Here is a 112503-nt window from a genome sequence, read left to right on the forward strand (position 1 = left end):
TCAGCTATGGCGGTCAACTATGGAAAAAGACAGATTTAAGGCTCTGTGTGTGTGTGTGTGTGTGTGTGTGTGTGTGTGTGTGTGTGTGTGTGTGTGTGTGTGTGTGTGTGTGTGTGTGCCATTTGGTTGAAATCATGCAGTGTAATTTTTAGACTTCTTTTTTTAAATAAATAAATCATAAAACACAAGTCACAAATTTAATAATGATGCCAGATTAGCAAATACAACTCACAACAAAATCTATTTTTGATCCATTTTGGTCACTTTCTTTCATTTTAATAAACAGAACATGAGCATGCTATAAAGGCTCACATCAAATCGTGCTGGATATAAGCCTTTTATAATCTCATAAAAAGCAAAGACTAGTATTTTTTTTTTTATTATTATTATTTCCTATACAGATATATAGTTCTCCACCTACACTTCTTGACTCAAACCTGGCTATTAACATTTTCAAGTGAGGCTGCAAGTAGAAAACCAAGGTCTGAAGGTAGTTGAGATACAACAGCCTTTGTTTTAAATCACTCCTCTTTGCTTTAAGCTTTAGAATTGAAAGGAGAACTGCACAGCGTCGGTGGGCAATGTAAAACTTTCCTGCAGCGCTACACTTATTAAACAAAAGGTTGCTTGGAATAGAAAGGACAGAACAGCTCAAGGTTTGTCTCTGGAAGAAATAATGGCTTTTGTCCTTATAATTGGGCCAAACTGCTAGTTTCAGATGTGGCAGCAAGGCGGCTTCATTGCAAAAGGGATAAATAGACGATACATTGTCAATGGCAGATGTATTGAGGCAGTCACATGTTTTTCTTTTTTTTTTTTTTTTTTTGCTGTATAGGTCCTCTCATGAAATGGGGAGCATTGTGAGTCAGAATACACACAACAGTCTCTTAATACGGGGGAAAAGTATGACTGTGTTTCTGATTATACGTTTGCTGTTAAGAACCCAGTCGCAAAAGGGCAGTTAATGCAGTCATTATCCCAAAGTCAGCTATGTATGAGTATTTGGATGAATTAACTTCCAGAAGATGAAAATAATCTAAATAAATGTGTAGATGTGTTTATTAGCAATCAACATTGTCAGGCTATTAACATTAAAATTGTCTTTCTAAATACTTGTGGCTCAAATCATCTTCTCAGAAATACAAATTTTGTGAGTGTAGGGTAAAAAGAACCAACCTCACACAACTGTAATTCTTTGTAAAACTCCAATTCTAATAATTCTGCCACTGACCGTATTTTATTTTGTTTTTTCATGCTGTTATGACTCCTTGTCCTTGACCCCCTCCAAAGATCATGAGTGGATCAGTTTCCTCATAGTGAAAGAACAGCTCCGAAGCATTTCCTCATGTTTCTGCTGAGCTGACGAGTTTAGAATTAGCAGTACTGCAGTATCCTCTGGTCTCGACACTCAAGGCCTTCACAATGTGAACTGACTCCTGGTATGAGACCAGGGACATTAGGATGAACAGTAAAACCTGCTCACAGAGTCACATTGTCTATGGCAGCATGCTGCTTAGAGGATCTGTGACAAAGGCTGGTGCTGAGTCAAAGTCACAGCAACTAGAATGAAATAGATGGAGAAAATGGTGAAGATGTGCAAATGGTTTTTGCTTTTGGTAAAATTTGTATCAAAGATTAAGTGTAGTACATCTTCAGTGGCTTCCAAATTAGGTCATTTCTATGTGATGATGCATTCACATGGGAATGACATGATACACAACATTTACATTTGTCAATACACACATTCACAGTGCACACATTTACCATTTTCCTACATTGACTATGTGTCTAACCTTTGAACCGCTTTAAAGACTAAACGCAGAGTGTAAAACTAAGGCTACAGTTGCGGAATGGAAGCAGAATACAGAAACTAGACCATACTGCACAATGAATAAAGGGAGGAAAATTTTAAATAGAAGGAGGCATGGTATGCACAGTGATGTCACCAGTCACATTTTAACCATCGGAAAATCAATTGCCGTCTGCCCTGTTTGGCAGAAGCGGTCATCAGAAGCCGTCTGTGGAGTGCCGTGTGTGTGAGATCACTCACAATGGGCAGCAAACTGACAAAAGGAGAGGAAAGTTAACTATTTTTTTCAGTCAAGTTTGAAATAAAGGAAATCAAAAATCTCCTTTCAGTTTGCAATCTTTACAGCCTGCATCCTTCTGCCTGACGTTGCTGCAAAATGAGCTGTTCTTGTCCCATTAACAAACAAAATCTGTGGTGGGCTGGGCTAATGGCGAGGTAGAGGCATGGCAGACGTATTACGATGACAGCCAGTGAGACGGCCATATGGTAGCCCTCAGACAATCCCGCCAGCGCGTGGAAGGACTACCGCTGGCACCAACTGGCACACAGACTGGCCCAGAAATTGACACATAAGGTCAGGATCACCTTTTCACAATGGGAAAGTAAATATTCATGTGATTTTTTTTAGACAAAGAAGGAAGGAGAGCAGAGAGATATAGTGGATGAGGTGCTTGCAGTTACGTGCTTTTTTTTTGGATCACTGTGTCTGCCCACTCATTATGCTGCTCATGACATCTTAGGTCTTATTTTTTCCAGATTTAACCTTCCTCGCTTTGTCTGTGTCTGTAACTGTCTCTCTTACACACACACACACACACATACACACCCACACACACACTGTAAAAAGAGGAAATTAAGTCCTCTAGGTGGTTATTAACAGTGAGTGGCGAGGTGGTGAGTGTCAAAGAGCACACTGTTGCAAATTTTCCACTTTGATGATGATGATAATGTTATGATGATGATAATAATATTATTAATAGTGATAATAATAATCTTCAAATCAAAACACAGTAAGAAATGATGCTGATGTTGCTGTTGCTTCTGATGCTAGCACACCAGCACACACTCTCTTTCCTAAATACTGAATATATCCCCAAACACCAGAGGTTCTTAAGTCAGTACTTTTTCATGGTACACAAGTACATGATACAGTGTGGCAGTGTGCTATTAGCTCAGTTTACTGAGCAGCACACACACTCAGTGGTATGATTCAATTTCCAGTCACATAGGTTATTGTGCAGCAAGTTCAGACCACTTACGCTTCAGTAACCATAGTGCAGTTCAGTTTTACTGCTGGTTTTACATTTTTTTGGTCAACCACAGCTAATACATCAGACCCTTGATATAATCCAAACTTGTATTATAATAACTGTACTTAACATGCAAAATATGAAATACATAGAAGTGCCTATTCTAAAATCATCTGTACAGTCCAATTTACAGTTTAAATATTTTGATTGCATATATAAAAAGGGAAATTCCAACAATTGTGCACAAAGGTTAGATGAATTAATGATTTTTTGCATTGCCATATGTTGCATTGTCAGTGCCCATTCAGTCAAGCCATCACTCTGAGTTTATTATAAACAAGGTCCTACTGGACAGTTTGTTGAGGTAGGCAGAAAACCACTTAGCTGAAGCCCATCTGACCACGAGAGACGAGCACACGTGTCAGCCGGGATCCGCTGAGACTGACCAGGTCACCGCAGGCCTGAACACAGCGGGCAGAGCAGATGTGCATATGAAAAGCGCCAGCAGCATGCAGTAGACCAGTACTGCGTGATAAAAACACAGCAGCAGAATATCAATTCAACTTAATGAGCATGACTCAGCAGGTTCTTAGTTTAATGAATAATAGCCCACCATATGGGAGAAGCTGCCACGGAGAATATTTATGACCTTCTCAGCTTGGATTTATAGTCAGTCAGTCTTATGAATCAGCATGCAGCCGCACTGACATGTAACTGTAGCGATAGTAGTCTCCAGAGAAGAAATTGGCATTGATGGCAGAATAGAAAAGACACAGATGTAAATTATGATTGTAAACTTGAAGTAGTGTGGAAATTTCATCTAATTTTATTGTTTCTATAGCTCCCATTCTATCCTTCAAATATGATTTTACATTTTAGCCAGAGGAGCCATATTCCATTTCCAACCATACAAATCTCTTGCAGGGCTGATGTCGTAGTGATACAGTAACTATAGAACATCAGTGGTAAGCCTGATTAATTAAGATTTGTTTGGAATTACGGATAAGAGCTGGTAGCAATCACAGAGTCCAAGTAGGAGCCACATAATGATTGAAAGTGGTGCCTCTGGTGTATTGGAGCCACTGGTCCCAGGCCAGCACATCTGTGTGTCACCAGGAGTGTTCATCTTTACCATAGCTTCAGGAAATGAGCTGCAGAAAGACAGTGAGGTCAGGAATCTGAGTCCTGATGCTCACAGTCATGCAGCAGCTAAACATTAGCTGGTGGTGGACAGTCACTGGGGTTAAACTTGGAGATGAATGGCATGACAGTGAGGTTAGTAGCTAAAGTAGTCGTGTGTCTTCATTCGTGCATGTGTGTGTGCGCGCATGTAGTATGTGTGTGTATATGCACCAGATGTGAAAAGAAACTAGGTGATAAGGTGTTGTGTGGCCCGATAAAACAATGACTACATTATTATTCGTAGTAGTAGTACTAGTAGTGTTGTTGTTGTTGTTTTGTCGTGGAAAGATAACAGTGAAATCTAAGGTCTGGATACCCTTTGTTTTGTTTATTTCTTCTTTCATTACCCATTCTGACCTCCTGGGAAAACCTCGTGGACCCCTGAACCCTGTGGTTGCCAGGGTTCATAGAGCAGGTGTCATCAAAGCGTTGACATCTATTAGCGTTGACATCTATTAGCCTGTTTTGCCTCTTCTAAGCTTCACAGGGGAAATCAGATTTAGCTTTAGTTAATATAGCACAAGCATGAACTCTGCTTTAGGGCCAATCATGTGTGACTGCAGATTTAATTGGGATTGCATTTTAACTGTGGCGTTTTAATTGTTAGAGGTGAAAAGGCTAATGATTTCGTCTGTCATTCTGTACGCCTGGAGAGGACTTGTTAGTACTAGTTACTGTCACAAGGAAGTGAAAAGATAAAGGGATGATGGGTAAAGGGAGGGAACACGGCCCCAAGGTCTGCTGTGATGTTTCAATCTGTGTTATTATATACCCTCACCTCAGGGTTCAGTGAGGACAACACATGTACCCACACACACACACACACACACACACACACGCACACACGCACACACACACTCACACACACACACATCCAGGGTTTCACTGAGGCATGACCTGAAGCTCTTAGCCAAATCTCGGAGGAAATAAAAAAGAGGCCAGTGGATTGAAGGGACATCAAACATTTATGACATCATGACCGACATAAAGAGGCTTCCACCAGCTGACTGTTGTTATGGGCCAGCGCCCCGCTGTGGACACTGTGGGTTATTACAGTACCCATCCTCTACCTCTGAAGTCCAGGTCCAGGCCTGTTTTGCTGTGGATTTATCAAATCAACTCAGTGACGTGTTTGAACTGTTTCCCATCTGGCCATTATATTATATGAGGTCTTTAATGTTCACATCAAAAAGAGCTTAGAAGAGTTTTGGTCCACCATCAGTGAAGCTCTTAGATGAATGCTGATTATTGATTGCATATATGTGGTGGCAAATTCATTGCTTTTTCCTATTATTTTCTTATCACTGCTTCCCAGGTTTTGGAAAAATTGTCTATTCTATTCTATTCTATTCTATAATATGTTATATTATACCTAGTATAATCTATTATTTTCTTTTAGGTATCCTGAAACAGAAAATGGAAAATAACAACATGTTTATGTCACTCTCTTTCAGGCTGGCCGCATAGACCCTCACCACCCAAAAGTGTGTGGCCACCAAGGCAATGTGCTGGATATCAAGTGGAATCCCTTCTTTGAAAACATCATAGCATCCTGCTCTGAGGACACCTCGGTAAATAGCAAATGTCCTTTCCTAATGTCTGTATTATACTAGATATTATAAAATTGAAGTGTGGTAAGCAGGTGGACTCATGTAGGTCAGCGGTTCTCAGCCTGGTATAGGATGCAAGATGATTTTACAAGGTAATGTCATGACTTCATGGCTTGGAGAATGGGAGAAATATATCTGAAATCATAAATACTTGTAGTCCTTTGTTTTTAGGGGTTTTGTCACCGCTGACTTAGAGGGCACAGAGGCAGGTTATATCCATAAGGTCACTGGTTCAATCTCTGCATCTACCCAGAGAGCGTGGACACAAGCTAGTGATTGGATTGCAGCTGGCAGCTGCTGTGGCCCCTGTTGTTATGGGCCAATGGCCCCAAAATGGAAAATGCCAGATGACCCTAATGTTAGTGAAATGCCTTTGAGCAAGGCACAAATCCCCGACCTGCTCTGACTGCAGAAATGTCATTATCAAAGACACACTACCAAATCATTATCACTATAAAATTTACTCTTACTCTCAGATGCTACATGCTACATACTAAGACCCCGAGACTCCCTTGTTAGTATGAGGTATTTACATTTTTCCTTTGTGTGCCCACACCTGTTACCATTGCTCTGTTGACTGCAGTAAAGCCATGGTGGCCCTGTGTCCTGTGTAGTACTTTCACTTGTTGAAGGATAATCTCTTCTGGTACAACACAGAGCTTCTACGCATAGCTGTAATCCAGCCTAATCCTAAAGCCGTGGGCTACATTGATAGCATGTGCTATTTTTGATCAAAGGGATCTCTCGCTATGTAATACTGATAGTGGTTGAGAGATGATGCAAAAGATAATCTGCCAGTCATATTAAGACGTTATGAAAGGCATGTAGGGTTGGCCCTTTGCAAAAACACTAATAATTCACCTACTGTAAAATGCTTTTCTTTGTGCGTGTGTACATGTGAATGTGTATACTGCCCATATGACTTGAATGTGTGTGGGTATGTTTATGTGCACCTGTGTGTGTGTGTGTGCTTTATGATCATGCACTGAATATTCCTTTCTGTGTGTGTGTGTGTGTGTGTGTGTGACTGCGCAGGTGCGGGTATGGGAGATCCCAGAGGGCGGTCTGCGGCGCAGCATGACGGAGGCCGTGTTGGAGCTGTACGGACACAGCCGACGCGTGGGCCTCATCGAGTGGCACCCCACCAGCAGCGGCATCCTCTTCAGCGCTGGCTACGACTACAAGGTGCCACGCCAGGAACTCTGCACACAGCAAGCTCAAATCAATGCAGTATAGGCTGGCATGGTTAGAAGGACAGCCAGCACAATAATTTAACATTTAATGTGGGTTGAAGGAAATGTACACCCTCAGATACACTCACACTATCTATTCCATTATTTTCTGATGAAGTGTTGAAATTTTTGGTGTACCACTTTCCCTCAACCTGCCTCATCTACTTCTACTTCAGTTAGTGATTTCCTACATTTCCCAGAATGCCCTTCCACAATCCTGACAAAATGGGTGTGAATTTTTGCTTTCAATAAAAGGTGGGAGTGTGGGAATATAAATATACTGTAGCTAGCTAGTCAGCTAGTTTGTGAACTAGCTGACTACTACTCAAAACTCAACATGTCTTGTGGCTGCATTGCATTCTGGTCTATTGAGGCTACTGTCTGTGGAGAAATTGGTCTCTCTGCCTCTTCTACGATGGCTTTCTCCCTGTATGATTTTTGAACATTGATGCAAAATGGCGGCTCTGGAAAGAAGCCCTTGCTCTTTGATTCTGAGGGACTGACAATTGCTGTTGATGCGTTAGATAGCTGAAACATTTTCTGCTATCAAATTTCACTGTAGTTGTGCTGCAAAAATCCAATTATCCACAGGAATAAGAAAAATACACCAACAACAAAATGAGCTCAGAATGCAAGGTGCATTTTTTTTTTTTAACAGTGTTAAAAAAAAACAGTACTTTAACAGTGTTTAACAGATAATTATGTACGCATTTAGTTTACTTCATTTTACAAAGTAGCCTTCCATTCACAAAGTCACAACATAATGGCCTCAGTGATTCAAGCACCACACCCAAACAATCCTCCCTAACTCTGTTAGATCCTGATCTGGAACCTGGAGATTGGTGAGCCAGTGAAAATGATCGACTGCCACACTGACGTCATCCTCAACATGTCCTTCAACACGGACGGCAGCCTGCTGGCCACCAGCTGCAAGGACAAGAAGCTGCGTGTCATTGAGCCACGCTCCGGGAGAGTCCTTCAGGTGAGGGGGAGGAGGGGAGGGGGATGGGGGGAGGGGGGAGGGGGAGATGGAGGAGGGGGATGGGGGGAGGGGGTGAGAGGAAGAGGGGGGCCTGTTGGAAGAGGGTGGAGGCTGCTACAACATTTTTAAAGTGTGTACACGCACACCATAAGGACAACTGTGAGAGCTCATTCTATTCTGTACTGTATGACATTGCTGCTTCTGAAGATATTGTTGATTCTTTGGGCCATATATCAGATGTGAATAATAATCAAAATTCCCCACTCATTTGCAGGAACAAGCCTCGAATTATTTGAATGCATTAATTCAAAATGATAGTGTCCAGTTTATGAAGTGTCCAGTCAGGGGCAGACAAGTTCATTAGACACTGACCTGAGTTCTTAATACATTTGAAGCGCACACCAATTAGTGCAAGTTTTGTTCAAGCCGTACACATTAGGTTCTTGAAGATTTTCAACATACCAAACAATCCTCACTGTAAATATAAAATCTAAGCTAATCTAGCAAAATATTTCTCAGTGTTTTGTATTCCAAATATTTCACTTTGGCTGAATAGAAAGGTTGACAGAAGAAAAAAATCTGGTCATATTAATGTAGTTCATGTTAGAAATAATAGCTTAGGACTCCGTTAGCAAAATTGAAAATAAAATAGTGAAATGATTACAGCTACCCCGAACAGCAACCTTTTAACATTGTGTTCTAAAGTGAATATATTCTATTAAACCTAATATAGAATTTTTATTCATTTAAGCCGTCATAAAAAAATTTGTATTGGCCCAGTTGAATGGACAGGAACACTTGCCTGGGAAATGGTTTGAGTCCAGCTCATGCTAAGCTGTCACATCTCTCTGTGCTATCTGTCATAAGAAAATGGTATAAATAAATGATACCATACGGAGGGAGAATGAACCCCGCCTAGCAGGCATATGTACTATTAAAGCGTCGTTCTGTCTCTGCCTCCTGCTCCACCAGCATGCCAGTTGTAAGAACCACCGTGTGAACCGGGTGGTGTTCCTGGGCAACATAAAGCGGCTGCTGACCACAGGAGTGTCTCGCTGGAACACCCGGCAGATCGCTCTCTGGGATCAGGTCAGACAAAACCTCCATATGGCTGATGCTTACAATGTGGGAGGGGGTGGTGTGTGTGTGTGTGTGTGTGTGTGTGTAATTGTACAGTATGTGTGTGTGTTGTTCTTCCCAGGAGGACTTGTCCATGCCAATTGTGGAGGAGGAGATAGACGGCCTCTCAGGACTGCTGTTCCCATTCTACGATGCTGACACACACATGTTGTACCTGGCAGGCAAGGTCAGAACTTCCACTATGTCACATCATGCAAAAATTACACATAGGCCTACCAAAAAATAGATTTTTCAGCTTGTTACACAATTGTAATGTTTCTCATTTTTAAAGCCAAGCACTATATGTGAAGATTTTTCAGATCTACATGTTAATTCTGATATTTTTGCATATTTATGAGGTCCATAGAATGTGAGTGAGTCCATGAAATGAACAAACATACTTATAAACAAAGACTGTAAAGAGTTCATTGAAATGATACAGTATCAACTTGGCAGTATGTGTTTATGAAGCTATTTTACTAAGATTATATACTTCCCTTATTCCCTTAATACTTTTTTCAACTTTCTGTGGACACATCGCCACTGTATTTCACATACTGCTTCTACTTTTGATGTTGTCATTTTATGAAGTATGATATTTAAATGTTTTAAGATTTCACACTCTGCTGTCATCCCCCAACAAAATTAGTTCCAGTGTGCAAATTCATGCATTTCCCAGATGTTACTTAATTTGCATATTTAAATGACAAATTACCTAAAGTCATAAGGAAAAATAAATATTTAGGTTTTTGTGTATTAATGTGTATTTAGAACTTGTAAGGTATCATTCTTCTACAAGAAAAGGATGTGGGTAATATTTCCAAAGAAAGGATGGGCTAATATGAAATCCAAGACAACCTATCCTAGTTTACAGCTTTGTCCTGAGAAAAGGGGCCTTATGGCAGTGTCAGATAAGATGAGGCTGTGTTTCGAGCATTAAGAAACCTCATGTAAAAGCCACATTCTGGTGCCTTGGCAGGGGGACGGCAACATCCGTTACTTTGAGATTACCACAGAGAAGCCCTACCTTCAGTATCTAATGGAGTTCAGGTCCCCTGCGCCACAGAAAGGACTTGGTAAGTCATGTGTTGATCACTGTAGAGAGATCCTAACCACCTCATTAGCAGTCTTTGGAGATGTCTATATCGAGGGGAATGACTCACAGGGGTAATGGGCTGCCATGATACTGTTCTAAAAGTGTCTTGCATGGGTGAAAGGGATACCAGAATAAAATCGATTAAAAGCAAAAGAAAAAAAAACCATTTACCTGATCTTATGGATATCCCTCAACCGTCAGAGATAGTAGCAGATGCACATTCAAATAGATAAAGGATATGAGGTCACATTGCAGCAGGTTCATATTTTTCTCTTCTTTATTTGCCTCAAAGTATGCCATGGGTTCTGGGAAGGGATTTCATGTTGTCATGAATCTTCACATCCTTTCATTCCTGTCCTCAGGTGTGATGCCAAAGCACGGGCTGGACGTGGCAGCCTGCGAGGTTTACCGCTTCTACAAGCTGGTCACCCTCAAGGGCTTGATCGAGCCCATCTCCATGATTGTGCCAAGGAGGGTCAGTGGGACGGAAATGCTGAATTGAATTGAATTGAATTGAATTGAATTGTAGTGAACTGATTCTACTTTGTCTACTCGATCCCTTCTGCAATATACCACGTAATTTATCAAACACTATGAGTTAAAGGGGCTTTAAAGAGTAACTAAACCCCAAACCCAATCTTTGGTGCCAGGTGATGTCACCTTTATAGGTGGTGACATCACCTGGTACCAAAGATCAGTCAATAGCAGATGGCAATTTCAGCAGCATGCTTTTTACTATTAGATGTCAGGCTTTACACGGATTTGGGTTAGGGTTCAGTTACTCGTTAAGCAATTTCTGAGTTTTATTGACTTCTATCAGCAACACATTGTTTCCAAAATAGAAGGTATAGGCCAGAAAGTGAGTTTTTGAAAGCCAGAAATCCCCACACATGGCAAAGTAATTATTAAGTCATTTGTATGGATCAACAACCCCATCAAACCCCCGCAGATATATAATGGTCAGTGCTATGGGACAATGAAATCTTACTTAATGCACCTTTAATTTGATCTTCTGCTCTAGACTTACAGCTGTGATGGAACTAACAGATGCAAGCCTTTTCTTATAATCAAATAAGGATATGCATTGAAAGAGTATGTACTGAAAGCATGTTAAAGTGTGTGTTTCCTGGTTTACAGTCAGACACGTACCAGGAGGACATCTACCCCATGACAGCAGGAACAGAACCTGCCCTGTCAGCCAGCGAATGGCTGAGTGGCATTGACAGAGGTAAACAAACAGATACCGCACACTGGACTGATGCTCCCTTGGTGGTTCATTCAGCAACATTTCAGCCACAACCGCTCTTTGTCGAGCATAAACCCATGTGAAGGAAAAGGAGAGTATATACTGTATACGAAACATGCATCCTCAGTTGTTTACAAATGTTTATTCTAGTATTATAAGGTATAATAAACAGCATCAGCATGGATATGGAAAGATGAGCCTCACTGCAAAACATTAAAATAATTGCAAAACATCACATGTGAAGATTACATGCTACAGACCAGAGAAATGAAAATTACTTTTTGAGTTGTTCAGAAATTAGTCCAAGAAGATGACACAAGCCAAAAAATTACAAAATAAAATATGCCTTTAGGAAATCTGGACAGAAAACAGACCCAAATTATTTTTCTCCATCCTCCTGTGAAGGCTTTATGAAACTCACTTTGTTTGTGATTAGTGATTTCAAAAAAGGCTTAACAATGCCAGTAAAGTAGGTGATAAAAAACAATCATCTCCCATCACTTCTTCTTTGGGTTGTTTTTTTTTATTGGCAACTCCTCACATAATGTGTAATTAATTATTGCCGCTGAGCATATGGCTAGTGTTGTTACAAATGTGATCCACTGTTCATTTCACTTTACTCCCACAGTAACTTCCTTAGTATCAAAATCATTCATCTTAAACTGGGCTTTGAATTCAACCACAACATCATCAGTAAAGATCATCACAGACAAGGTCTTTGCAAATGTGTCATGGAGTCTGTGAGGTGACGTTGTATTGAGGGAAATCCAAAACAGTTCTCCTTCATGGTTTATCCACTCTCTCAATATCGGTGTACCTCATTACACTGACATGTGTGCTGACTTTTCAAAATGAGCATCACCCATTCTAATGTTGCTGTGCTTACTTGTAACATACCTGGAAGATGCAACTCTCCTTGTCTTTGTGCTTTGTGTGAGTTTTCGCGTTCCCATGTGTGGTTTGCTCCTCTTGTGCAAACAGACCCGGTGTTGATGTCCCTGAAGGACGGCTACCACCGGCCCAACCAGTTAGTGTTCAAAGCCCCAGCCAAGGAGAAGAAGAGCGTGGTGGTGAACGGCATCGACCTGCTGGAGAACGTGCCGCCCAGGACAGAGAACGAGGTGAGCGTGTGTGAGGATGAGGAGGGCTGGCATGGAGACATGAAAGGGGGAGGGATTGACGGATGGATAGAAAGATTCTGGTTGTGTAAATCAATAGATGGGTCAATGACTGGGTGGAGAGATGGATACAATGATTCATGAATAGATTGATGTACAAAGAAGTGGTGGATAAATTAGTTTATTGGTGCAGTATTGTCATGAGGTGTGAGATGTGTGAATAATGCAAGACTGACACCACTTTCCGTACTGATTACAAAATTTTCCTCGTTGTACAGTCTGCAAAGTTCCTCCATTGACATTATGTTGTCATGCTTGTATGCGTGTGTGTGTGTGTTTGTGTCATGCATGTACCCGTGTGTGTGTGTTTGACTCTGTGTAGCTCCTGCGGATGTTCTTCCGGCAGCAGGACGAGCTGCGGCGGCTGAAGGAAGAGCTGACCACCAAGGACGTGCGAATACGCCAGCTGGAGCTGGAGCTCAACAACCTGAAGAACGTTAGCCCCAACAACGTCTGACCTCTCACCCCTCTGGACTGGCCAAACAGCTTCCTTCGCCCCTAAATCCAACCTCCAACAAGCTTCTGAGCCCCTGTTTTTCTGATATATCACATTATATAATAACTTCATCCCTGCTGCCCTGGATGGCGCACACTTGTAATAACTGTTGGATAATGTTATACCTGGTACAATTACTGGAATATTGTAATAATGACAATGATGTTAACTAATGGAGGCAAAGCAATGTTCATGGATTGCCACCTTAACATCAAATTGATGCTAAGAAAAGCTTGTGATCCAACCACTATTGGGATTATTTATGTTTTTACAAATTAATATTCATTGATGTATCATACTATTACTACTTTTATGATGAATTATTGCATATTTTGAGGTCCGTCCTGAGGCAGGCAGACCGCCTGAGCGTCTCAGTCTCGACCACCATGCCAACTCTAACCATCCATGTGGCAAAGCCTTGATCATCACCCAAAAAAGCCCCTACACCCACCCACCCACCCGCCACACCACCTCCCCCTTGGCTCCTCATTGTTTGCCGAAGCAAAATTGGGGAAAAATGACTTTCACTGGCTCCCATTTTTCTTCCCCAAGGCCTTAGACCCTGCTGCAGAACCAACCTGCCGCACGCTGCAGCAACATCTCAAAATGGCTGACATTTGAAGTAGTTTGCACCTGGCAGATGAGGGGAGCTCCACAATTTTGCAGACATGGATCATGTTTGTCACAGAGCTGCTTATCTTGTAACTTCTTTTCTCTCCTACAACTGTTGTTGGCTATAAAAAAAAAAACACTTCACAAGACTGACATATAGCTACCCAAATGTAGTCTCTTTTTTTAAAAGCAGAGCGGGTAGTCCACTCGACTTTAGTGTTTTTATTCCTTATTTAAACCGTGGGAAAGAGGCGAGGGAGACACATGTGGATCCAGACCCCCACCTCTGGAAACCCAAATGTAGTCTTAAGGGTAATTTTGCAGGTCATTGTTGGTTTTTAGGGTTAGTTTCTGGGAAGGGAGGGTATGTATATTTGCTTTTATTTATTTGTCTCATTTTACCTTTTTAGCTAATAACACGTGTATTTGTTAATCTCATTGTCTTTGTATGATGTGGCTACGCAAGTAATGACTGTGGTGCTTGATAGATTTTGCTGAATGACGTTTCCCGCTGAAATGGTGCAAGATTTGGTAGAAACTGTACCCTGAATGGTATTGACTTGACTGCATCATAATAACTCTAAATAAGGTATGTTAATATATTCTTACCTATGCCTAACAGTACAGCAAACTGTTATATTAACCATCCTTTTCAGTTTAAAATATTCAAAGAAAATCACCATTATTAAGATGTGTTTATCTAGAGATCTGTCAGTTTGTTGAGTGCTAGAGAAGACCTGCAGGTCATCCATATTCTCTTCTTCACTGGTATAATCAGCAGACCTGGGCTAAATTGCAATTGAAATACTGTCATTTTACCATCAGTGCTTCCTTCCTTGAGTCTGAAATTTCAGAGAAGTGGGGACTGGATTTGATTAGTTTGAAATTCAAGCAATCACCAAAAAAGAATCTAAAAAGATTTTGTGTGTCATTTTAATTTGGTCCCAATCACAGTCGGCTCTGCTCTATCTAACCGTTGATGGACTGAGAGAAGGAAAAAGATGGCCTCTTATATGCACAGCCATAATGGACTTTACCCCAAGTAAGGAAGGATTTAAGGTCATGATTCTTCTCTGGGTCAAGAATTTTATAGCTTCAGAGAAATTGATGAAAAAAAAAAACAAGAGTGGGACCAGTGACGCATTGTATAATGTTTACTGTGTTCCTTGCAGGCAAAATGAAAGGCTATAGTGAAAGTGTTAAAGGGCAAATGGCAAATTGATCTGCCAGAGATTGATCGGTTACAGTGGAAAGAGAAGTAATGTGTAGGTTGGAGCTGTGCTATGTCAAGACCTCTCTTCTGGATGCACTCATACTCGTTAAAATCAACTAGTTCACCGTTTATTTTTGGGATGCCAGGTTAACAGTTATGCGAGAAATGTGTAATAAGCTTTTAAAATGACTGACACAGTCTGTCTCTCACTACAGTTGTTTGTAGTTGAACAGCATTACTAATCTGGACAAACTGGAGTGTGATCATGGTAATTTACCCAGAATTATTTTGCACTGAATTTGTGATGAGCGGTTCTTTGTGGAGCACAGGAAGTAAAACCCAACTTAGATCTACTCCAAATTATTCTGTGTTAAGACTGGATGCTCTCTGATAGTAGCTCTCATTTAACATGTAATATCACATCTGCTCTGTGTCTGCTGTGAAATGCATCTTGGGAGCAGTTTCCCATCTGGAAGGAAGGAAAAGTTAAGACGGTAATCTTAATGTGATACCCTATAATGTTACAATTCTGTATTAAACATTTACCTTTTTATTAAACTATAATGTTATTATGCAAAGACCACAAACCTCAAAACATATATAAAAGGGATTTATTGAAGTGAATGGGAGAAAAGAAAAAAACAAAACAGAATTTGGCTCATGACAGTGGATTTAACATATTTAGAGTGAAAATCATTGAGGTAGGCCAATTTGACCATTAAGTGAAATATTAGTGAAAACAAAGTCCAAATAACTGACCGTTTTCCAGAGTTTACACTTTGAAACAATATATTTTCAATGCACATAGTCGCAGTTTTGACTTCCATTTATATCATCAACTAGTTCTCTACACTACCACCACAAATTCATACGTTGCCACCTGCGTGTAACAGAAAAGAACATGAAAAAAGCGATAATGAATTCTGATGTTGAACATTTCTCTTTATGGAAAGATTATGCATACAAAGTATGTTCAAATTCAAGAAATTTCACACTGCGTATTTTAGATAAAGCAGCATACATATTTAATATCTTATTACAATTCATAGTTTCAACTCAGTTGTGTTCAATGTCTGCCATCATCAAAGAGAATACAAAAAAATAGATTTGGTCATTATTTACAAGAACACGTAATTTCCGAACTATCAAAGCTGAGGGTTTAAGGAGGAGGAGCAGCTTTGACAAGGGCAGACATTTTTTTGCTATGATTTAAAAATATGCCCTGTGCGGGTCACACTGTGCATGTTCAGACAGACAGAATTTCACACCAGGACAGCAGAGAATATTGGCATACTGGTGACACCACAAACACATAACTTACATAAAAAAAATGCAAAAATAAGTTTAAGACGAGGAGAGGACAGCCATACATGAAATCCAGTAGTTGACTTTAAAATGTATTAGACATGCACTCTAATTTTTTTGTTGTTTTTTTTTTTCTTTTGTTTTGTTTTGGGGGAGGTGGGGGAGGGGGGGTTGTTTCTTAAAATATGCAAGTCGTCAGAAATTGGTCATACACAAATGGTGAGAAAACAATTCTTAAAAAGGTTATCTTTGCTATTATTTGATATTACAAAAAACTCAAGTCCACAAAGCAGTTCAAAGTGGACAGTAAAGACTGGAATATGGGAGCATCAAAGGTACATAAAATTAAACTTATTTCCCCAGACGACCCCCTCTACCTGACTGGCCAATAACAAAAGGGGGGGGGGGAATACATGGGGGTTGGGAAGTGACTGGGAAATACAGGTTTAAAACAGTCAGTTCACAACATAGCTTCAAAGAGGACTTCTCAATCGTCGTCGTCGTCTTCCTCCCCTTCTTCATCCAGTTCCCTTTTCCTCTTCTGGCCTCGCTCTTCTTCTAAAAGAACAGAGTGACATTAACAAAAGACACACAGATCAGATATAAGTGGATGGAAAGTTTTTCTCCAGCATTTAATTTAAAGCCAGCCGCCATCTTACTCACCCTCATCATCCTCATCATCAACCTCTCGGTCATTCAGATCCTCCTCCTCTTCTTCCTACAGAGAAAGATGAAGCGGTTTAAAATCTCTCACATTTTGAACGGTTATCCCACACAGTACACATTTTGCATTTACAGTACGAAAATCCCATTTAATCTCTCTTTATTTTACCTCTCCGCTGAGGTCATCGTCTTCCTCTTCTTCGTTTTCCTCCTCTTCATCCTCCTCTCCCTCGTCCTCCTCCTCATCTCCTGGTGGTGCATCGTCATCATAGTCCTCCTCATCTACATCTGGGTGAAACAGGTAATAGACCGGCGAATTATATCAACATCAGCAGTTCATAAGAAATTTAGGATTAATTCGATACAAGAAAGAAAACAGTTATCCATGATGGTATTTGAAGCCGTTTTGCTGAACCTACCATCTTCATCGTCCTCATCGTCATCCAGGCCCTCTGCGTAAACCTCGGCGTCAGAGTCCGGCGCCTCTTTGTCGTCTTTGTCGTACCCGTCCAGGTACGTGAGCTGGGGTAGTAGCTTGAACACGTTGTCTCTGTATTCGTTCAGGTTTGTCACTTCGCAGTTAAACAAGTCTAGGCTTTTCAGGGTCCCCAATTCTTTCTGCCAAAAACGAGGATGAAGTTTGATAAATAAGGCAGCAAGCTGGTTTCTGTATTGTACCTTCAATATAGATCCTTTTTTTTTTTTTTTTTAGTGTTTTTTTTAGGGTCTTACTGCTTACCAAGGGCTCTATTGTGCTGAGGTCTTTGATTTTGTTGCCACTGAGGTTGAGATGTGTGAGGCTGGGGCATTTATCTGCCAGCACCTCCAGCCCTCCTGAGATCCTGTTATCGCTGAGTTCAAGCTGTTGATCAATTAAACCGTCAAAACATGCAAAACGCCAAAGCCAGGTACAACTCAAAGACATGTTCTGTAATGTGTTTAATGTAAAAAAAAACAAAAAACACCAACCTTTTTGAGTTTATTTAGCTTCGGCAAGTGGGCAACTGTCGTCAGTCCAACGTTGATTGTGCTGAGGAATTCCAGCTCCTCAAATTCATCCGTTAGACCCTCGATCTTGCCTTCGTTTGAGCGACAGTTGTCTAGCACGAGTTCTTTTACCTATAAACACGACAGAACATGTCAAATTGGTCAGCGTTTGAGAAATGCAAGCACTAAAATACAATGTTACTATCAATTGTTAATGTAGTATGTGTGCACTTTCTCTCCTCATGAGATGGATGGCAGAAAATGCAAGATATTTCAAGGTTAAAGAAATTACAATCTGTTGTTGTTAGAAATGTTGGAACACACATAACATTAAATTTGCCTCAATTTTTAAGTATTTTAGTGAGTTATTGTTTTACCCACGTAGTTTTCCAGACTGATACTCTTACTCTGACCATTTAAGCAGCAACCAATGAGAGGCTGTGCTTTAAAGCTTAAAGTTTAAAAATTAAAAACCCCATTAGCCGTTATCAAAAAAAATCACTGTAAAGCAATGTGTTGATTGGCTTGTTGCTTATAAAACGGTGGTAACACCCCATTGTAATAAAAAGAGCACAAATGTTTAATGGTTTTTTAAGTCAACACTAATTAGATACTAAAATGTTATTCTTCCATCAATACAGTTATTGAAAAGTAGCTAAGCAAAGTGGTTGCTAAGCGACACATAAGTTCCATTATGGTGGTTAGCACATTAATATTTAAATGGTCTGTTACGGGGCCACAGGTGTGTGGTTATCGGGTGTTTTACGACAGCTTCGAACGTGACTCAGCCAATCAGAACTGAGGACCGGAACTATCCGTTTTATCAACTTAAAAAAAATATCAATACTCCGTGGACAACTGCATTTCAGCGTTCTAGGTATCGCGATACATTGGCTGTTATTCCATTACGTAAATATCACATTTACTTTTTGCATAGACACAGATAGTGTAGCATTTTATATGTTGTGGATGCTGATTTAAAATGCAATGTGCTACATGTACAGATGGTTATTGACGGTGCGGCGCTGATGCATATTAGTCAAAACAAGTAGGAGCCTTAGGCAAAGACAGACCTACGAGTCGTGCACTGGGTCATTTGTGAGTAGGAGGGGCAGCTAAAGCCGATTAGATAGCTGCCAGGCAAACGTTACATTGTTGCTTGCGCTAAACAGTTGCCGATTGGATTGATGCCGTGTATAGACTGCTATTTATAAAAAGGTATGAGGAATCGTTCATAATATTTGTCGAATGAAAAGGACATTCGGTGTATTTCGGATTGCCTTTGTTTCTCAGTAAAATGGCGGCTTGTCCTAGTTCTGGAAAACTGGAGCAACGCGGCTCGAAAAATTGTTTTCGTTGTGGCTGGGTTTCACAAGTCGAAAATGGCAGAGAGCCTCGATGAAACGACCGAATTGCCACCCAACAATTATTAGTAATGCGGGCATGTTTGTTTTTAATCCAGTCCGGATTGTTTTTGCCAAACCTGGTAGATGGGAACGGTCTATCTATGCTAACATCACTTTCTTTCGGCCATCTGTGCGCACTGTAGCATTAGTTGTAGGCTGCATGAGCTGCAGACACATCGGTGTATCAAATGTTGTTTGAATGCATTTGCGCTGTAGTAAATGCACTCAACTTGATACTAAAGTTTGAATAATTGGAGGTCTTCGATACAGTTTTGATGCGATAATTCGATGCTAGGATCTTTATGCATCATTGATAATTTCATGACTTTGTGTCCACATCCTTTACGCGCCAAGTGCACGGGTTAAATCGAATTGATAAATACATTTGCTAGCCAACGCATGCAGATAGTAGGTACACAAGACAGTGAGCAAATAACAATAATATACAGTATTTAAGAAAAGGGGCGCGTTCGTAGATCAAAAGTTACAAATATGGCTTCTCATACTGCCTGCCTTGTTTATACCGCTGGCAAAAAGCTGTGCTGCATTCTCAAACTGCACGTCCAAAACGTGCGGTTTTATCCTTACAAAGTTGAACTAACACATCCGCAGCACCTGGCGACTTTAAACACGTTTGCAAAGCAACAATGTAACCTCACGTCTCCATCATCTTTTAACTTGTAAGAAACTTTGTATCCCCACGCCAAGACATCACACGAAAGATTCTCCATTAGCTGAGTCTGAAACATTATCAGCAAGATGTGTATTTAACTTACATCTGACGGAGTGCGGTTCCGCAACTCTAGATGAATTCTTCTCTTCATATCCATCCTTGATCAGCTCACCCTTGATATGATATACACTTTTAGTAATTACTGCAAATGCAACTACCACCTCTTGAATAGACTGCTGTTGTTCATTCAAACTTGATCCCCTCGGTGGGCGGGAGTATGTTTGAGGATTGTCGTCACCACTGACCAATCCCAGGCGCCAAATAACGAGGGAACGGATTTACAGACTCGCTAACCAGTGAAAACACACATATAAAATTGGGTGGGGTTTCGTGGTCAAAGTTTGGTTGTTTGTTAACTTAAGTTTACATTGAATGCATCCTATGGAAATGGGTATCAATATGATGCCAAATGTCGCTGTTTATGGATATCACTTAAATTAAATAAGGTAATGAGGTAGAGCATTTTTCTCCTTACCATTGTGCTGCAAACTTACCTCACCCCCCATGTCCACATATGACTACAACAAATTATTCTGCATTTGATTTGCCCAATACAATGTACACCCAAACTTGCATGCCTTATACAGTGAAACACTCCAATCAGAACCTAATAAAGCATCCGAGGCTCTGTAATGGGACTTCACCAGATGAGAGATTGATGCAATGATCATGTGTTTGGACAGTCAGACCTACACTGTGTGGCCACTTTGTTAGGTACACGAGTGGGAGGACCCAGTCTGAGGTAATACAGCGCTTATCCACAAGGTGGAAGCAAAGCCACTAGTCTGGAATATAATAATACTTGCATGGTGTGGAGTCAGGGACCATCAGCGGACAGGCTTAGCACCACCCACTGTGTGTTGGCAGTCATGTCTCACTGGCGTAAGTAGGCTACAACCAGTACTAATGTAAATTCTTAAAACAAAACGTTTTGTGAAGTGAAAATTATCAAATATGTTAAATGGTAGGCCCTACATGTCTAATTTCATGCCAAATAGAAAGTACAAGCCGAGGGTTATCAACATGGAGGTCTCTCTCTCTCTCTCTCTCTCTCCCTCTCTCTGGCTTTGAGTCTCGCTCACTCCCTTTAACTTTATTAGTCTGATAATAGTATGCATGTTCAAGATAAGGAGAGAAGTGAGAAACTGCCAATAACGGCATTATTGCCATTTCACACCAGCCTACGTTGCTCTCGCCAGCCACCAAGGCAATCTGTCAGTTGCCTCTCTCTCTCTCTCTCTCTCTCTCTCACACACACACACACACACACGCTGCTCTGCTCCATTAACGTCAAACAAGCTGCGTTATAAAAATAAAAAAAACGGCAGACATACCTGTATCGCTGTTAATGAGGCTAACGTTAATCAACATTAGCATTAAAGGGGAACACCGGCCATTTAAAAAAAAATAATAATAATAATATTCGGAGGCAAGGGCGGAGCTTACCTTTCATATATATGGCGCGTGTAAGCCCATCTGTCTCCCCAACCATGTTATAGGCCTAAAAGGGCAAAAATAATAACTTATCAGCATACTAAAATTACAGTTAAAATTCACAACTACAGGAAATGCAGCGCTAATTGACCCAGATCCCCCCCCAGGGGGATCTGGGTCACTGGGCACCTGTCCCTTTTCCCTTAAGAACGAATCACATACTTGATTACCCTTTTACTTACCTGATGACTTTTAGTGATTTTCTATTTCTCTCTATATTTAGAAATATGTAATATATATAATATATATTTTAGAAAGTATAATATTGTTGCTGAATGACACTGAAGAAACTGAATTAGACTTATTACCCAGGTTTGAGCTCTGTAAATTTTTTAGTGTTATGGGGCCACAAATTTCTTGTTTAGGGACAGCAAAACCCTGGGGCCAACCCTGGTACCTATGTAATAAAAGTAAAAGTACTCGTTTTGAAGAACGCTCCCTTTCAACGTGTATTTTAAGTATAAGTATTTTAATCTACAGTAGGTCTAACTGCTCCATATACAGTTGGGGAGTCTAATAATGCAACAGATTTTATGAGCTTATTGTATGTTTTGCATGTAAAACCTTATTCTGCAAAGTAACTAGTAACTCCAGCCGTCAGATAAATGTAGTGGAGGAAAAAGTACAATATTTCCCTGAAAAGTATAAAGTCTCACAAAATGGAAATACTCAAGTAAAGTGACAGTACCTCAAATTTGTACTTGAGGTACAGCATTTGAGTAAATGCACTTTCTGAAAGAGAAATATACTTAAATTTATTTCAATGTGAGTTCAGAATCATAAATAAAACATTAATTGTAGAGTAAGAGTTGGTATCCAAGTTTTATTTTGATTAATCATCCCAGTTATTTTAACCTATTCACTGGTGTTTATGTGACATGTTTGGGTTAACCTGGAAAGGAGGGAGGGTTTGGTTTGTTCATCAAATGGAGTGCAGAGAAACTGCAACAACACTAACGGCCCTAACAACACTAAGAGAAAATGAAAAAGTGCCTTCTCAGAAAGTGTCCATGCCACTGAAAGACACACTCTTGCGTAAGGTGTGTGTGTGTGTGTGTGTGTGTGTGTGTGTGTGTTTGCGTGTGACCTAATTCAGCCTAAATTAATATTCACTTGAGCATAGTTGGGGGCTATATCAGCATGCACTTATGCCCCCCAAACCCAGGTGGCTTCAGGTTGGTGCGGGCAGAAGAGGTGCCCCTTTTTCATTTTTTGCCCCTGCCCCTTAGAGAGTCTGTGCACGCCACTGCATGTAAGTGCCTCAATATCACAGCAACATCAACATATTTTTTTTTTTCAAATCTGCCACATTGCACCAACCCCTCAATTTCATTTTTCTACATTTCATCTCTGCAAATTTGCCAATGAGGTTTGAGTGAATTAGTGATGGAAAATAGTCAATGATTGTTCATAATATGCTTATTTACCATGTGAGTAATTTTTACCAGTAGCTACTACATTCCATGAGATTGTCTTACACCCATGGCACCCATTCAAATTCCTCTTATGTTCTGAGGCTAATGGAACATAATTGAAGAGACACTGCTGCCTGCTCATGCTTGCACATTCATTGAGAACGGGCAGCAGAACTACTGGTCATCACTGTATAAAGTCATAGCTTTCCAATGAGAGAATGAATGGAGTAGAATAGAATTGCGACAAAATTTGTAATCTCAATAAACGTTCTATTCTATCACAATCTGAATCTGAACAATAAATGCTTCTAACGCAGGTAAACAGTGCCATACCTTTCTGAGTTACTGAGTTGTTTCAGGTGTTCAGGTGCTTCCCTTTAACAAATGCCAGGACAAGCATAGTCCTGATTCATGCTGTTCTGCCTTGTATGCAGAAAATGTCATGCCAAACTTCATTAAAAACTCGGGCAGTGTAATGTCTATTAAGATGTATTGGATCTACAAGGTCTTGAATTATGTCTTTAACGTATGGACCTTTAGGCAGAGTTTGTGGAGAAGTCCAGTGGAGCCTTGCTACCTAGCGCTAGAGTCGCTTACCTCTGAGTTTGTAACTTTTGGTCCATAAAAAGCGATGGTACCGCTCCTTTCATAGCCACCAAATTACTAGTAAATCAAAGTGTTTTTTAATCCAGTTGCTTAAATCCTTCTTCTGAAAATGGTCAGTGCAGACAAAGCTTGTAGGATAGAGTAAGCCTAATCCTTCCCTTTAATACTAATATACACCATACCAATATTTTTATTTCTGGGGACCAAATATCCAGTTTTGGAACCTAGGCACCCATCGACAATCCATAATCAAAGAATGTACTATTGGCTAATTCGGTAAGCACCTATCAGACTGCTGCAGACTATGGGGCACCAGATTACTATGCGTACAGTCCACAAATTCATTCAAATCTGGGTATGGGTGACATCAGCTACACCAGGAAGTGGACTCTGTTGGCCACTAGATGGAGAGTTTCTCAAAGGTCATCAGTCAAATTTCCACTATACTAACAGTTGTAATATTTTGGGAAATTTTACATTAACGGGCCCTGTTAAATAATACCATGACATTGGGGAATGTGACTTCAATTGCACTGAATCTTTAAGGCCTTAAAGAATATTAAAATGTCTTGAATACTGTTATTAAAGACCACTGCAATGACCAATTCCACTCTGGAATATAGGGAGCTGCAGCGGAATAGGGAGCTGGACCTAATAATTTGGCCACTGAGTGAGTAAACTTTCTGATGCTGTGGTGGAAAGCATTTTTAATCAAGACAAATGACATTTCAGTTTCTCAAGTGATCATTCCTGATATTGCAACATATTATAAAGGAAAACAAGGTCACCTGACTGCGCTAACATGCACATCCTGATTTTGCCCGTCTCATCAGTGTAACAAGAAAAGACTGAGGGCAGTTTCACCTTACAGCCAAGACACCTTGTCCTTCATTCATAAAAACCAATCAGATAATCCATAATGCACAAGTAGTCGCCACATCACTGCATTACTTGTTTTGTTACATTTTAAAGACAGAAATACTGTACAATACAAAACCAAAACAACTGTCACACATTTTGAATGAGCAAACAATACACAAGAGACGCAGTAGATACGCCACCCAGTGTTGTCGCACTGTTGGGTACAAACCAGTAAAAAAAAATATATTTTTCCAGAACTTGATGATCACAGCATCAAATCTTTTTCTATTGATACATGGGCCAATGATGAACGTTTGTCCTGTAATGACTATACAGTATGTCTTTATTATTTTAAGAGCTGGTAAAGTTCTCTCCTGTTGTGATGGTGGCTGTGTTTGTGAGGCAATTTACCCTGGACGGTTTCTGAAATGTACAGATTGTATTTGGCATATTTAGAAAGGCTCACCAGTTTGGCACCATCAAAATTAGCTAATGTTGGGGCAAATTCCATGTCCACTAAAAGGTTCTCCTAACTTTTAAAACCTGCCTTGCCAGGTTGCCTTACCTTGCCATTTGCACAGTGATGTTTTCCAATAAGTTGTAGTCCGCTTTCCTCTCTGATTGACTCTCTTTCAGGTTCAATTGGTTGCTTTTGGCCTCAAATAAATAATAGCGTAACAACAATCAAAAGTCTGCAGCTATTGATCCAATCAGTCATAGTGTCCCTGACTCAGACACAACGAAATCTTTTGTCTATAAGTTTGTTTTGCAGCACATGAAAGAGTCCATCCATTGCACTGAATATTGGGCTCATAGCAGAAAGCAGATGAATGCCTTTGACAGCCGTCGTTAATCGCCAGGTTCTCAACATCCCAGTCGTCAGGATTCTCTCTCGTGGTTTGGTGTCATTTGATGGAGATCTAGGCTACATGATGAAAGTTGATAGTCTGAACCAGGCTGGAGATGGTGTTTTATAAGTGCCGCCCTAGGGATGCACCATCTCACAACATTATCAAGTAAATGGTTGCGTTTGGTAGATTTAGTGAAAAATGAATGTATTATGCTGACTGAAAGAGGACCAAATTCAATTTGTGAGCCTAGCAAAGAGCATTTCTTTAACTTCAGCCTGCACCCCATTAAGCTCTGCTGCCTCCACAGATGCTCCATCATAAGACACATAACAGAAAACCACTGAGATCTGCGCTTTGTTGGTAATATCAGTTGACTCATCAACCACTGCCACAAATGTTGCTCCATTAATGTTGGCTTTGATATGGTGTCTTGCCATGTCAGCGATTGCTTCTATCAAATCATTTTTAAACTGGTTTGATGTACCTGGAAACATTGGAGGATGCTAGGTATGAAGCTAATTTATCATTTTGTTCTCTCAGCCATTGCATGCAAATGTTCTACCTAATTTCCTGTTACTGGACCCAGCAGGCTCATCATCGCCACTGAAGGCTAATTCTTGTTTAGCAAGGTAGCAAGATGCTGCTCATCAAAATCCAGGTCAATATGTGACCTCCCAAAAGTCTTCAAGTGTGTTTGGCTTTTGATGTGAGAAACTGGCTCCTCAGGCTTGAGAACAGCATTGTAGCCAGCCTTTTATTTAGTTATTGCTGATGGAGAACAGTCGACTGTTCTCGGTACAGCCACACGGCCAGTCTTTCTGCGGATATCATTCTGTTTGAAAAGACCTTGGTGGGCGTTTTCTGCCCAGGCATTCACTGTTGAAGATTCTCAAGTGCTGGTGTTGGTTTCCATCCTGAAATTAGTTCTTTGTTATCCGAAAAACTTAGAGTGGAAAATTGTTTAAGACGGGATATCGTCACTTTCACTTTTGATGCAGACCAGCAGGCAAGTCAGAGAATTTTGGTAGGATCCTGCAAGCAAACTCTACTCAGGCATTTCCGCATATATAAATCGGCAAATAACAAATCATTTTTACAGAAGTGGCAAAAAGGCATAAAAGTAGCATACATTTTTACATTAATGTTAGGCCTAAAACAAACCTCACATGTGTCAACCTGCTGGATCACTGGCATTTTTTCAAAACTGTGCTGCAATGCAAGGTACGCGATGCCTTACATTGAATGCCTTGGATACTCTAACTTCAGACCAGCGGTGCCCGGATGATGCCACTTGAGCCTCTTGGGTGGAAGGCAAAGATAATACAGCCAGCTATGCATCAGCCAAAGAGCTGTCTATAAAGGTCAGCTTCACTCTGCACCATCGCTACCCAGTGCTGGATTCAGTGTCTTCTTATTCAATAACAGCAGAGCACAGCGCACAGAAATGTAATATGACTCCCTGCAGTCATTAAAGTGTAAAGCTGCTAATCCTGGAAGGAATATTCATGGCTGTGTGGGAATGAAATGCCTGCAATTTGTTTTGTCCATATGGAGATGATATACAATGATACAGCGGGTGAAGAGAGTGATGGTGCTGCTCTGCAAGAAGACACTGTAACTAATAATGTGGTGTTTATTTATTTATTTATTTGAATGTTTTTATTTGAATGACCTGTTCAGATGGTCCTATCTTGTGATTATAGGTTTCATGATCCTATGGCCCATGGTGAAACCCATTCAAAACCCATTGTAGAGTTTCCAAAATGCATGAGCATCAGTGGTAAAATCAATCTTTTTTTTTTCTCAATTCCTGACAAGGTTTTTATCAGACAGTCATGACATAATTATTGTTAAAATTGTGGGTTTACACATAAATATAATAAATATAACAACAAATGTAAATGTAATTACATATATTCCAAAAGATGTAACAGATATGAAGCATGATTTAATGAAAACATTCCTCGAGTAAGAGATGTGCAGTTCCCCCTCTAATTATTTCCATCCACCAACTGGATGTTAGATGCCAAAGAGCTTTTAAAATGCCTGCATCTAGAGTGCAGTAGGCTTGCCCAGTGTGTGATTGTAGTAAAGTTGCTCTACCACAAGGGGGCGATATTTGTTAAGGAGAGACACCACAACAACAGATGATGCAACGTTGGGAAGCTTTTTGAATGGGGATGGATAACATTGGTTGCATCACAGAGGATACAGTAACTGGGATAGAAAATAATGTGCTTAACATAGTGGATTATAAGGACGAAATGTGATTATACAGTTGGTAGGAGTTGTTGACAAAATGCCCCCCAGCCTTGTTTCTTCAAAGTTTAGCCCGTGTGTAATGATCATTTCATTCTATTTAATCACCAAAGTCTCTTCACTTCTATGTTTATTCCAATGTTTAGGAGCAATTCAAGCCTTGTAACACCTTCAGCTGTCTGGTGATGTAAGATAAGGTCTCATCAGTTTAGAGTTTTTTTTGTTTTTTTTTAAACCATTATTCAACAAGGCAAGTTGAGCATGAACATGTTCTTGTTGACAGTGTACAGAAATGACCTGGGGAGTTGTTGCAAGGCCTCTGTAATATTCAGGATTCAAGATTTTGAGGTTGCAATAAAATCTTTTTCATAATGTTACTTAGTTCTCAAGACGTTTTTGTCCCCAAGTAACTCCTCTCCCACCGCCGACTGCCTGCATATTTCAAGAAAAGCTGCACAGACACGATTAGACTGAAGATTTTCCTCTGTAAGAGTTTGGATCACAATTGTAGGTTGGCAGCTTTCCATGGCACCAACCAGGCTTTCAGATCCAGACTCCGGGAGGTTTGTTTATACACTGTATAAAGTTAAAACATCAGCTGTCCTTTGTCACACTGGACATATGTTCTATTACAGAATTATACTATAGAAAGGAAATAAAGTCATTCTACTGTCAGAATAATACTGAGTCATTAAACAGAGAGAGGAATAATGAATTGAGTTTGTAAACTGATCAAATTAGGAAAAGTGATTTTCCTTCTGACACCATTGATCTGTTGGTGTATTGTTACTTTGAGCTATACATTCTGATTAGAAAACACATGTATGCCAGAGTTTCAGTAATAAATATTCACACCCTATTAATCTCTTGTTCTCAGATAAGGCATGATTTGTTCCGGTCTTGGTCTTGCACTTTGGTCTTTTTGATATCAACTAGGACCGGCTTTGATCTTGACTGGGCTGGTCTTGAGTGCAACACTCCTTTCTCATATTGAAATGTTTAACATTCGCCCTATTAAGTCCTGAATAGCACAGTGGTGTACATTGCTTATGTAACCTAATGCACTTTGATACCATGTGATATAAGCTCCTGTTCTAGAGGGAGGTTTAAAACAATTAACAGGGGTTGGGAACAATTAAATGACAACTCGGTTAATTGCTTGGTGACAAGTCAATAATGGAAATGTTAATTGGTGAAGCTAAATATAACCAACTTGCAGAGCTGCAAGAACAAAGCAATACATTATTACATTACCATCGCAAATCAATTGAAATATAAATGCACAATTCATACGTTTAAAATGTATTGAATTTACTTGGGGGGAAAATTAAGCAATCATTCATTGCATGGGCTGTGGATCAGTTGCATGTTTTTGACTTACACAATGAAAGAGCTGCCAGTTATTTCCTTTCTTTTTCCTTTTTAGACTTCTCAGTCCATTTGTCATCACATAACTTGAGAATAATTTTCTGTGAAATCAGATTTCACATCCCTCGTCTGAAGTCACTTTTGCATTGCCATATAAATTGGATCCTTTTCAAGTAGTGGATTGAATAAGACAGCATACTTTTGTAGTTATGTGGTGTTGGGAAGCGGAGAATTGGCATTTGGAACCAGACTGGTGAGGACAAAAGGCCAAGTGTCTGCTAGAGCCCAGTGATCACAGGTGAGCGCCTGCTGATCCCGTTAATATGCTTGAGCCCTGCTCTCCAGCTGTGGTTGTTGAGTTTCGAGTGTAATGCCATTGATTTTAATTCATTTATTTTATTTATTTAGCCTTTATTTTACCAGGAAGTCCCATTGCGATTCAAAATCTCTTTTCCAAGGGAGACCTGGCAAGGAAATGGCAGCAGGGGTTACACAATAAAAAATACAAAACTACCAAAAAAATATAATATAACCCCATGGTGTCAACTCATACCTAAGATGAAAAAAACCCTGCTTCTCCATCTGAATTAGGTCCCTTTCAAGAGGTGGATTGGCTGAGGTAGCTCATATTCAAACCGGTGAGCGGAGAGTTTGTGGCTTGAGTCAGGTGGAAGACATTTGGAGGCTGCAAGTGGCCACAGAGCGACGTTTACACACACTTAGATACAAAGTATTTCAGTGTCAGAAATGGGACCTGGGCATTATTTATAAAAGAATTAGCTTTGTGCACCTCCTGCAAAATTCAACTGATCTGCATGTGTGAGAACAATGGGAGCGGGGTAAAAAGAAAAAAAAAAGCGCTCATGACTAACAGAGTCAGTAGGCATTCATTATTCATGTTAATTGATTCTGGCAGTTTGGAGACAGTACCTTGTAATGCAACACCCATGCAGGACAGGAGGACGATAAACACACACACTAATCTCCTCCACCACGCATACTGAACAGCCTGTTTACTGCTCATGTGACTCAAACATGGAGCTGTGAGGAACGTTGTGACTCACTTTTTATTCTTTATGTTAGAGTGTGATTTGCATCATTAGAGAACGCACTAGAGTAACAGGGTGGTTAGTTTGTACTATGTGTAGTCAATCAGACACACTCATTTTTTTAACTGATAACTAGTTCATATTAAGAAGCTGTTTAGGCACTTAGAAGGATTTAGGACTTTTTCTGATCATTTGGGATGCAGCTGTTTACATATTAATGCCTACATTTTGATGTTCATGGTGTACAGAAAATGTGATCTTGTGATTCACTGTACGCCACATTATATCTCAAGCCGACTGGTGCCATATTTGTATGTTATTGGTAACCCACAACAAAGGTGTTGTTGGGTACAGAATCCGCCTCTTCAAGCTATGTATATTTCTACATTTCTCATGCTTATTGTGCAACAGCTTGCCACTAGTGCAAAAACAGCCCACATTCTCAAACCACAAAAAAAAAAAAAAAATGAAATGCAGATGGTACTCTTGGGATATCGACTAGCTTTGAGTGCTTTTTTGTTTATTTTTCAAAAAATGTAAATTGTGAAATTAACTGAGCTCATGCTGCATCCTTGATCCTTTTATTTAATCATACACCGCAGAAGTGACAAGAGGACAGATGAGATGTACACACTCATTTGATAGGAGTGAAATGAGGAAAAACAAGGTCACATGCAGCTTGATGTAGATGGCAATGCACTCAGCCCCGCACTGCAATTAAATATTAATGAGGCCTCTCCATCCTGCTCAACTAGAGCAGTCAGATGTCCCTTTTACTGTGCAGCTTCTCTCCTCCTCAGCCGCTCCCTCTCATGCTTAGCTTGCCTTCGCCTACCCGCTTTTCCACTGGCATGTCATTTCAAAATACATCGCATTAAAAATAATATTTAGAATTCCTTAACAAGAATTCACATTCTGATTCATCTTGATGTTTGCAAAACAAACCTGTTATTTTTTTTCCTTTTGATTTGGAGATGTTTCTGTTTCGACTGCTCAATAATAGGATTTCTCTCAATGTATGAGATGCAGACAAGACTGTGAGACTTGATCCATAAAAATATAACAAGGGGAGATTTTACATTTGCCTCCATATAGCTCAGACATGGGAAAAAAAAAATGCAATATTCAGGAAAAGTCCTAACATGCCTTCTGTTATTAAGACAACACCTGAATGAACTGCAAAGCATTTTAAAGATCGATTCATTATCACTGGGGCATTTAAAAAAATGTGAATCTAATTGTAAAACTCATGAATTTGAATTAAAATATTTTGACTTATATTTTCGTTTAATTTTTATTCATTTGTCCCAATTTTTCTTTGTTTTCTGTGTTCTGTTGTTACCTCAGCACCACTGCAAATGAGAGTCTTTCTCTCAATGTGTGACCAAGGATTAAATAAAGGTTTGAAGGTGTGAATGAATGAATATGTTAGTCTGTGCTACTTGACCCCACCGTACATGACTGTTCTGATTGACCTGGTCATTTAAGAGAGTTCATCCCTTTTCATGTAAACCGCTATCTGGAACAATGGGCCACTCCCCAGCACTGCTGCTAGCATTTATTAACCTCCCTCAGATTCTTTCAAGCTACAGTGTTTTGCACGTATAAGCGTGCATACACACAAAACACACACACACACACAAATGCTCACATATAGAGACACACAATCTCACTATCTCCCCATTTCTCACACACAAACACACACACCAACCTTCCTGCCCTGTGGCTAATTGTATTTCAGCACAGTGGATGATGCATAATTACATATTTGCCGCGTGCTAATCTGCAGCACTGAAATCACCAAGTGGACTGTCCTCGTGTTAATTATAAGGTGGAGGGGGATTTGACACAGAGCCGATATCTGTACAGTTTGTTGGAATGAGGCAACATTGCAAGAGACTATGGCCATTTTCCTAGAAAAGGACAACAAGCGGTATTTCTAGAATCCAGTTATTATTTTTGTTTGATTGCTCTCAAATGGGAGCATTATGTCCTTTATTGCTACGTAAGAAAGGTCCTGTATAAATACAGTTTATTCTTCTTATTATTATTATTATTATTCATCACCTGAAAGAAATCTTCAAATGTCAATTGAGCTATTTTGCTTAATATATCTGCTTTACTTAAATTCATTGTGCTTAAAGAGAGAAGCCATGGGGATAAATGGAATTATCGTTTTTTTGCGGTATCAAGAACCTTTATGATTTGCATGGCTTCTGCCTGTGTTAATGTTTTTACGGTCCAGGCCTCATTTGCATAATTTCCATTATCCCATAAGAAGTGGGCCCAACTTCGTAAAGCTGCTCTCCTTTTTCTCTTTTACTCATCAATTCCCAGCCTCTCCGAAAACACGGCCTGCTCACTTAGTTTTATGAGCTTTTTTGGATGTTTTTGGAGCAGCACAATACGGAATGCGTCCGTATTGTGTGTTATTAATTAAAATTTTACCACAGTCCAGAATTTATTGAGCAAACTTATTGTTCCGCTGTTATTTATGTACACCCGAAAAACTTCCCACTGGGAAATTGACATTACTGAATGCAATGTGCTGTGTTGCTTTTGCGTTCTTGCTTACTGTGCCGTGGCAGATAGTGCTGTGTCATCGACGAGCTGCTTTATGGTTCTCCAAGGTAATTCCCTGTGACACCGGGAATCTATTTGAAAACTCTCTTTTGCTGGATTCAACAAAGAGAAGGAATAATGGATTGTGTTTGAGCCATGAGAAAGCAGCGCTGATGGACTCACTTGAGAGACAGCAGATTTCATTGTCAGCTGTCTGAAAAGCGTATTCAATCCCGGAACCATTTCCATTTCAATTCTTTAATTTTCCTTCCCGTGTGTCTGAATAGCTGTAGCAAATGCAGCGCTGATTTGCTGACACACAGTACAGCTGTACATTGCTCTCTCTCTCCCTTTCTTACTCTTGCTGTCTTTCTGACTTCTCCTCACCTCCTGCCTGTAGGAGGCAAAGGAAGAAGCTGCACTTGGTAGAGAGATACTGTATGTGAGCGTGCATGTGTGTGTTTTTTCCCCCCGCATTCATTCAGCACTGGCAATCCCCCACTGCTGGAAAATTGCCTCCGCTGCTAGAAAAATGTAACAATAAATTCATCATCTAGCCTTATTGTTTACCCCAAACAAACACAAATTGGGCAATTAGAGTGCACTGAGTCAATACGTCTTGATATAAGTATTCAGACTAGAGCCATTTTTAAACTGCAGCAGTTATTCTGAGTAGAACTGGAAATGAACCAGAAGCACATCCAGAACCAAAACTATTCCCTTCCCCCACTGCTACAAAAAACCTAGGGGAAACACTGAAGTTTATGCATATGCATGACTACTCCAAGCAGCTGTATGCGTGTGTGTGTCGGTGTGTGTGTGTGTGTGTGTGTGTGTGTGTGCGTGTGTGTGTGTGTGTGTGTGGTGTGCATTTGTCTTTCATTTTGCATTGCATGAAAATGAAAAACGGCAGGGCAGACACCCAAGCAGTCCTCTGAGTCCAACTCTTACATTTGTAGGAAGGCTGCGAGGCCGTCTGGACACCAGTGTGTGTGTGTGTGTGTGTGTGTGTGTGACTGATCTGTGAAGGGGGACGGGGCCTGGCGATGATGAGCCATGGGGAGAAGTTATCCCCCTTCCTGCAGCACCACCAGCACCACCTGCCTCGATTTCCAAAGTATTGCCTAAAGACTAATAGCAAAAATGTCTCACTGTCATGTCTCCCCGTTTCTCAGAGTTATTTATTCTTGACTGAAACTCCCAAAACTAAGAACCCTCTATGACCATGGCAGGTTTCTTCTGGTCTAATGGTACATGATCATTTGGATTAACATGTCAAGATAAGGGTTAATGCCTGTCTGCAGCAAACACATCCACAGAACAGTGCATAGACTCAGACTGTCAATGCACGCTTTAGCTCACTGATGGATTGCAACTGAAAAAGCTGAGTTTTCATTTGCCTGTCAGGAGGAGCTGCCAGCTTCAGCAGTTCTACAATCACATAAGCTCCAAAAATGTGCAGGTTTATGGTAATTACCATGAAAGTATCAAAGTAATAAATAAAAAAAGTGAATAAATAAAAAAGTAAAGGTGATTTTTTTCATTTTCTCCAGTGTTCCAACAAAAGAAAGTTTGTGGTAGTGAATTTGCTAATAAAAATAAAAAGCCTAGATTTCTCCTTAGCCTTGGATACCTCTTTTTATGTAGCTTTTTTTTCTGTTGTCAGCTATCTTCCTTTCACTTCATTGGTTAAACAGAACTTTTGAGGAGGGCTTAGCAAATATATAGGCGATACAAAAATCTGTGCACTACTGCTTCCTTTCAGTGTCTCTCTGCAACGCTCTGCTTAAAGAAAATTAACAAACACTGTAAGCCATAGCACATGAATCTTTTATGACCTTGGGAGACCAGATGAAATGAAAGACAAAAGAAGCTCTCCTGCTAGTACACACAGGAACTCCTGGATCAATCAGACGTCAGTCAGACAGACGCTTCTCTGTGTGGAATACTAATCCGAGTTTCCTGGGCTTGCTGGCAGGTGCTGATGGGAAGCCCCTCAGGTAATAAAGTAGAATTGGTACATGCTGATGAATGGCCATAATGTCATACTGGTATCATAGGCATGTCCAGGACACTTTAAATGGGGCGGGGAAGATGGGCACACACCTGTTTTGCAGTGATCATGGTATATTGGTGTTATGACTCCAACCCCAACCCATTCTCACAACTGCCCCCATAATGTCACCAATCACTACAAAATGACCAAGACAGTAGGCCTACTTATTTAGCTTATTTAACATACATTTTTTTCCACTTGATTTGACACATTTCTGCTTTCAAAACAGTTACAGTAACACAGCCATCTAAACCCTTGATAATTTTGCAAAACTAACACAAAATATAAAACTACATACACCATTTTTCCAAACACTATGCACAAAACTCTCAAAAGGCCAATACTCTAAAAATATGCAATGTTCAGCTGTCTAAACTCTATACGTTTGCAAAATAGCTTGTAATCGTCTAATAATACCATGTCATTGTTTTTAGTCAAATTGCAAAACTACATATACCATAAATTCTCTGGCATGACATAAATAAAAAAGAGTTGATGAGGAAAAGTTTCATTGGTTACAACAGCAAACTTGTTTTTGCTTTCCTTTGAAGCAAATTGTGATTTATCATGTTCATCAACACCTCTACCTCCTGACTGTATCACAAATAGATCATCTTGATAAATTGACAAATTTATTATGTGTTAAACTGTAAAACTGCAAAGAACAGATGTTTTGCTTCCTGTAATTGAAAACACTTCAGTAACAAATTCTTGAGAAAATTCCAAAAAATCAGATCATGGAACAAAGGATGTTTGTTTAATCCTTAGTTTTTCTGTGTGAATATATCTGAATATATTATCTTATCAATAGATGACATGTGTAGCTTTGTTGTCAGTATTTTGTTTCTACAGAGATGTGATCTGAAAAGAAAGTGGCGCATTTGCAATGGAGTTGTGCTGTTTTGTAAAATGAGAGTTGTTTCCAAGCCTTTGTTAACTGTTTAGAGAGCATGAACCTCCTTTGGAGAAATGTATCAAATCAGTTGGGAAAAACTGTGACAGGCAGCCAAAGAATAAAGTTTGAAAGGTTTTTAAACATAAATAACATTTAATTGTATGCTCTTAACATAGATTTTGTTCTCCAAACACAATCTTAAATCTGTAGTTACAAATAATTGTAAACAGAGATGAAAGTTTCTCAGCTTCAGAGTACAGAAAATTCCCAGACCATCGGCCAATTTTAACTCATCGTCTGTTGACAGACAGTCCACTGGTTTATGGAAGGAGATTAGTAACAGCAGATATTCTATTTGAATTGCATACATTTGAAATTTTCATACTGATGATGAACCACTGAATAAAGAAACGCAATTGTTGAATGAATGAATTCTAAATTGAATTTGTCAGGCACAAATGATATGGCTTGAAAACGAATGTGATTAGTACTGAATCTAACTTAATTCAGATTCAGCTTCCTAAGACACACATCTGGACATAAGGGACTTTTATTTCCTGAGTGTCAACTGGAAGGGAGCCACCTCACCCAAGGCTTAGCCAACCACAAGCCATGTGGTCCTGTGCTTTGCCCATGGGGCCTAAGGCAAGCCACAATGGCTGCTGTCATATCTAACTGAGGGTGGACATGCCTACAGCCCAACTCGTACCCCAGATACCGTACCTCTCATCTCCAACCAATTGAACACTTATTCGGGCTGGCCATGAGCTACGCCCACCTCCAGGACTGCAGGATAGTCCTCAGGTGTTGCATATGCTGCTGCAAGCTGTCGCTATAGAGTATGATGTCTGGTACAACCCATACGGAGCGGAGAAGGCCGTTTTCTCCTTGGGCACTGGTGACAAGAGAATCTGCCAGTAGCCCACGGTCAAATCTGGTGTCCAATAAGTGTCGACCCCAGGCAGCGGATAGGGATCGAATTTGGACACTGGCATTCATCTTGCAATAGTCTACACCGAAGAGTGCAGTGCCATTGGGCTTGAGCGAAAACACAATGGGGCTATACCAGTCGCTGAGGGACTCTTCTATCACTCCCATTTCCAACATTGCTTTTAATTATGCCTGAACAACTTTTCATTTGTGCAAGCGACGGGAGTCGTCTCTATGTGTTTGTTTGTGAGGTTAGTGTGGCCTGATAGGGGTGAAAACACATTAGCAAAACACTTTTGCAGTGCAGCTACCTCTGCTCTCTACCATGGTGAGAGATAGTTATCACAGAGGACAGGAAAAGGATTGGCTGATTTTGGAACCTCTGGTCAAGGCCGTTGCCAGATAAAAATGTTTAGTGAGGTCCAAAAATCCAGACTCTTAGCGGGGCGTCTGGGGGGTCCTGCCCTAGAAGAATTATGCCCATTTAAAACCAATTTTTTGCAACTTTGTAATGGATTTGCATAATTTATGTCCATCTAAAACTGAACAAATTACATTCTGTTCTGCAATTTCACTGATCACAACACCCCAGTTATTATATTAAAATTAGATGTGGGGACTCGCCAGGAAGGCAATTTCCTGAAGAGCTACTGGCTATAGAGCACCCTCCGAAGTTACCATATCATGTACTGTATACTTTGGGAACAGACAGTTTACAGTTTTTTTTGGCAGTAATCAGAATCAGCCCCTACAGCTCTGAATATAGCAGATAATGTTTTCATACCCAGCTAAAGGCCCTAAGCAGGTACCTACTGCCTGATGGGAACAAAGGGTATCTTCCACTCCTGATTACTTATCTCCACACGTCATAGAAAGTTAAGGCTATTCCCACTGAATAAATACATAATCAGAGAGTGATTGCTCATTTATATCTGAGCAAGAGGTCGCTGCTTCAAGGTCACCTCAATCACAGTCAGGGAAATAATAAAAGTAGACTGGAAAATATACTTGGTGGCCACTTTATTAGGTGCACCTAGCTAGTGCCAGGCAGGACCCCTTTTTTGCCTTCAGAACAGCCTGAATTCTTAGAGCCATGGTTTCAACAAGGTGCTGGAAGTGTTCCACAAGGCTCTTGGTCCATACTGACTCCATAGTGTTGATTTTTTGGCGGCAGATTCATGCTGTGAACATCCTGTTCCATCTCATCCCATAGGTGCTCTTAAATCTGAGGAATACACAGGCCATTGGAGTAAACTAAAGTCACTGTCATGTCCATGTACCTTGAGGCGATGCATGCTTTGTGACATGACATAGTATCCTCCAAGTTTCCATTTGAAAAACACTGTGGCCATAAAGTAAGTAAAATTGTATTTAAATAGCACATTTCCTACACAAGGAAACACAATGTGCTTCACATAAAGGAATGCACCTAGTCAGCAACAATGAACGCCAATGGCTATGGCATTCAAACAATGCTTAATAGGTACCAAGGGGCCTAATGTGTGCCAAGAAACCATTCCCCACACCTTTACACCACCACCACAAGCCTGTACTCTTGACACCAGGCAGGATGGATTCATGCTGTTTATACCAAATTCTGACCCTGATCAGCATGAAAAGCACATGTTTTGTTGACATTTTTACGCTTTTTAATTGTCCAGTTTTGGTAAAACCTGGCACAGTCTTCTGCTGCTGTTTCCCACCTGCTTCAACTTGATGAGCTGTGCTTTGTGAAATGGCCCTCTGAGCACCACTGCTGTGGTGAGTAGTTATTTACGTGCTTGTGGCCCACCTGTGTGTCTGAGCGAGTCCTGCCAGTCTCCTCAGACTTCTATCATCAAGGGAAGGATTTTCACTCACAGGACTGCTGCTGACTGGATGCTTTTTGTGTATCACACCATCCTCGGTAAACTCTAGACGGGAAAATCCCTGGAGAGCGGCCATTTCTGAGATACTGGAACTGGCACATCCAGTGCCAATGATTATACCACATACAAAGTGATAACCACAACCATAATCTTAAACCAAACCTTAACCAAAGTTGTTTTACTTGCATAAATATAAGATGAAAATGGTGTTTCCAATTTGTGTTGTTGTCATAGAATCCAATTTGTGGCGGAGGAATCTTCATATAACTTTATGCTCATTTAATAAAATTTTATGAGATCACGTTGGTTTCAATCTGCCTCTTAAAAATGTCAGAAAGCTTGACAGCTGGCAAGCAATTCATTATTGAAGCCAACTGCATCCAGGCCTGTACCAGCTATGTATGGTATGTAGGTATCCCAGGTTACCTTGTGTGAAATGAGCATTTGATTATTTCCCTTGCTCTTCTGCTATTAGGACTAAGAATGTAATTTAGCAGTCTAACACACTCTTATATAAATCAAAATGGTCTCTTTCTCTCTGTGTGTGTGTGTGTGTGTGTGTTACTGCGAAAATGTATATTACACTTACTTTTATTTGGTCTAGTGCAAAATCCGATGGAGCAAACAATGATAAACACATCCTAAGTGTAAAGCACACAAATCACTGAGTGAAATTCCATGGCTTGGAAAGAAATGGTTGGAAGTTCTCAGGCTGATATAGCTGCCAGAGAAAAGTTTATTCTGAATTTCTCCTAAGAACATTTTACAGAATGTCTCCATCCACAGTGTCTCCTCCCCCTCTGCCTCCATCTCTCTCTACACAGTGCTGTCAGTCAGTTCATTTCTCTTTCTCGTGCCTGAGGTTGATATCAGATAGGGAGAGCACCACATTAAAGTGGCGTGCCTCTTCCCCTTTTCCCAAAGTGAAAATGAGAAACTGCCTTAGAATACAAATAGCCATAGATCAAATGAACTGTGGGGATTTTGAGCGCCTTATCTCACCCAGTCAGTCAGTTTGGAGTTGGCGGCCGCTACAAAGACCCAGAGAGAGGACTATGGCCTCACAGACCCTCCCAGTCATCCCTCTGGCTGCAGTGGAAACAGACAGGTACACACACACACACACACACACACACACACACACACACACACACACACACACACACACGTTGAAGGCATCAGTAGCCTCCAAAAAACCCTTGGCACCCAAAATGTTTGCTTGGAGTTCCTATTGTTTCTTTGCATTTAGAGTGTGACCACCCAATAAAACCTCATTGTTCAGCTGGAAGTCAATGTATAGTAAAAATGACTATGCTATAGGAAAAATGATCAGTCGCGGTGTGATGACCTCCCTGGAGACTACAGCATCGCTCCGCCACACCCAACCTCCACGGCAGCCCCACCCTGACCAGGCGGAGTTTGGTGGAGACATGGCTAGCAGCGGATGATGAGGCACACCTGGAGCCCATCGAGCCTCATCACTGCTGCCATATAAGAAGCAACATCTACCAGGGTTTCATACGCAAGCAAGAACCCTGTTAAATTTCCCTACCCACTTCACACAGAAGAGAAAGCAAAGGAAACAGATAACGAATCAGAATCGAGCAAAGGAGCTTCCATAGCCTGTTGGTAGACATGCTAACATAACAGTTGATAGCTAGCTTAAAACCAGTTTATAACTAGCTTATGTTATAATCATAATGCTCTTTAAAGCGGTTGTAATGTATTTATGAATAGGGTTCTGTAATTGTAAAATGCTATGCACTATGCAATTATGCAGCTATGCTATGCAGCACTATATTTGACAATATTCAGATTCATTGTTGATGCGTTTCCTGTATTTTCAAAATGCAAACCACATGTATTTGCCTCCAGTATTTTAAAATATATTTTACTATTTGCTTAAATAGTATCTGCATTTTCTAATGATCATTTTTTTGCTGTATTCTGCCCATCCTTTGCTGTGAGAACATTTAGAGGAAACAGTTGTATGAGCTTGTGCCTCTAGCTTGTGCAGCATTTTGAAGGGAGAATCTGATGTTTAACACTGGGCATTAAGCAAGCTAATCCCTATTTTTCTGCTGCTGCCGTTTCTGGAATGATTTCTGACAGGTATTAAAAGTAGGAATGGTGTTTGAAGTTAATTTTAAATTGCTTCAGTGAGTCCACTGATATCCCACCATGTTTGGAACATTTTGTACTAGAGATACATAGACTTTGAGAATTTGAGCATAGAAGGCAGCCATAAATTTCCTCAGTTATGATGTGTTTGATCATCCTTTGAATATGGATAAAAAAACAGGAAGCCTGTTTTTTTTTTTTTCAGAAAATGTCTGTGTTCCTGGAAGAGCAGGATGGGATGAAGGAGGCTGCTACTGCTTGACAACCAGAAATGTGATTAAGCCCTGAAATGTCCTCTGTAGTTTGAGCATCCCTCGTTGAGTCCTCACCCAAAAACAACACATTTAATCCCTTTCTCATTATGCATTCTGCAGTAGAAGAAAAAGAGGAAACATGATCCTCTTAGGATGGCCTGAATTTTAACCCAACTCCCAAGTCTTTGGCCTTTAGTTTCGCTGACAGCGCATCTTCCTTTGAACAGTGACAATGTACAATCAACACACACAAAAGTGATGATTGGATTCCATATATATTGTGCTTGCATGCTGTGTGCATGTTGATCACAGATATGAGCAGTGAAGCCAGATTTCCTTTTCCTTTTTTCCATTTCTGTCTGTTGGCATCTAACTCCCCAGTCCCACCCTTTAACCTCCCACCTGTTTACTCTCCACACTTCAAAGGATATTTAACAGTTACCAGTGTTAATGATTTTTTTCTCTCATTTCCATCATTTCCCTACTTTGGATCCACATATACAGTTACCTGGATCAATGCATAATGTCACTAATATACAATACAAAAATAGAATTACCAACTCCAAGTCATATAATCCTATTCTGTCTCCATCAAATACCCTGCTGATAGATATCCTCTTCAATTTGGAAACAAAATCTGTCATTATAAAACAGCCCTGTGGCTTTTGTTTCTTGTCCCTGTCTGGCAATTTCTCTGATAACTGGAAAAGAAAGAAAACGTTCTTAGTTACATTGTATGTAATCAGCACACATGGCGGGGACAATATAGTTCACATCAAAATAGCTACACACAGAACATTTTTTTTCATCACAGTTTTAAATGTTTCTTGCACAATGCTTTAGCAAAGTATCACCCAGGAGTTTGCCAACGGTTGCTTGGAGGAATCTAAAGGAGGAATCTTGGAAGAAGAGCTAGAGGGGAGACAATATAATAGAAGAACATGAACAAGAGAATGGAAAGCCATTTTTAGCCTTATACTGTAGGAACGTTTGTAGTTCAGAAATGCACCAACTGGAGTCCATGATAGGTAAACACATCAATGGATATATAGTCTTTTGCCCATCTCCCTGATTATTTTTTATGATTATATATGATTATAATACCTTATGTGACATTAGTTCCTTGTAGCTTTGCTATAGATTTAGTTGTTGCTAATAAATGAGATGCTGTCTTTTTTCTTTTGCAGCAGCCTAAGCATGCGTAAATCCACAAGGAGCTTCAATTATCTCAAAGCCCACCTGCAACTTTGAACTTCAACCTTGCCAATGCGAATACCAATATACCAGTATTGCAAGCAGGCCTAGGTAGCTTCTCTATATCTGAGACAATAATACAGCCAGTCGAAACTGGATACATGACACATTCGCAGTGAAAGTGTGAGTGTAAGCTACTTAAGCAGTCTTTCACAGGCGAGATGTTGCAATCTCACGCCATGCATGTGTTCACCTCAAGTACTTTCTGTCTGTGATGATATCATCTCCCATTTTTCTTCCTCCCAGCATTTTTCATAAGATATGACATCAGTATACTGAAGAGAAGGGAAAGTCACACTTACTTAAGTCTTTGCTTAAATAACCTCTCGCAGACGAGGTGTAAGCTTCCCAAAAGGTGTTATAGCACTAAGAATAGATTAAATTTGCACTTTATGTGGCACATTTGGGCATTTCGACAGTGTTTTCCCCAAAAGTAATGCAATACATTCTCTTGCGTTGATAAACTGTAACCTGAGTTAATTTATTTTCTACGTGCGTAATCCTTTTCAGGGTCACAGAGAGCTAGAGTCTATTAAGGCATATGTTGGTCAGAAGGCAAGGGACACCCTGCAGGTCACCGGTCCAGCACAGGGCTAACGCTGATAGGCATTCACATGTGTACCTATGGGCAATTTATAGTCTCCAATCCAATCTAATCTTTAGAATGTGGAAGGAAACCAAAGCCCGGAGGAAACCCACATGAACCTGGGGAAAACATGCAAACTCCACACAGAAAGGGCCAGGAATCAAACCCTGGTCCTTCTTGCTGTGAGGCAGCAGTGTGAACCACTGTGCCACCTCTTGTGAGACTTAATGTATCTGCTCTTGTGACATGTAGGCTATCCAAAACTAACTTTTACAACAGATTGATACTGTTAGTTGAATGGACGCTGTCTAAAGCCAGAAACACACTGGGTGCATCAGACGTACATTTTACAAATGCACCAATTGTTTTTATCACCCGCTAAAAGTGTCAAGTGCATCGAGTTGTTTCTGGAATCCCAGTGTCCACTGATCTATTTCGATGTGAAAGGACTTACAAAAGTAGAACAGGCCATGGAACATTTTGGTGTCACTCTGAAACAAATACATACTGATGTTACCCATTGTTAGCCTGGTAAGACCATCCTGATCACGTGACCTCACATTCTGTTTCGCTCCACGGATCAGTCTGGACTTCCAGCCGCCCACATCGATTTCTTGAAATTACAATGTAACCGGGCCAATCAGGGACTGCGTCGTAGTTGATGACGTAACCGGGCCAATCAGGGACTGCGTCGTAGTTGATGACGGGAAATACAGGCCGCCGCTGGCAAAACAGTAATGGCGTCTCCCGAAGCAACGAGCGTTAACGTTAACGTTTGTAGAGTAAACACAGCTATAAGTGCAGTTATTGCAGAAATAGACTCAATAACAACAATTAAACAAGAACAAGAGTATGCACTAGCGGAGTTTCTCGGCGGAAAAGACATTATCGCCGTTCTTCCGACTGGATTTGAATTTGGATTCGCTGATTGGCTGAAGGAGTTTGTCTGTCAAGGCAAGTACTCCCGCCCACTGAAATCGATGTGGGCGGCTGGAAGTCCAGACTGATCTGTGGAGCGAAATAGAATGTGAGGTCACGTGATCAGGATGGTCTTACCAGGCTAACCCATTGTGGGGATGAAATGCAGGTGCTACTGCGGTGGACGCTTCAAATCTCCCACTGGCAGTGGAGAGATCAAATTTTTGCATCAAATTAACAGCATCAAATGACCAGTGTATATTATCACATCCAGTGTATATGGGCCTTAACCTCCATAAAATCAGTTTTGGCTCATTTCAGATGAAAGTAATCAAGCAACTAATTGCAAGGAAGATTATAGAGGGCTATGAATGGCACAGTTCATGGATTATAAACCAGGGCAGATCGAAAGGGGTGGCCACTGTGGCTCTGGACACCATTGAAATCTGCTAAAAATATATGTGCCAAACCCCTAATTTTCTTTTAACCTCATCAGTCTGCCTTGCATCTAAAGTGAGTCTGTGCTTATTGTGGTATTTAACCAAAGACCGTAAAAAATAATGGACACAGTGTTTAGAACTTTTAAAACAAACAGTAAGTTCTTCTTCAACAGTACCTTATTATTTTATTGGAAATATATTATTCATTTTTCTTCTAAGTTTATGCCCTGCCTTGAAACACTCCCTCTCTGCCTCCACCATCCCTTCTGTAGCTTTTTGCATTTGTCCCACTTGATGTTTGTTAAAGCTCTCTACTTTCCTGACAGCGCTAGTAAAACAAAGGATCAAGCCAAATATGATTGACATTGAAGCGAGTTTCTTTTACATTAAAATAAAGGCTGTTTCTTTAAAGCAAGATTGCCTTGTGTGAAAAAAGCACAATACCAAATGTCTGCAGGAGTTTGAGCAGTTCTTTGCAGTTTTTTCTTTTTGGCATGTCAGCAGTAAATAGAACAAATTCAATGCACCCACATTCTTCGGGGTGGGTGGGTGGTGGGGGGTGGGGGTAAATCGAACTCATCCCAGTTAAAGAATGATGAATGAAGGGACTGGATGGGAGCGGATAGGAGGAAATACATCACAAGGTAGTATCCATCATAAAGAGTCATAAGATCTCTCCCTACAGAACTGGAACAATCACTTGTGCTGCATTGGTCAGAAGTCCTATCAGCCACACAGCCTGTTTCTACTGAAACAAACTTGTTGTGAGGGCTCAAGGACCTCAGACAGTTTCTGCCATGAACTACCAGCCCCAGCACCCCTACCTTCTCCGATGTTACTTACTTCTCTTTCATTCAAACACTCCTGCGTATTCCAGTGCCAGCCCGATCTCCTCCCATCGCTCTGTTCAGAGTAATGCAGTATGGTGTCATGCACAGCCTTGGTTCATGACCAAAGACTGACTTTCCCTTGCTGAATTTGAACTGAGCTCCATGTGGCGGGTCAGGAGCCCTTTCAACTGGAGAAATGAAATGAGTGAGGCTTGGCCTGAACAAAGTGAATAATGCATTGCGGTGAGAGGAGGAAGTGAGACCCAAGGCTGTACATGAAATAATGTCAGATGTGTAGGGTGCTGGTGTCGCTGGTGACGCTGTATCAGAATATGTGAAGCACAGGACTGATGCCTTCCAAGATGCCGTAATAAGGTGCTGTGTGGAATCAGAGGAAGTGGAATGACTCATGTTTAAGTGCCTTTGATAAGAACACAAGCCCTCAAGCCGTCAGACATTGTTTTGATTAACAGATTAAATATCTGTTGTTGGACGTTTAATTCATTTTCAGCATTTCTCAGGTGTCATAAAATCAAAGTGTGATTCAGGTAACAATTAATATGAATATGCCAGCCAAAGGCTTTAAAGTGTTTTTGCTATACAAAAGTCATTCACAACCTGTTCCATTAACTTCACACATACACGGCGCGCGCACACACACATACACTCACTCACTCACACACACACATACACTCACTCACTCACACACACACACACACACACACACACACACACACACACACACACGCACACACACACACACACATATATATATTGAGATATTCATTTGTATCATCCGGTGTAATTATAACATCTTTATCTGTATTACTCTAATTGCATGTTTCCTGACCTACTTGCGTTTTTGCAAGATAATAATGGTACTGCACAGCAGAGTTAGTGATTTATTTTATGTATACAAAATGCAATTTGACATTATGAAGTACATTTTCGTTGTGTTTTTTTTGACAGTGCACAGAGGCGTCCCCTAGCGTTTTCCATCAAGCATCCACAAAATAAAAGCTTTGTTTCTATTGGATTTTACATGATATAACGGGCCGCTTTCATTGGTTCGTGCATATCTCCACCCTCTCGTCCTGTCTCGCGATAACAAAGAGCCTTTCCCAGTGAGAAGTCGGTGCTCGATTGTGTTCACTCGCTGTTGTGGCAGGAAGGCAGTGCAGTCAGTCCCTTGGTCGAGCAACTATTCTGAGAGAAAACAGGAGGCTTATAAACTAACCGACCAACCAACACAAACCCAGTCTCTTTAGCGCCCCTGAATAAACTGCGGCTCTACACGGGACCTTAAATCCGGCAGGTAAGGCAGCTAACGTTACGTCTTGTTGTCTCTCTCTCTGTAGTCGCTCATGCATTGCTAGCTGATATTTTTAACAAATCCATTTCCTACCAGCAAAGCAAGACTTAGATCTCCACCAGTCATCACTCCCTCACCCTGTCAGACCCAGCCCTCATGCAATATTTACCGTTAAGTCTTTAACACAACCACCGGCATGCCATTGCACGGAATCGGAAGGGATTTGCAGGAACTTCAAAGCTCACTGTTGACTCTGACTGGTCTCCTGAATGTACACTCCTGTTAGCTTCAATGCTAACGATACATCTGCTTAGTGTAAACTAGCCGTTGGCTGGCTAACCAGCTAGCTGGCTATCCCACGAACCTTAACGTTTGCCAGCACAGCAACATAAACGGTTGACAATATTCCTCTATTTGAGATGCATGATGAAGTAGCAACGCGAGGAAGCCATGTCATGCCTTTTGTGAATGGACCACACCAGAAACTGTTTAACTTCACTTGTGCTGTGTTGCCGGTCAGAGTGAAATCAGTGCTGCTTACTATTTTGGTTAGCTGCGAGGCTTAGCTGTCGTCTCGTCACCCCTGGATTTAAGGTCAGGATTGCAATTTGCTCCCAGTGTTTCTCCATCTGCGAGCTCTCTAACGTTGGCCCTAGTGTAGCTACTTTCCATAGATCACTTTGCTCCTTCCAGTCCATTAGGAATGGATAGTGTTGCTTTCAAATGTCTGGTAACTTCTGCGCCTTTGAAGATTTTTTTTTACCCTCCGATGATATTCCTACCTACACGCACCACACCTCTCTGCGACTGCCCTAATTGATTAAAGATAATCTGTCACTACTTGACATTTTTGCTTTTGGGAATACGATCGGGCAAAAGTAGGGATGCAGTGACGCTACTTTTTCAGTGATTCTGACCACACATCTTCTGTTTTTTCAACTACACAGCTGTTAAAAGTGCATTATTATGGATGCACTGTGCTTGGGATTAGTGTTGCCACAATACCGAAATTTTGACTCATATAAGCCTAAATACGTCTAAATCCCCACCATAGGAAAAAAGCCTAAACTGAGGAAGTGATAGTGCTTTAGATTTTTCATAAAAAAAACAAAAACAAAACAGCATCATAATTTGGAGGGAGCTGAAACTATGAAGAGTAAAGTATTTATCCCTGTTGAGCAGCTACCAAAAGTTGCTCTGGGTATGGGAGGTTCTGATTGATTTTTTAACTAGAGTCTTTTTGGGCTGCCCGATACAAAAATGAGAATTTCATATAGCCAGCACCATTATAGGCTTGCCCAGGCTTCTCCCTTCTCCCAGACACAATCTTATAAACATAGATTAAATAGCCTACAGTTGAATAAAATGGGTAAATTGAACACCTTCGCCTTAATATGGCTGATTTAAGTGGGTCAAGATTGAAATTGTAATGATGAATGCGGTACACTAGGTCTATTCTGCAAACTGCCATGATTTGGGACTCATATTTCAAAGTACATTACAAAATAAACCAAGCGTCAAATGTTTTGCATTTTGCACGGGAACTAGTCTATTTAGGGCCTTTGAAAGAAAGATATAATTCTGACAGGTGTGACACTGTTACGTCTGCAGTTTTTCACTAGTTAGTTATTATTTTACTATTAGTTTTAGTTCAAGACATTAGGCGAGCTGCAGGATAATTCTCAACCGCAGCATGTGCGAAAGCGCTAAGTGATGGTGTGGCTTGCGTGCAGTGGTGTAGGCGGCGAGACAATAATCTTAAAGCCCCTACATGTAGAATATTTAGCCTACCTCAGTACATCATTCTCAAATTTTTGATAGCATAGTAATGGCTGTAGTAAAATGAGACCACCGCAGTGAAAATTGGTTTATTCTTTGTGTTGCATTCTATGTGTTCATTCTGTGTCCGCGGGTACGATTTCCCGTGAAATGTGCAGGATTGACTTACAGCACAAAGGAGGAGCCTCAAAACAGGAAGATGACTATCTCACTCTAGTGGTTCGTAGGTGAACAAATAAGTTCAGAAGCTGTTCAGTCCCACTGCGCCTAGCTAGGAGTACAGCATCATATATATATTTTTTGTCAGGCATAGATTATCCACTGCAGTTGCAAAGCTTAGCAGTAACATCGACCGAGCAAGCATCCCTACATATACGGTGAGGGAGTACCGTTTGACTGACTGACCTGAATTTGGCTCTTTGGGTCTTGTGCCGTGGGAAAAAACACTCCCCTCCTTACACAAGTTTATTCCAGTTCCATTATTCAGTTTACATTATGGCAGTTTCACATTACCTCCTCTGTGTACAGAGGGTGGGCTGCGGAGGTGAGTTGTCTTTGCGAAATTGATGTAAAACGCTACCATTAAGGGACTCAAGGGGTCGCCAAAGTCATCAAGTTTCAAATTCTATTGGTCGCAGCTTTAACAGAGGTTGCAACTGAAGTGATCACTGTGGGAGAACCAAGAAGATTACCTGAAAAGACTCACAGCCTTTACAAAATCCTTTTTACGGCATATATTCATACCTATGAATGGCGTCCAGAAATTGACTAACAAAGACTCAAAAACAAAACATTTTACCAGACAGCTTGGAAGGATGTCTCCTATCTTGGACATTTCAGTGGTGGCAGATTGCAACAACATCGGCACAAGTTGTCTCCTCTGACACAAGTCTTTGAAAATGTGTGGAGGAAGGAATGCATGGGGATTAGGCGGGGAGGAGATTTGGAGTGTCTTGAAAATTCCATTGTGTGGGGAGCTTTTGTTTGTTTGAAAGCCAGAAATCTCAGCACCTGGCAAAGTAATCGTTTAGTCACTGGTATTGATCAACAGCCATATCAACCGCTCGCAGATATAGGATATTGTGGTCGTTTTGTGCCATGGAGCAGTTTACTCTCTTTCAGCAGGAAACACCACGTATGTTATTTTGCAGCTATAGTTTCATTCCATATACTGTATGATTTCACTGCGTATTTTGATGCAGTTTTTGGTGTTCGGCACACCTCAGTACTACTTTTTTTTGCAACAGGGACAATTTTTATGCTCTTATTTTGAACCCAAGTTGTTTAACTTCTGGTCTCATCTCTGGCTAGCTTAACTCAGCTGTTCACTGTTCACCATTATGGCAGCCACATCACTCCACCCTCTTCTTTTTCTTATTTATTTATACCAAGGTGCTTCCTGGATAAACTAAGACACTCACACACGCAGGACTTGAATCATGACCTATGTGGCCTCTAATAGAGATTGTAACTGTCCCTCCGACTTCACCATTCCATAACAATACTCTATGGATTTTGTGATATCTACATACTGGCAAGCGTGCATGCACACATACACAAACATGCATGCATGCGTGCACACATATGCAGTCCCGCAGATGTTGCCATCATGTTTACATAGTTTCTGTTCGTCTTGATAGAAACTACTTGCGCAATTTCACCAAATCCTCATGACTCTGTGGTATTAAACCTGTCTAAATTCTCTTCCCTCATTTTATCGGTGATTTCCACAAAATGGAAAACATAGGGCCATATCTACTCCTATCTGCTGAATTTGGCAGAGTGCACTTTTATGTCTCTGTGCTTTGATTTAGTGTTGATGTGTGTCCTTCCAAAGCCATTTCAAAGTCTCTTCTCTGATGAGTGCCCTTAATCAGCACATTTTGCCACATTGCATGAAATAGTAAAGTGTCCTTCCTGTGAATGAAGCTCTCTTGTAGTTATAGCTGCAGTCAATTTGAAACATTCAGGAGCACAAGAAAGAAAGCTGTCAGAATTAGTGAAAATATTTTATACTAGCCATTCCTAGAATTTTTAATTATCTTGTCTGCTCCTTTTTTGGTAGCAGTGTAGAAACCAGCCCCGACTAAATATGTAACTTGTAGCAGGTCCAGTCCTTTGCAGCGTATACTGTCCTAATTGCATGTGGTCTATCCTTAGATCTGAGATCATTGCTAGTTGTCTTTGACCCACCTGCTCCCCAGATTAGGATATGCAGTTGCTTCTAGAGGATATCTTTCCTTATAATTATACTGTTATGCCTTGGTTTTTGGCCCTGCCTGTCTCAACAAGAATCAGCCATAGCAAGATCCAACCCGTCTGCCTAATCTCATGTCACGTTTTTATGTCTGCATGAAGGTCTGCTTGTGGCTTGAACACTGGATGGATTCTAAAGCATTGGTTATTGTGTGGCACTTTAAACAGAGTGTCTGTCTTCTACGCAGCAGCTGATTGCAGGCGGTTGATCCAACTTCTCTATGAAGCGAGGAGAAATGGGCCTCTCCTGCTCCAGTCATCTCATGGTACTAATCTAGCAATGCTTGTCATATTTTGTGCTTGGCCCAAGTTGTGAATAAAGCCATAGTCATAAGATACCAGCAAAGATTGATTTAATGTTTTTGGGGAAAATGCTTTGTGGCTGCTTTTTATAGTAACACATTAATTGTGTTAATATAGGCCTAACATTACAGGGATTTTGGCTGTGCTGCATTTGGCAAAAGTATTTATTGATATTAGGCTTATTTCTGTTTTGATAAATTAGCTGGCTCGTATTAGATGTTCCGTCAAGTAACAACAACGATTTTAATAGACTTAAATTTTTCCCCTCCTGTGAGGATGCTAGGTTCTGTATTTGCAAATTGTTTCTGCAGGCATACAAAGTGTCATTTTCCTTGTCTATTACCATTGGCCAATTGTGAAATTTGAGTGATGGGACATTTGATCTGGTCTGAACTTTGAAAGCAAAAGTAACATGTATTTTCAACTGTGTTTACAAGACTCTTCTTTTTGGAACATATTTGTCATCTTAATTAATTAAGCTTTAAAGGCAAGGTCTGTGTGAGGCTGATTCCTGTCTCACACTCTTGAGGCTTTCCCCATCTGTTTTCCTCCATCAGCCCAAAAAGACAATACCGCCAAATTTTAAGCATAAGACATTTAAATATCTTATGTTCTCCTCCCTTTCATTGTTGTATGGTGTCTTGGGAATTCAGTTTACAAGTCCAGAGTTGTAAAAAAATCTCAGCCCTCCTCAGTGTGCCACATCTATGAGCTTTTGAGATCCATATGCCAGCAGCAAGCAGACATTTTTTTCAAGGAAAACATTTCCTCCTCATAACACAAAGAAGCATTGTTTATTGTGCCTCTAGCTGTCACTGTCTATCAAAGCAAATTTTCAAAGCTTTGTGAGTGGCTTTGTTCTGGCTTTGTAATGGTTTGTTGGGCGGTCCATATTGGAATGTTCAGGTGGCAGAAGGGGGATTATCAGAGGTGGATTGTCTGTGACCAGGCTAGCAGATGGCCGCTCCACTACTGATGCGCCTTTCCTTGCTGGAGTTGACCAGAAAATCCTCTTTAAATTAGCTTTTTTTTCTCTTCCTCACATCCCACCAGCAAAGTGGCAATGGTTCAACTTGTTGCCTTGTGCATTTTGGCCCATCACATTTTGAGACCCATGCAAAGGCTTGCTGTTAAGAAATTCTCTCCTCTATTGCCATGACTCGCTCGTACTCTTGAATAGCTTGCTAATGGGTGTTGTATTTTGATATTATAGGCTAGTTTTACTATGAATAAAAAAAAATTAGTTGACCTACCCTCAGCATTTAATTAATTCTTTGAATATTAGGTTGCTCTGATACTCTGTTAGTAAAATTTCTCTGAGATGAGGACAGCATCATACGGTGTGATGATGAATGCGATGATTTTCTTCTCTGACAATTTTTTTTATAGGGAACATTGCATAGTAATGTGTGAATTGTATCCATGGTGAAAGCCCCACATTACAAGTCAGTGTTTACATGGGCGTTTGTCAGCATATATGAATGACAATAAGCCAATGAAACCTAGGCAATCAAAGCACAATTAGTACTGAAGTGCTTTGCCACTGTAGAACAGTGAATCACCTGCATTGTCGCCTTATTAAGATGCAGAACTTTTCCCTCTTCCTTTATTAACTTAAGCTCAAGCATTAGGGACCCTGCCAAGGACCTGTAAGTGTTTTGATTAACAGGCATATGATATTTCTGGAGACTAATTGCACTCAAAGATGCTGAGGACATTTTTTCGATATAATAGTCTGGCGAGGAGGAAAGGTTCAGAGCGTAAAGGCAACTGAGGTGAAAGAGAAAAGACTAACTTGGCCGTCATGGTTATAGGCAAACAAGGTCTTCTATTCATGTATTTGTTGGTATTGTTGCTTTCCCTCATGAGAAGCAGAATCTATACCAAGGGGGAATGCATAGGTGAGTTATGGTGGCCTGTAATTTGCAGACTTCCAACTTCTTCCAACTTGCCTAAATGGCTTTGATCTCCGTACCCCAGGATGCTGACAGTCCAAAAATGTTATTCCAGTGGTCAGCTCACCATTCATCAGACTGCCTGTTTGAGTCTGTTAATCTGCCCAACTGCTTTAGCTGTTTGAGCTGGCTCATGCTGGGGTTTTTGTCTCCAGCGCAGGCAGTGGAGTGCTAAGCCAGGTTCTCCCGTGGTGCCTAATAATAGGCTAATGGAAGAAGGGTGGCTCTGTTTTGGCTCCTAGCTGGACACTTCCTAGAGCCCGCAGCGCTGATGCACACAAGTTACTCTGGTCATCGGGATTGCTGCGATGCCTCTGATAGCTACCATTGGTGTTAATGAGTGGGCAGGCGGAGGATCATTAGTCTGAATTAACTCTCCTCAGTGCAGTTCATGTTCAACGCAGGTCTGAAAACAGTGGAAAATTTGCCACACAATTGCATGTTTTCCCGTAACACAAAGGAACCATGAATATAAAAGTTGTAACCCTGCTCTAAGACAGCAAAGATGTACAGTGCCCTTGTAATCAATAGTTATCCAGTATGAGGCTAACTGTCTGGAGGGGCAACACAGACTGAGTTGGAGAAAAGAAGTTGAAGCAACCGTCTTGGGGTGCTTGCTTACTTCTGAATGGTGTGGAATTTACCAGTGGAAAGATTTGTTTGTTATGGTGTGGCTTCCATTAAAGCTTGTCCTGGTCAGTTGATTTGTTCGGTCACATTAGAGGTGTGGCAGAATTCCACTGATAGATCTTTCCATGGCTCTCTCTGAAACCTGGCTTGGATTTCCAATAGCAGCTGGCTTTGATAACTATATGTCAGATAAAAAAAAGGGTTTGAGGAATAATTTTTAAAAGTGCGAATGATCCGTGTTTGAATGTTCTTTTTTAGGTAAATGCATCGATCAGGTTTATTGAATTATCGAACAAATAATAAGCATTTTTTCGGGAATTAACTTATTGGGCAATATTTTAGGGCAGAGGTGTTATATGTTAACTGTTCACGAAAGTAACACATACAGATTATTGTTGGGAACACTCCCATGCCCCCTGAACTCAGATTAAGTGACACTAGCAGGTCATTCAGTTTGGGGATGGAATATTTCACTCGCACATTACTAATGTTGTGATATGGTGTGCAAATACAACACCTCCTTGAGCCCTCTCTATTAAGTGTTAAGACAGCAGCAGGTGACATGTTGAATTCTTAAAGGAGCACTTTGCCGATTTTCAACCAGCTTTGTATCATTACAATGTTGGTAGTATATGCAAATGAACAATGTTTACCTTCCCTCCATGTTGCCTGCACCGAGAGCTCCCCGTTCATTTGCCGGCAGAACCTGAGTTTTGCCGGCTCGTATGGCTCTCGATCCGACTGTCCGTGGATGCGGGCATACAAAAATGAGTAAGTACAATCTGTAGTTCGAATAACAGCCATGTGAGCCGGCACAGCTTCAAAATCTGTTGTTCTTCCGAGAACCAATGACGTAACTGGTTCGCGGAAGTACAACAGATTTTGAAGCTGCGCCCCAGAGACACAGAGAACATTAAAAAAACCTGTTGTTGTTTTTCACACTATATCCCGATTTCGGATTGATAGAGATATGGTTGAAAGTCGGCAAAGTGGTCCTTTAAACAAAACATTTAAAGTGTTTAAACCCATGATGTGTGCAACTGGAGTATAGGCCTTCTGTATTTCATTTGAAATGTGCTGCAAGCAATAAAGTCAATCTGATATTCTTTATCTTTAATGGGCCCATTTATTTTTCCTCCCTGCAATATAATTCCATTTTGCTCGTGCTGACATTGTTGAATTTATAGGGCTGCACATGCCGTCTCAGAGGGAAATGAAGCAGTTGTCTGTGTTATCTTTTTTGATTGAATGTTCAGGTAATTTGGCCCAAAATAAATTTTTAGAGAGCCTGTTTTGATGAGCTTTTTTCAGACTTAGGTTAGATTTACTTTTACAGTTGTAGCAGTAGTTTGTTCCCAGCAATTACTTGTTGCTCTTTAGAAAAGACGTGTGAGAAAAGACTGCAGAAAGAGTCTGCATAATTCTCATTTTGAGCTATGAGATCATTTAATAATAAATGTTCCATTTTATAACAGATTTATGCCCAAACAGACATCAATGTTTTTTTTTGTTAGTGTGAGCTTAAGTTGATTTCGAAATTTAAAATGTGCATCTGAAGTAGTTCTCACTGTGCTTTGTTTAGCTGACACATAAATTTTGTTGCTGACAAAAACTTAACTTATGTGCTTGGGTGAGTCCCCCATTCTACCACTTCAGTACACAATAGTCTTTCTGTTGAAGCCATTGGCTTTAGGGCCTGTTTGTCACCCAGGGGAGACAGCAAGCTTTAAGGAGCCAAGAGTTGTGAAAGGGGTGAACCTCCGAGCTTATTGCCTCCTTCACTTTTGATATGGGTCGTTTTGCAAACAGTTGGCCATTGATTGCAGCCATATTTTTCAAGCCTTCTTATTGTGAGGCTTGAACTTCAAGTGACTCAATAGTCAAAGGGAATAGCAAAGGTTTGCTTCACACACTTGTTCATATTCATAGTCACTCACATTGTCACCTGGGAGCCTTCCAGTACAACCAAAACCTCACACTGAACAGCTCCACTTGAGCAGTTGTTCATTTAAGGAAAAATCCACCCAAAAACACCTTCCATTTCTGGGTCCATTTTCTTGTTTAGTGGTGTATTTTTCTTATTCCTGTGGATATGTGGCCCAACATAGACAATGTGACGTCATGTTGACATTTTCTGTACAGCTACAACAGAGTTGGATGGCATTAAACATATCATCATACAGGGAGAAATCCATCGTAGAAGAGGCAGAGATGCCAATTTCTCCACTAACAGTAGCCTATAGATCATAATGCAATGCGGCCACAAGACTTTGTCAAGCTGTTATAATTGTCCATCAAAGTAAAGTTTGTCAATCAAGCAGTGGGGTGGGGGTGTTGGGTGGGTCCAGGTTGTCTGTGGGACACTGCATGGCTGGTGTTTTAACCCCTCGCTCGGTGACCCTCGCAGCATAGCTGATCATGGCCCACTTCAAAGGCACCACACAGACAGCTAATGTCTCCATACTTGGGAGCCCTAACCCTCCCCCAGGCATCCTCCTCTACACCCCTCCTCCTTGCTAAATACCAACCACCCTTTACAACAAAAGAGAGTGGCCCCAGTTGGCCAGGCACGCAGACAAACAGATATGGAGCTATACTCTCTTCCCATTATTCACTGCACTCCTATTTATGGGTGCCACTGAATGGAGAGGGCATTCAGAAAAATGTGTCTGCAGCGCTGACTTTCCACAGTGGATGAAGCCAGGCATAAGAGCTGGAATGTCCAGACAGGCTTTCCAAGGGACTGTGACACACTCTGGGGAGCGAGCTGCTCTGGTTGGCTGTCTCATGATCATGTGTGGACGGCTTGCTACTTTCCCTTCTGTCCTATCTGTCACCGTGTCGGTACCAGAACCTTAGAACCCCCCCCGCTCCGCCCTTCAGACACAGGTTACATGCTAACCACACATGTATACCCATAGTGCTCTGCTGCTCTTCTCAGCCAGAATTGTCTTTTGTGGCAGTCTGGCCCGCAAGTGTCCATTCATGGCAGTGAATAGGGAGGAGAGGAGCCACTGTGTTGTCTCTCAGTTCGTGTACTGTGCAACCAAAGTTGAGAATGCCCCTTGTGTTATACCAACAGACTGAATGCCTCTCACTTCATTTTCACTCACTACTGATTTCCCATGTCATTCACTTGTTCAAACAATTATAGACCATAATGGAAAATGGGCGTGAAAAAAACTTTGCTTGGCATTGGCTAGTGGAACAGCATGTTTGTCTTCCCTGTCGTTGGTTGTTGCTGTTTGCGACTGTGCTAGTAGAGTTTGTGCGTTGCCTTTGTAATTTTTCTTTTATTCTCTTATAGGCTATATTATGCCTTAAAATTGAAACAAGGAGAATACAAATAGAAATTCCCACACCTGAGTAAAATGAGGTTAGGTACTCCATGGTGAAAAATGTGTACAAAACAGAAAAGAGCACAAAGGGGAAAAAGTTCTGGGTCCAGATTAGTCAGTCTTATGTTTTAATGACTTTAATGACACAAATGGAACAAGTTGCTTAAAGCTTTTTCTTGTGTCCAGTAATCCAATAGAGTATTATTTCTTACAATGGAGTAGTGACAAGTGGTTGTAGTTACAAGTGGATGATGAATTAATTGTCACTGTGAAGTCATCATGTTCACTGAGGTAACTGGGAAGGCCTTGCCAGTAGGGATAAAAATCTTGATTGATTTGTACTCAAGTTAACGATCAAAATAAAACAACACAAAAACACATGCACACGCACCACCACACCCACTTCTAATCAAAGCATTATCCAGACAAACAACTTGACTCACACCGATAAGCATTTTGAAGCTGAATGGGGGCTATAATCATCAAGCACAAAATAACAATATTATTATGTAGGCTGAGGCTACATTATTAGTCTGTAGGCGATGGAGTTATGGCTCATAAAATCCTGACGCATTCTCATCTCGCATTCTCATCTCGCATTCTCATATTCCCATATTAGTACAACTGAAATAACATTTCCAAACTCCAAAGGAAATTAAAAAGGCCTATTGTTGAACAAATCGGTGGGAGTTAACTGTTTTAGGCCTGTCGCCTATACATTTTTATTTATAAAGATCAGCATGTCCAAATGCTCCAGAGTAACGCACTACATACGAAACGTCTGTTCACCATGAGCCCAGCGGCAGAGAAGATGCGCTCTGACGGGACAGAGGTCCCGGGGATTCAGAGGCACCGCTGCGTTAGTGTTGTCAGCCTCGGGAATCCTTTCCACCAGTCCAGTGGATTCATATCAAGTGATGGAGGCATTTCTTGCAAGTAGCCCTCCACTTTGGTTTCATGGTCATATGCATGGTTGGACTGGCTGCGATGACGCAATTTGAAAAGTCATTAATGGTTAAGGTTAATCGATGTGATACAAACAATAAATCGATCATCAATTTTTCTTAAGCACCCCTACTACCATTTATAATCCCTTTCACGCATGCATCTTCACCCAGAAATCATCCGGAAAATTTTCCGTGCCGGGGTCATGTGTGAACGGGAGCCGGAGTCAATGATCTGGAAACGTTGATCCGGCAATTTCCCCCCTGAAGACCTAGTGAAATTCCTGGGAATCTTCCTTTGCAACACTAGTGTCAACAAAAGACATACAAGTCCTGGGTCAAGGATTGAGCATTAAAACAAACCAGATGCGTTTTTTCGCGATCTCGCCCATTTTTCAACTAGCACATCTGGCCCTTTAATAATGGATGTGTGTATATATCCATAATTAATGATTAAAAAGAAAACGTGAAAAAATGTGATCCTTATTTGGACTTAGTGAAGTGAATATCCGTCCTGAGACAGAATTCACATTCACATTATGTTATTCCTTTGATCTTCAAAGTTTTTTTTTAAAGGATAAGGCTGGTGTTTTTTAATGCATTTCTTACCGTCAACAAATTCTATGAAAATAACAAAATCAGCAATTAATTTTTTTTTGCTAACAAGTCTTGTCCATGTAGCAGATGCCCAATAAAGCCATGTCCCAGTAGCCATAGAACTCCATTGTATTAAAAAAACTCAAACAACTTAATAAGCCGGCTGTAAACACGTTTTCGATCTCAGGAAAGTAGTTCCGTAGCACCGAAAATAGTCCCCGTCGTAATGAAGAATGTGTTTCCATTTGAATTTGATTTGGTAATAACTACAACAGCCTGACTTTTCATGGTAACAGTTAGCGATTTTTAAAATTGAAACTATATCTTTGTGAGCTGTATTTAAAGGTTTTTAGCTTACAATTAGAGCCAATGACTTCCGGTTTGAAGGCTAAAAAGGGTACGTGGGAAGTCGGAAAGTAATGGGAGTAGAGCAAATGCATTGTTGATTTTGTTATTTTCATAGGATTTGTTGATGATAAGAAATGTCTTTAAAAACAGCAGCCGTATCCCTTAAATTTCCATCAGCTCTCTCCCAAAGCTAGAAGCCAGATAACCAAGATTCAAATCTGTCACATCAAGAGACACTTTCTTGAGTTGTTTCATCGCCGTTAGTGTGTGAGACTGACTTTATGTATTCGTAGAATTATAGAAGCAATCTATGGAAAACTACCCTGGTTATAGATGGCAAAATCAGTTTTCCATTCATTGTCATTGAAACAGCTCCAGTAATTTCTTTGGATCCCATCACAGATTAATCCTGGCTCTTTTCCTCTAGCTTTAGGGGAGACTTGCTCACATTCACAAATCTTGGTGGAACAGTCCAAGATCATAGGAATGATATGAAATGTAATACTGTTGTAGTGTAGGGTGTTTTTTTCTTTCCTTTAAAGTGAATGTAGTTATGCAAAAGGCCTGTGTCATAGGAAGGTGGTGATAATCTAGCTGAACAGTGGTTTGGGCTTGCAAATGCCCTCATATTTATGAATATGAACTTATTTTCCATATAGTTTGATAATTGTAGGGCTCAATGCATTGAGCTAGTGTAATGAAATGTCCCTGGGCAGCCATTTTGCATTCACCCTCATGGGAGCCACCCACTCTTTCTACCCAATGTGGATAAAGGATGTCTTGGTTAATCGTTTTAATAGCCATCTTTGCAACTTTACGCCCTTCAATATTGCAAAACTGGGAGACTGAAGCTCTCTCATCTTCCCTGAACAAAATAAGCTTTCAATTCCTGTCTCTTGTTATGCCTTCAGTGACATTCACACTTGATTAGGCTTGAAAATGAAGTTTTCCTCCTGTTGAGGTAGGAGGCACGACCTTGGCCCCAGAGACCTAGTAAGTCTTTATTAGGTTGGCTGGACATGGTAAGCCGGAGGGTGCCCCAGCAGTCTTTTCCTGCAGCCGATGCTCCTGCGTCATCAGCACTTGCTTCAGCTTTTCTTCACAGCTCTACCATAGCCTCTTGCCTGGACAGTCTTTGTACCACTCCAGTACCGTCTTTGCACTGTTCCCTAGAGGGATAAAGTACTTTGGGGTCAAGAGAGCCGCCATTTGTCAATCGACTTACAGTAAAACTAGCCAAGCTGCCAGCCGCATTCATTCATCTTTCTGTAATGCCAGTTGCATCTCCAAAAGCAGTCAACCTTTTGATCCAGTGATACTTTAGTCGACCATATTGTTGCTGCAGCAGGCCTAGCATTTTAATGGACTCACTCTTACATTCTTCCTCAGAAGAACTCACTTTACCTTCACACATTTTCCAACACGCCATACGCAAACTTCACATAGTTCTGAAGGCTGTGATGACACTAGGGCTGCAGCTATCGATTATTTTAGTAATCGAGTATTCTACCGATTATTCCATCGATTAATCGAGTAATCGGATAAGAAATACTTTTGCTTTATTAAAGAGCAATAGTAAATATACAAAAGAGAAAAGCTGTCCGCACGAAGCTGTCCATACGACACTGTGATTTACTGAAAACGAGGTGAAATAATAATTATTATTGATATTTATTACTAGGCCTAAATATCATACAAGTTCATAAGACTGGCTAATGTACATTTATTTACTATGTTGAAGGGTTGCCCTACACCTGCTGACCCTACTCACTGCAATCAAACTAAACTGAATATACCTGCTGTATTGGACTGGTGCATTTTAGGCTCCAATTGCTACTTACACCACCTGATATTTTGCTTTCTGGGGTATTTTATGCATCACTGTGAGGGGAGTAGGTGTGTGTGTGTGTGGGGTGTGTGTGTGTGTGTGTGTGTGTGTGTGTGTGTGTGTGTATGTGTGTGACTATCATAATAATAACATGAATGAAGCTCAGGCTTTCACAAATTGACTGCAGCATTTTATTTTCTGTGGTTATTTTCTTGAGCAAAACTTAGCTAACTTAGGGACATCATAACTAGCCACCATATTGATTTACGTTCTTAACTAGCCATTACATATAGCCATAATTAACGTGCATTCTTTACTAGCCTTCATCTCATCCCGTTTTAATGTTAAGTGCTGACTCCGCCCACCCGGCCAGTTTCGGCGTACGCCGGTAGCAATTACAAGTGGACCCTATCCTACAGTCCCTGCTCTCAGCGGAGGGAGGGAGCTACGCTGTGTGGGAAGCGCTGTGATCGTCAGACCTCTCTGGATTAGACAAGCAAGTAGAGAAAACCGGCATCAGCCGAACCAATTTATTGCCAAATGCTTTGGGATTCAACACATTAACATTGCTTCCCATGGTCAGAAAAAGTCGGCAGATTTGTCGCTAGTCGCTTTTGAGAAATAAAGTCGCCAGGGGGGTCTGAAAAGTCGCTAAGTCTAGCGACAAAGTCGCCAAGTTGGCAACACTGGATCCGAAACTTTGGACACTTTCTGTTGTTTTCTCTGGCCTGTCTCTTCTCTTCGCCCCTCGCTATTTTCTCTCTCTCTTTCTCCAGCGCGTTGTGCAACAGTAATAATCATCCGTGCGAAACACTGAGTGTGTATATAGTTATATGGATTAAACGAAGCTTCGATGCAAAGAATTTGCATCGATGATTTTTAGTAATCGAGTTACTCGAGTTTCTCGAGGAATCGTTTCAGCCCTAGATGACACCTGTTTATCTTTTTTTGTAAACACCATTTCCATCTCACCTGGACTGATATGAATTCACTGTCACTAATTATCAGACCCCATCATGTGTGGAAGACCAGGCAAAGGATGCAGAACAGTTCTTTATTTTTCTCAACAATATTTATATATCACTCAGGACTTACTAAGAAGGGGTCTACTGGGAATTTTCATTTTTGGGTAAACTATTCCTTTAAAGCCAACTGCCTGAGTTTCCTCTTTAGACTCTTTAGAGGTAATATACTGGTAAATTTAGATCAGACACTTGAAATTTCTGGCCCATCCTCCAGTGGAAGTATTTGCAAGCATTAGGCCTATACTTCTACCATTTCTGTCAAATGGAATATAACACCTTTACATGCCATCTTATGAGTGCTCTCCTAATGGAATAGCTGTGCTGTTCACGTTCATTTATGATTTCATGTGAGAGTAAATGACTCCTTGGTTTGTTTACATCTGCCTTCTCATTATGAATGTTGCTTAAGTCTGTGCATCTGCAATAAGCCCAGGGAATGCTGACTGCAGAAAAGGGAGTGAATTTGCTGTCTCTGTCCACATGTGAGGAAGTGCAGCTGAATAAATAGGCTTTGCTGCACCTCTCCATCAAGGTTATTCTCTTCTCCTGTCCTCTCCTCTGCTCTACCCCTACCCATACCCGTACCCTTGCCTGAGTAGCAGATTTGCTATTCAGCTCGGCTCTGACAAAGCCCTGTCAGCAATGACGAATTTGAAGGGCCATGGCTGTAACTCTAATATCTCAAACCCACTTTCTCCATCTGTGGTACAAGGGAGTAAATGACCTGGTGCAACCAGGAGCAGGTGTTCTGTTGGTGAGTGATATGATAGATGGTTAGATAGATAGATGGCTATAGCTATAGATCGATTTCTGTAGATATAGATGGCTACAAATATAGAAAGAAAAAGAAACAAATGCATTTGTCACTTAGTGAAACTCAAGCTGTGTTTTGTTATTTTTCAAACAATGGGGTTTTGTTTAATGGGGCCGTTGGAATCATTTGTTGGTTTCACATCATTACCTGCCACCATGCAGACTTGTTTTGGACCAGAAAGGATGATTTTCAGCTGATAGTGTGGGGGAAAAATCTACCATTCAGCCTGTTGCTTGGGAAATTATTCTGTCAAGGCTAGCACTGGTGTTTCATGTCAGTGCTTTGGAAACTAAAAGCAGTGTGTCCCACGTTTCTACTTTACTTGGGTTTGGAAGGTTGGGAATGTCACCCAAGGGCATGATGGAATTACAGGAGTTGTGCGGGAAACAGGTGTTGAGAGCGATTGGATCACAGCTTTTGAGACACTTTTTGCTAATTGCTGTTTGCATCTTGTGCCTAAAACGTTAATGCTACTAAAATACAATATACAGTAAACCAAATGGAAAATGAGTTGCTAACATTTCTGGAGACAAATCAATGTGTACTATCTGAAACATAGTGGAGGCACAAAAGGAATGAGATCGTTGTTTATTTAACGCATCTGGTGGATAATGATAAATCTGTGTGCAGTGCATCCAATGAAACTAAGCTTTCCAGAGATGTAAGAAGTTACATACTATAGGGCACAGAATCCAAATAGGAAATGAATACAGATTTCTAATGCAGTTTTGGAAAACAAGTGAGTTTAGGCTAGTCTTTTGTTCTCCAAATAAGTAGAAGCAACTATTGGTAATGCTCCAGTTGTAAAATTCAAAAGACATCTCGCCTGAATACCAATACTGATGACTGGTGACATGTCGAGGAAACGCAACCAAACTTTGCACACATGATTAAAGGTCCCATATCGTGTAAAACAGGATTCCCCTTGCCTCTTTGATTATAAAGGAGTTGGATGTGCTATCTAAACATTGTGAAAGTATCAAAACGCACGGTCGCCAACTAAATCCACACAATCCATATTAGAAAACTGAGCCTCTAAACGAGCCGTTTGGACTTCCGTAACTTTGTGGCATCACAAAGGTTCGCTCATTATCATTTTTGTAAGAAGTGATAGGCTAACAAAGCATTTTTTTCAAAGCGGTAGAGCGGTTGTCATTGTTTATTTACCGGAGAGTTTTCCCTACCTGTCACTGCCAGGCTGTGGTGTCGTTTCACTCTTGAAACGGTTAGCCAATCAGAACAGAGGGTCGTTAATATTAATGAGCCTTAAAGACACAGTGACAGAAACAGCCTGTTCTTGGTAAGGCTCAGAGAGATGCTGGAAAATGAACGTGTACAAATGGATTGAGAGTGTTTTTGGTACATGACACCACACAAACAGCTTTTAATGGAATTCAAGACATAAAATGAAACACTGGAAAGTGTAGAATATGGGACCTTTAAACTGGAGACGATGCATCCTGATATTACTCACTCTAAACTGACTCAAAATGTTGAACGGGGGTAATGCTTGCTTTGTGCTTATATCATGGGTAGGCAGAGAAGAGAGCAGTATTCTGCTGCCAGAGAATCCTTCAGTCTGATTTTAATCTCAGTGGAAGACAGAATTAAAAATCAGACCGAAGGAGTTGTCATGTTCAAATACTCCTAAATTACATTTCTCTCTTAAAAGCTAGTAATTTGGTACACATATGAGCAAAATCTTCACACCTCAGGAATCAAACACACTTTAAGTGGGGCTTATTGAAGCTTTGCCTACAGTTAGCAATGGAACCTACCAAATTGTCAAGCTGATGGTCACTGATGAGCAATGATGATGACAGGACAATAATTGATGTGGTCGTGTTGTTTAAACTAGCTTACTGAAAACTACTGCTTAGAAGATTTCTTGAATGGGTGTGAAGCACTTGGGAATGAAATGCAGTCGAAAGTTCGTGAATTTTGTTTGTAAAATCCTGCCTTTACAGTAGTACGTCTTGTGCTATGTAAACAGTTTATAAGATTATTTAGATTATGCATTACAAAAAGCAACATCCCTTGAAATGTGAAAGTAATCCGAGGACGGAGAGATGTTGTTGTTTCTTTATGAAGGGGAAGAGGGGAAAGAGGAAGGAAGCAGACTAGAGTTCCTTGCCATGATTTCTGCGGAGAGGAGGCTATTCACTCAATGCTCTCTAGGGGAAATATAAGGTCAGGGTTTCTAAAGAAATGATTAGATCACCAGCGGTCTATGCAGGCGTAATTACGGAAACAGACAGTTTCCTTTTAAAGAGGTTTAAAGACGTGAATGCACAGTGTTTTTTTCTTAGTGCACCGGTTAGACAAACATGTTGATTTAATAACAGTAATCCTGTTGTAGTGAGAAAATTAGCCATCACATTTCAAAGAAATTAAATTTAGCCTAATGACACGTCTCTTCTAATATGTCTTTCCCTCAATCATATGAAAATAGGTTGGTGCCCTTGAGAGAAACCAGTCTTTGGTTACAAGATTTCAGAGTTCCATATTCAACTTGAGAAGTGGAAGTCTAGACCTAAAGAGAGCTAATCACAGTTGAGAGTTAATCACAGTAGAACCCAATGTGTATTGCAGTATGTAGAACATCTTAGCTCACTAAGCTAAAGAATTTAGTAGAAATGCCAATGTTCTGGAGGCTATCCAGCAACAAGGTAGAACATGTTTGGTGATGGAGGGAAGGGTTGTTCAGAGGTTCAACAAAAGCCTTGAGGTAAAGTTAAAAAAAAATGTCGCCCACTCTACTTCACCTTGTGTGTATGTTCTTCGCTACATCCTGCAGGTTTTCAAATATAAACTTTGAGTGACCTGTCCAGGTAACTTCTCGCTCAGTCAGGGCAGCCGAGGGGGGAGTGCTCCATCTTTTGTCTCCTCTCTTCAATCTAATTGCTCTTAAAAAAATCCCTTGTAACTCTCTCCTAACCTCTTATTCCGTTTCTCTCCCTAACAATTCACTCTTACATGATACATTATTCTATAGTCACGATGGAATATTGTAAGGGCACTGAGGCCCTGACCTATACAGTCCTTACGATTGGTTGCTTGTAATTTTGGTGATCTAGGAATTTAAGTTTATTCTACTCTTGCGCTCTTTGTAAGACAAGCTGGAAAAAAGGAGCCAGCTAAATGCCTGAAAAGTAAAATTTAATTATTTTTTCCAACATACGGTATTTGTCTCTTGTGTCACAAAGATCTGCCACACTTACTTTACATCTGAATACTGAACAGAGAGAAATGAACCTGGATCCATTGCATTCTGAAGTAATCCAGTAACAGTTAGCAATGGGTGTACTAGTCTTTTTTTATTTATTTTTTTAATTCCTACTAACAAACATGGTACATACAATAAGCTTCAATTGTTATCCACAATTTCATCCTGCTCTATACAGAGTATGAAAATAGTAGGGCTATGCTCTATATCATGGAGCTGTGTAGACATGTGACTTAGCCTACTTATTAAAGGATGATTTCTCTTATTTTCAACCTGTGCCTTATCTTCATATTTTTTGCCATCATTCCCATGACGATTGTGTTTAAAATTTCATTACTTACTTCACTGTAGAGCTTGACGTTGCTTCAATTCGCCGCGAGTGCTGCTGTCAAATACACACATACAGAGCTAACATAACCTGCAACAGCTGAACCCAAAAACTGTCCATGCAACACAAAAATACTCACGCTGCAGTTAAACATGTCTTTAAATATTTGCGATTGAATAATTATCACAACATTTCAGTTATAATAGGCATTTAATAGTTTTTATACTTTTCCCCATCAACAAACCCTGGGTTACTAAATCTGTTAAAACTGTACTGAAACAAAAGAAAACCTGCTTTTATCAGGGAAAGAACATTCAGAGAGCTGAGGTTCAGAAAACTGTTAAAGGATATAAGGACTGAGCTGAAAGGGAACTAAGGGGAATTCACAATTGAAGGGATGAAATCTATGGTTGGGTTGCAGTAAAAGAATGGGGACATTTTATTTAGAGTATCAGCCACTGAGTTAGCAGATGAAATTAACTCATTTTATATGTGATTTGATGTTAACAATTTTAATTCAGAGGTTTCAGGTTTTAGAGACAGAATGGCTGATGATATTGTTACGATACAGATTCATGAGTGATGAGTAAGGTTATGCAATCCTTTAGTCATATCAAAGAGAGGAAGAGTCCTGGCCCAGACTGCATCGGGAGTAGGCTGCTCAAATATTGTGCTAGAATACTCCGTGACATTTTCTCCCTAGAGTCCCTAGATGGAAAGAATCCATTGTGGTATCGATAGCCAAGGTTAAGGCCCCTAAATCTCTCACTGACTTACGTCCTGTGGCCCTGACCTAGCAGATAATGAAGACATTTGAAAGCTTGGTGAGGAGTGAGCGTTTACATCTGACTGAGCATAAGTTAGATCCACTACAGTTTGCCTACAGGGCGAAGAGAGGGGTGGATGATGCTATTATCACTCTCCTTAACCTGATCCATAGGCACCTGGAGGGTAATAAAAACCATGCTCGTTTGCTCTTCATTGATTTTTCATCAGCTTTTAATTGTATTCAGCCTCATGTTCTGGTTCAGAGGCTTATTTCTGATTTTACCATTGGTTTTAATAAGTTTTTTTTTAACCAAAAGACCCCAGAGGGTGAGGGTCAATGGTTCCCTCTCTAGTCGACTGTCATCCTCCACAGGCTTCCCACAGGATCGTGTTCTCTCTCCACTGCTGTTTGTTCTCTACACCAATGACTGTGACAACAAATCTAGCCTGAATCAAGACACATCCTAAAATTTGCAGATGACTCAGTTATCGTTAGCCTTCTTGGCAATGACAAACAGAATCATGGCCCAGTGGTTGATGAGTTTGTTGACTGGTGTGACCAGTCGTTCTTGCTACTTAACGTTTCCAAAACCAAGGAGGTGTTGATAGATTTCCAGCGGAAGCCTCTTCTTCCTTAACTGTTATCAAGGGCGAGCCAGTTGGGATCACTCAGCAGTACAAATACTTGGGCAACGTCATAGATGATAAGCTCACTTTTGAGACTAATACGATGCCATATGTAAAAAAGTACACCAATGTTTGTTCTTTTTTAGGAAACTGAGGGGTTTTAATGTTGACACATCACTTATGAAAATTTTCTACTCTTCTTTTATTTAATCAGTTTTAACATTATCTATAATCAGCTGGTTTGGCAATCTTAGAATTAAAGGGTCAGTGTGTAATTTCGGAGACCATTATCAGCATGGTGCAGCTGGTTGGACTGTTTCAGAATCAACAATGAACCTTCTATCAGAACACCCTACCGATTTAGTAATAAAGTCTCAAATTATATTTTCCAATATGTGTTTTTTTTTGCCGATTTAGTAAGGCAAAAACAAATTGCCAGGTTTTTGAATGGACCTTGGTGTAGTAAGAGGGCATTCAAACAACAACAAAAACATTAGCCTCGGCCCACTCCTGTGTTTTTGAATGCAGAAATCTCTGCAGTGCATGCGCTGTGGCTGTTCACTTTGTTTCACTCACTACCATTCGGGAACCTCTGCTGATATTTACTAGTCATATTACCTTTAACCTTTAACAGAAATATTACCTTTAAGAACAGGAACAAACTGTCCAGTATTACCAAGATGTGTGGTAAGATCATTGGTTCCAATTCTAGTTAAGGGCCATGAAGAAGGCTCGGCCTATTGTAGGAGACCCCCAAAACCCCTGTTTTAATGAATTTTAGTTGTACCCTTCTGGACACGTGTGTTTTTTCACTTGCCTATTTGCATTGCTGTGATTTGAGGTTGGAAGTCTATACTTTGTTGTGGGGTACATAAGATATAATTTCTGACTATAGTGTATGTATCCTTTTGTGGGGTTTGACAACGGACTTAAAACGACTTAGACTTTGTCAGGAGAAAGTCCTGGCTGGCACCCTAGTTCCAGTCAAACGGTCACAATATAACCTTCCCAAATTTGGTACCAATAGGTTTAAAAATTATTTTATCACAGCAGTTATTGTTCTGTTGAATAAATGTTGATGATGACCCCACTAGCTTGAATTCAGTGTGATTTATACTGGACTGGTTTTCTATGTTTTTTTTTATGTTAGATGTATTGTAAATGTTCATGTGTCCTGTGCACGTTTTTAATGACTGCAGGCTGCAAGGCAAAATGCCCTTTGGGGACAATAAAGGTTTACTCTACGCTGCTCTAAAGTGGACTGTATGTGGAGATTACTGGCAGTGAGACGACTGAATCTAGATACATAGTGAAGATTAATGTCAGGGAGTCGTACATCTATGGAGAAAGAATTATGAATGTCCTGAAACCCATTCTTGTGTCCCAGTTTCCTCTTCACTCTCTCTCTCTCACTCTCTCTCACTCTCCTTCGTCAAAAGTCTTGATATTTTAAAAGCAAGCCTTTGATTGTGGAATAATGTTATATGCATATTCTGGGTTCAGAGAGGAGAATAATAACCCCTCCCACCTTCCCCTTTCGGAAAGCCCTTTGTTCCCCTGTCTTTATTTTTTTCACTCTGTCATATCTGCAAGAGATTGAGCGATATATACCATCAAAAGCCTTTTTGAAGCTTCCCACTCTCTTTCAAAATCCTTTTGATTTCCGACGGCTTTGACTGCTTAATATTCCAAACTAGTCGGTGGCCTTTTCAGAGAACTAACAAGGTTCTGAGGATGCGAGTCTTGTCTTCATGCGGAAAGCAGCTGGGGCACAGCCTTCTTCCATCTCAGACCTCACATCAAGGTTGCCGTGCTCCTAACAAGTTCTGAGCTCTTCTTCAGACACACAGTGGCTGGTAGGACAAGTTCTCATGTCATTATCTTTCTGTCCTTGGTCTACAGGAGTGCCTTCCTCTCTCCCTTCAAAAGCAAGACATGCACTAAGCTTCCTTTTGCTCTAGACTGGCAGCACAGTGTAGTATCTGTGGCTAATGAAGTCTCATGCGGCCTCTACTGTGGAGGTTTGGAGTTTACAGTTTCATCTTCCACATACATTATAGGATAATGAAAACGCATACTTAATAGTTTAGGTATTTGTGTGCCAAATGCTAAATATTGTGTGTGTATTTGTGTGTTTTGTTGCGGCTTTTACGACTTATTGCCAGAACCAGATGTCATAGTCTTTGCAGCTCCAGCTTTTGTCTACAAGGATGAAAGCACTGAGTTTACTACAGAGAGCCCCATAGAGTCTTGACAGGCACCAAGGCTATTTACTCAGCTTCCAAAAACTCGGTCCAAACTCTTGTTTACTTTCATCTCAGCTTCCTCTTGCCAGCTTGCCTTTGCCACCTCCCTCTCCAAGCCTTATCCTCTCATCCTATTTCTTCAGTTTAGAGTTGGAGAGCAAAGCGGCAGTGGCTCTCAGAGAAAGCATCAGTTTAAGTTCCTCTGTCAGTATGCATTTGCTCACAGGCTCCCCCTGCCTCCCCAGAGCCTGCTTGTTTTTGTTGCCTCAGCCTGCCACTATACCCTTCCTTGCCCCGATATTAGCATGATCCAATGACTGAATGCAAAAAGAGGCTTAGAATGTGTGTTTATTTAAAGGGTAACTGACTCGTGATGCCACAGGTGCAGTGTGGCAGTATGCGCAGTTTGTTAGGCAAGTTACCAATGGAAAAATATTTTTGCAAGAGAAAAGAAGAGAGGGAAAGCAATGGGGGAACAGCTGCACCCAATCTGGGTGTAATCCACGGTGGAGACGCTGCGACAGACCCGCATTCTTTCATAGGCAGTAAAAGGGAGAGACGGAGCCCCAAAATATATGCAAAGCCCTTGTGAAAAACAGCAAAATTTACTGACTATATTCCTGAACACTTGTGACAGCCACGACACGTCTCTCAGCATGTGATGCAGGCCCACTGAAGCCCTCTTTATTCACTAAATCCACTGTGAAGATTACCCTAATGTTTTGAGAGTTGGGAGAGGTTGGCGTGGTGAACTGCGCTCTCGGACTATAGGCCTAGCTTGAGTGTCTTTTTTGGGGCCCCAGTTGAAAATTTTTCTCACTGATTGGACACTGGTGTAAAGGAATTGCTAAGATTGATAAGAGATTCATATGTAGCGGTGGGCCTTGGTATGCATTCAAGGCGAATGAAAGGCATCTGTCTTGGTAATGTTTTGATTTTCCATCCATGCATTTTTTTTCCCCTTTCAATAGGCTAGTGTCATGTTGAGGCATTGTATTCGTTAGTCCATATTAAGATGTACCCTGGAACTTCTCGTTTTATGAGCAACAGCTTTGACAGGCCATTATGAATCAGGAATGAGCAAGAGATTCCATTTCCTTTTCAAGTGTACATCTATTATTTAATGTGCGTTGGTATATGCATAATGGAAATTAGCCTGGAAAGAGCCACTTTCTCTTCCATCTTCATTGGATGCCAGATTGAATATTGTATCTTTTGATAGTCTTCTGTATGAAGCTCAGTGCTACCATTTCTCGTTTCATGTTTTGGCCCATCTAAGGTTCAGCTTTGTGTGTGTGTGTGTGTGTGTGTGTGTGTGTGTATGTGTGCTTACATATCCCATCAGTTTTGACTTGGCATACAGATGTGTGCCTTCAAAGCATTTGTTTTTGCTAACCTGCAGGCAGACAGCACCCAGAAGGAAAGCAGACAATTGTATCCATGCAATTGCACCAGTATTCCTTAGTTACACTGAAAGCAGTGCTGTGTGGTACAGTGACTACATTCAGCATCAATGTCATGCATTCATCTCAAAGCTGGAGATGTCATTTTTCAGCTGTTTCCCATGTGTTCATTTCCCTATAAAAATGACAGCAGCAGAACTCAAGGCAGTAACTTGTGCAGTGATGCAGTTGGGTGTACATACATGCTTCAGCAGATGTGACTGACTGCTGTCACTGAGAGCGGCCGGTGAAACTGCTTTACTGATTCTCTTTGGTATCAAAGCAGCTTTTTCTTTGCGGATCTTCAACTCTACCCACTAAAGGATCTATGTTCTGAATCCAAACTTGTAGCGTGTGTGTGTGTGTGTGTGTGTGTGTGTGCGTGTGTGTGTGTGTGTGTGTGTGTGTGTGTGTGTGTGTACAAGAGTGAGGTAGGGTTGGCAAAATGTATGCTAAAGAAAAGAATGGCATAAGCAGTTCAATCCACAGCTCCAAGCAGACATCTCAATTAATTTGGCCCTTCACTTTGCAGACTCAAAATTCTTGGACAGTGCTTTGGGCATCAGATGGTCAATAATGCCTGGCACCATGGTACCATCAGTGGTGTGATCATTCAATGTTTGGCTAGCCATTGATTCCCCAGAGAAAATGGATGTATTATGAATGCCCAACAGATGGGTCTCCATCTCTCTTTTCACCACACCCTGGCTGTAAGTCCTGATAGATGACTGCTTGTGTCAGGATGGCAGCAAATGAGGAGCGACCGGAATAATTGATGGCCTAATATCGTTCTCGGTCAAGCCTCTCTAAAAGTAATATCCTCTGCCTAATGTTCAAAATGTATTCACAGGAGAGGGCCATAAAGTTGATGTTCATGATTCATATGCAAGGTGTCAACCCCTTGCTTAAGAAAGGTCGATTGAAAGGGACACTATGTAAAGGCTATGAAAATGGTGTCAGCTCAGTGCTAAGCTAGTAGAGCCACATGTTAAGCCACCTTGAAGAAGTGCTAGTGTGCTGCTAGTCTTTCACTCTCCTTGCTCTTAATCAGACATCTTTAAGCTGGCAAATTTTTAGGGCAAATTTGGGGCAGAATTTGCTGGCAATGACTATGAGGACTGGGCAATGGGCAAAGAGGTCAATGGTAACTGACAAATTTGAGGAGGAGGAGTGAAAAATGATAAAATAACAGATACTGCTGTCATCACTCTGATCTTGGCCTCCTTTTTTCTACTGAAAATGTAATAATTTAATCATTTTATCCAGACTATCCACTGCAATTTCAGTCTGTAGCCTGCCCCGCCCTTACCCTATCCAAGGTTTGTAAAGTGCCTTTAAAAAGTATTCCACCCCATTGTTTCTACACTTTGTAGTGTTGCAGCCTGAATTCAAAATGGATTCAATTGAGCTTTTTTTTTTTAACAGCAATCTACACAAAGTACTCCATGAAGGCAGAATGAGAACAGGTTTTTAGCAATTTTACAATTTATTCGCAGAAATATCCCATTATTTATATATACAGTACATTCAACCCCTGTGTACAAGTGTGAAAGGTGAAAAAGCGATTACAGCTTGGAGTCTTCTTGGATTTGTCTACATCTGCTTGCCACATCTGGATTTGGGGATTTTGTTGCATTCTTCCCTGCAGATTTGATCAAGTGTGGTCTAGTTGGATGGGGATCATCTGTGAACAGCCATCGTCAAGTCATTCCACAGATTTTCAGAAGGATTCAAGTCTGCGTGTTGGATGGGCCACTCAAGGACTTCGACAATCTTGTTCTGAAGCCATTTGAATATTGATTTAGCTGTAAACTAAGTGTCGTTAGAAATCATTGCCAATCTAAGGTCTTTCATGCTCTAAAGCAGGTTCTCCTCAAGAATTTGCCTGTATTTGTCTCTGTTCATTGTTCACTCTATCTTCACAAGCCTCCCAGTCCCTGCTGCTGAAAAGCACCCCTTCCTCCCAACGTGATACATGCACTATTCTCTTCTCACTATTCTCTTTCTGGTGACGCAGTTGTACTAGGCAGGCACAGGTTAGGCCTTAGGTAGCAGTGGCACAGCTGTGTTGATTTGAGTTTGCCGAGAACGGATATGGAGGGCGGTGGTTCCAGGATGCTGGATTACACGGTTCTTTTTGAGGTTTTCGTGGGCCTAACTCAATTAAACAGTGGTGAAGGAAGGTGCCCACTAGATAACCCTAATGATATACCCACACTCACACACTCAACCCTGTAAACATCTAGTTTAGGTGGCTAATGAAAGGCACTGCTTGTCTGATGGCCTTGTCGGTCTATTGGACGGAATAGTCTGTTATCCTGTACGGTAAATATTTGTGGATTAGTACATAAATATTGCAACGTCTCATTTGGGTTTCTGTGTGGATGCTTCCTATTGGTAAAGAATGAAAATTGAGAATGAGTACTTTATCATGAGCAAATTATTTTTTATTTGTATGTAGAATTGATCAAATTGTCCCCAGCTCTGGTGTGTGCATGTCTGTGTGGTGACTACATATGGAGCAACTGAGACGTTACTCCAGCAAGGCAGAGCTATATCCAGATGTTCACTCCTTTGGGGGAAGAGACACACGTCTAGAGGGAAAGCTATGTTGCTTAGAGAGAGCCTAGATGACAGGAATGATGCAAGATAAGCCCAGGAAGAATGAGGTGCTCCAGGCTGTCATTTGCTCTTGTTTTCTGCATCTTGCCAACTGCCTGCAGCACACCTGCCTCCAAAAAAAGCATCAGTAGGCCTATACAGTAGCCAGGGAATATTGATTAAGGCTGCTGACATTTCTAGCTCCTTTTCATTTCTAGCATTATGAACTCTGTCCGGGTACAAGACTTGGATAAGGATTGTTGTTATGCTTGTTTCAGTTGAATGTCTGAGGGCAGGGTTATAAATTAATTGCATAAATTTACATTATATTGATTGTTTACATTTATTTTCATTTCTCAGTTAGTGAGTTTTAGTTTCAAATTTACATTTTATTGATTGTTAAAATGTATTTTCATTTCTCAGTTTCAGTGAGTTCAGTTTGGATTTTTTTCAGTGTTTCTAACTGTTAGGGCCTTAAGCAATAAGCAATGTATAGGTCATTGCTGTCCTGACTTTTTCATGTTAGGATATTACAATTTTTGTAAGGACTATAGGGATGATACATTTTGTGAATTTGCTCCACAGCAGCTGTCCGGTAATGGGTTGCAGCCTGGTGATTATTAAGTCGGCCTTGTCTCCAGTTCCTTTTCATGTCAGCAGAATGGAGAATCAGTCGATAGAACAAAAGGCCCAGCTAGGTGTAGGCTAACTCCAAGAAATGTGCACCTCCAAATTGCACCATAGATACCAGTGTAGATGATGACTTCAGTGATCACCTGAGGGCAACTAGAGCTGTTTACACCCGTTTAAATATTATTGTGTGTTCCTCTGCTGTTTAAATGTTGTGTGTTCCTCTGCCCTTCCTCCACCCCCCCTACCATTTTATTCCTCAGACAAAGTGCTTTTTCTCAGTGAGTCACAGAAGCTCAATGACTTCATTCATATGATTGCTAGTAAAAAAATAGCTTTGGTCATAATTTTGCTGGTTCAAATGGCCTATCAGCAGAAACATTTTAATGGAGTAGTAAATGTGTCATCAATGATGCACAAACACCTTTATCATGTCTGTTACATGTCTGCTGCTGGCATGGTGGGAGTAGGTTATCACAAAATGCATGATGATCATACAGGCCAGACATTTTTTTATGTATCAGTTCATGGGAAAATAAAATCCTCTTGTGTTTTGGACATATCAGTAAAAGCAAAGTAGTTCATCACTAATGCTGTGCATATGGATCTAGCTTATTATAATCATGAGCTCCTAAAAAAGTTCCATCCTTATTGGCTTGGCATCAAAGTATTCAAAAGAGTACCTGGACCATGTGTGACTTGCGAGGCAGTGAAGTCTTGTAGACTTTACATACTTTTGCTTTCTGTAGTTCAATGACAAGAGTGGTACATCACATGCAATTAAATATTCCAATGTGAGAGGAATTTTCCAACCAGAATCTTCACCCAGTCCACAGCAAATCCAACCATGTGACTTGCCCTGCTATTAACATTTTATTGTCCAACTTTTCCGCCATGTCTACTCTTGGCTGGCTCATGCTCTTTGTTCTTCAAGCACTGTAAAACTGCAGTGGCTGAAGCAAAGACTGGTGGGTGCCCAGCTCATATAATTTCTATAATATCTAATTTAAGTGCTTTGTCAATAAGCTAATTTCATAAAAAGATCAATAGGCTCTCTTTGACACGGTGATTTAGCACCATCTTTAGTTTAACAGCCTCTTTCGACAGAAGCTGTTAGGAAATTTATATTGGTGAGATTAATTGCGGAGTAAAGTATCCATGTCAGTCTCTGCACATTTGCTATGATAGATTGGTTGTACATTAATGACCCTGCTGTTGGAAGGCCTGTAAATTCATCATGCCTGCAATTACAAATATATATTTGTTTCCTCATCATCATTTATAGTGCATTCAATGTATAATTCAATGGAGTATTGATGTAAGGGTATAATTTAACGCCGGTCAAAAAGCAACAATCATTTTTGTTTCCCTCAGAAAAGTTGGTGTTAAAAAGCTGCTTAGCAGGCAGGAGCGATCAATCATAATTTACTTCAAGAAACATTTAGCCTGGTTAAGGGATTTAATTTTGAAAATGTACAACCTAATAAAAGACCAAGATGCTTGGAGTATTTGGGGATCAATTCTTCAACAGTTTTTTATAAGACTTAGAGCCTGCATCAGACTGAAGACATATTGTGTAGGCTTCAGTTAGATAAGTCTAAGGTTAGGTGTATGGCAAAGGTAGAAGACATAATTGCCTTTATAAGAAAGGCATCCATATAATTAACATGCAAAATGCTATTTTTTTGTTGTTGTTCTTTTGAGAAATGAAATTCTGTGGACTTTGTGGAAGGACATTATGGAGGGACTTGATGGATTGACTGAAACAGTTCCCAGGTTGTGATAGATCAGATAGATTTCTTACTAACATGTAGAGACCTGGTAATCTGGTAATGGAACAGCCTGTGTTACCCTGCAGTGGAATCACAAAGCTTGTATGCTTGCCTAATTTACCCAGCATTCCTCTGTGATTGTGTTGGAATGTACCCTATATCCCAAAATCCAACATTAAGCCAAGCATAATGCCTAAGTAATATATATGTTTGTTAGTCGCTATAATGAAGTTCCACTTGCTCCTGTCTCATGTGTAGGTGCTGAACAATCTGCAAATAGAGATTACCAGAAGAACCAGCAGTTGGATTACTTGTGGTGGATGTCGACAGGATGTCGAGCCAGTTGGCCGTTTCTTGGTGAATGGATTAGAGGTCAGTACCTGTACATCTACAGTCTTAGAATTTCTCCATGATCTTCTTAAAGCAGCCATGCTTGTTTAAATGAGTGAGCATAGCTGTACAACTCCCCCTAAGCCCTGCATTTTCTCTTCTTGTCATCACTGAATCAACTTTGATAACATAAGGAAAGAGGGAGCTCTTTGAACTTTCTCTGTATTCATTAGTTTGTATCAGACTTTTAATTGGGTGTCTGCATGGCGAGAGACTGTTGCACTTGTGAGAATTCAGACGCTGACACACAGCTCCATGTGCTACCGTCATAATCTTTGGGGAATGGCAATATTTTTTTTTTTGCCCCACCATTTCATGCCATGGATGAAATCTGAGGGGGCTATGTCACATGGTCATGGTCCCAAGAGTATTAATCCTGCCATGGCATGATTTTTATTTTTTTCCAAAACTTTAACAACATAAGCTCCATTGTGCAGCTTTGCCACCCAGTTTCTTCTCCTAAATCCATTTTTTTTACGGTGCAGCAGGAGCAAGCTACTTGTTGGCATAACCTGCCTCTAAAACGATAGATGAATGTCTTCATAATGGCATAGAAAAAGTGTTCACATTTTTTTTTCTGATTTCTCTCCTTCATTTGATTAGGAGTTTGCTTAATCCCTCAGTAGGCCTCTGTTATAAGCTTTTTGGTAATGACCTGCTTAATCCCCCACTACAGATAAAACATACAGGCACATTAACTTCAAAGCAGTTTCCTCTTTTCTCGGCTGGCTGTAAGAGAGATAAACAATGTTTTATTGTTGAGCATTAATGCAAATTTACATGTTGGTCTGTCTGTGTTGACGTATGTTTGCTAGCCAGGCATCTGTCATTCTTTTTAGCAACAGCGAAAGGAAGGTGGCCATATCTCATTTCCAGTCAGAAACACCAGGTTGTTTAATGCCAGTTCTGTTTTGGCAAGCTTAGTGGCAGGAGAGACAGACTTATATTTTTGATACTTGTAATATAAAGGGCACTAGAGTTGGGCAGGTGTAAAAAAATAAATAATAATAATAATAAAACCAGTTGGATGTATGGCCAAATGCGGGCATACATCAGTATACAAACTTTGACCACCAGGTGGCAGACGCAAGATACTCCTGAGCAACAGTGGCGTGTTTTAAATGAATAGAAGAAGAACTCAGCACACAGCCTGTGACAGTTTTTCATGTTCATAGAAAACTTAAAGCGCCCTTTATAAACAAATATATTATATTTATCACGTTTTCACGTTGCGTATTACCAGTACAGTACAATTTAATACATTAAGTGCAGACAGCTGATGTAGGCTTGGGGTACTTTTTTAGTTTACCGGATCATCTTATAAAGCCAAATGCTGGAGCAGTTAATGTGCAGAAATCAAACCAGTGTAAGCTTTTCTGAATGAAAACCTGCAGACTCTCAGACACTCAGTAGGGCTGCACAATTAATCATATATTAATCGCGATGTCGATATTGGCTTCCACAATTAATTGATTGTGGCCGGGGGCGATTATTCACGCTGGGTTTAGCTTGCTCTGGTGTAGGGCTGCAACGATTAGTCAACGTAATCAAAACTCAAATTACTTGAATTTTGACCCAGTTTGCCGCTGACCTTTCAAAGCGCGTATAAACTCTTCCATTAGCTTGGATCCAAGTGTAGTATACAAGGAAGCACGGGTTACGGGGTAAAATATTTCCTTTTTAATCTCCAACCAGAGATGCACTGGCAAACGTACTACTTCCTTATTTACACTAATTCTCCCGTGGGTCCTTATGGGAAACTTCAAAATAAAAGCCCACAAACACCCAAATAGACTTCTTACAAAATAAGTGTCTTAGAATACAAATGCCCAAAAACTAAGGCTACAGAGGTGATGGTCCCGGAAAAAAAACAACGGACCCGGTGCACCGGAATCACAGGTTCAAAGATTTTTACATTTGAATGTTTTTTTATTTATAAGTTTATAAAATACATTATGAATGTGAAGGCATTTCGGTTAACTTAAAATGCTCAAGTGCAATAAAACAAAATGGATGAATAATCGTGATAAATAATCATGATCACAATATCGAGCAAAATAATCGTGATTATCATTTTAGCCATAATCGTGCAGCCCTAACACTCAGCGTAAAAAAAAAAGTCATATCAGAGCTTTTAGTTGCCAAATCATCTCGATACATTGACTTGACCACTAGCCTAAAGAGAGCATACCGTAATTCCCCTAAGCACTGCATATTGAAAAAAACATTCTGCATGAACCAACCAACCAACGAACACACAGAGCTGGGTCTTACTGAGCTGTTCCTCCCGAGCTCCTCACAATTGAAACAAAAGAATGAACAAACCCAGAATACATTCATTTGAGAAAAATTAAGTGCTTTTCTTTGTTTTTCGCAAGAGCTTGCCAAATATTTTAATAGTGAATAGAAGTTGTTTTAACAAAGAATCTCCAACAACTTTCTAATGCTTCACTAAACGAGGGCTCATCATACCTTCTTGTTATTGCAAACACAACCTACCCAAATCTACGACTCTCTCACCTGGCAAGGTATACCTCATCAAACCCTAACCCTAACCCTAACCCTTTGAAGATACAAATGCATTGCCAAAATGATAAAGTTATTATAAAATTATGTCAAAATTGAATTTAAGTTAATGCTTTTTGTGAATTCAGATGTCACATTAAGCTCGCTTTTATGTCTTTTATGTCTTATCTGGAGCTGGAAATAGCCTTAACAGAAAAAACAGCCTCTTTATTTCCACATTTCTTAGGAAAGACAAAGGGTCCTATTCAGAGTTTCTCTAAAGTTTTTTTTTTTTTTTTTTTTTTTTTTTTTTGCTGGGATACATGCCTAGTAGCAAATAACATGCGTGGTAGGAAATATTGACATATTTTGGTGCTGAAAAGGTTGGCTTCTATTGTTGACCATCACCACTCACTCACTGAATTTTAATGAAGTGTGGGCAAGTGCAACAGATGGAGAAGGGACCGAGGGAAGCATCCTACTCTAAATGGTTGTTGGATAAAGATGCAAAAAGTTGTTTTTTTTCCCAATGAGTTGTTTCCTTGGCTTCATCCTTCCGCCTACATGTTATCATAATCGCACACAAAGCGCGACACAGACAACCCTCTAACCCCCCTCTTCTTCAATATGCACACACACACACACAGACACACACACAGCCTCCTTCCTCCTACCTAACATGCCTCTCAGCTCCAGCATGAGCTGATAATTTACAGGCAGTCTGAAACCCCCAACTGACTTCACCCGTGGAGGAGAGCACTGAAAATGTCAGGAGTTTAGTTAGGGCTGGAACACCTGCGCCGCACGCAAACACTGGGCTTCTGCTCCAATAGCTCCCCAAGGGCAGCTCACTAGCGCTCAGCCTTTATCGCAATGATGGCTGCTTGTGATTTTTACACCAGAGGACAGCAGGAGAATAAAAACAACTCCATTTACCCATCACTAGGCACTGTGCTGCAGTGGGCATGACATGTTGTAAAGGGTTTAATCTGCACTGGGAACCAGGACAGAGATTAGCAGCTAGTTTGGCTAGCGGTGCCTTTCAACAAGGTCACTACACAACAGCAGTTTAATGGCATAATATAGTATATTAGGGCAGGTTTTAGCCTCTTCATATCTTTATAGCTGCAACCAGCAGTTAGTCACTCGGTTGGTCCCAAAAATGTCAAAAAACTTTACTGCACATGTGCCATTGCAAGACACAGCTATAAAGACTATATGAGCCTGCATGCTGCATCACTCTTGAGTTTAGTTTTGGTTGGTAAAGCATAGCATTGCCACGCTGCACAGTCGTGTTTTCAAGGCCCACCAGACACATTTTTAGACGTCCCCATGTCAGAGTGACAAACAACCATGTTATCCAGTGTTGCTGTGTCCACCCGGCGTGGTACGGGAGCTGCGTGGCATTTTCAGCCGTTCTATTCTTTTTACACTTGTTGTCTCGTTCTTGCCGGAGCCGCTTGCGTCTGTGAAGCATGGAAATACACTATTTTGACTTGTAGGTGTATCTATACAAAGTGAAGAAAGAGAAAATCGAAATATTATATGGTCTCTTTATTTATTGTGCCAAAAGTTCAGTTTCCCGATTAAAACCGATGAATGAATGATGATACCCACTCCCTAGAAACTCACTCTAGAGATTCATACACACACTAAGTCCCTATAGTAATACTATAGGAATATTATAGTGGTTTTTCACTGTATTTTAGTGCACCCTTTATTCTCTGGGTTTGATTGCTCTTCTATTTTTTTTACCTATACTTTATACTTTACTTTCTCATCTTAAACAGGGGAGATGGTCATAAAGGCATCCAGAGTTTTGCATTTGTTTAAAATGAACTCTCCAGCTGGTGTCTTGAACAGCCTGTCCACATCTGAGGTGGAATTGGATACTTGTAAGCCAGGGAGGGGATCACTCAGTGCATTTCATGAAGCAACTGCCAGTGCATCCAGAGATCCCTGATATGTTAACAATCCATCACAGCTCAGCTTTACGGGAAAGTACTTGTCATCGGAGTCTGGCCTGTGGTGATCTCCAAAAGCGGAAAAAAAAAGCTGTGAATGATCGGACATGTGAGACCCCCCACCTTATGACCTTATGTGCCCTGTGTTTACGGCTCCCTGGTCCTTGCATCGATGTTCCTGTTCCTTTCATCATTACCATCTCAAAGCATCTTTTCAACACGCCTCTGTTCGAATACACCAATTCCAGCAGTGTTGAGGCATTTTTCGAGCATTGCCGTTGGTGTCAGGCTGCATTTTTCACCATATAACAATGCCTCATAGCAGTGCTCTGCGTTTGATTCTGCTTTTTTCATCTGCTGATATGATTTTCAAGTCTTGGCATGCTTTGTGTGTACTGGTCTTTGATCTTTTGCTGTGACAAAAATGGCCTGAAGGGGTTGGCACATATAATGTTTACGCTATCCAGATCATGGTGTATCGCATAACATACTCGCACTTACCTGGGTCAGGTATGGCCCCCAGTGAAAAGGCTTCAGGTCCCATTTCTAGAAGTCACATTCTAACAGTTCACCTCATTTTGCCACAGCATCAGTGCCCAGTGCAATAAAGATGGAGGAAACATAATGAGTGAGTGAATTGGTTCCAACATCCATAAGGCTAATGGAGTGAAAGCATCCAGTCACAAGGACCATAAAACCTGAAAGCAAGCCTTTCTCAGCCTCTGTGGTCCCCAGTGCCAGAGCCAGTCTCTCCCCACTATTCCACCCCCACCCATATGGCTGTTATGTCTGCTTAGTAGGACAATGTGGCCCCTGTGCTTCCAAGGCCCTGGGTGCCAGGGCCACAGTGGAGGCCAAGGACAGCAAAGGAAATTCCCCTTTGGGAGGGTTAAGGAGAGGCTATGCGAGGCTGTTTTCACTGCTCATGGGAAACATTGGGGCTGCCATCAGTCTTCAAGTATTTAATGATCAGTAGCATCTGAATGTACTTCCTCCTAGAGTTGGGAACGTAGAACTGGCATCAAATTTCTTAGAACCATGGGATTTGGAGAGCCTGTGATGTGATTCTGCATATTGATGCCTGAGAATGTAATTCACATGCTCGTCATATGGTTGCTCACAGCAATAATATAGCTCTCTTGGATTGTTTCAGCAGTAGCCAGCTGCACACTCGCAGACGCCTGGCTGAAGATGAGTCACGTTATCAGTTGCAGTATACAACTTATCTCAATACTGCTCTGTTTGCAAAGCTAGATGGAACCATAGCTGATTGCAAACTGACTGAATGGGGCTCTAAAGTTTGGCTTAGATTTACGAGCGTAGAAAAAAAAATTATTGCTAGATGCAAAAGTAAAAATGTGTTCCTTGGGAAAGGAACTAACATCTCAAACATGATGAAGCATTTGTCTCAGTATGGTGTAATATAAGAGAATATTGTGTTTTAAATATGCTACTGTATCCATTCCCACAATATGCCCCTAATACAGCCTCAACACACACATAAATCCCCCAGGCTTTTGCTAATGTTTACACGTAAATTAATGGCAATTACAATTGAATATATTCTACATATTTTCTTAAATAGCCACACGGCTCAAACTTCCCACAGACCTCCTCCTCCACATTTGTCACTGATAGAAGTACAAATGCTCTCAGTTGACCATCTCCACGAGACGACATGGTTGCGCACTTCCACATTGCATCCCTCAAGAGAGTGGGGGAATGTCACAGAGCAGTGATGAGGTTTGGTGAAAGGTAGTACATTGTTTTTCCACAGTTAAGTATCATTTTTGGGTAAGCAAAGGGTAGTACTGATATCCCAGTTATCGTTACACAATCAGTGCAGTATTTGTGGATTTTAATACATTGAGGCTTTATTTGAATACAAAAACATCAGATAGCTGTCATCATTATTAGTCACTGTAAAAGCTATTTAATTTAATAGAAATGTGAGAAGACCCACTTGTTAAGGATCTAAATTTAATCTACAATAGTAATTATAAAGGTAATAATGTATTTGTTAATTTGCTAGAAACATTTTCTTACAAAAAAATGTACATTATAAGAATTAGTATTGACAATCAATAAAGAATCAAATGATAGTGGGAATTGGATTTGATAAGAATACCAAAAACGCCCAAGCCTGCTTCATTATGCAGACACTCTTTCCCTCCCCCTCTGTCCCTGGGAATGGTTGTGCATCACAGCATTTAGGATGGAAAGAATGGGCATAACCCTGGTGCAATCACCTTGGCTACCAACTAACATAATACATACAGAGAGCCATGTTTGGTCATTCAGGACATGCACAAAGACTGATGCTATCATTTAAAAAAGCTGAGGTCTCAAGTCGCCACCTGCTTTTTCAAACACTTTCCAATTTCCTGAAATGGGACATTGGGAGTGTGTAAGCTGAAAAGCTCCTCTTCTTTTCCAGTGTCTTTTGCCTCAATCTGTCAAGCATGGAAGGCTTTTATCCTCCAACAGGATTGTCTTCCACATCCTGTCCAGTCACATCTGTTTATTTTTAGTATTTTTTTTCAGTGTACTTTTCCTTCTACGTCACGAGAGCAACTCAGTTATTACCAGAGGGATTACATCTGTGCAACACTTTCAGAGTTGAGCTGATAACCCCTGGATTACACCGAGGCCCATCCGCATTTTATGGACATACGTGCATTTGGGTCAAAACACACAAGAGACAATACAGCTACTGTCTGGCCAACTAGGTAAAATGTTGTTTGCCCTGTATTTACACTGTGCACAGCAACAGATATGATTTACATAAATCATCAGTGGATAAAGAAATGGTATTCTTTGTGCGTAAATCTCAATACACAAGCGACATCCTGGCTTTGAGTCTGGTCTAGGATCCTTGTCGCATGTCATCCTGTGAAGCTATCATGAAGAAGAAAGGCCAAAAAAATCATATGAACTGATGTAATTAACCAACAGTAGAAAAGTAGTATTCCAGTACTCTATTTTGCCTGGTCAAGTTTACGCTGTGTTTAACTCACTGACTTAGGACAGTTCCCACGCTGCAAAGCCCGAGCCCATGACCATCCACCTTGAGCCTCAACGTTGGCAGCAAACTACCATAAAAAGAGCCAATTATTTATAGTCGGTTCCCTGACAAGGCGGGCCATACTTATCTTCCAGGGTGCAGTTCCGCCTTGTATTTTCAGCATTGTCAGAGCTCCCACCAGCCCAATCTTTCATCTCCTCACCACACTGACATTTCTCCAAATATCAATGATACTTTTTTATATGTGGCAATAATTTACCAAGCAGAGAGATATGCCAAGGCAGATTTTTTTCACAGGAAGACAACAAGCTTGAAACTAGAACATTAGAGGAAGGAAATATCCAAGTTGGGTTTTTTCTCTTTGGGCTTGAAAATGAATCAGTTGTGTATTGGTGGGGAAAATGTCGTCGTGGAAATGGTACATCTCAACCAACACCGGTTTACCACTCTTAGTACAGGGACAGAGCCTCAGTTCAGTGTTTGGATTTTACCCTTTTGCTGCTGAGCCTTACTTAACAAGGAGCCTATACTTCATCATCTTCCACCAGCTCACACTGCCTCAACTTTGCTTGTTAGAGAGCCCTCAAAGTCCACTCGCCTTTTAGACGACACATCCGTGAGAGTAACTTTGTTAGAGAGGCCACTAGCACTGTAATTTGACTTTGTGTTGCTATGGCAGATTGCCCCATTGTCCAATTAATGCACATTAATTGCACTGACCTTTAGGAGTGGCTGGTTTAAGCAGAGGCATTGAGATGATCTTGGGGAGTAATGAATTTCCTCCCATCCTCCTCTTTCATCGGAGGGCCTGGCTCTGTCATTGCTGTATTTGTAAATTCTTGAGCAGTAAGTTGTAATTAGTGTGGAGGAGGTGGTCCCAGTTTACCTATTGATTTTTTGCTGGGTCGATGAAAATGCCAGAGAAACATGGCAGACACGAAGCATGGAGCCAGACTGATTGGCTCTGTAACATGCCCGATTTGCTCAGTGCGTTATTTCAGGCCTCTGTCCATCTAGACCTGGTCTCAAGTACCCCCAGTTCCCTCTACACTTACCAGCCTCTCTTCAGGTGCTTCTGATTCATCCGAGTTGTTGAAGGCAGTCTCCTCACCCAAGAAACAGACAGAATTGTATATTTGTCACAAGTCACAATTTGCCCTCTATTCCAGAGGAGTTGTTTTGTTTCAAGCAGCATTCTCTCAGGTTCATCTGTAAGAACAGGGTTTGGTGCCTCCCAAAGCCCCTTATCCTTTTAAGAGGGAATGGGAGAATTACTGGATAACGGCTATTTATACTATACAGTCTATTGCTGCTCAACACTCAGCGCTATTTACCCTAGAGCTGATTGGCGTTTGATGGTTTGCTAAATGATTTATTTTGGTTGCATTCAACTCATTTTTAGATCACTCTGAACTCAAACTTGTTAAGGGGTTTTGCCTATGGTATAACCAGTATTAATTTGATTCAGTTGATTTCTTTCACTGAACTGGAGCGTGACACCTACCTGTAAGTGAACAGAATGGTTAAGTCAGTATTCTCTAGTTTTGCCACTGACAGTTGCTTTTGATGCTACGCTATCCGTCTTTGGCTGTGTGCATATGCAGATGCATCTCTTCAGTTTATCCTTCGCTCTTCAATAACAGTGATTCAGTAGGGCATGATGGGTCAATGCAAAATCATTTCATCCTGTTCAGCCATCAAAGAAATGAGGCAGTAAAAGGCAAGGTCTGTAGACAATTGAAGGTCAGAGTTGGTGCAGCATGTTGAACAATGATTTGAGTGTTAGGTTTTATTTCTACACCTACATAATTTTGTAGTTACACGGGGCTGTTAACAACATATATTTATGAGGCTGCTGTCATATTCCACAGCAGGCTGTCAGTCTACACTGCTGAGAGTTGTAGGTGATGTGTTAAGTTTTTCATCAGCAGATGCTAGATGACTTTTTAATTTGTATTTTTTGAAAAGTTTTGAACTAACCTGTTCGTAACAACTTATCAAACATACATGCCACTAACGTATCCAACTTTTGTCTTTCTGTCATGCAGGTGAGCTGTGACCATGCGTTGCCTGGCTGCCCGGGTGAACTACAAGACCCTCATTGTTATCTGCGCCCTCTTCACGCTCATCACTGTGCTGCTGTGGAACCGCTGCTCCAGCGACACCTCCCTGCGCTTCCTACCACGTGCTCCCCCGGTCGCTCCCAGTCCCAAGGTGGGCGATGCTAGCATCAGCAGCCAGCAGCAGCCTCCGCAACCCCCAGAGCCCCCACCTGTTGTTGGTGTTGTTGGCGGGATCAAATACGAGGAAATCGACTGCCTGATTAATGACGACACCACTGTCAAAGGCCGGCGGGAGGGCGGAGACATCTACCTGCCCTTCAGTTGGATGGAAAAATACTTTGAGGTGTACGGCAAGGTGGTGCAGTACGACGGCTACGACCGTTTCGAGTTCCAGCACAGCTATTCCAAGGTGTACACGCAGCGCGAGCCCTACCACCCCGATGGCGTCTTCATGTCATTTGAGGGATACAATGTGGAGGTCCGTGACCGTGTCAAGTGCATCAGTGGGGTGGAAGGTAAGAGTTGTTTGTTCCAGTAACCTATTCTTAATGTAGATTAAATTAGTATCTCTCTGAAATACGGATGTACAAGAAAAAGGACCCGATTCAGACCTTGACGTAAGTGCCACGCAATGGTGCTTAACCTAGAAGCCACACCAGAGAGAGTGCATCTTGTTGCCATCAGCATTGCGTTGCTGTGACGCTCTACCTGCTACACACATAGCACTCCAACAGCATAGTGTTCTGATTATCCGTTGTCCTAATTTCATCGACTGTTCCCCACCCATTATGCGTCAGTAATAGTGTTTTAATACATGCTATGTTAATCATCATAATCTGGGCAACAGGTTATATAACATTTAGGCAGTTAGTTACCATAAAACTCAAGATACTAGATGTATATTGCGATTGGCTATTATATAGGTGGGCATCTAATAGCCAAATTGCATAAATGTGTTTGGATAAAAAGTATGTTTTGCCAGCAATGTCATGCAGTCATGAGAACAAAACTGTTAAACACAGTGCTATATTGAAATTTTACTGTTTATGCTTGCTGATGTCACTTACATGAAGTGCCGTTGTTACTAGAAGGTCCAGGTAAAATGCCTGTCCAGTTACCTGGAGCCCACTGTAAAGGGCTTGAACATTCTGGTCCTAAGAGAGGGCATTACTAATTAACACTCACAGCTTTCCCTCTCACCTCTATTTGTCTCCGTATAACTTGAGGCTAAGTGGGAGCCTGGATTGTATAAACCGTTGCCTCTGCCTTTTTGCTTATTATATGAGGGTATTAGCACTTCTTGTGCACTTGAGTGTGTGTGGGGGCAGCTTTTTTGAGTCCAAAGAACACCTCTTAAATGCAAAGACATCCCTGTTCATTAACAGACACGGCTCTGCCCACAGAGAATTTTCGAGGAAGAGAGCCTTAAGTAATTTACCTTTTGCCCCGGTGAATAATCCACCAGCAATGAACTTGCATTAAGTAAATGAAAATGGAATTGATTGTGGAGATTACAGGGCCTGATTGACTAGTGGTGCACCGGTCTGCTTTGGTCTGCTCACCTTTAAAAGGCAGATTCAAATTTAAAACCTATTCGTGCATCACCAGTTTGTGTTGGTACAGACATGGACAGGTCTTCACTTTTAACAAGTTTTGCGATGTAATTTGATGTATCACTGTCTTCTCTTTGCCTGGATTCGTTGAGTCCATGAATGTGGATTCATTCTCTCACTGGGTGTCTTCCTTCTGACTTGTGAGAGTGGAAAAGTGTGAAAATGTGTGTACTGATTTATACACACTTGGGGAAAGGCCATATCTGAGTGAATGCTGAGTTTATGCTCTTTGTTATGTCATTGCATCGATCAAGCTTATTGAATGAAATCATTATCAGTATTGTTTTGTCAGGTAACTAATTGTGCTTTTGCTGCATCTCTTCTCGAGTAGGCATTATTTTGGGGCAAAGCTGTACTTGAATAAGAGACAGCTACTTAGATCTCAGCAGAGAACATTTTGACATGACCCGAGGCAGTATAAGTAGATGTCCACATTGTGTCCTGGATTAGGCTACCTGACTGGCAGGCTGCAGCTTGTAAGACACCCCAAGGAACCATCCTGTTCTCCTGTAGCGCTACTAGTGTAATTTGCTGCCCTTGTTGGTTTCAGTATTTAGTTAAAACTATTTGATCTCTAAGTTCTATCCATAGGGGTGTGCAAAATATTGTTGAGGTTAGATCAATTTTGCAGGAGATATAGTGGGGAAAAAATTTGCATAAAATTCTGAATGGCTGTCATGGTGGAAATTAAAATCTGTATGTGCAATGGATTCAGATTTTTTTGGTGGAATTTTGGAATGGAATGGAATTTTTTATTCTAAATCTTAGGGTTCAGGAGTTACTTACCAAAACGTTAAGTTGCTTGTTATAGTGCCACCATCTGTCTGATCTGTGTATTTTTTGTTGCCTGAGTAGTGGGGGAGATTTTTTTTATGTCTCTCCTCTTTGATCCAATCATGCTTGTCAAATAAATCCCATGTTTTATTGCAGATACATGATTGATGTAGAGTAAATCAGCACCAGTTCGGCCAAGTGACACATTTTGAGTCCTCTATTCGGTCTGTTCTAAAGTGAAGTGTTAAGGCTTGACTAACAAGACAGATGCAATTTCAAAAATGCCCACACAATTTGTGTCACCCGTCCCACCGCCCAAATGCAATTAGCCTTTGTTTAACATTAACAACAATCAAACTTGATTTGTGTCAAGTCAATTAAAAATGTTTCTTTTTTTCACCCCCAGATTGCTGGCATTTCAGTATACAGTAAAAAGCTAGCTGGATGCCTGTCAGATGAGTATTTCACCTTGTCTTCCCACTGTAAGAGTCCATCCCTATTAATGTGTTTACTTTTTAAGTTCCTTTGAAAATGATGGCCAGGAAGGATCAATAGCTCATTTGAAAAGGCTATTGGTCCAAACCACATTGTCATCAATATAGGTGCGTGCCCCAATTGCTTGGAAAAGTGGCCTCATATACTTGACTGGAATTGCTTAATAGATATTCATTATCCTTCAGGTCTTGTCAAGAAGCTGGAGCCACCAGCATTCAAATGACAAAGGCAGACATACTCAGACATAGAAGGAAAGAAATGCTCTTTCTTAAGGCTACTGCCAAAGTGATAGCACTAGGAACTCAAAAACTAGAACACCATCTGAGATGAAATGAGGCATTTAGGATCACAAAATGTAGCAATTTTCAAATTTCCACAAGAAATTTCCTTCAGAAAAAGGAAATGGAGCAGTGTTATCAAGTATCTCTCAGCTACATTTGAATTAGAGGTTGTGTGACAGTTATTCGCCCACTGTTTTGAGTCCTTTTTTTGATCCACTTAAGAAGCAAGAATGGAAAGAAATTCTGCAACCGCAAACATTGATGTGAAATCCATTTTCATTGTCTTCCTCTTTGCTCTGGCAAGGAGATGTAATGAATAATGATATATTCACTGGCAAAGTGTCAGTTGCAGAGGTTAGCTTGATGAGTAATGATAGCCAATGTCTGTAAGAGCAAATTGCCAGCAGTAAATAGGTCTTTTTGCTGAAATGAATAGTACATTTTCCCACGTTGACATTTTTTTTACCTGGTGATGCAAATCTGCCATTCTGTTCTCCACACAAACAACACCACTGGTACAGTGCTCTTCTTTTTAGTAAGAGCTCCAGAGGGGCTGTGTCATTCGTTCCATCTTACTCTCTTTCAGAGGTTGTGGCTCTCACTCTCAGGCAGAGGCGCCTGCAGGATCCTATGTGATAGTACAAGAACGGCCCGGTTCCAACAACCACCCTTCGCCCCGCCAAGTGTCATGCGTGCGCACGCACACACACCAACCTATTGACACACACTCACACAGTGGCATAGAAAGAGAGAGAGATTTGCGATACATTACATGACAACACTATAGAGTTTTTGCACATTACATGACAAAACCCATATATAAATCAAGCGCTGAACAAGCATCATGTGCCAACTGAAACAGATAGCCTATCACACTGCAATTCAGAGACCACTCACCGGACTACAACAGCCACTCTGTGAACCGCTATGGGACACGGCATGATGAATACCATCAAGAGAGCTTGCGTGCAATAAAACCACTCAGCACAAACGCAAAAGCAATGACTCTCTTCATGTCAACTGCATGTAAGAGGAATTCAGCCAAACACAGCAACCATGCAACAGCAGAGCAATGCACATTCTAAATAAGAGCAACTTAGACTAAAGAGACACAACGCAAAAGCAATAAACAATACAAAGACAGATGACAGAATCAAATTAAATAATGCTCCTACCTATTGAAATTTATTCTGCTAAAGCTCGACAGGCAACAACAATTATGTTCAAACGCCAAGGAAATGTTGACAATGCAGTAACCTATTAGACGCCGCCAAACAAAGGCAACAACACCAATCATCAGCCTTCAATTTATTTTCCATCAAACACCTGAGTGCTCATTAGCGTAGGGTAGCCGACTGTCAACTGAACAAGCAGTGGACACAACCAGTGTATCACATGAGGGGGTGGGGGAGTGAGTAAAAATGCAAAAACCATTGAATATGCCATCACAATTTTAGTTAAGAAAGGAACAGGGAGACTGTAAGTGAAAAAGTGAAAAATATCAGCTGAGTTAATGTACAAACAGTGCGAACTGGCGTATGGCTGCAGGCAGCACTGCTCTCAGGTACATAATACTGAAGTTAGAAGGGGGTCAAAAAAGCCTAAAAAAAACATTTTTCCTTAAAGTTGGTTCAGTGAAAAGTCGATTCTCAGTGGATTTTATTGTTTCAATACTGCAGTTCTCAGGATTACGTTCTTGTCTGAGCTGCAGTACTCCATAAGGACCCTGCTGGGAGACAAATTTTGCTACCTTTACCCCAATTGTGTCCCCCACCACAGGTATGGGAGGCAACATATTGTGGGGTGGAAAATGGGTCAGGCAGGAATCCAGCCGAATCTATTTGTACCACTGAGTTGAGCAGTGGGGAGCCAGGTTACTCTCACCCTCCTATTTCCTGCAGACCACTCCTTTTCATAAAAAAAAAAAAAGAAGGAGCATACACATTTACACTCACATACACACACACTTTCTCAGACACGTTTCTCTACACCACAAGTTCCCATGCTCCAATAATTAAGCCCAAGGCTCTTTGCTATTTAGCACTCCACATGCACACACATACACACCTCTCTTCAACTTAGCATATTTTTATGGGTGAAAATAGCACTCCATTAATTAGCCTGTCACAGTCAGAGTTACTGCAGGGCTTAAACAAGGTCATGGGAGCATTTCTCCCCCAATACACCCTGCTACCCATGGAAAAGTTATTTAACAGGGCCCTCGGCACATATGCATTAAACATGGAGACGACCCCCTTTCATCTCTCTAGCCTCTGCCGTAGTCTGGTGGGATCCGAACAGTCTCAGGGGCCAAACTCCAGCATTTGACACCCACCCAGATCGCTGGAAATCTGTTTCAACTGTAGGCATCAAGCGGGTGCTGGTTTCTTTAGATTCTGATGGTGCCATCCATGATTAAGGACCTCTTTACATTGAGAGCATTTTAGACAAATCAAATATTAGCAAATCTTAGACAAATTCGACCTAAAGCCAAAAGCTCAGCAATAAAGTGCTGTGTATTGCAAGGCAGTGTGCATGCAGTCTCTCCTTTCTATTTAGTCCTGCTCTTCTCCCTTTGCACCTGCTAAGAAGACTTTGAAGGTGTGCAGATATCCTGATCACTAGACAAATCAAACTGAAATTTACATTTAGTGCCTGCATGCAAATTTCTCTCCTTAAGGTTTTACCGTTAGAAGGTGTCTTTGAGACACTTTTCAAACACAAACGTTTTTATGTGGTCTCATTTTGACAAATTGCCTCATCCGCTGTAGGGCTCACAGCTGTGTAATAGAAGGTTAGAAATTGAGGTCTTATTTTTTTCTAGTTGCACCAGAGAATTCATGTGAGACAAAGAGCAGACGTTGAGAATAATGAAACCCTAACAGCCAGGGCACCATCATTAGTGGAAGTAGCTAATCCCCTCCACAACACCCTCTTAAATCAAGATCTATCCATTTTCTTTCCGTCTCCTCCTTACTCTTGGGTTGTCTTTATCACTCCTAAGCTCGCCCCTCCCCATTCCACACCCCAGACCACCATCACATAAGCAATTGCACAAAAACAAACACTCATAAAACACACACAAACTACATGCTACTACCTGCATAAAGCAATGCACACACCCTCTCTTTTTGCACATGATCTCTCTTACGCTCTCTAACACACACACACATACACAACCTACTGTCTAAGATGGGTAAAGCCCTATCTAGTGAAGACAGAGGTGGAGTGGGATAGTGGAATGAACAGGCTCTGAATAGAATCTAGGCCAGACGAACTTTATTTAGGACTAACTGCTAGAGCAGGTCGAGGGTTCCATTCCTGCCTTCTGTGAAGCACTTTGTAACCTTGTCTTGAAAAGTGCTATATAAATAGTTATTATTATTATCATTCCGCTTAAGTTGCTGCACCCAGTTTTAACACCCAGCCCTAATGTAAACCCTACAGCCTTCCCCAACACCTGCTATCTTCACCCAGCAGCGAGGAGTAAGTGGACCTGCCGCTAGTCAAAAACAAAGCCAGTGGAAAAAGAGGAGGAGGAGGAAGAGTTGCAGGAGAACAGTAAGGTGGCATATAGCACTGGTGCTGTTGGATCCACTTCTGTAGGCTGAGAGCCCACTTTAATTGGCAGAAGACCTAGTTTTGCAGATTGCTGGAGAAGTCCCCTCTCTGGAGTCAGGAAAAAAATATGGAGGCTTAACAGCCAATTCCGCATGGATTACTTAGTGTTATTCAGCAAGAAACTGGAGGAGTGCTGAACTCATTTGGAGTGGGTGAATGATGTGCGAGCACAATACAGCGTTAGTGTTAGGATTTTGACAGTCATTTGACTTAAGTTGTCAAGGGAGATGCAAGCGGCAGGACAGGCATGGAAAAAATGTCTGGAAAGGGGTTGGAAGTGTTTTAAAACCTAGTTGGTCGTGTGTAGATACATATATTCAGATTCTCAAAAGGAGTTGTTGGTGAAATTGAATATTTTAGCATTTTGCTACTATAATGCCTGAGATTCTTTATTCTGATTATAGTACCGGTGATTATGGGGCCTCATACCATCAGCATCATTCATGTCCCCATAATAGATGGCAGTCAAACAGAAGCCATCGAAAATGTGAGATGCGCCACTCAGGAATGTTTGTCAGCAAGCAGGCTGCCTAATAGTTGTTGCTAACCATAGAAACAACTTCATCGGTGTATATTTGCGCACTAGTAACACTCTAACTCCTGGTGAGATGCACTGATTATATTCGGCTACAGTTGGGAAATGTATGCTAATGCTGCTACTTTGGATTGTCAGTGTGATTGCCACTACAGTTGAGAACGCCCCCAAAGATGTGACAGTGTTTTTGTGCAATAGTTACTAATGAATGTGGTCTGTCTTAAAGGTTTCTTCAAGGTAATGTACAAACATGAATATAAAAATACCAGCTGCCTTGTAACTACACTAGGCAGTAACCAAACAATTTATCTTTATGATGTCTTGCTGTCATCTATTTGAATTATTATCAGTCATGGCTAGAACTGCCCATTGTATGTAGATACAAACATGTTGACTTTAACAAATTTGCCAACAGAAAGTTAAAATATTCTGAATTAATTACTTAAAAATAAGAAATTATTGAATAACTGTACTGCTAATTGGCATTAAGAGAGACTGGTAGCATCATTCGTGAGTTACTTTATCCTGCATGTTCCTGGATGACTTTCCTGGATGATGTGTATGTATGTGAAAATGGCATTTTATTCTGCAGTCTAAAATTGAATATGTTTATTTTCATTATAATGGAACATGAACACCTCAATCAGCTGTACAGTCTCAAAAAGAAAATAACAGCAGGGAAGACGAGCACTTTCTGATAAACTACCTCAATATAAACTATCAAATCACATCCTTCACCTCCATCTTTCACGTGAGCGCAGAATTACACACAACAGACATAGATTCTGTGTCACTCCAGAATGAATACTCATTTACACTTCAATGCCATGACAAAAACACCAATTTTCCAGTCTGAATTGAGATTGGGCGACTGCATGAATACATCGGAGATCAGCATTGGATGGAAATTCTCTGGCACGCACAAGGACAAAAATGATGCTGAGGTTGATTTTAAATTTATTTAGAGCCAGTACAGAAGGTAGCGTAAACACACCCGACATCTCACCCAGCTTTCCTCAGGGTGTGCTGGTTTTGTCCCTGCATGTGCTTCCCCAGTGAGTGTTTTGTGCTAGATGCCTCCTGTCGGGAATGCACGGGGAGCGGCATTGAGATGAATACATCAGGGATCGGCTATATATGTGATGATGATTGGTTGACAGGAGGATGCACGCTGTCGCCCAACCCTCGTCTGAATGCATTACGCTCTTCTTCTCAGAAGAATGTGGTTTGCGTAGCACATTGTGCTCTCTCTGTCACAAGGTCTTTAAGTAAACTATCTGTTCATCAGAGCGATTCTCCAACCCAAGCTATTTCTGGCTGACTGAATAGGGAAGCTTGCCTCCGGTGCCATTAGAAATAGATTAGCTTGAATTTCACCACACTGTCAGTCCGCTTGTTTACCGTAGCCGGTGTTCACTAACCTTTTTATATTTTTTTTCACTGCTTATTTGCAGTGTCCTTTTTTTGTTGTCTTCTCTGTCTGTGTTTCCAAAATAGGTCCATTTTTACCTTCAATTTTTCTTGCTCACTTTATTTTATTTATTTTTTCTTTGGTCTTTATTATCAGGTTTCATTGTCTCATTGCTTTCTCCTATTCTCTACTCTCTTTTTCTCACTGTCCACACTTACATTTTACCCTCTGTCTTTTTATTTTTGCTCTCGGAGCTATCATACTCTTGACCTTGTCCCTTTTTAAATCTTTCTTAATATCACAGCCGCTCTGCTCCTCTCACTTGAAAGTTTTATAATTCATGAGCTTGGCGTCACTAATCCATTTCGAACCAGTTTTATTGGTATGCCTCGTGGAATCAAGTTACAGTGGCACTGTACAAAACTGACTCGATAGCTCCTCACGCCAAGAAAAGCTAACGGGCAATATGAGAACAGGTATCTTAAAAAGAATATTTGCTGCAAATAGACCACAAAGAGCTTAAAGAATAACCTCTCCATAAATAAGACGAGACATGTCCTTGTGTTGCATTAAAATGTCCATGTAAACAGCATTACAAGGATTACAACACATAAAAGCAGCAACCATAAAAAGACAAACAACCATTGAGGCATAAGAATAAGTGACATCTATCCTCTCTGCATTTTTTCTCATAATGGGTCAGTTGCTTGTAACTGCAGTGTTCAGTTTTCTGTATTTATTTGACCTTGTCCTGTCAATGTCCTCATCCTCCTCTTCCTCCTCCCTCTCTTCCACCCAGGCGTGCCTCTGTCCACCCAGTGGGGTCCTCAGGGTTATTTCTATGCCATCCAGATTGCCCAGTATGGTCTGAGCCATTATAGCAAGAACCTGACGGAGCGGCCGCCCCACGTGGAGGTGTATGATACAGCCGAGGAGAGGGACAGCCGGGTCAGCACGGCGCCCTGGAGCGTCCCTAAAGGCTGCAGCCTCAGCCGTGTCCACGACAAGGCCCGTGCCTCCTCCGTACGCCAGTTCAGTGCCGCAGGTAAGCGAGCCCTCCTCCAGCCCAGATGGCCCTCATGGCAAGGAGCTTATCTCCTGTTGACTGTTGCTGTAGGCGGCTTGATATGAAACTACGTGCCCTGACAGGATGCTAGTCTGTGGCACGGCCTTACCGCTAACACAATGCTAGAATACTGGTAGACTGTGTTGGTTGACAATGGCCCTGCCTGCCACATTATATATGATATGATTCCTGATGATGATTAAAGGAAAAATTGTCATTTAATTCTGTGAATTTTGTTCATTTAGTCAGAAAATGTCACCTTTATGCATGTAAATGCATTGTCATGATTTCCACAGAGGCTGCAGGCTCAAAGAAACACATCTTCTCAACATTAGCTTCACTGGGAGGTAGTCAAAGTGAATTTTGAGATTTGAAGGTCTCTGATGAGCCAAAGATGTGACTTCACTCGGCAACCCAAAAACTAAAAACGGATCAGTGTCTTCACTGTTGTAAGATTTGTTTTATCAGTGAAATCCAGTGTTTAAACATAACTTTTATGGCAAACATATTCAGACTATTGATTCTCACCATTTATTTACTTTGTCCGTTGTTGCTGCCAGTTATCCGCCCCATTTCTTATGTGCATAAGTATTAAGACACATTGACAACAAATAATCAGTTTATTTAAGGTTATTCATGTTTGCATGCTTTTTACATAAATTAACTGTGTCAAGCCTCTGGCCCATCAACATTTTGAATTTCTCCAAGGGGATTAATAAAGTGCTATCTTATCTTATTATCAGCCCTTGAAATACTGTGTAAAGCCCAAAAACCAACCTCTTGCAATTGAACTCAACTCAGTTTCAGCTGTAGGATGGATTGTTTTACAAAAGTACTGTGTATTTGGAGGTGGTTAAATGTACAGACCACGAAGTAGTGCAGCTTAAAACCTTTGCCCCTCTACCTTCATGCATTCGGACTACGAATTACTTCATTTGCTAAGTACAACAGATGTACAGGAATTAATGCAGAGATATATTGTCAACTTGCACGGTAACGCCACGTTTACTGTTTCACATAGTGAAGGGTCAATAGAACCTGAAATACAGTGCAAGGGGACTGTGTAAGATATAGACTGTACAGATACAAATATACATTCAGGATACAAACATTATGGTCATTCAAGCAATATAGCATACACCAGTTGCAGCTACACAGGTGAAAGATGAGTATCCAGCAGTGCTTTGCACCATTGTACTGTGATATAATACTGATGAAATGCACGAAACAAGTGCTAAGCATTATAGTGCAAGGTACAAGTTACAATGGTTCTCTTAGTGTTGGGATTCTGTGTGCTAATTTTCCCACAGCTTTATGGGACAGTAAGCTTGGAGGAACCATATTGCTAACGAGACCTGAAACGGGTCTTGTTAGCAGGGAGAATGAAGGTTTCTGACACTGGTCAGTAGATGTGTGAGGTCTAGATGTGGAGTTAATCATATGGTCATCCATTTTTATCCTGTACCAACCATACTGTAGAGCAGAATGCTGTATACATCTTCACTGAGTTGCATTGAGATGCAAGATGCTGTGATTTGACCTTTTCAGAGGATATGTTATTTTATTTTATTTATTTATTTTTTTCACAAAATAGCAAAACTCTGATGTCTTTGCTTCTTTTGATATTGGGTGCAGATTTCATGTCAAAAGTTGAGAGAAAAAGAATCAGTTTCATGCCGCTGTGGCTGTACCAATGATATCTCCTGTAACTACATGTTGTCTGAATATGTGGTTTCATTATGTGGCTCATCCCCAGTCCTACAATGAGTATTGTCACAGTTTCAAAATCGTGTTAGGAATTGTTTGGATTTTATCGCTTCCAGATTGATTTGGGTTAGGGTCTCAGTTTCTTTATCGTGGTCATTTTTGTAATTTTTTATTGCCTTCATAATGACTATATTGTAGATTATATTTGGGAATGTAAAAAGTAGGCCCACTGTCATCTAAGTAATATTTCAACAGATATAGATCCTGGCTAAAGATGGTGGCTACAGTTTATAACAATGACAACAATTTGTGATGCTTATTTATTCCGACAAAGGACATAACTCTGGGTTAATCCAGCCATGATATGGCGAGAACATTTGAGCAACAGGTGTTGATAACCAGAATTTAAAGTTGTCTATTTTTAAGAATTTTGGAGCCAGTTCTTGGGTCCCAACGCTAAACGCTTCACTTTTAGAGGTTTTTTGGTGAGGTGGGAGCATTGCAGTAAGAACTTGTAGTAAGCTTTCTCTTAAATCCTTAAGTGGTTGAATTCCCACCATTTTTTCTGTTTAGTTTATACCTCCCTTAGAGCATAGGCAATAGGGCTTAAGATAATAGGGAGTTTAGCCACTTACAATGGAACTGTCCCATTTCACACTATTTCAACTTTGTCCGAGAATCCTAATTTAATTCACTTCAATTCGCTCAGTATTGACGAGACTCTGCTCCAATCTCCCTCTGACCATATAGTCGTTTATTATGTGCAGCCTTCTCCCTTATTTATCTAAAAATTGATCTGCAGAAAAGATGGAGGCAAAAAAACTGTCTCCCTCTTCACTCATCATAATTTTCATTATGTCCCAAACAGAATTGTATTTAGTGGCTCGGTGTTGGGAAGGAACTAGCAGCACAATCTGATTTTGATACTATGGGTCAGGTTTCGGATTTGGTACAATTTTGATACTGTTCTGTTTTGATATCTCAATATAGAATATAGACTTCTCATCAGTCATATCAGAATGCCACTGTATTGTTTGCATCAATTCTCGGTTCATTATAAATTTTAGTCATTTATATGATTTGAGAGTTGCTGCAAACAATAAAGTATAATTCTGATATGACTGATGTGGTTTAGGGGACAAATTGACCAACAAACTGTATTGCTTTCAAATTTCCATTTAATTAAATTTGGGTAATGTACATGTTGTATGCTGTAGTGCTCTTGTGTTGTGAAACACAACATATGCAATGACTTTGTGCTCTAATGCAAAAAACTGACCATGTACTATTACAAAAGAAGGAAATCTGGCCTAGTTTTAAAGCTGTAAAATGACCAAGGTTGCAATTAATGATAGCATTTGGAGGGGTGAATCTGAATTGGGAAAAATCAAATCATGATGTGTTACATGAGGTTTTATTTTATTGTTGATTTATCATATTTTTTGTTTTTAACCTAACTCTAATTGCATTGTTGCATTGTCTTTACTCTCCTCCGATCTCCTGCATTTGTATCCAGGGCATTCTCTATTCTCTGAGCTCTGTCTCTACTATAATCTTTCCCTCCTCCTAATTATCCCTCTCTCAACCTCTCATCATCACCACTTCTTTCCGTTTCTCCACTCTAGACATTTTTCTCTCTGCTCCTTACTCACCTCTCCTTACGCCTCAACTCCCCATCGTAGCTCTCTTTCCTTGACATCGTCCTGCTTTCATTATCATTCCTCAGCCCTCCCTCGACTGTCTCCATCCTTCATTTTTCTTCCTTTTCTATCCCCAGCTTTCAGTTCATGTTCCACCTCTATTCATTATTTCTCTTTTCCACCCACTTATCATCCCTCAGTCCTCTTGTGCTTCCTAAACATTATGATCATATTCACTTTATCCGTTTTGACTCCTTATTCTGCTCTCTCATCATAAATCCAACCAAACTTTCTCATTTTCTTCTTCTCCTGCCACTCTCTCTTTCTGTCTTTGCCCCCACCCTCCCTTCTTCCCACTCCCCTCTCTCTGTTTGAGTCTTTCATGTTTCCTCCATACTGTATCTAGGGCACCATCATTGAGCAGCCTCTCAAATCCTCTGACAAGTGGATCAATCGTTTGTCCCCTGATAATAACCTACCATCTACCATCTGCACATTCTTGCACAACCGGTGTCCGCTACTGTACACCTGTGAATTTTCATTCATTCCATACCCACTTTATTTTCCGGATCCCCTTTCAGTTGGCTGATAGTTCAGAAATGCAGTTTGCCCCGATCAATCCCTATTAGAATTAGCAGAGCGCTCTGTATACGGACATGCAGTGGAGTAATTGCTTTCACCAGCTACGCCCTGCGTCTAGTCACGGATGTAGTCACCAGAGATGGTGGATGCATGGACACGCGCGTATTGACTCTTGTACGCTTACGCCTGGGTCTTTGTATCTGTACATGCTGCACACGCATGCATTCCCAAGTGTGTGCGTTATATTCTTACTCATACATGTAAACATGGGTTATGCACGCACATATTCCTAGCTGCTCGTCTTCTCTGTCTCATCCCTCATTGCTAAACAGTCAGAGAGCAGAGCAGAGGAGACGGAATCTCGTCTATATTCCCTGCCCATCCTTTATTGATGGCAGAGTAATCACGGGGCCACAGTACAAATCCACTTACTCTCTGGATTGCCTTAAGTAATGGATTTATGAGTGCATTAAAGAGCCGTAGTCAACCAGAGGCCCCTGCCAGACTGGCTCTCTCCTTCATTCTCCTTCTGATCGACTGTCTTTATGTCTCGGCCGGTCTTTCTACTTTCGCTTTCTCAGCTTGTCTCTCTTGTTATGGGAGCTCTCTCTGTCTCAGTCTCTTTGTTTCTAAATTGTCTTCTCACTACTGACTCATTTTCACTCTCTCACTCTTGAAGGACTGGCTTTAAGGCCACTTTTAAGAGTCATCATTCCACTACCCTCCTTTTTCCTGACTCCTACACACTCTCCTCTCTTTTATCCTGTGGGAGCGGTGACGCCTTGATTAGAAGGGTTTTGGATTGCTGTGCAGACTAAGTAGCGGAGATAAGTCTAGAAGCTCTTGGCACTTTTTGGGTTTGAAATGAGTTCAGACTAGGACTGCAACTAAGGATTATTTTCATTATTGATTATTTTTTTTGATTAATCATGTAGACCATAATATGTCAAAACTAATGGCAAATGCCCATCAAAAGCAGAGCCCAGTCTTGAAATCGCTTATTTAGTCTGACCAGCAACCAAAAAAGGATTAATTTTATAATGATATGAAAAGCAAGCAAATCTTAGCATTTGTGAAGCTGTAACCAGCAAATGTTTGGTATTTTTACTTAATAAATGACTAAAACGATTAATTGATGATGAAAATTATACTCTATTAATTTTCTGTCGATCAACTAATCGATTAATCGACTAATCGTTTCAGCACAAAAACTGTCTGAAACAGCTGTGACAGAATTGGCCCAAAGTTGATAAATGTGAGAGGGAAGATGGCGATTTGGGATTGAATGCCGTCTGAGTTAAGTGTTTTTGGACTTTTCGGTGTGCCTCAACTGTGAGGGAAGACACGCAGAGATGCGAATGGAAGAATTGCTGCAGTTATATGCTGTGCATCTCCCTCTCTTCTTTCATTCTCAATCTTGGTCCTTCTTGCTACTACTTTCTTTTCCTCCCTTTTTCTCCCTCCATTCTCTCCCTTCTGTCCTCCTAATTAAACCCATTCTGCAGTGACATCTGAACTGCCATCCCATGAGAGGAGACTCTGTGTTCTCTCTCTCTCTCTCTCTCTCGCTCTCGCTCTTGCTCTCTCTCTCTCTCTCTCTCTCTCTCTCTCTCTCTCTCTCTCTCTCTCTCTCTCTCTCTCTCTCTCTCTCTCTCTCTCACACGCACACACAGCTAGGCACTTCACAATGTAATAACAATACCAGATCCATGATTACACAGAGTTTTGACAGTAGAATGTTTTCTAAAGTGTGTTATTGATCATATAAGATGACGACGGAATGAATCTTGAAAACATGACTAAAAGAGTGGAGCTATCATAGAAACAAGCCGTCAAAGGATAATGTCTTTGGCCAGACACACTTTAAAAAGTTTGTCATGAACATGGTAAAAATAGTGCACTCTCTTCCAATAATCTCAGAAAGTTTGGACTTGACTTCAGGCAAAGAGTTTTTTTGTTTTTTTTTATGCATTTGAATAAACAGCAGCAAGTCTCTTTCCTCCCCTGCAATCCAGTTTCATTGGACACATTTGTAACATCTTCTCCATTTGTTTGATGCCCCCACCCTCCACCCCACCCACCCAACCACAGAGTCCTCAGAAGGTGTGTCGCTCCAGCTGGGTAACTCCAAGGACTTCATCCTCAGCTTGGACATCAAGTTCATCTCCAATGGCAGTGTGTCTGTAGTCTTGGAGACCACAGAGAAGGGCCCGCCCTTCATCATCCACTACGTCACCAGTACTCAGCTCATTGCCTTCAAAGACCGCGATATCACCTATGGCATCGGGCCACGCGCCGTCTGGACCACTCTGACCCGTGACCTGCTCACTGACCTCAGGAAGGGCGTGGGGCTGTCCAACACCAAGGCTGTCAAGGCCACAAAGGTGAGTTTAAGTGACTAACTTCATCCCTTTGGTGCTGAGACTCCCTTTGGCAAAACAAATAAATTCTAGTAACTGTTAAAGCTGTTGCACACTAACTATTTCACATTTCAAAGCTGTATTTCAGTTGTTTGTAGTCCACTGGTAGTTTTAACTAACTTCCAGATTTCACCACTCTAAAACAAAACTTTGCATCTCATTTCCTACTCAGATCATGCCAAGGCGGGTTGTGCGATTGGTGCTGCATGGGCGCGGCTTTGTGGACAACGTCACTATCTCCACCACTGCCCACATGGCTGCCTTCTTTGCTGCCAGCGACTGGCTGCTGCGCAACCAGGACGAACGTGGTGGCTGGCCTATCATGGTTACCCGTAAACTGGGTGAGGGATTCCGGCCGCTGGAGCCTGGCTGGTACTCGGCCATGGCCCAGGGCCAGGCCATGTCCACCCTGGTGAGAGCCTACCTTCTCACCAAAGACCAGGCTTACCTCAACGCTGCACTCAAGGCAGTAGGACCCTACAAGATGCCTTCAGCGCAGCACGGGGTCAAGGCCGTGTTCATGAACAAGTACGACTGGTACGAAGAATATCCTACCACGCCCAGTTCCTTCGTCCTCAATGGCTTCATCTACTCCCTGCTGGGACTCTATGACCTGACCGAGACAGCCGGTGAGAAACTTGGCAGGGAGGCCGGACAGCTGTTCAGCCGCGGCATGGAGTCGCTCAAGGCCATGCTGCCACTTTATGACACAGGCTCTGGGAGCATCTATGACCTGCGCCACTACATGTTGGGCACTGCGCCCAACCTGGCACGCTGGGACTACCACACCACGCACATTAACCAGCTACAGCTGCTGGCATCCATAGACAATGCGGCCATCTTCAAGGATGTGGTCAAGCGCTGGAAGAGCTACCTAAAAGGGGTCCGTGCCAAGCACAACTAGGAGGAACTCTAACCGATATATAAAGTATACAGTTGAGCTGAATGGCTGGATGGAAAGGGGTGAAATATGTGTGTCTGTGTGTGGATTGTATGTATGAATGAATGTGAAGAGGATGCTGACATTCTGTGTCCCGTTTATGTTAAGGTTCATAAGCAGAAGGATGTGTTCAGTCAACTGCAGTCCTCAACACTAAAAGTTTCTGATGAGCTCTGTTGCAGTCCTGGGTTTTATATTTTATGCAACAATAATTGTAGCTCTCTGCATTTTTCTGAGCTAGTGTTTGTAATTATGTACAGACCTAGTTTCAGACAATGTGTGTTTTTTGTCAGGAAGAAAACGTGTGTGTGGGTGGTTGTGGGTGTGTTGTCTCAAAATAACGATTTATGATGCTAGAGAAAAAAGAAAGTCCTTGAATTGTTTTTATTAAATCGCCTTTTCCAACATTCTTTGATGTATCCACCGCAAGTCTCTTCTCCAATTGTATTTTTTTACCATTTCATCCCAGATTTGCATAGCTTACTGAAAAACTACACTGTAAATAATAGAATATGATATGAATAATTTGGAGGAGAGCCTTGCCAAAAAAAGATAAATCCAATCCATATAAAACATTTTGGATTTGGTTTCATTTTTTTTTTCTTTCCTCCTCCTGCAACTGTTTTTTTTTTTCTCGTGAACTCCGAAACTTTGCAAGGTTTTAAATCAAGAAGTTATTTTTTTAAAGTATACCAAGTTTAAGCTGTGTCGGTGAAATTGAATTGCCCATAGTCTTTACATAGATTGAAAAGAGCCAAATAATTAATGCTTCAACACCAATAGCTTCCAATTGTGATCTGAAGCCTTCTTCCCTAAAACACAAATCAAGAATCACCTTATTTTGTCAGATCAAAAATCATCTTGTGTTGTATTATTTTCAGATATAAGCTCGTCCAGAGATAGCTTCTCCTTTCAATAAGATTTTCCATTGACAAAAATATTCAGTCACAGATTAGGCTCTCTTTACTAGGCCTATTCAGAAATCAGCTCTGAGGTATAGCACTTCAAATGGTTAAACGTGCTTCACCACCAACCCACCTCCACGCCCTTTGTAGAGTGCTTGCCTTATTGCCCCCTTGCTCTCCTAAGCACCTAACCACAATTTCATTCTGTGTTGAGATGAACTGCTGTGTAGGCGCGTGGCCGAGGTTGTAATCTGGTCAGGGACGCCTGCCTGACTGCAGCTTAGGTCATGTGAATTGCTCTGGGACCAAGGTTGTGTTTCAGTTGAGCCATGGAAGACTGCAGGTAGCATGCCCTCCCTCCTAACGCCTGGCCACAACATGAGTGGTCCTGTTATGGTTCCCTGGGGTACACCCATCAGCTCTGCAGTGCTGAGGCTAGTAGTAAAAGCCGGCATGGCATGCTGTGTGCTAGCGTTTTTCAAGAAAGGTGACTGAGAAATGAGCCACAATATTCATTGTTCAACCAACATTATCACTCTATTGTTGTAATTTCTGTATCTTTGGGAAAGCTAGAAAGTCGTTATGCTATCTAGACTAAGACAGCCAGCTAGTCACTGTGTTTTCATGGGTATTTTGTCTTGAAATGGATTTAATAGTTAAAGCCCAGTGTTTGGACTTGAGATTCGCAGAGTGAGTCATCATAGCCTCACAGTCTGATGCAGATTACAGATTCTCAAATTGACGAATCCAAGAGGAGGCAACAACAGAAGATGAAAATGTTATTTTCTTTCTCTAAATGATAATAATAATAATCTTACCATCCATATTTACACTAAAGTTTCATGCAGATACAATGAAGTAGGGCCAAATGGTGACACTTTGAGGTTTTACTCATGCCATAGTGGTAATACAAAAATGGATGCACATAGGATCCATTCAATGACACTGTTGCAGTGTCATTGAATGGATCCTATATTACTATGAAATCTTCTGTGAATGCCAAACGTTTATCTCGGAGCATTCCCATAAATCTCTTGACCAGTCAGTCTTAATCATTAAGGTGTTCAACACCGGCTTCACCGCTTGTGGCTACATTTCCATTTGTTTTCATTGTCACAGACAGTGCCTCCTGACCTCTACAGATTTTTGTTTACTCAGTAACTAATCTGAAAAGCTCCTTGAAATTCTATGACTAATATTTCCAGAATATATTTGCAGGATATAAGTGTAGTTCGGTAATGATGCGTGTGTTGTGTATTGGGATGGATGGGTGAATTCATGACAAATATAAAGAGGCTAATGACACACAGTCCAAGCAGCAGCAGTCGTTGCTTTTCACAGTTGTTGTGTGTGCATGGGCTCAGCCTTTTTAATCTGAGCTCTGGCCTATTGACTGGTGTATGAGGGAAAGAGGCTTGCCAAGACACTTCCCATTCACACGGCTAATAGGCTGGAGAGCCTGCACACGGTAGCAAGTCGGGGATGAGTCAGCATTCATTGGCACCATACTCACAAAGAAAGCAAAGTGGGGCCCTCCACAGTAATGAGACTTTCATAGTTCTACTTTCAAATCCAAGATAATTTATGTACAGCAGGTGAACCTGTGGATCTTGAAAGCAATCAGGCTTGCTCGTCTGGAAAAAAAAGTTTACTCTTTGAGATGAAAACAAGCATTTTCCCACACGGTCTGCCTTCATGTTTTCTCTGTACTTTGAAGAGTAATACAGAAATGTATTCAAGAAGTGACTCATTTTGCTGTACAGCAGAGTTGCATTTGGTCAAATTCATAAGTCATCAGTACATAGTCACCTCACCGCTTCATCTGTGACCCTCAACATCTTGCATTCTGCACTAAATGTTATACTGTATAAGAAAGGTTTAGACCGTTGATGGGAAGGAATTATATTGAAGTGCTATTTTAGAGGTTTTTGAAATTGTTATCCCAGAAAAGGGACGTGTGTGTGCATTAAGGCTGAAGCAGTTCTGCGTCCAAGTGACGCCACAGCTTGCTTGCGGTGTCTATGGCGGTGAATGCATTTATAGTTCTGCGGTGGTGGTTCTGTGTGTAGACCGCTGAAACGCTAGATGGCAGTGTCAAGTTTTTATCACTTCCGTGCTAACAAAGCATGGAGAAATAGCAAAGCGGACCAACCAGTTCTTGCGGTCTTGCGTTGCCCTACCCACAGTTACATTTTTGGAGAGGCGCACGTAAGCTAGGCAGATCCCATTATTTGTATGAACTGCCATCCTTCTTTTATTGATCATTTCCTTGTGGCATTTTCTTTTCATGAATACTTCTATGCATATTTCATACCTTGCCATTTTGACAGGACAAGGAGTAGTGTTGCGTAGTTAAAAGGGAAATTGGACAGTCACAAATAGTGGTGTGTGTATAACTAGCTTCATTAAGTTCATACCAAAGTCATGATTCAAGTATATTTGAATTTGTATATTTTTGTGCAAACTGATTTCCATTCAGCATTTTATGATGTAAATCTCATTGGAGATGTCATTCAGAGACACTGCCTTTTGAGAAATGCTAGTTTTTCAAATGGAGGTTCGATAGAATTTAGAACATACAAGGTATGTAAATCTTGGCTTATCTAAAGGGGATGTGTGCAACTAGTGACTTGACTAGCCTACCATTTCAAAGGGAAATGAGCTAATAGATGCAAATTCTCCTTGAAAGTTTTTTATTTTTATTTTTTGAGTGTTTTCATTATCGTTCATCATTTGCAATTTGTTGGAATAATTTGCAAAAGAGTAAAATGTTTTGCTAGACAGACAGAAGCACAACTGCCATATATTGTCACATGATTTTAGTCATAATTCTTTTACTTTCTTCTTTTCAGGACAATGTGCAACGCCTTCCTTTAGAAAGCTGCTATTGTTGTTCACTGTGTAATAGGTATAAGGATTTATTTCTCATTTCAGTGTAATTTTTCTGTCCTCTCACTCTCCTGTAAAGACTTAACATGTGGCCGACGAGGTCACGTGTGATTTATGCAATAAAATGTTTACTGGGGTCGCGACACCACAGGAGACCCAGAGCGGTTGTACAGACTTTGCAATCCAAGCACAATGTGCACATGCTACCATTTTTTTAGTCAAAGGAAGAGAGGTGTTTATATAAAGAGTAAATCTTTGTGCTTTAAAAATTTGCTTTTTAAAGGTGTAAAAATAAAAGCATTTTTCTTACATTCATGGTCCAGCCTCTTTATGACATCACAGCAGCAATTTATCCCCATTTGCACCAGAGACGTTATGAAAGCATGAGCATGTCGGTAACAATGGGTCCTGATGTATGACAAGTGATATATCATGCACCATATAAAGCGCAATGTCCAGCTCTTGTCCAGCTCTCACTTTACAGTCAAGCAGTTGTTAGTTCATCCTGAATATCCTCGCTGTGAAGCTGCTGACAAACAAAAACATGCCTAATTAATAATTAAACCTAATTAGCATTGGCTGCTGTGATCCAGTGAGAAGAGAAGACACCTGAGACGGACTGTAACTCCTGCCGCCCCCTTACATTTTTCATGACCCTCTGCCGTTTATACAATCCAGCCATAATTTCTTTCTCTCCCAGACACGCGCTTCACCCCTTCCCCATCTCATTCCCCCTCTCTCCTCACCCCTAATGATATTACCTTCCCTCCTGGCAGCGCGTGTGTCTCCCAGTCCTGTAATTAGCCCCAGACCCTAGAAGCTCTGTCTCTTTACAGCCGCTGTGCAGGTTTATCTCCCTCCTCTGCTGCCATTCAGATGCCATTGAGATGGCCGCGATACCATTAGAAGAATCCTTGGTGCGTCAGCGTCTGGAGGCCGGAGGCTGTATAGTACTCGTAAATCGCCCCACTTGATCAAATTAGCACACCGTTGAACCCACCATTATTGAATTTGTGTGCGTGTTGTTTTGGGGTCTCAGTGGAGGAGGAAAATGTTGAGAGAGACTGAATGTAGACGTATACGGTGAAGAGGGAAGAAGTCAGAACGGTAACAATCGGCCTGCTGCATCCTTATGAATGCAATTTAATAATCTGGTGGTTATTTAAGACCCAAAACATCTTCTAGATTTGTGATCTTTCTTCCCAAGTTTCAATCTTTATGGTATGGCTTCTTATTAGCAACTATCCAAGCAGGATCCTGTTTCGCTTGTCTAAATCATCAGAGGATGAACTGGCTTAATTTGTTTGGTTTATAATCCCTCTTCCCCATGCTCTGCCAAATCTTTTTCAAACTTTAAGCTCTCGTCTTGTTTCATTTGTGCCTGTGAGTAAACACTGTTGTCGAGTTCAGCTTCCGTCCTCATCAGCCTCTCTCCCATCCAAATGAACACGCGGGAGAGAGCGAGAGTGAGAGATGATCATTATGCTAAAAAAAATGATTCTCCTGTCTTGCTTTCCAAACCAGGTAATTGCTGTGTTTTTCTCCTCCTTCAGGCGCTGGCACACTTGCTTTGCGCGGTGGAGAGTAATGAAGTCTACAGCTGTACAATGGTTGGCCAAGTCAGAGGTGACCTCCATGGCAGCCTGCTAGACACAAACAGCGAGTGAGAGTGGAGAACAAGAGGGGGCACAGGAAATGGGAAAGGGAAGAGGTAGGAGGATGGAGATGGGGGGGCATTCGAGACAAGCCGTGAGAGTTTGAGATTTTACAGAGAAAAAGAGGTGCCTGGAGTTGAACCACCATTAATTATGAATTAGGAAGGGCGTCTGCCTCGTCATTGGGAGGCACAAACTAGACCTCATCAACCAAAACACCAGGGAGCCACTGTCACCTCCAGCAGCAGCAGCAGCAGCCTGAGTCCATGCAGCCCACCACCCATCTGTCTGTTTCTGAGTGGGAGCTCAGTAGATCATGTGCACGTTATGATGGGAGTGTTGGGAAATAGTAAATGTGCACACTGACCAGTCGATGTGCTGTTGCTGATGTCAACGTTCAGGGAGGATAAAGAATTTTTTTTTAAAATTTAGATCCATCTTCACTGTCCAAATAGGCCCTTTTCACGGCGTCATGGTAACAGCTTCCATACTGAGAAACCGGTGCATTACAACTTATTTTTTTGTGAAGAGTTAACTATAGGCGAAAAACTTGTAGCCTTTCTCTAACAAAAATAGTCTTTGTATTTCACCAATGTTCATTTTGGGCAGGTTGTGGAGCGAAGGCCAGAGCTGGCAACAGGAAGTTGTATGTGGAAGCTGTTACCATGACGATGTGAAAAGGGCCTATTGACTGTCCTAATGTTTATGTCAATGGCATAAGGGAAAGACAGTGAAGGAGAAGATGGTTGGGCACCAGGCTTGCACCAGAAGAGTCAGTGTGTACATTTACACCATTTTTTCCCACATTCACCATAACACACTGCAAAAAATCTTCATCTTAATAAGTCGTTTAGGTCCACTATTGAGTCCTAAAATCGTAATTTTCTTAAAATAAGTGAAAAAATCTGCCAGTGGGGTTAGATAATTTCACTTGGTTCCAACACAAAATTAACTTCTTTCAAGAATTTTGTAGAATCAAGTGTCAATTTGTCAATGGGAGTGCAGTGACCTGTCTTGTTGCTCTTGTTTCAAGATATTTACACTCATTTCTAGAAAAAAACCCCGGAAAGAAGTGAAGCTGCATTGGAAACAAGTGGAGTTTTCTCACCTCACTGGCAGAATAATACGATCTGAAGGCTGAATATCAGACTAAATAAAGTTTTTTGCAGTGCATATGTGCAAAGGAAATTTACACATTTGTAGTTTCTTCGGTCAAAGGGGAAATTCAGACTAGAACATTTGCGCTGCGAGCCCCACACCCTGCTGACTTCTCCTTTACTGTCTTTCCTTTGAGTTATTTTCCAGGCTGCCCCCCTTCGGACTTCTCTGACAGTCAAGCTGGATGTGAATTTTGAAAAAAAAGTTAGCAACAATGTCTCTCTCAATAAATGCTTAATGTGAGAAGTTACTTAGTGGTTGTGCTGATGTTACACAAACATGCAGGACTTGCCACAGGAGGCTCTGTTTTGCTTGCAGCAGAGGGAGGGGGGGGGAGGTGGGGGGGGTTTGGCCTGAAGCGACCTTGCTACTTTTTTCTCATTAACAGTCAATAAAAGAAGCAAGCAGCGCTCCAAGACCTTTCTCTCTCCTCAGTGATGCACTTGAATTCCCTGTGTTGTTTCAATAAAAAATGTAGCTTTGAAGTTTAAGGTCAGTGAGTGATGAATGAATTAATGAATATGTTTTTTTGAGAAAACAAAGATATAAAAAGTGGAAGGACGCTGAGTGCCTCTAAAGAAAACATTTAAATCTTTAATCATATCCAATTTACATTTCTAGGTTTTCCAGGCTGCACTGTTTTAAAAATAAAACACATGAACCCAAACATTTCAATAGTTTGTTTTACTTTTTAATGTCTTTTTTTATAAAACAACCCAGATGGACCCAGATGCCACGGGACGGAGCAGCGATGGTCAGATCGTACCTGTTCAAGCCAAACCTGCAGGGCTTCTGTTTGAAAACACTGACATCTTCTGGTTGGATGGAACAGTACAAATTCAGGAAGAACTCAATCGGATCACTTTAATGTAAAGTCCACTAAATACACAGTTGTCATCAATTCTATTTTAGCATTGATATTAGCGTATTATAGTCTGTAATTATTACTTGGGAGGCACCTTGTGATGCTTTTGATGCGTGAGTTTTATATTGCAACAGTCTGGTTGCAATTTTGATTAAACCTAGATACAAAATCTTTCCTGATTACAATCTCAGTTTAAATTTATATATCAAGACAATATTGGGCTTTTATTAAATATCGGATATCAGCTGGTTTATGTCGTCTACTGCTGATATGATGGAGGTTCTTCCCTGACAGTAGTTACATAAAAAAAAGACTAAAAACCTGCAATGGAATCTGATTTTCTTTGCATGTTTTGTTTTTTCATCAAATTGTTCAATTTTTTTTTTTTCTTTTAAAAGCAACAATATATCCCACAGGATTTCCCTATGAGATCAATAAACTGTCACACTGTTATTGCACTAATGCACTAATCACTCAACACAATATTGGTAGATATAGTTCAAAATGTTAATATAGAGTTTTTTAGTTTTAATTCATGTTTGAATCAGTGCACACCTTTAAACATATACTAAACATTTAGGGCAATGTTTTCATGTTTGCTATTAATATCAACATATCACATACACACACACACACACACACACCGCCCCCATGAGACTGCTAGAAGAACAGCTTTTAAGCATGACTAAGTGATTAGTATTTATTTGGCATTTCACTCTTCAGTGTCTGTCAGCTGGCACCGCCACTGTTTTGACTGTAGTTGTTCACTTCCTGTTAAATCTGGAATTACATGTGTCACTGGATATTCCTGTACTTCAAATTTTTAAGTATTCATAGAAAGTGTGCTGTACAAATGGAGCAGGCAAGATGAAAAAAAACAAAAACAAGCTTTACCTAACTAAAAACCAACAAGATATACTTATCTGCATGTTTCCACACAGCTGAGACGTATTGTTAGTTCTCTATCTGCGGTATCTCACTAACAATGTCACCATATTCCTACAAATATTCCTATGATATGATTGTTATTGTCGTTTGACCTTCGTTTTTGTATCCTCTGACTCTCTTGGGGCATAAACCCTCCGCACTTGGCTTTGTTTGCACTCTTGCCACTAAAGTCTGATGTGCGGTTTGACTAACATATTAAAAAACGACTGACTCCCAGCCAAACATTCAGACAAACACACTCTCCTGTCGGCTCACTGTGTTGTTCTGGTAATGACGGCGCTGTAGGTCTATCCCTCTGAGAGAGAGGAGAATGAGATCCCAAGGTGTTCCTCAACATCATTTGCCATAGTACATTTGTTTGTTCGTTGCACTGAGCTGCTGAGCTAACAACACAACACGGTGGCTCACTGAGGGTGTTTTTAATGAAAGCATAAGTGATGGTTTGGAGCTACCTGGAGATATCTTATATGTCTGCACTGCAGGCATGCTTGTCTAGAATAATTTGATAGCACTTGGAAAGAAAAGCTGAATACTGAGGATAAGGCATTCAACACTAGAACATAATTTGGGTTTGATTATTTTGCGTTGGCATCTAGCTGCAGAGATAAAGCTTTGCCTCTGTGTTTAAACCTAAACAAGCATGACCTTATGCTAGATTTCTAACAGACTGCTGTAGATTTAACTCCAAAGACGTCAGCAAACTTTGAAAATGTATCACACCGACACAATGTAATTCAGGTTTTTTTTTTTGGTTTTTTTTGTACAATATGTTCAAATCATCAAACAAACCGCAAACAATTTGTAAAACATCTTTTCTTTCCAGACACGACATCGCCACTTCCTAATTCTGTAGCTGCAGTGAAACGTGTTTGCTTTCATTGTTTCGGAGTTTAAACAAGATAAGCAGCCGAGAGCGCGCCGGCCGGGCTCGCCCGCCTGCCTGGGTGTGACACCCATCGTCACTCGCAGGGCGGATGGTGACATGTCAGTTCAACGGGAGAGGAGTAAGAAAGTGTTATGAAAGGGATTCTGTTGACTCTCCTGCCAGGGGCGACTCACACCCTTCATTCATGATGTCAGCCTTATCTGGATTGGCTGAAACTCAGATAGCACATGCAGTTCAGCGCTACGAAGTGCATTATTACTTGAGTTGAGCTTGCAGCCGGCTGGCCTTGTGTGTTTCTGGAAGGAAAATGGCTACAGGTGCTAAAAATGTTGGCAGCAGATGCAGACCATCAATGTCACTCACAGCTGTTTTTTTTGTGTTTGTCATTGCCTTGAAGCGAGTTTTTTCACTGAAACCTGCTGGGCTGGCTGGGCTCTCTTCTCTTAGTGACAGCATTAGGCATTCATTAAATTAGAATTGTTCAGAAAACAATAGTCCTTTCAACTGAATGCAAAATCTTGTGTTTGAGGACGAGGATTAGAGCCTTTGATTAGACAGCAGCAGTCTTGATGTGGGTCTCATCTCGAAAACTTGTCTTCCTTCACAGCAAAATCTTTAATAACACTTATTTCTTGTGGTCAAGCAGCAGGTGCATATGT

The 112503-nt window shown here is 40.9% G+C and overlaps 3 protein-coding genes across 3 annotated transcripts in view; 2 read left to right on the top strand and 1 right to left on the bottom strand.

Moving 5' to 3' along the window:
• The window catches only part of coro2ba (coronin, actin binding protein, 2Ba), a 19520-nt gene extending 3928 nt beyond the window's left edge, over nt 1–15592 (top strand). Inside the window, exons 3-12 of the mRNA XM_078283594.1 lie at nt 5697–5813; nt 6888–7037; nt 7902–8066; nt 9039–9155; nt 9268–9372; nt 10165–10261; nt 10644–10756; nt 11419–11509; nt 12509–12648; nt 13028–15592. Of these exons, the coding sequence (XP_078139720.1) occupies nt 5697–5813; nt 6888–7037; nt 7902–8066; nt 9039–9155; nt 9268–9372; nt 10165–10261; nt 10644–10756; nt 11419–11509; nt 12509–12648; nt 13028–13162 (1230 nt within the window). The 3' untranslated portion in view covers nt 13163–15592. The remainder of the gene's footprint in view (nt 1–5696; nt 5814–6887; nt 7038–7901; nt 8067–9038; nt 9156–9267; nt 9373–10164; nt 10262–10643; nt 10757–11418; nt 11510–12508; nt 12649–13027) is intronic.
• Nucleotides 15593–16482: 890 nt separating this feature from the next.
• anp32a (acidic (leucine-rich) nuclear phosphoprotein 32 family, member A) lies at nt 16483–20308 on the bottom strand. The gene is made up of 7 exons (XM_071915687.2): nt 20164–20308; nt 17964–18113; nt 17734–17856; nt 17414–17612; nt 17164–17282; nt 16995–17049; nt 16483–16889 (listed from the first exon to the last, which is right to left on the bottom strand). The coding sequence occupies exons 1-7, from the start codon at nt 20215–20217 to the stop codon at nt 16819–16821; spliced, it is 771 nt and encodes a 256-aa protein (XP_071771788.1). The 5' UTR covers nt 20218–20308; the 3' UTR covers nt 16483–16818.
• Nucleotides 20309–45908: 25600 nt separating this feature from the next.
• On the top strand, nt 45909–106641 carry glceb (glucuronic acid epimerase b). The gene is made up of 6 exons (XM_071915707.2): nt 45909–46052; nt 75765–75878; nt 85439–85968; nt 94983–95228; nt 101270–101562; nt 101771–106641. Exons 3-6 carry the CDS (start codon nt 85452–85454, stop codon nt 102500–102502), a joined length of 1788 nt encoding a protein of 595 aa, XP_071771808.1. The 5' UTR covers nt 45909–46052; nt 75765–75878; nt 85439–85451; the 3' UTR covers nt 102503–106641.
• Nucleotides 106642–112503: the final 5862 nt, after the last annotated feature.

Source organism: Centroberyx gerrardi, chromosome 1 (genome assembly GCF_048128805.1).
Source record: "Centroberyx gerrardi isolate f3 chromosome 1, fCenGer3.hap1.cur.20231027, whole genome shotgun sequence".
NCBI lineage: Eukaryota > Metazoa > Chordata > Actinopteri > Beryciformes > Berycidae > Centroberyx > Centroberyx gerrardi.

What these genes read in the sequence shown, in the direction of transcription:
- anp32a (XM_071915687.2), bottom strand. Translation starts at nt 20,217, where the DNA reads ATGGATATGAAGAGAAGAATTCATCTAGAGTTGCGGAACCGCACTCCG. An exon ending in AGCTAAATAAACTCAAAAAG is followed by an intron (nt 17,857 to 17,963) that starts GTTGGTGTTTTT and finishes ATTGATCAACAG; the next exon opens with CTTGAACTCAGCGATAACAG. An exon ending in TGATGATGAGGATGATGAGG is followed by an intron (nt 16,890 to 16,994) that starts GTGAGTAAGATG and finishes CTGTTCTTTTAG; the next exon opens with AAGAAGAGCGAGGCCAGAAG.
- glceb (XM_071915707.2), top strand. Translation starts at nt 85,452, where the DNA reads ATGCGTTGCCTGGCTGCCCGGGTGAACTACAAGACCCTCATTGTTATC. An exon ending in GTGCATCAGTGGGGTGGAAG is followed by an intron (nt 85,969 to 94,982) that starts GTAAGAGTTGTT and finishes TCTTCCACCCAG; the next exon opens with GCGTGCCTCTGTCCACCCAG. An exon ending in ACGCCAGTTCAGTGCCGCAG is followed by an intron (nt 95,229 to 101,269) that starts GTAAGCGAGCCC and finishes ACCCAACCACAG; the next exon opens with AGTCCTCAGAAGGTGTGTCG.